Source organism: Motacilla alba, chromosome 3 (assembly GCF_015832195.1).
Source record: "Motacilla alba alba isolate MOTALB_02 chromosome 3, Motacilla_alba_V1.0_pri, whole genome shotgun sequence".
Lineage (NCBI taxonomy): Eukaryota > Metazoa > Chordata > Aves > Passeriformes > Motacillidae > Motacilla > Motacilla alba.
This window is the reverse complement of record NC_052018.1, coordinates 90,768,838-90,883,041: the sequence shown is the minus strand read 5'-3', so window position 1 is coordinate 90,883,041 and position 114,204 is coordinate 90,768,838. Positions and strand designations below refer to the sequence as shown.

The following is a 114,204-nucleotide window of genomic DNA, read 5'->3' as shown; positions in this document are numbered from 1 at the left end:
ATGGAAGATGAAGTTTTCTTACTTCACACTAGCACAAAATTAAAAGCAGAATATAATTTTTGTGTAATGCAATGAAATAATATGAAAGGCTATGAGGGGAAATTTTATTCTGCCTCCAAAATATACATATTAGATCAACATGATCTTACACAATTTGACAAGAGGATTTTCATTATTAATAAGATGAAATGTAAGGCTTCTAATTAAGTGGAAAACAAACCAGTGTAAACTACACTCAGAACACACAAACCTATTAGGTTCTAAATTTAATAATAAATCATTTATCTAAAACCCAGCTGACTTGTTGCACGATGTTACTTGATGAGGTTTTATTTCATTTCTTCAACTTTTCTCCCTTCTATCCTTACTATTCTAATGCCAAAACAACAGTTAGTTTGGTTTTTGAATCCCTATGCTGAAATGCTACTCAATACAATTATCAGGTAACAAAATGCCTTAGCAAAAGTCTCATTCATTTGGGAGGGCTAATTTACAAGTCAAATGAAATGTCTAATATGAATAGAACACTAAATTAGAACTGCACTGTTGGACTGTAAAAACAAAAATACTAATGAAAAAAAATTACAAATTTCATCTGGAAAAATACTAAATAGCCCTTGCCCACAGGAACCCTCAGAAGCAGGTAAGTAGTGACTTCCAAAGGATTTTAAATACTATCTAATGTGGAATTTGCCACATGAAGACAATTACTCAGAGAAAACCTTTGACAGGTAAAGTAGTATCTGCCTAAAAGTGATGTAACTTGGCTCTGCCTGTCTGAAGCAATTACTGTTTCATAACAAACTAATTACCAACTATGAGCATTACACATAATTCTGAGCATTACATTACATTATAAGTCATTCTCAGTTTCTTGTATGAAACATGGGTGACTGCAAGGTACCACACATGCAGCTGAAGCTGCGTAGTGACTCTTTTTTTCTGTGATCTTTGAGTAGGAAATGGCCGTTCATAATTGGTGACCAACTATCAATCAACAGATTCTATTTCACTTATTCTGCCATGTTTTCATAGCTTCACAAATCCTCATTTGAAAGTGAATATTTTTCATATTATCACCTGTTAACAGATCTTACATAATCTAGAGGCAGACACTCCTGGGTTGCTATTTTTTTCTGACAGACAAGAATACCAATGGTCTTGTGACATCTTCTAGAGAATATGGCACAAGTGTTCCGTTCAAAGTTTCTCAAACACCAACTATGTACCATCTGCATATGGAATGCCATGTTATTTTTAGATGTACAGCCTTTGGAAAATGCTAGCCTTACGAGCAGCAAGTACCATTTTATCTTATTTGCAGGAGTTCTAGGATTTGCATGGATGGTGATGGTCCTGAGAGTCAGGATTATGTGGCAAAGAAATGTACTCAGTTTTCATCTGATAAAAGTCACTGGGCTATGCTCCTTTATCTACAGAAATGGGAAGAAACAATAAAAGCATTTTATACTAAGTGTCCTCCTGTTTTGGGTAGGAAAAAATGCTTTAATTGTTCTAACAATTCTTTTTTCATGTATGCTATATATTCAGAATACCTCCAGAAGCTGGTGTGTCATGAAAGCCCAGAAAGCTTTTTCCTAATAGGTATCACAAAAATCATCAGAGGAGAGTACAGAAGATCTAAGTTGGGTCACAGTAAAATTATCATTGTTACTTGTGGCAAGTGTTCTTTCATGTTTAAATCAAATCTCAATTCTTTCATCCTACTTATTCTGTAGAAAGCAGAAGTTAAGCATAAATATGTTAGATGAGATCTTTTCTGAGAAATGCATGTGGGGACAAAGAAGCAAAGAACCACAGATGACCCCAGAAGGAAACTATATGAAGTCAAACAGAGTGATCACCTGAGTGTGTCTTTATTTGCCAGTATACACATCATATTTGTTAGAACATTGTCACACTGGTTAATTTAAAGTTCTCTAAGCAGAGGGTTCATCACATCAACAAAGACTGTGGGGGACAGAAGGGGAATCAGGGAAACTTAAGAAATTTGTAAACAGAGCCAAAATGTGTGTGAGGGCTAGGATTACCTTGCCAAAATTAAAAAAGATTTTTTCTTTAATGCAGACAGCGGTTCCAAAGGGTCACCAAACATTTCTATCTTCTGAACAGTGAAGTCTGTTTTTGTTTACAAGGTAATGAAATCCAAAGGAAAGTGACAACAAGAGGTTTTAGGAGTGATTTTTCCTTTTTTTTCCAAATACTTTCCAGCAATTAAATTCACATGCAGAAAGCTGATTTCACGTACAGAAAATACTTTGAAATATCCAAAGTCCTCAAACTGACAAAAATACATTTCACAGAGATAGAGTAAACAAAATACAAATCCACAGCTGCAAAGTTTCAGATATGCAAAATGACTATTTTAATGTTGTGACAGATCCAAGGTTTGAAAATATACTATAGCATGTTTCAATCAAACTAACGTGGGACTGAAGTTACCTGTGCTGTGCAGGTAAATACAACTAAAACCAGCTGGTGGCATTCTGGCTCTCCCCAGAATAGGAACAGGATGTGTATGCTGAAAGTCCAGGGTTTTTTTACAGAAAGAGAACTGACAACATTAAACTGATCTTGCACACTGGAAACCCTCAAGATTAATATACAGTAGCACAAAAATGATAAAAGTGGTTTTTTGCTAGGTAATAAGAAAGAAACCAAAACAACAAGTATCTGACAACACTCAACTGGAGATACTGTAGATACAATGTGACACTTAATTATAAATCCCTCTGGAGACTCAGAGTCTGACACACCATGTGCAGATCTGCACATTCATCGCCAGAGCTCCTGTTTTCACCTGATGTGGACTGAAATGCCATGAAACGGATGTCTTCATCTGGATGATAATGACAGTTTCAAACAAAGTTCTCAGGCTTTAATAAGCTGCATAAACAGCTGCAAACAGTCATTTGCTCTAATTATGTTACTGTCAAAATGTAAAAAAAAAAAAAAAAAAGGAATTTTTAGGGGAATTTTAATTACTGCTTATTCAATTTTAAAAAGGAACAAAAAAGAAAAGCAGCTCAAGGAATACTGAAAATCTGTGTGAAATCAGTCACAGGCATTAGTTAAGGGCACCAAGGTTCTGCACAGAAATGAAAGTATGAAAACAAAAACAAATTCAAGAAAGGACATAAGCGCTGATACCTCACCTCTAAAACATTTCACAAAAAAGCCTTTTTTTTTGTGCATATAATTAGGAGCATGGTTGATAACACAACTGCAATGTACCCATTTTCTACAATCTTTGACTGATATATAAAAATAATTCTATGACTTCTGAGACAAACAGGACTTGCAAATATAACTTATTCCCATTAAAACTGTGCTTGGTGTCTTCGATATTTAAGGCTATACATGCATTGAAATTTAAGGAATTTCAGGTTGAAACAGTAGTTGAAAACTGTGTTATATTACAGAAGTTGTACAATGAAGGGACACTGGTAGGAAAGGTACATATGATGCAGCATCAGTCTGTTCCTGTGAGACCAGCATACACCAGATAATTATTGTACAACACCAGGACTTCAGACAAAGGAAAGCCAAATCTGTTCTTAAAGCAGCACACTTCAGATATAGGTAGAACATGGTAAACCAAGCTAATCCAACAGCACTTACTGACAGATATTTTTGTTTGTGATAGGATTTTGATTAAAATGCACCAAGAAACACAACCCAAACACTTTGCTACTGATACAACAATGCACATCCAGTCAGAAAAGAGGTATTTGGAATTCTCAGCTGGGAGTCACATTTACAGAAGCCTATTTTATATTTGTTAACAGAGATCCATCATATCATTTTTGTCTTTAAGTAATTGCAAGTCCAAACATTATTTGTCCAAATAATTAGAAACAGGCTTGGTTCTTTGGTTAACACCATGTGACTTACATCAGACACAGGAATCGATTAAGAATAAACAGCCATATGAGGAAGTTTTTTGGATGGGGGGTGGGGGAGAGGAAGGAAAGGGGAAAACTTCAAATTCAAAGAAATGCATTGTGTTAAACTGAACTGCCCTTTGAAACCTCCTGGACTAGGAATAATCAGTTTAAGACATCTCTTCGGTTGCAGTGACATTGCTTACACACCATAACTTCAGTTTCTCTACATATTAAGTTTCATACAAAAGAAGGAAGGCACCGAGTGCATCGGTGACGTACAGGCAGTAGAAAAGTATGCAAGAAAATGCTACATACTGTTATTTCATACCTTTTAGAAATGTGGTGAATGTGTGCTATCTCTATGCAATATAATGCTTCACAAATCCAACTCCTTATATCCCAATGAAAGAATGAATTAAGATGTGAAACACATTTTAATAATCTTGCTGGTAACAGCACAATTCAATATTTCTATTCACTAAGATCAGTTATTAGCTTATAGTCACCAGAAAAACAAGTTCAAAATCACTGAAGATCAAGGGAACTATAATCTAAAACTATACTTTGGGACAGAGCCAGCAGCCTTTACTCATGACAGATGTTCCACTAAGAATGGAGAGGAGGCTCAGTTTTACCACTGTTATTCATGTTATTGGTGCCTTTCTCTGAGACATCCCCAGGGTTAGATGGAAGTGCTTACAGGGAAAGGTCCTACACAGCATGAAAGACATCTGGTTAAACCAGGACCTGAGTAAAAGGCAGAAGGTTCAGGCCCTTAGTCATTGTATTAGCACTTTTGATTGCATTAACAGTGATATAGCTTGCTCATAGAGCATTTAATTTTACATTGTTAAATCATCTTATATAAAAATAGGTAAGAAAGCTCTGTAAGAAAGTATATATACTATATAAGGAGAAATCTCTCCTTAAAAAAAGCAAATAAAGGGAAAATTGAATAAAAGGTTTCACTAATTACACTTTGTCATGAAAATCACATTAAAAACATTTATCATAAACGAAACAGTACTGAGCACTAATGAACCTTGTGGTTTACTGGAAAGGACAGCAAACTAGCTGTATAGTAAAAAAAGATCATTGCTCTATCTCCTTTTTTGTAAATATTCCCTAATACATTCAACTGCTTAGAAATTTTCTTAAAATATCATAATAAGCCATTTGCAAAATTGACAATCAAAACTGGTTCAAAGCCCTGCTCCTTGCTTGTACTATGGCCGAGACATTACATCTCAAAGCTGTGATAATGCTTCTAGTTAATTCTGCAAAGTCATTCAAATTCACGCTCTGGAAACGAACCAAAAGTTAAAAAGCAATCCACTTCAGACCCTCAGCATGCAGTCAGTGTCCACGGGGTTTGCAAAACACAGAAAAAATATTATATTGATACAATGGGCAAGAGTCTTGTTCTCACGTACAAGAGAGAAGAGGATGACATTAATTACATCCCTGAATGTCCATGAGGTATTCCTTCAGTGGTATGGTATTACTGCTTCTGCTCTCCTGAGTAGGGCCTTTATGCCAGCTTGACCAGTAGATGCTTCCAAGGAAATGAATTAATCCTTCTTGCTATAAGGCAGCTTTGCCCTTTGTCTGGGCAGAGCTGTCTCCTGATCTTCATTCCTACAGGAGCAGTACCAGCCACTTTCCTGACTCCTGGCCCATTCCTCAGCATAAGGACCATGTATCTATATCGATCCAGCATAAGCCTGAACAGCAAAACTTGATCCAGCAAGTACCAGGCCCATCCATTACTTCAGTCACACCATATAGGAACTAAGCTTGCCAGCACTAATAATTGTGCCATATTCAGGTAGACATAATATAAGCAGATACTCGTGCATAAGATTTCTGCATAGTCTGCAGAAAGGAAGAAACCCTGCTTGAATTTAAGGAGGGGCAGTGATAAGTTCTTAAGGCTAAACTAATCCATGTCACTCTAGGACAGTTGGCACTTGCCCTACTCACCCAAGGCAAATAAAAAACCACCTACCCTCTGTAAAATACACTGGTTTGGAAGCCACACAATGTCCACAGAGACCAGCACTGCTCTGAATGCATGAACTCCACAACTCACACGTCACTGTTTGTCTGAGCAGGGCCCTCTGAGGGCCACACGGTTCCAAGAGAGGAATATGAGTCACTGTTGCTGCTACTGTAAGAAGCCATCTCTTATTTTAATGCTCTTGCTCTCAGATGACACCTCTTCAATGGGTGTGGGTGATTCACTGACAAGGAAATGCTCCTGTGACTCTTCCCTCAAGAGCTACTATCAGAATAAAGTAGTCTGAAATCCAGCTGTGATGTACTACAAAATCTAGCAGTTGAATTAGAGACCAAAAAACCAGAACATTCTTGATGGCTCCTTCTAACAATAAACATTGCTGAATGTTCCAGTTAAAACCATCAAGATGTTTAGGGACTGCTTTACCATTTTTAGCAATAAGTTTTAAAAATATTTCAAAAGCTGAGGAAAAGAAGAAACAAACCCAAGAGATAATGATTAAATAACAAATTTGTGACAGTATCTGGATGTTTGGTTTTTTGCTTCCATTCATAATTGAAATCATATTTGATTGTGTTGCAGGTGCCAGGCTGTACCACCCCTCTAACCAATCCTATTGCTCTTCACACCCTCAGGGTGAGGTCTGCTCTCCTCTTGAAGCCTGTGGGCTCCTCTCACTAACATTAATGGCAGGCAGGCCTGCACATCAGTGGGAAAATTAAAAGGATGTTTACCTGTTATTGAGAATTCAGCTTCAGAAGGAAGTCAGTCTGCCTAACAAACAAGCGGCAAGCCAGGATTTTAAAGACTGCTATAAACAGGACAGCTTTTTTTTTTTTCCTCCAGAAAAGTGTCATAAGTAGAGAGCTCAATACAACTCTGAGTTCAGTGAAAAGGGCATTCTGTTGTTAGTTTCAAGCTGGAACAGCTCAGGCCAGAAGGCCTGCCCTCAAATCTCATTCCCTGATCTTACTCCAGACTTTTTGTTAGAATTGTGATGTGTAAGAGTGATCTGTACTCAATTCCTACATTAAAATGTCTCCCTCAAAGAAGTTTTCTTCTTCTGGTTCACTGTATTAAAACTGATGGTTTACACTTCAGAAATCTTTGTGAGTTGGAGAGGTGACAGAAATTTTGCACCAGTACCTTAAAGTACAGAGTGTCCCTGATCTCTAAGGTCCAGTGACTACCACAGGCAGTTTTTCAGGGCCATGGGGAGTTTGCAGGAGTGAGCCATTGTGGAGAAAAGAGAATAAATCAAGAACAAAACCACAGATTTTAGACAACAAAAGAATTGCTTCAAAGGTGTGAAATTGGGAAGGTACTGATGCTGACACTGCATCTGCCATCAAGAGTCTTTGAAAAATTTACAGGTAAAAGAATTTCCAACAGTAAATGCCATAAAATCTTGTTTTCAGCTCAAGTATTTTCTAAATTGATAACAATGTTTAGCTCCCACAAAAGCACATATGTTCATTCCAAGGGCTCCCCAAATTCCCAAATCTAATTATTAATGAGTTTAGTGAACTTTCATTTAATTTAGAAATTGTGTCATATTTCTCCCATAGTAGAGCTTACACCTTGCCTTGCTTCTGCCTTTGCAGTCAGACCTCACCGTGCAGCTACAGCGTGGACATCTCGCATCCTGAGCATGAGGCAGCAGCACGGGGACCAAGCTTTGCATCTTCCCAGTGCTCTCCTGGTTCCCTGTGCCCCCTGGCTGAATGGGAGCAGCAGGATGGCTCTGCTGCCTTCCTGCTCCACAGGATGGGAGGCAGCAATGTCCTGCAGGTGCTGCACAACCTCTCCTCCTTCGGTGCACTGATTCCGCTCTTGCCTGTCCTGCCCTTCACAGCCTTGCCCTCAACAGAAAGGAACTGACCAACTCTTTCACATTTACAATACTTTAGGACGACCTATGTGAAATGTTCTAAGCACTAAACCAAACAGATCATATACAGAAAGGATGCAATACTTCCAAGAAGCGAATCTGTACGAACGTCACTGTTCTACAATTATTTAAGGCTACACTGACAGGAAACAGATTCAATTCAAGATCTGCAATTTCTACATGGTTTGCTGGCACATAGAAAAGTAACTAATTTGATACATTTTTTCAAGTACTTACTGTACTTTTGAACAAAGGCAAACAACAAAAAGCTATGAAAAAACCACAGCCAACTCTGGGGAAAATATAAGTGCCTCTAATTTGTTACTGATACTTTGTTCTTCGGCAATTCTGTTCCATGCTTAAGACCTAACTGAATGCACAAAACCACACTGTGTGTGCAAGCCCTTATGTAGGGTTTAAAAACCCACAATAGATGAAGGCAGATTTCAAATACAAAGGTCTAGGTTTGCATTAGCAATGAAAAACAAAATTACAAACAAATCAAATCATAAGAATAGGTTCTAAGAAGAAAAAAACATGACAGCTATTGGTACTACAATTAACTCACAAAAATCCCAAGGTGAATCCAATTATTGGTGTGACTGGTTTTGCACAGAAAATCCATGTTCTACTGTGCCAAAATTAAACATTTGTTTCCATTCTTTAAACATTCAGTTTCTGTCTCTGTACCGTTCAAATCCAAGTAAACCAATCCTTCTCTGAAGCACAGACTGGTCCCGAATACTTTAGGAAAAGTCCTAGAGAAAGATTCCTCTTCCCAAATGAGCCCAACACAGAGTACCATAAATCTCTGTTGTGTCTAAATTAAGATTTCAGTGCCTTGGAAATGTAAATGGTGAAATGCAAAGCTGAAGCAATGCAACCTCCAAACAGAAACCCATGATGACACAGTTTCATTTAGTTTGGTTCTGTAAGAGGTTATTTGCTGCACCTTCCAAACTGACTTCTTCATTTGTTCAGTGATGATGTTAAGTATGTTCTCCACTGGAATTACCTGACCCAGTTCTTGCTGTTCAATATTGTACATTATTTTACATAACAAAACCTGTACAAAGAGACAACCATCAAGAGACAATTTTCAGTTTTAGGAAAGAGCATCTAAATATCCACAAACAGAATAGATAAAACCACCTCCACATCCAATGAAAAACTGCTTCACAACAGCTTCTATGTCATTGCTTCTATTGTATGGAAACCTGAAAAGATTGTGAAAATCTGAGCATTTTCCTTATGCATATTAAATTAATGCTGATTTTGTATTAAATTCTACACTCAACATGACATTTCTCAAACTGGACTAACAAAAGTGACTGAGAGAGACAACCTACATTGTATTACTGCAAGACCATTCCTGTTTAAAGAAAGTTTTTGCATTATTTGTATTCAGTAAATAAATCTTCTGTAAATGAAGCAGCAGTGCAATATCAGGAGGAAAAAAACCCAAAAACCAAATATCTTTAATAATGTTTAAGTCTTTAAATCAACAAAACCTGAAAGCCTGCCTCTGCAAATAAATCACTCTAGCAACATCAAATAAACTACAAAATCCTTTAAAAAGGACTTAATGAAATTGTTAAATAGTGTGATAATTTGAGAATCATGTGAAATATCTTTATTACAGCATACGCGCCATCCCCGGTCTCACTGTACTTGACTGTCTGTATACCCCAAAGCCAGGATTGTTCAAAGGTATTATAAAGGAATTCAAGAGGAACACATCTGCCCTAATGAGAACACTTGAGACTAACAATAATTGTCTCAACAAAATCCAACACTTTACTCTTCTACCCACCAAGTGCTACAACAGTCAGTGAGGTCTCATATTAGTAAGACATTACCATCATTTATAAGAAAAAAGAGATTGCTTGTTTTCTTTACAGGAACAATTAAAATTAAACAAAACTTGTAATTACAAGCAAAAAAATATTTAAATTGGGAAGCTTTTTAAAAATACATTTACTCAGTAATTTATAATTTTAATAATATGAATTAGATTCAGCAGTCAATAAATTAGTGTGAGTCCAGCTAAAGGCTTTTGGACAAATAGGAACCTCAGAAGCACTGATATTTCCCCAGTTTTGGTGAATGCCAGGAGTGTTTATCTGGTGATACTGCAGCTTCTCCACTGCATCATTAGAAAGCTGTGTTTCCCAACCTGAACATAAGCAAAGCAACCTTCTATTTTGTGTGTGAACATTTGTTCAATTGCTGGCAAATCACTAGAAAAATAACTTACTGATGTTCTCTTCTTCAAGAAGAAAGGTAAAAACCCCTGGTCTGCTCTCTACTTCCAACAAACAGCATATGGTAATGCCTAAAACAGCTCACAAGAGACCTGAATGGATACCTGTTTCAAGCAAAGCCATAGTATTTTGCATTCCACCTAACTTCCAACTGCTGACATTTTAAAGAAACCTGTATCAATTTGTTTAATGAAAATATATTTTAATAAAGTCGTGCTCTATGAGCTTCCTACATTGGAATACATGAGTAGAGGAAGTGCTTTCAACAGAAAGTTACATAGTTTTACAGTACAACCTGTCTAAGGAGTTTTGGAAGGGACCAAACGAATGGTCTGGTCTCTTTGGATTAGGCAGAAGTACAGGCAAGAGGGAAACCCCCAATTTTTGCCATATATAGAGCTTGTTCCTGTCACAGATTGAAGAAACATTAGTTTGATGTCAAAGTTCACCTGATGCCTAAATGCCAGTATTTTTCAAACCAACTGCATATCAAAAAATGAAAACTTACTTTACCAAGCTCTTGGAAAGAAATTCAGTGCAAAACAACAGTATATTTCTATTTGCCATATTATTAAGTGTTCCTTTACCAGTGGTTTTTCGTTTTTTTTCTTTTGCTTTACAGACCATTAACTTTTTCTGAAAGTGCAAACGATTGACCTTTAATCTGAATGCAGGCAGGTCAGAAGCTACAGTATTAAAGCAATACAAAAGATACACAAGGAGGAGCTTACATTAATTTGGAGAACCTCGCACAAAATGTTTCTGAATCGAAAACCACAAAACAAACCCAAACAAATACAGCATCGAGTGGATGGGGAAGGGACCGCTATTGTATCTGTGTACAGGAAGGATCCTCTGACACCAAGGAAATTCATGACACCGAGTGAAGATTCTGTATTAAATCCCACCATTTTGCAGGTTGTGCATCCTTTACGATGGAATGTTGACCGCAATTTCCATTTTTTACTCCCACAGCGAATCTGCTGATTGCGACCAGGGATGATCATCATCCCGGGAGAACAAGCTCCGTTAGAACCACAGCTGCACATTCTACCATCCATTAGGATTCCAGTAAAGTATGCCATCGACAGACTTGCTGTCCTTTAGATTCCTTCATTTCAGTCCAGTGATTGAGTTCGTCTTCTCCTGAGCTGTTGAGACCTAAGGAAATCCAGCCTATCATCTCTTTCCGCTTCATGCTGCGCTTATTGTACACGGACAGTATGAGCGTCACGTCTGAGAGCTGGAACAGCGCCACCTGGAAAACGAAGGTCTCCTTGTACACGGGGTTCGGCTGCCCTCGGCGGATGGAAGTTTTGCATTTGGACATCTCCTGCCCCATCGAGTTCAGCAGTGTTAACTTAACATATGTGTCTACGAAAGAAGTCACATGGTGGAACATCAGATACCCTCGGAGCCAAAGATTTGGAGAATGAGGTATTTACAGAGAACAAGGATATGGTGTATACCAGGATGACTGAACACAGCTTAGTTTAGACACATGGAGAGATGACAAGTAAACGAAATATTACAAACACACTAACAAATGAACTAGCTCCAGCACCATGTACATGGGTTGAGTTAAAGGTATACCTCATAATCCTCTTCCCATTGACCCCCCCTGTTTAGTCTAAAAAAACCTTAAATTGCACTAACACTTAGCAAGCACCAACTAGCCACAACACTGTAAGCATACCACTGAAATGTCAAAGAATATGGATAAATGAAGTGGAATAAAGGCAATTAATGAAGAGGGGAAAAAATGATGTAAAAATGCAGCAATGATATCAAAACAGCCAGGATAATATGCTTAAGGATAATCTCTGCATGGATGTGGTTCTCATTTTGGGCTTTTCAGCTTTATTTATTTTGAAAACCAAAATGTAGCAAAGTGCGTGCAAAGATGGTAGTTTACACAATATAAAAAACCCTATTATTTCCTAGATTCATGAAGGAATACATTTACTGCATGTTTAAAGAAAAGCAAGTTTTTGCATATTTCAAGATGACTGTTCAAAAAGTAGCTTGAATGGAGCTTTTAAGCATACATTTAAGAAGCTGATGCAAGTAATTTAGTAAGCACACATTATGTGTTAGCATTTGGGTATAGACCCTTGTTTTTAAATATCTATTTTCATTGGACCAAAAGCACCAAACTATGCTCCTGCAGAAGGATGCCCATTTCATGAAGTTAACTAATTATAGGAAATATAAAATTGTATAAAACAATCTCATATTTAATTTTTATTCCCATCTTTTCATATTAATGGATAATATCAATTAAAGGTTGGAATTTATGTTAAAAAAAAACCATTTTGAGTGTTTTCACTTTGCAGGTACACTGAAACCCCAACATCCATAATCAGAGATAAATGCAACTTTTGCATTAGAGAGTGCCACAAAAAATAAACATATACTTTTATAAACTGGCATGGTAGGCAGCTGTGGATATTTTACTGCTGGCAGGTTTCTTTTGCATGAAAAAGACAACATCCAATTAGTTTCTACAGGAACTCACCTCGGATTATATAAACCTGTCCACCTATCAAGTGTTTTAGACAACAGAACAGTCCGTCTGACAACAGGGGGTGGAAAGCAGTAAAAGAAATAATGACCAGCTGTCAATAGTTGGGTGAGAGAGGATGAAAGGTTAAAGTTTAAGAGGAAACACTATTCACTGGAGTGGAAGAACATGAAACCATAGCAGCATAGATCAGAAAAAGGACCGAACAAAAGGATTGTTAGGTAAAATTTAATGAAATGGAAATTTTGTGCAGTTTTTGTGTAATCTTTAACAAAAATTACATTGCTTACATAATAGGTTATCTTAGGACTAATAAACACTGGATTCTAAGCCACACTTACCATAGCAAGAATCCTGCAAATGATTAAGTTATAGTAGATTGGGTAAAAAACACTATATCCTTGTCAAATCTAATGCTTTTTCATGCAAATTCCAGCATATTTAGAAAAACTGCACATTAAAGTAATTAAACTTCATATATTAAAAGCAATAAAATGAAAAATAATTGAACTGAAAACCAAGCTGGTTTTGCCGTTAGCTTTTCTAGTTACTGACATTTGATTGTAATACTTCAGTTCTTGAGTAGTGAGGAACTCAGGCACAAGAATGACTCTGATGTAATCTCTAAAAAGAGCTGAGGGACACTTATATCTGAAATTCAGCAATGGGTCTCTATTTAGGATGTAAAGACCTTGCTTATTAAAATCCACATATTTATGGATTTAATGTGTGTGTGTGTGCGTGCATACACACACATGCATTTAATATGCAAAACTCATACCCTGTTTCAACTAAACCTCAAGGAAAACTGAGAAGCATCTTTTTCTCAGGCAAAATATTAACTGTCACACAGAGAAACAAAGAAGACACTTCCACTGTTACTGCTTGCAGGATTTGGTCCATTTGCCTGCACTCAATTGCTAAATGAGTTACTATGTAATATAAATATGCAGTAGAGGAGCATGTACTAGCAAGAAGTAGAAATTTAATATTCAGTTCATTTTTGCTGCAGAAGCACTTCACAAAAATTCGTAAGTTCCCAAGCCCTAAACTACAGAAATGTGGGAAAGAGTAATTGCTTCCATTTCTCAATACAATTCCTCAATACATGAATGAAAACTGAACTGATCATATACTTTGCAGCACTTTTCAGGATTCTGGACCACTGATAGTCCAAACAACAAATACGAACAGGACATTTCTTCATCATCATCATCATCCCTACAGGCCTTTGTTTTCATTTTGTGGAAATGATGGCACAGATTGAGGATGGCAGATGTCCACAACGTATTCAACAGGGAGTTAGGATATGGTAGTGGCACAGACCTGTGTCCAGGAGTTTAAAAGGTGCCACCACTGCTGGGGGCAGGGGAGGGGGATGGCACGAAACAGCCCAAAGGGGAAATCTGGATTCCACAATATTCTGTGCATGGTTTCACCAGACCCAGAAAGTTCACTAGTTCCCAGCTTTCTAGAAACAACAGAACTCTGAACCCACATTTGCCCTAACGGAACTGGACTAGTGTTATTACGAATATCAAATCTTCCCCCCTATCCTTCACAGGGACAAAAGGTAGCATGGAGGTTCTTCCATCCAAAAAGGTTAGACACAACATGGTTTGACAGGGCTACGTGCCATGTTCTATGCTCCTTTTTGCAATCTGAAACAAATTTTTGACCCCAGTGACACTCACAACTGCTAGCTACACAGCATGGGCCCACTGAGCACATTTTGGGAATTAACATACTGGGGAATGAGCATCTCTGTTTTCAAAACAAGTACTGAACCCCTCCTACCTTGTATATTCTAAAATTAAATTAAAACTGGCCCTCTCTGAGATTCCAGAAAGATAAGCATCTGGTTTTGCTTTAAGGGAACATATGATCTCCTCTCTCCCTTTAATTTCTTCCCACACCCCAGTGTCCTTGGACCTCTTTGGCTTTCCCCATCTGTTTCTACGCTTTGTCTCCAAACAGGTGACTCTGGGGCAGCTACCCAATTATATAAAAGTATTCGAGATTCATCTATTGCCTTCCTTCTCTGGCCATGTTAACAAAGTCTGGCTCTGTCAGTGTGACAAGTATAGAGAAAGCAAAGCAGAGTAAGGTGAGCCAACTATGAATAGAATAAACATGGGTCAAGAAAATGAGAAAGAGGAGAGAGCATCAGTATCAACTCTGGCTTACTTCCTAAACTCTGAAGACAAAGTGAGATGTGCAAACCACTTACAAAATGTTGGCAGCCTAATACATAATCCAGTAGCAGATAATCTGCTAGTGGCGTGCTAATCTGGGGCTTAAAACCAGAAAGAGTAGCTAAAACCTCAGCCTCCTGACAAAATCAAAAGGAACAGGTACGTATTTCTTACTAACATTTACGTAAATCAGGCACACCATCTTAAAAACAATTAAAATAGTTTTAAAAAAAAATAAAAAAAAGAAAGAAGTCTGTTATTTAACTTTCTCAAGCTATATCAAAGAGCTAGAGACAGTAATAACATTCTCTCCCTGTGACATTCCATCTGGCTCCACTTAAGAAGTATATAAAATTCACAGATATTTCAGATGTGTATTTTTGAACAAATGCTTGAAGACACAATTCAAGTCCTTTCTGATGGTGAACATTCCTCCTGTACAGTAAATATGCCAAAGGCCTCAAGTGGTTGCTCCTTGTCTTTACTGACATTCCCAAATAACATATATTACCACATATATACAGGCACATAGGCAATTAAAGACTGCAGCATCAACCCCTCCAGGAACAGCGATAGCTATTCAGAATGTTTATATTAATATTAACTGGCATGTACTTTCTCTTTAAACACTGACTTTTTTATTCTTGGCCTGTGATGTGAGGCATTAGTAATTTAGCAATTAATCATTATGATAAAGGTAATTTATTAGTCAGTCATCATGAAAAATTAAAACAGGCTTGTCAACTTACAATTAATATTTTGAATTTTAGATTTTTGCTATTTCCCAACTGACTAGAAATATAAAACATGAAACAGATTAGTTGATGATTGCTCTATTTCATTTTGATTGGGTAAGACTAAGTGATAAGATTGAAGTCCTTGCTACTGAGAGCACCACCAGTACAGAAGCATTAGGATGAAAAAAGATTTTCACTCACTGGGTGGTCTGTTCGCTGCCAAGTTTTTGAAGTGGCTGCCTTTTATCACTTCTGCTGATAATCTTCCAGTTGTAGCATTATAAAGGAGGCCAATGAGGATTTCTGGAGCTGAGCCATGTACCAGAGACTGACAAGAGGAGGTACTTTCACTGCAGGACACTTCTGACATGCTCATTTGAGAGTCACAACCCTATAAAACAGATTAAAAGTTCTGTGTGTCTTATGGAACGATGTAACTGGGAAGTCGATTTTTAGAATAATGCATAGAAAATTCGGAAAGCAACTTAGTCACAATAACAAGTTCCATTCAATCACCCAATATAAAATGTACATTCTTAATATACGCTTAATTTGCAGATGTTAGAGGTAACAATAAAGTGGCCTGAAATTAAAACAATTATTAGGTGCTTCATGATTAAGGAGAAATAACAGCAGAAGATGAAGAACAGCCTTTATGATCCCTATTTACTTCAATTTCTAAGGTAAGATCTGTAACATAATTTGTCAGCATCCTGGAAAACATTAAACCTTGGATCTTTTACTTTCCAAAAAAATGGAGAACACCAGTAGAACCTTGAAGATAATAAAATGCAGAAAATTCTTATTCATCCTTTGTAAAGGTTATTCTCTAGCCTGAGAATTTATGAGTAGCAAAATAACAGAACACATGCAATTAGAAAAATGCACTCTGTCTAGCATAAATTAGCTTCCAAGGAATTTAACGGGATCCAGGGACACAGAACTGCAATAGTCCCATTGTCTTGGGTGGGAAAGGAAGAATGCCATCCAAAGTTCAGGAAGCAATGCTTTAATTTCCACCCTGAAAGCTTCCAGAAAATTTAGATCTTTCATGAATTCTCACTACACCACATCTTTAAGGGGAGTTTCTATTACTAGTTTTTATCATTTTAACTCCTCATTATTGGCATTAAAAAAAGGAAAAAAATATACTTTCTTTATGCTGCCATACTAATCACACCATGGTTGTTCCTATTCTCATTTGCACTAGCACATAAGAGTGGTACCACAAAAAACAAAAAACTGGATGGCAAGTAGTCAATAGAATGACAATGTACTTGGTAACTGAGGGGAGACTTTTGAATTATCAGCACATCCCTTTATGATTCTCTTACAAGAAGTGTAAATTGGTCCCACAGATTTTTTTCAAATATGGCTGGACTCATTTGGGAACCTGGCATCACTCTTCCAAGGAGTCATGATGATATTGTGAAGCTGAATTCTTCCAGATTCCAAATGTCTCTATCATTTCCAACAACAGCTGACATGGGCATAAGATCAGACCTAAAACCTAAATAGCACAAATCCTCGTCAAGATAAATGTTAACTTTATAAGTTACTTTTTAAGTAACTTCAGCTGACATATAAAGCCCACATGCATTATAGAAGCTCAATTTATAGAAGACATGATACCTACAATAATATCCCTTTTATTGACATTTTAACAAGTTCTTTTCAACAGAACATTTCCCAAAAGTCTAGCAGAAGTTTCAAGTAGCAATCCAGTTCCTCATTAATAAACATTAACTGTTGTTAGCAAATGTATTCTTACTACTGAAGAAGGACCTCAACAAATTTCTCTGACTTTCCTCTCCCAAGCTGCAAATTCAGAATTTTAAGTCTTCGGTTATTTCTCCAAAGGCTTTTTATTCAGTGGCAAGAATAAATTTCAAACTGCTTGCAAATTGTTAATTGCTGAAAATAATTACAAGTATACATTCATTCTCTGATTCTTGTCATTCATAGAACAGGAAACTTTTGGTTCCTAACTTCAACAAAAGGAACAAAATGGAAAGTTTAAAAGAAAGATGACTTGATTCAGCAGTCACAGTATACACTGCACACTTGAAAGCCTCAGCCTCCCACAACTGCAGCTATTACTTAAGCATTCTGGTCTTTTAAAATTGTAACATGTGCTTGGTGCTTATTCACCTTATTATTTTTTTGAGCCAGGAATTTTAGCACAGTCCACCTGACACTGTTCAAAGCTTTGGTTTCAAATTTGATTGAGGTCATGTTGCAAGCCCACAAAAAAAAAAAAAAAGAAAAAAAAGAAAAAAAAGAAAAAAAAAAGAAAAAAAAGAAAAAAAAAAGATGTAACACAAAGAAGGCAGCTGAGTAACACTGTCCCAAAATCCTAAGGGCTTTGACATGCTGAGAGAAGGTGATGATAGTGCCTTTTCCTAGCTGGGATTTATTTGTACAGTTTACTGATGTCCTAAGAGGGAGTTAGAAACCAGTTGATGACAGAGTCAAACTCACTACAATGGGTATCAGAGTAAGGTTTAGCCTGTTAGAAACAGTGAATATTAAATGAGTAACTACTGATTGGAAAAGAGTCCTGAAGTACCAGGAAAGAGAAGACAAGTAGCTTCTGTGTGGTATAATAGAGAAGGAGGAAAACAACCAAAAGATTCAATGTGTGGTATTCCAAAGCTACATAAGCATGGGCTAGAAAAATCATTCCTTTAGAGCAGAATCCTGAGTATATAGGTGAAGGACAAGATTGCCTTTTTCAAGGCCAAGCAAAAGGATCTCACCAGCTGAACGGTGGGGTGAGAAGACTAAGGTGATGCTTCAGAACTCTAAGTGGATGGAAATGCAACTAAATGACTGCACCTTAGAAGTGTTGCACAGAAAGAACTGGTAGAGGCAAGCTAGGTGAAAATCTGGAGAGAGCATCTAACTTAAATATTCTGCTACAATATTTTCTAAACCAAAATATTTTTGGAGGTTTGAAAAAAACAAATGAATGTTGTTAAATCCTTATTTTGTAATAAACTTATGGATCTCCTTCCTACAAAACTGTGGTGACATAGACAAGACATTAAAATAAAGCAATCAAATTCACTAAAGAAAAAATCCAAACAGCACTTTGTTTTCCCTTTCACTCGAAAATTACCTCAAATTCAATTCATTTTGTTGCATGCTGAGCCAAATGGATTAAAAAAATTACTCTGCTTTTTAGGTATGAACTAGAAAATCCTAATAGAAGAGGAAGTGAAATGCTAAGGAAAATGACGCAGATTAGAAGACAGAATGATGTTACTGGGTAAAAAAAAACATTAAACAACATTAATGAAAGTATACTTTCTGTGGCTATAACAAGGAAGAAAACAGAGGGTTTAGGGACAAGTATGTAAAAGACCTGAGGAAAAGGGGAGAGCAAGATGGCATTTTGTCAGTTTTCTTTTAAAACAAAACAAAAATTTTATAAGGAAGAGAAGAAACCAGAATCAGGAATCATAAGAGACAGCTGAGATCAACTGGGCTCAGATGAACAACTAAAGACTTTCCATTGCAGGGCAAAGTTAAAAGCAGAGATAGTGAGTATTATTAGATGTCTTCTCAAAAGTATTTTCTCCAGCACAGAGTTTATTGTTCACATTGTGAAAATCCAGTCATTGTTTTAGGAAGACATTAACATTCCATGTTAATGACATCTGTGGGTAAGTAACCTTACTTTGTGCTAAGTCAAATGCTGCACCAGAAGTGGAAATAGCAGCTTTGTTGAAGTTTCTGTTTAGAGGGGTTTTTTTTCTGTTTACACAGAATTCTAGAAAAGCAGTAACAAACTCATGAAGAAAAGAGCCAGACAAGAAGTTACACTTTTACCTCCTCAAAATATAACTTTCAAAATCAAGTGCCAAATTGTAAAATGCTATCACTGAAATCGCTCTTTGGTCCAACATGAATATGGAGGGAGCTCCAATGACAACATTACAGTGCAACCAGATGCTTTTCACCTCCATGCAGGTCTGCATTTAATCTGTCTGTAAAGCTATCTGTAACCCACTTTGGTGCTGCTGCTTCCCTGTGGGAAACTTAAGATTCAGACCAAAAGTTACTATTTGTTTGAAATAATGTCTATGTAAGTTTATTTTCACAAAGCTTCCCTCCCGTCCTCTATAAACACTGTGTGTAATTTAACAAGGAAGGAAAAGAAGGACTAAGGTTCCATAAGAGCAAAGGCTTTTCAAGGTCAGGGAAGCACCAGAAGAGCCTAGTGAGAACTGTCACAAAACCTTGCATGTGAATTTTTAAGAACTTAGATGAACAGTCAAAGTGTTACTGATCTGCCTATAGTGCAAGAAACTGTCTCTTGAGGTTGTCTCCAGGATATTAATACTAAATCCTGACCCTTTTTGTCAATTTAGCCATAAATACATTATTAACATACATTACTAACAGTAAGCACTGCAAAAAAAAAAAGAAAAAAAGAAAAGTGAAGTCTATTACAAATATTTGCTTCATATATCTGTCTTACTGCAGTATATTAAAAATGTTCAGCTTTTGAATTGTCTAACACAAAGCTGTGTGCAAAGCACCTAAACCTTTCCCACATACAGAACAGGATAGTACTTTGTAATAAAGTTAGTCTGATTTTATTTGATCAACACTTACAAGAATCGCTGCTTTCCACTGGATTGTAATAGTATGTGTCATATTCTACAAAAACTTAATTACTAATTCTCCAAACTATTGTCCTTGATGACTTCTTTGCATATATTATCTGGGGAAGAGACATTACTTCTTAATAAATATATAATAAAAAACATTCCCATTAAGCAGGCTTTGTATTTCATCTGCTCCCATTGTACAAAAGTTGGCAATCAAAAAAAGAACACTCTTTTTTCCCCCTCATACCACATGGGAGGACATGAACACATAGAATGCATGATGTCAGACTGCAGCCCCTGAGAAGCATTTTCAAGAGTGTTTTTCTCTCCCCTCTTACAACATAGAGAATTATCTATTTGCATCCATGGTAATATATGTAAAATGTATTTATTTGTCTTTCTTCCCCACAATTCCATGGAAACGCAGTATTTGTTACTTGCATATTCATTTCCTACTGTTATTTTTCTATACCCTGAAGTTCTGCTTATAAATTCTGCTCTTAAGCCAACTGGAGTTAATGACAGGGAATAATGTGGCCATGCTCTCAAGGCAGTTAAAAGTTCATTTTCCTAAATGCACAGGTTACAATCATATCTCTGTAGGCTTATAAAACAAGAGCATCTGACTCTTTTGGCTTTTCAAAATATACACAGAAGAGATGAAACCTTGCTGACAATCCTTCAGCAACAAAAATCTGATTCACAGCATGTTACTTGTCAAAATGTCTCTCTCCAATTTTAAATGTTAATGTTATACCACTAATGTCTTAAAGAACTTTTTTTGCACATTACTTTTTCTACTTCTAGATCAATACAACTGAGAGGTTAGGGAAGAAAATGTGAATCCTAGCAGGCAAAGGGGGGACCTCAATCCAGGCCTCCAACAGTTTCTAGATGACAGCATTCATCTCTCTCAATTGCCACCCTAGGGTTGAACCCTGAAGCTCCCATTCCCTTCTGAGCTTGCTGAGGTGAGGAGAGCACCCAAGCCCCACAGGGGCTCCAGACCAGCTCTCAAAAGGAGAAAAACAAACCTAGGGGCTCCACATCCTTCATTAGTGGTTTCAGCACCACATACTTTACACATTTCAAAGCTAAAATGCTGTTGAAAAAATATTGAGATCATTTCTGGGAAAGAGAACTTAAACCATCTGACAAACTCAGCCCTGAAAATGAAGGGATGTAAAATAATTAGGAATCTCAAAGTTTAAAGCCAGCTGTCCTGTACTGTAAAATTAGGAGAGCACACAGTTATCAGTATTTTGCTTTAAATTTATAACCTGAACTTGCAAACATTGAATGTATAGTTTTAAGCATCTCACAAAGATTCAAGTTTAGGAAAGTATCATTATCTATGACAGGTAATTATTTGGGTTTTTTGCTTAATAGCTTCCTTGAAGCATGTTCCAATTAAGTATAATGTGCATTTTTATTCATGTGCTTAACACTTTACAGCATTACTAAGTCAACTTAAATCACAAACATGAAACTAAATAGTCTAATAATCTTTCCATTATGCAACTTGATCTCAGGGGAAAAAAAATCATTTATTTTGGGTAAAATGGCATGCTTTAAATATTACCAGGAATTCCTAGTCAAAAATTCCAATTTTAGCAAATAAATCCACTCAACATCAACGGTATTCACATCAAATATGGATTGTTTTGATTATTAAATACTATTAATGTAGTTGAAAATCAGATTATCTGAAATGGTAATATTCCCATTTCTCATCAAAAGCTTCTGCTCTACCCCATGTTTTACTCTCAAGAGAGAAAAACTTCTGGATGCAGAATTCTAAAAAGAACATCATTTTCACACAGATGGAACACTGAAAAACTGAGATCAAATTAAAATTCTTTGATTCACTACTTTCAAAGTACTAAAACCTTAAAAATTCTATACACAGCTTTAATTTACCACAGACACTACAACAAACTTCCTAAGATACATTATGATAATACAGAAATTTTGATTTCAAAATAATTTAAAATAATTAGTTTAAAAAATTAAAATCTTTGTGGGATTTCTAGTAAGAATACTGTATTGATAAAGAAAGGCTTAGTTTCAAATTTAAGATACTATAATTTAGCATTAATATTAAAATAACAAAATTAAATATACATATTCTTAATAATGACAAATCAACACTCAACTTTTCTGAAAGATTTTGAACAAGTTCGAGAGATTTCTGTGTTGTTTTTCCTCTCTCATGAGAATTTGCTGTTAGTACTTTGTGCCTAAAATTTTTTAAAATTATCAGCTCTGCAGAACAAAACACTAATTTTCTACTGAAAGGGAACATTTTAAGTTTTCTGTAACTTCTATTAGTCTGTACTGAAATAACACCTTGGCAGATGACAAAAGGTCACCTGGTTGTTCCACAGACAAAATGGGCTTGAAATTTGCAGAGCAAACCCAAGCAGCATTTGGAGGAGGCAATTGAAAATGAACCTGCAATGGAATTTACAGGATTTGCAAAAGTACTGTTTTTACACTGCAGAAGTCTAGCAGCTTTTTATGCAGCCATGGGCCAGGGGAGGAAAAGAGGCAAGAGGCCTTTTATTATTGAATTCTGTTTTCTGTGATAAGACAGCTACATAAAGAAACATTCAAGCACTAAAAGCTGTTAGATATTTGTGTTAGCAGTTTAGGTAAGAACATCTGACACAAAATGCATACGTTTTACCTGCATTCCTGATGAAGCTACACTAACAGCTCCCATCCAGATCCACTCACACATCCCCCCTCTCTTTACTCCCTGTCAAATATGTACGGGCATGGAGATGTTACTGTAGGACAGCTTCCAACACCACAGACTTCTTTAAATGACAATGCTCTGTCCAGCTGGATTGAGTCTATGCTCATTGGGGAGATCTATGGCAAATAATTTTATTTTTCTCTTGATTACACCTTCTCAGTATGGGAAAAGAGAACGATTCAGCAATCAAACAGTAAGCACAATTTATGAGTAGTCAATCTATGGATTAGTATTTGATTGCATAAACATATATGCAATTATTTTTCACAACGAACAAACATATATCATTAAGAATGTACATTTAGAATGTATTAGTCAGGTAAACTCTTTGTGATTAACAATCACTAGTGGTGCCCTTTTGATTTGCTCAGGTCACGTTTAATCTCATGATCAGAGGACCGCCAGGTGTTTCCAGTCAGAAGGGATCTGCTTCAGTTCTTAGAGCTATCCTACACAAAAAAAAAAAAGAAAGAAAGAAAGGGAAAAGATAAACTGGATTCTCCTGGGGCCAGCTGACAGCTGATTAAGCCCAGCAGAAAGACAGGAGTTGTGAGAGATTCAGCTCAAGGTCAAACAATATAAAGGGGAAACCTGACGAGAGGCTGACACTCTACGACTAAAAGGATCCCTTGCTAAGGGCACCCTATGAACAGAAATGCTTATCTGATACCAAATACTGGCTGCTTGAATATACAAAAGAAGTGATTACCTGAAGATCCTCAAGTCTGAAATGAAGACTTATACTGTAAAGCCCATCAGAGTAATATGAAGAATCATCCAGCAAATAAATCAAAAACTAATTCAAAAGTTCCACAACCACGTGCATTATGAATTTGCAAACTAGGTGGCTTCATCTGTGCAAAACCTGTGATTAGGAGTTCCCTCAATGGAAATAAATAGAAGGGAAATGGTGCACATGCTTTTGCTGAAGGGTGCTCAAAACTGCAAATAGAACTAATTCTGTTTTGACCTTTACTAGTTTTCTTGAAAGACAGTAACAAATGTGACAAGATATTTGCGTGTACATATATATGCAAACAATAAGAGTCAAAATATAAGATAACAAAGTATTTGGGAAATTCAGCATCTCTAAGGGAACCAGAAATTGACAAGTTGAACACTGAAAGAGTTGCTTCAGAAAGGCTTAAGCAGCAGCTCATAGGCTTCAAGAGTGGAAATTACATACAAGGGACAACCTTGATAATCTTCACTTTTAACTTCTAACTTCCACTTTTGGGAAATGTACAGTGTGATTATTTTCCTTACCACTCTTAGAAATCACAATCCTGGTTGGGAGGCCAGACTTTTACAACAGAGAATGACAGAATCTCACAGTTGCCTCACTTTTTTAGTTATGTATTGATAAATTTTCTCTATTATATTTTTTAAAAGATGATCAAAATGAGAGATAGAATTCTAGACAACATATTTGCCACTGATGGACTGGCTTCTCTGTCTAAGAGTATTGCTCAAGAGGATTATTGTCAGTTAATCTCGAACAGTCATTCACAACCTGTCATTTGACTGGAGGTGCTTTAGAGGCTGAAAAGCATCATCATACATTCAAAATAGCAATACCACACCTGAAACGTAGCTTCCATAATTTGCAAATATCAAAGACTGTAGCGACCAAATTGAGTAACTTCTTTGAAGCAACTCATTAACTGAAGGCAAAGCATGCCTGTTTTTAAATTTTTATTTTACTCTGTGTGACCAAGTGATGATTCTGACATCTAAATGAAATTCTTTATATTGCTGACTTCAAAAATTCAGTATCCTACAGTCAGGGTTATGGTAATAAATCTGGCTACCCATGAAGGAACTTGCTTCCCATCTGTATCAGCAAGGGAGTTGAAAGTCGATGTTTTTTACCCCCAGCCACAACACCAAGAAGACAATGACTGCTGCTTGCCAGTACTGCCATGCAATGTTACATGAGCAGCCAAACACAGGGAGAATGCTTTGTTTGCCAAGTATTGCCAAGTTCTCCTGCAGCTTCACTAACATCAGCACCATCTTCCAATCACCTAATAACTTTCCTCAAACTTACAGCAGGAGTCATCTTTCTTATTGTATCAAAGGATCAATTCTGATTTTCTGTGTATTACGACCACTAACTCAGATGAATTCAGTTATTCCTGAGATAAAATGTGCTCAGGGTTTAAATATAACTGTTCCTCACTTTGATGGGCATAATTTATACAAGCTAACCAAGAGCATTTATATATTATCACTTAAGAAGTCTAAATTTTAGGTAGAATTCCAGTTAAAATACTAATAACAAAATATTTTGTCTTTTTGTTTCTTCCCTAGACAAGTCTTAGTAATTTTTCTTATTACCAGCCTAAAGTATCATACTGGTATCTAATAAAGCTCTGTTTATACATATGAATTTTAGTATTTAGCCTTCTAAATACAACCCTGGATAGATCATGCCATAAGATCACAGTAGTAAGGTCACTAGTAGTGACTCTTCTACTTTGTTTGCACAAAACCTGACAGCTTGACTCTATAATGGACAAGAATACCCAAAAAAGAAATGCCACTCTGAAAGCCTTTACTGCTGCAAAGTATATGAGCTGATGAACATTACAAAGAATACTCAAGACATGCCACACATAAAGGCCAACATGAAATAAAGGCCTTAAGCACAGTGCATAAAGTAGTGCACACTAAATGATTAACCACTCTCCTCATAGTGGAGAGTGAATGTGTGTGCGTGCAAAAATAAGCATTTTTATACACTGCATGCATAATTGCCATCACTCAAAAAAACTAATTAAAATAATTATCCAGACAGTCTGGATCTTTATAGTAAAGATGTACAAAATAATCTTTTAAACACCTGTGACTGCCTTCACTGTTGGTTCTTTCTTATGGGGATCACACTGGGAGTTCAAGATGTTAGAAATGGAGAATGCTACAGAAAGAAAGAAAAACAAATTGAATTCTTCCCAGTAAACACCTTGTAATTTGATGATACATAATGAATGTTTACTAGGTTTGCTTTGCAGTAAGAGGTATGTTTCGGTCACCCAAACAGTACTTCCCAAATCAATCACAAAATAAAAACCATGATTGATTGTTGTTATTTTACACCAGAAAGCAACCTATGGGATGGTGAAGGGGATTACCCATGTTTCTTTGATCTTTTCCAAACAGATTTCACTCAAAAAAACTGCTTATATGTTTTTATAATCGCATCATACTAGAGGCTGTTTTTCATTGTCAGGAAAATTTCTCTGGGTGAGAACGAAGAGTAACTAAAAACAGGTCCAGAGGGATTTCCTGCAGAAGAATAAACAGCTTTTCTAGACTCCAAGATGGGTGAAGAAAAATTTGTCTTCAGCTGTACTAAAGAGAAAATTTCTCTGAAAGCATCAACAAACATCTTCCTACACAAACTATGACAAAACCATAATGCACACCCCTGCTATTAATCATTTGATGCAATGGACAATTTTTATTAAATCTTAAAGGGACACAGTCTCAGATAACAATGACAACTGCATTCTGCCCAACTCATTTTGGTTTCACTGCTTCCTCCTCATTCTCCCTGAACTTGGGAGAAAATGTGTGATAAATAAGGGGGCTGAGGAGGAATTCCCTGTTACGTGGGAGAACTGCAGCAACACAGGGCTGTTAAAGACAAATGGCAACGGGACTGGGGATAATAGCTGCTAATGCAAGACATTATACACAATGTGGGAAGGAGAGAAACAGGGTGAAATCTTGAGTGAAAATGATACTTTGTGAATCTGTTTGTAAATTTGAAGCCATGTGTAGCTTTGAAACCTATTTAAGGAACATACTAGTATCACGTCTTTGCCACGACATTCATTTGTTGACATTTTAACAATGACCAGAGACTTGCAGGCCCCACTCACGTCAACCTGTCACTGTGCTTGAAAGGCACTGGACCTGCTGGTCTACCTTTAGCCAGATTCCCCTGTGTACAGCTTTAAGGTATCACTGAAAAATACTGAACTTCACAGGATACAAACTGTTCTTATACAATCAGAAGGCATATGATTAGCTAATAAAATACATTAATATAATATCAGGCACAGACAGAAGGAAATAAAATACATTTCTGCAGAAGAGATTAGCATAGATATTTCAATGGATTAGAAGTTTCAGTGACAGAAGGTATATTTAATATATAAAATCCATATAATGAGAAGCAGTTGAAAAAATGGGACACCTGTCATGTGTCCAAGAAATATCTTCATAAAAAAGCTGTCACATACAAACACTTCTCAGCAACAAAACCCTCTGCAACTGAACAAGGCAAATTTAATTCTGAATATAGAATATGCCTCAACATGGATTTTATAATTACTAATATCCTTGAGCAACTGGATATCTCCAAATTCAAACAGCATTTACCTTTTCCTGTTAAATAACTCCTTCCTGACACTTATGATTAGTTGTACATAAAGACTGTTGGTTTATTCTAGCAAAAGGACAGTTAAAAAGGAATAAAATCAATGTGTATAAATATACCCAGAGGCAAACACCTGAGAAGGGTAGGAACTAATTAGGCTCAAGGCCAATGCTGACAGAAGAACAAATGGTAATAACTTGGCCATGAAGAAATTCAGGTTGCAAACAAAACAACCTGATGTTTTCAGATGAACATTCACAATTTTGTGATCAAGATGACCTGGCTGTTTTAAGTAACCAGGGCTTGAGCTCAAGAGCCCAAGGATGCCCCTCACTTCCAGTCATACATCTTAAAAACACAATAAATTTTAACACTTGCAAAATAAATAGATGTTAAATCCTGCAATAAATCTGCTCACTGAAAAAATATTATATTAGCTATAAATTATAAGATAAAAATACCTATAAACTCAGAAATTAATGAATTCCCAAAGGTTTTAAAAAATTGATTTGTGTCATTCCAGAAGACTATTGATCCTTGTTCAAGCTATCACAGCTCTGAAGGATCCTTTCCAGCAAGAGGTAGAGCTGCTTAAATCCTGTTACAACAACAAACTCTGGAAGATCCCTTCACTTTCTACCAATTTTCCTTATTCTTGTTCCAACCCCCAAACACTGAGGGGCGAAAAATGCTGACACACCATGCCTTACCATAACAGAAATTAAGGAATAACTTTATCATCTTTCATGACTCATGGAACTTGTTTTTATTCTGCCTATCACAAAACCTCAAGAAAATAATACTGAAGAATAACCAATGTGCATGTGGGATACACCAATCAATCATATATTGATTGGCCCATTCACTGTCCTTTTCTACTGATTTTAGTAAATTTTATACACAAACCTATGGAAAACACACAAATTAAGCAAGTACCTTTAGAATATTCAGTGTTTTGGGTCATGGGGTGCTTTTTTCCAAGCTGTGAAACTAACGAACTTTTCACTAAGAAAGTTTGCTCTAGAGAGGTGAACCATTTCATACATAGATTAGACTCATTTGTGCTTCTTAAGGAACTATGAAAAATCTGCTCTATTGTCAGTTGATCCTCCACCAGATTTAACCTCAACTTTTACTAATAAATATATTTTCAGTCACTAAATACAACAGTCTTCTATTTTGAGTCTAGCAATACTCATGTTCACCAGAAATGCCATTTCGATCAGTCCAAATTTTTTCAAAATGCAGAAAAACTTATTTGCTTTGCTTCACCTAAAAATATATTTTCCTTTCTTTCCCTTCTCCCCCTCTTTTTCTTTTATTAGTTGTTAAAAAAAACCCCACAAAATACATACAATAACCAAATATGGATGTCCTTGATAATCATCATTTTTCCCCCCAAAATGTATCTGTAATAAAAGACACATGCAACTCTTAAGCAAGGAACACCCAAGCACTCCTAGTCTAGGATGCCCACACCACAACCTGACAAACATTCTCTTTCTGGACAAAAGCATACTTAAATTCTTTAAAAAGAAGATGGTGATCACTGCCAGTTTAATGATCTTCTGTGTTTATTGATAATGATACCTATGTTAATCCTAAATTATTGTTGCTTTGCTTTATTAGAAATATTATTTGGGGGCCAAATAATTTTGTTCATCAGATAGGTAGGGGTTTTTTTTTCAGAAAAAATCCTTTTCAATTTCGACTACTTTTTACTTCAGACTGAACCAGAAATAAATTCTTTACAATGTTCTAATGTGAAGTTATTAAAAATTGTGTTATACTCTCAAAATGCTTCTTTCCTATCTTTCTTTCTTTCTTTCAAGGAATATTCCTATTTTCAACCAAGACTTAATTGCAACAGATGGAGGACATTTGCTACTATAGCTTCTTTTTTTCCACTCTGGTGTGTTTTCCTTTTTAAATTGAAGTCCTGCAGGCAGTAAAGATAATACTATTACACACATATACATATCTATGTGCAAGGAAACATACATTCACCACTATATCACTATTTATGGACTCGAAATTTCTAAGTAATTAAAAGGAAAAATAGGGCCAGCTTTTGCAGGTGGAAAGTGAATGTACTTACCAAAGCTCTAAGGAAATTTTCATTGTGCTAATGCAGTGCTATGATTGTTCAAAAAACTGAGTGGATGTGATGACTCTATAAATACATGCACTATTCTTATTCAGAATTCAGGACACTGTACCTCACTGCATTCTTATTCTGCCTCATTTAATACTTACAGGCAGACTGTAAGAAGGTTCCAGTATCACTGGCACTGACATCTTCCCTTGAAGATTCAATTTTGTCAAGTAAAAAATCTTTTCTCCCACAATCCTCTCCTTTTTCATGCGCCGTACGCTGTACAGTCGAAAGCGAACTGCATAATTCCCGATCATCTCAGACTCGACGTGATTAAATTTGAATGTCTCTGTGAAGACAGGGCACGGTCCCCGCTGGATGCTGGTTTTTGCTCTCTGCTTCTTTATAGGGAGAAGAACTAGGTGTACTTGCCACGAGCTTCCACCTGTCCTGCTGTATGTTGGAATGTCTGTGACAGCTGTCACTGTCACCAAAAGCTTCTGTTCCTGTGAGTCATAGTCAAAAGTCACATCCAGTGTGCCATATTTAGCTACTGGCTCAGGATCAAAAGGTTTAGGAAGCTGTGAAGATGATCCTCGAGCTGACATATCCTGAAGAAGAGAAAAAAAGCCAATTATTTATTTATTTATTGTATTCTATTATTAAATCTGGCATGGAAATTATGGTTTACTCCAGACAATATGAAGGCACTATGATCTTTTCGTTCATTTCCCAAACAAGGTTATTAAGCACTGAAAGCCCAAGGAGATGGCTGGCTGGCAGTCAAGATGAAATCAAGACTTTACCTGGCCAATACCACCAAAAGCCAGGAGCCAATCAGTCTGAACTAAGAATTAAGCTGTAATGATCTCTTCTTCTGTGCCTCACATGTTAAAAAGTATATACATTTGTTACAAGATAAAACCACCTTATTTCACATATTTTACACATGCATTTTAAAGTTCACCTATTACACTGCGTGAAGAGATAGCTAATGATTGAGAGCACAGTGAGATGCCAGCAAAGAATACAGGAATTACAAACCTTGCACACACAGCTCCTGTTGCAATCTGCAAGAGTTATATGAAAATGCCAAAAATTATCGTAGGAACATAAAATTACAGAAGACTGTGGCTTGGAAGGGACCTTAGGGATCTTTTAGTTCCAACCCTTCTGCTATGGCCAAGGATGTCACTCTCATGGCTTTATTCATGTAATTTTACTGGAACTGTAAAAGATGTATCTGTCTCAAACTCATCTTCTGAACTCTCTGTAAACCATATCAGTCCTAAAATTGTATTTTAAGCTTGAAATTCAGGTGGTTTATTGTCTCTTCAAATTTTGAATAAAATACTGATGCCCTATGAAGTTACAACCACCAGTTTGATAGGGATACTGAAACAGAAAAATATTTACAAGTACAGGTCAACCCACTGCTCATACAGAAAATTATTCCAAGTATGTAAAACAAAGGTATTTCAAGTGTGTCTTCACATTATCAAAGATAAGCTTGTTTAAATGAAAAAATAGATGCCAAGACAAAGCCTTCTGGGCTAAGAAATGTTCTTATTTTAACCTGGCTGCCAGATAGCTGTGGGAATGCATTCCTCTAAAGGCTTCACTCCTGAAGCTTTGAGTGGCTATAAAAAAACATTGGCAGCATTCTCAGCTCTTACTGAATATGCTTACATTAACGACTGGAGTGACACAAAATGGGACGGCCTCACAGCTGGGCCTTCCAGACCTTGCACCAACACCCCAGGTACACATCATCAATTACCAACAGGGCTGCTTAGACAGAAACATCAGGGCTGAACTCTAACACACACTTCAAAACTTCTGGTAGCAACAGAAGACAAATTTGTAGCAAAAAAGCTTCTTCTGCACATGGCATCACTAATTAGACTTCACCCATAGATGTCAGTGCAGTAACTGGTTGTTAAAGGCATTTCAATGAAATATGTGTCAAAAACGTTGGTTTCCTCACAGAAAAATATACATCTATATCATTACAATTTATAGCACAATAATAGGAACATTAAGTAGCCCAAATCACTATACAGCATCAACAATTGAAAAAAAAACGCCTTTGTATTTTTTTTTTTTCCCCATAAATCTTATTTTACATTATGGGGTATTCAGTTTGAAAAAGCACTAACAGAACTTTTATTTGGGTTGTCTAAAAAATTGTGGAAGAATTTCGACTACAGTCCTTACAGCGTGATGAAATTTTCTGACTGGTTTAAAATGGTTTAAAAAATAATTCACTCTTACTGGGAGCTGGTTTGAAAGCTAAGGTGCCACAAAGGTAACCACAGCAATCTGAACGATCTAAAAATCCTACTGTCATATTTTCTGACAAACTACTTTTTTTTTTTTTTTTTTTCATGAAATGAGCAGGAGTATTAGTGCCTGTATAAGTGTGTATTGATCCTTAGATTAAAAAAGTGCTTTACCACACTCAACTATTTTCATTTACCTCTGGACTAAGAACCGCTGTGCTGTCACTCGGAACATCCTCTTCGTATCCTTTGTTATGAAAGCTTTCTATTTCGTGGCCCGTGCTTCCCTCACTTGGGCACTTATATGAACATCTCGGGCTGTTGCTGCACTGGGAATATTCACATTTGCTGTCTCCAACTTCGGAAGGCGTACAGGAAAGATGAGGGGAGCCACTGTCATCCTGGTACGGAGGCGGCTGCAGTTCATCCAGCGGAGGTGTTCTTCTCATCCTCTGAATGCAGTTTGCTGAGAATAAGCGAAAATGCTTTGCTTACTTTCTGATTATTCACTGTTCAAACTGTTCTGTGGAAAATGTAAATCTAAATGCCTGGACAGAGATCTTAAAAATCTATGTATGTCTTTTTTTTTTCAAACTTTACATTTCAAATCAGATGAAAAATACTACTGAAAAAAAAATTTGCTCAAAACGGAAATGAATGATCTCTCAGATGAAAGAAATTTAGATAAAAGCAAAGTTTTAAGTGTATAGTCAGAATAGATTGTGCAAACCACATGTAAATAAATATAGCCCGGATATGACATGACAGAAATTCAAGGCTTGAATTTCAGGGATGCTTACCTTGCAAAAACCTTTGGATATCTTAATTCAGATTCTGTGCAGATGGAATGTAGGCCAATTATGGAAACAAAATGCACTCCCTAAAGCCATGATATCAAGCTGATTACCTCCCATGCACTTGCCCACCAGGGAGATACTAAATTAAACTCTGAAGACAAGTAAGGTACTAAAAAAGACAACCTTTCACACAAATGAACTCTGCTCACCAGTGAATTTAAAAAGTGAAGCAGTGTCTCAGATTCCTTATTACTTGTTAACGACAACTAAAGGGTATGTATCCAGTGTCTGGAAGTTACACACTACCTCTAGTCACTAAAGACAGTGGAAAAAGGATCATGAGCAATCTTGTGCTTGGGATGAATACTTGATGCTGACCATCTTTGCTTTTCACACTAGATAGATAGATAAATACAAATGTGGTTATACATCTCAGAAATTAAACCTGATGCATGGCAACAGACACAGGAAGTTAATTCAAAATAATTACATTTCAATTTTTTAATCTCATATTTTACTATGCAGCATTACACAGGTGAATAGAATTGGGAAAGGACAGCAAGGTGTGCAGCAGCTGAAATGAAAGGAGTATCAAGGACAGGTAAAGAACTGCCTCAGATTTCATTTTCATTTTCTGTAGAGGTTTCAATGAAGATTTCAATGCCCCTGACATAAAGAATTACCTTATACATAAAAATTTCAAAGCAAAAATGTTTTCTGGTGTCAAACATACCATTTCACTCACAGAAAAACCTACCAAACAAGCAAGTTAAAGAAACTATTAGCTGGACAATGCAGGGCTCTTCTCTATTTCAACAGCTCCTAAAAGAACCATGGCAAAAAAAGTAATTAAAACACTCCTACAAGATGAAACCACTGTCAGGAACCCTCTCATCTCTGATAAACCCATCAGAGCCAGCCTGCCATTCAGAGTGATTCCAAAATACTGTTCCAGCACTCCTGCAAAAGGTTTTCTGCTGTTAGTGAGCCAGTGCTACTAACTCTTGGAAGTCCAGTCCCACAGGGCTGGAAAACAAAACAGACAGCAGGGAATCCTATACTTGAATTCTAGTCACCTGTCTAGCAGATAAACATGAAACCTCACCTATGAATATTAGACAACTCATGCCAAAACTAGATAGATATAGAATCTAAACTGATATTTTAATCATAATAAAATAAAGATGTGTATCATTTGACTGCCTATACCATGAAAACTGGACTTCCTTGTCACAATCTATATAATTAAATATTCTAGAAAATTCAGAAAAATAGCATTTCTTCTCATTGTTGCAAAAAGACAACAAACAGCATTAAATGAGACAGTAACCACCTGGCAGCCCTGAGTTTCTTTCTGTTCACTTGTCATCAAGTCTGATAAGAATTTTTAACACCCAGCTTTTCCATACTTTAATGAAATGAAAGTGTGTCCAGGTAGTTATCAACACCATTATTGTCTTACATGAGTAAATAAATGTGTGACTCACTTTTTTCACTTTGATGAACTCCATTATATGTCCCTATGGGAAAACTGTACAGGCTGTGTGACAGAAAAGGTGCTTTTAATGTAGGCATGGAAAAAGTGAAGACAAAATTCTTATTAACCAGCTATGATTCAAAAATCCCAGAAAAAGCTAAAACACTGGGGCAGGTTTTAACTACATATTTTTCAAATTTCAGTTTAACAAACTTAAATAGCATGTAAATTCTTAAAACAAGTATCTGGGATTAAAAATCTAGAGACACCTCTGTCTAGAGAGTTATAAACTGGTTTTGAACAACAGCTTTCTCTACAAAAAAAGATACCAAAGTTTTCAAATTAATTCTCAAGGTGAAACTGTCTCATTTTAATTTCCCCCTCCCCACAGTAAATGATGCAATAAAATGAAATTTTTTGTTACGGTTCTTTGAAAACCATGAAGATTTGAATTGCATCGAGACATTATAATGACTGATGATATCAAAGCCAAATGATATCACAGACAGCAGTGAATACAGCAATACTAAATATCTGATCCTTGGTATTTTCCTTAAAAATTACTTAGAAGTAGTGACAATCTGTCTAAAAAAATTTTGCATATGTATCAAAGTTTAAAGTACAAAACCACTACTAGTGCTTGCTGGCTTATCACTAATTGTATTGGAGAAAAACATTTGGAGCTGAAAGGTAAGATGATCTGAAATGTGTGCATATTTACACATGAAACCCCTGTGTGTTACATTCCTTGTACCTTTTGTTTAAGGTGTATGTTTCAGACACAGCTATCTATGTATACTTCCACACTGTGACAAAGCCAAAGAATTCATCCCAAAGACCACTGAATGTGGCTAATAACATCTGCTAAAGAGTTACAAGCAAATGGGTACACTGCAAATCTGAAATTCATCATGCATTGCTTCTATGCAATTTTCAAATCACATAGAAAATACTTTTTGTAAATTAATTTGTAAATTAAATTAATCATATTAAATAATCACATCACCTTGGACTACTAGACAGGGCAAAAACCACGCCAACGTATGTCCCAAAAGTGGAAGTAAGATACAATCATGACGAAATCAAATCAGGTTTAGTCTGAGGTTCCTACCTGCCAGAAAATGGCATAACAGAGAAAAGGCAAATAGAAAGAAAGAAGACTAGAAAGACAAAACCATACATTCAGCTCTCCACCCAAAGTATGCGAAAACACTTGGCCTTCTCATGATATGAGTGAAACTAAATTTGTTTAGTAATGAGTATTTGGTAAATTCTAAATTTAGTGTATTGGTGTCAGCAGGAAGATTTTAATAAACACTTTTTAAAGGGGTAACTGCTTTAATAAAAGTTTTCATCCTCCCTTAGTCATCTGAGAAAACACTTAATAGTGACAGTAAGGACCCTGCTTAATAGCTGAAGAAATCAGAACCATAAATGAAATACCTGACAAACATGAGCAATTAACATTTTGCTGGTAGACTCAGAGATTACAGCATGTAAACTGCACATTTAAGTCAGAAGTAAATAAATATCTTCTTTTTAGTATTGTTTGTTAAGCAGTGAAGGTTCATCTGTTTTCCTCAGCCCCCTGGGACAGGTTGCAAGTCAAAGGGGGATGATACATACCTTGCCATCAACCTCAAGAGACTTGCAAGTTAAATCTGACACAGCAACCTAGGCCAAACTGAGCATTACTGGAACATACAATTGGTAACTATGAGAGAATTCAGAAAATTTTCTGTTATTTTGCTGGGTGGGAATCAAAGTTTAAAGATGCAGAAGTTTATCATAAGAAATGCTTTAGGTTTTCAGTTACTACTTGAAATTGCTTCTTCCAAAGCTACTCCTTTCTCCTCTCTGTTCTGGTCTCTCATGGACCATGCTAGGCTACACATCTCGCCGTGCAGATGGTGATATCCTTTTCCCACGTTTACAGCATTTATACTTTCCTATCATAATTATTTTTCCCAGAGGTTCACAGCAGCAGCACCAACCCAGTCTCCCTTAGCCCATATTTCCGGAGTAATTCCAAGAACAATTCCAAGAACAATTCCATCTCTTAACATGGAAAAAGAAGCTAGCCTTGTGCCTTTAATTCCCCTGTCTCATAAGCCATCATTAACTACACTTCTGCAGCTTCAAGTTTCTCATGTACAGTACTTCTTTAAAAGTTCACGTTGTTGTGGGAGGCAACAGTATCACAACACCCCTATTGGAATCTGGCTTCCAGTTCCTTTAAAATAAATAATCACTTCATAAATCAGTAATTTTTGCAAGTCACATTTTGTAATTGTCAGAATATCTTCATACTCACATGGTACCTATCTCTAATATATCTCTGCTCACACTCTGCTACATAATTATTTATTTTTAATCAAACGTAAATTTCAAGTTTTCAAGCCTTCAAGGGGTTCTATGTAAATGTTAAGACAATTTAAATAAAACATAAAATGAAATACATGTTTAAAATTTAAGGAACCTTTCTTATTCTGAATGATTAAATACCCTTAGAGATTTCTGATAGGCAGCACAGACAGTCCAAATGGAATTTTCATGTTTGAACTTTTCTACCATCCAAAAATATTATGTTGACTGAATTACCCCACATTACAGGGAGTATAAATATAAACATTAAATACTGAATGAAACCTCAGGCCTCTTCTTCCTTTAAAATTAAAAGCTTACATGCATTTTTGTGAGGACAAAACCCAAATTATTTCACAGAACAACAAATTACCTTGGCATTATTCTATTTCTTTTCCAAAAGAGCTATGGCATGAGTCATGCTTAATAAAAAAAAGGGAATATAGGAGTGGTATGTGGTCATTGTGGACAACAGAAAAAAAATCCTTTCTTTTTGCATTTGCTTTCCTCTTGCATTTGCCACATTTTAGACTTCTGTTCACAGCTGAACTATCTTCTACATTAGACAATTCACCGTAAACAAGAAAAAGTATTGTATCTGTCTTGACTGGGTTTTCTTCTCAAGAATAGATAACTCTGTTTCCTAATATTTAGAAAATTCCATACACTATGAGCTTACTCACAGACCTATGGAAGTCAAAACAGCATTGCTGTCATTTACACCTGGTGTCATGTGAAGCTTTTAGCACTGCATTTTCCTCACTCTCTCAAGCTAATGCTACTGGTCATTCATGTAGTAAAAAGGTTCTCTTTTGCTTTTAAAATAAAAGTAATTCAAAATGACAGAATTATCTTTATGTCCAGTCCTTAAAACTTCAATTTCCTTCCACAGGAAAGGTCTAAGACCAACTGAAACACATGTAGTATTTTTTTTTTACTGTGTCTGTTTACATCTTGAGCCTGTAGAATTATAGCTGCATTTTGTTTCCCTAAAAAAGAAATTTACTCTTTGCTCTCTGTACTTACTAAAGCACTTCTTATTTGTAAGAATTTATAGTCTGTTTTATAGATTAATGCAGAAAAGCCCAGCACTAGTGGAAAAACAAAAAAAACCTCTTTCCAAAATTAGTGCCATTTATAACATTTTAACTACAAATACATTATTAAAAGCATTATCATGAACAAGCTGTCAAAGACATTCTTTTGTTTGCTTCCCAAATATTTTGGTCGTCTTTCAATGAAAATTATACATTGCCATCTATTGAATTAATTTGTTTTCAATTTAAGTATCATTCTCTGATTCCTTATAGAGCATTGATATTAATTGGAATAGGAAGGAGTTCTGCTACTTGGTTCTGTATTTCTACTTTTCAGTTGTCCAGAGTACAGCTAAATAATGCTTAAATCTAATGGTTCAATATTTTTAATACTTTATTGACATGAATATCAATATATCACGCTCCAGAACACTTTTTTATTTTTAACTTTTAAAACTTCTTGTTTTCTAAGACCCCATCCAGCTCTAAAGCTTTTTGAAAGCTGCGATCTTTAAGAAGTGAAAATGTTTGCTTTCCCTTCCATAATTATATTTCATTAGGTAAAGCATAAGTACTAAGTATGCCCATTCAGGTAGAAAAATGTATTTCCCTTTCCATTTAGATGCTGGTTACACTTTTACTATTTTTATAAGCAGTCAATTTTCCTTTACACTACTTTTCAGATCACTATGTTGGCTAACCTAATAAATGAACCAGTATTCCTATGCACCTCTGCTCACTGTTTTTTCCAAGTTATCAAAATTATTAGAAAAATATCACTTCCAAAAAGAGAATAAGTTAAATTAATTCATAGAATCTTCCTTTTATTTATTCTTCCCTCTTTTAAAATATGCTAGAAGTCCTGCTTGCTGAGGGTGATTGACAACCAGCTTTGAAATCTTAGGAGTATCTTGGTGACAAGGAAATGCCTTTTATCATCTCTGTGAAAATTCTCCCAAATTCGGCTCTCTCACCAGCATTTATGGATGCTTTAGGGAAATTCAGAGCTTAACAGCTAAAAGCTTTGAAAACTCCCCCCACTATAAAGCATCCCAGGCCCCTGAGAACCCCAATTTCTCACCAGTGTGTGTACAGCAGCACCTCTCTCATACCTCTAAACAGTAGCAGCAGGATATGGGCTTAGGAAATATTTTCCTGTCATTGCTATACTTCTTTTGAGTACAGTTATAACCTTAAATTAAAGCTCAAATTCCAGTCCAGTTTAATTCTACTACAGCTGTGGTATTAAGCACAAGAGTTGAGCAGCAACGAAGTGCTGAAAAGGTGAAAAAGATCCCACAGAGGCCTAAAATCAATTCCCAGTGAAGTATTGTAACACAAAGCTAATATTCCTGTAATGTTCCTGCTCTCACTCTGTTCAGTCTCAAATGAGGAAACAAAGCATGATTAGAAAGCAAGATTAATGTGTTGTGTGGATAATTTTCTCGAGCATTTTAATGCTTTTGCATCTAATTTCAGGCCCATTTGGTTTTATATTTGACAAAAATAAAAAAATACAAAGTTTTCTAAGTGACACAAAACTCCTCTTTCAAGATCTTAATTCATTTACTGATATACACTGATAAGATGCATTCAGCAGTATATACAATACTTATAGTACTTAACTATCAGAATTCCATCATTCTTTTTTCCATACTTTTATTTAAAGTAAAATAAAACTACTCTCTAATTGAGAACTCCTGGTTCTCAATGGTAACTTCATGGTTTCTTAAAATACCTTTACCCCGGTGGCTGCATTTTGCAATTAAAACAACACCACCACAAAAAAACCAAAAACCAAACAAACAAAAAAACCCCACGTAAAATTTCCTACCATTTAAGCTTTCTATTTAATACTAATAAATAGCAACAGGTGAAAATGAACCATAAAAGATACTTTGCATCAAGAATTGCTTACAGAATAGCAACACAAAGCTTGATTCCTCTGCCTTGTTTTCACAGCATTTTTGACTGCAAAGGATTTTCTTTTGGAGTGAGTCACTAACAAAGCAGCACTACAAGGATTATGCATGAACCATTTCAGTAGGGCACAAGTTAAATTTTCTGCCCATCTACTTCAGCTAGCTATACGATCCCAATTTGGCTATGTCATAGCTGTTAACACAGATATAAGTGAAATATATGTTATGGTGGATTATGGTAGCATTATAATAGTAGAAGTTAACAGGTTTGGCATTTTACGGATGGAGAACTGAAGTACAGGGTGAAAACGAGATATTAAAGATTGCTGTGAATCTAGCTCAGAAGCGCTCCTCATCACAGAAAGCTTTCAGAGAACTGTGGAACAAAAAACCAGAAATTTAAGCATTTTTCAACTAGTACTCTATCCACTTCTGTTGGTTTTTGAGGGTTTGGTTTTGTTTGTTTGTATTTTAAATTTTTATTTATTTATACTTCAGGCTTTAAAATTATTACTAATCTAAAATTCACCTGAAATGAATACCACCACCAAAATGAAAAATTCCCATAAATATAACACCATCAACATGAAACCCTCCCATATATATACCCCCACAGAATTTTCCAATATCATCAGCTTTGCTGTGGAAGCGAAGAAACAGAAAATAAAAAATAAATAATGCGGGTGGGAAAAAGGGTACAGGGAATAAGCAAAAAAAGGCAAAAGGAGAAAGTAGTGCAATGATTCAGAAAAAAAAAAAAAAAGTGGTTTGTTGTCAAATAAACAAAGAAAAGAAATAAAGGGAGAGAAGTTTAGTAGATCTGCATTGAAAATGAGAAAGTGCAAAGACAGAAATAAAGAACAGACAAGATGCAAGCAGGAATGAAAAATTACAAACAGGTAAAATAACAAAGCAAAAATGACAGAGGAAGAAAGGTGGAGGAATGGGAAAATAAAACAACATATGACATGCAAAAAAGTAGTTCAGATCTGAGAAAAAAGCCATGTCAACAGAGCAAAGAGATAAAAGAGAAAACAGTGATGTCTGATGGGTGGAAATATCCATACTTGTAGGTGAAAATCTGCACAATCTAGAGAACACAGCTAGTTACATTCCAGGAGAGGCAAGATACTTCCCACAATTAGCATTTATTTTTGCATTTATATTTTATATTTATTGTTATTTTTCCTTTAGGTGGGAAGACAGTGGTAATTATTTGTTCAGATCCTAGAATTGCAAAGGACCTTGATTTCTCTTATCTATTCAGGCACCTTCTCTTCTTGACACACTGGCTCAGTGACTTGCTCTAGTAAAATGGCCTGCCTTTCCTGCAGTATATTAAAGTAATTCTGGTAAAATCATTCTAGAAAAATCGGGGGGGGGGTGGGGGGTGGGTTTGTTTTGAAACAGCTCTCATAACTTTACCAAATAAAAAAAGCAGCTAGAATCCAGAAAAAAAATCTACTATGATCTCAGTTTGCAGGAGTGCCTAACAGGTCAACAGTAGAAGAAAACTGTCTGTGTAGGGTCAAGAACTCCTCTAAAACCTTTCAGATATTAGCATCTGTAGAAAGTTTGTTTAGGAATGGTTCTGGTATCATTTACAGGGCCAACTCTACAGAAAAAGAAAGGCAAAATAGACACTGTGAAATCACAGGAAATGGATATGCTTCGAAACCAACGTATCTTTCCTTCACACACCCAGTAAGAGGGCTAAGAATTCACAGAAAAGGCACAGATTAACCAGCAGGGAGCATGTCAGTCTGTTCTGCTCACTCCAGCAAGGCCTCAAACAAGTTTTTCCATGCATAAAGAAACACAATTATTCAAAACTAAATTTCTTGCACTTCTTTGCAGTGCTTCTGAGACCACCCACTGTCACAGATGAGCTGCTTTACTAGGCTTACATGCAATGTATGATGTAGGTGTTGCTATGTTTCCATAGTTGTCATACAATTCACAAAATAGGTAACTTTCTGCATTTTGACAAGACTAAATGAATATGAGTCTGGCTGGTAAAGATATTTTCATTCAGCCACAGCACCAGCCATAAGAGCTAAGCAAGAGCTTATGAGGATGAGAAAACAGTGCCCAAGCTGCATAAGGGCTCCTAAGACCTAGAGCACGATGCTTCAGCCCACAGCAAACAGCAGGAGAGGAACTGCTCTTCCACGTCATCCACCCAAACAAACAGCACTGAACAATGCAGGAACAGTCATTCTCAACACACTGAACTTCCCAAAACACTATCTGGAAAATCATGTTGTCATGGTCTTACACTCAAAATAATAAACCTACTAGCCATTGGCACAGAGTGAAAATATGCCTATCCATCAAAATTTTTTTCTCATAGACCTCTCTTATACTAGAAAAAAATTATATATCTAATTTGAAATTACTGTTTGATGCTGCTTGCCGAATAAGAGACTTAAAGGTGGTGCAGAGCAGTTAATTAGTAATCAAAGTCTGACAGCTACAGCTGCAAAATGTTTGTATGATAATTTCAAAATTGAAAATTATTTATTTCACTCTACATGAAATTAGTGTATGCTCATTAGAAAGTCAGTGATTATCCTGAAAAGTACTGCAGGAACATTTTGGTAGCTGTGCTACAGCAGCAGAAATACACAACACATGTCTCCAGGCCAATTACCATCACACCCTTCCTCGTAATTTGGTGTCAGAGAAGTTTTTAGATCTTAGCCTTACAGTTAAAAACATATTCAGCAGAATGATGTTTAACATGGCTCACAATCAGAACGTTGCTGCATCCTGCATCAAATACACATGACCTTCCAGTGTAGCACTTCCATTGTTAGAAAGAAGCAGACAAACAAAACCACCACCGAGCCCAAAAAAAAACACAAAAAAAACCCCAAAACCCACCACCACCAACACTAAAAAAAAAAAACCCAAACCCAATTCCAAAGAAACAAATAATACAAGGAGCAAAAGAGATCCAGAATACTTTGCTAACTAGTGGCATTCTACAATAGTATCATTGAAAATTTTATTTCAACAAAATGAAAACGTCAAGACATATACTTTCATGTTAAAAGCATATTAAAAATAGTTTACACACACACACATATGTAAACACACATACATACACACACACACATCCCCCCATGGCCATATAACAGTAACCATTTAAGGTTGATGTAATATTAAATATAATTAAGATTACAGTGAGGAAGTAATGCACATTACAAAATGCTGATGTTAGACAGCAAATATTGACCTTTGAAATTTAACAAGTGAAAAGAGCCTTAATTTGCTTGTTATTCCAACTTTAACAATAAGTATGATAGCTTAGATAGCAAAAAGAAAAAAACAAACCCAAACCACAACCCCACAGCGTTTGCCATCACTTTGCATTAACAGTTTGACCAGTCAACAATTCAGCAGTGATGAAATGTGCAGTCTGATTCAAAGTAAGACAAGGCTATTTAAATAACTCAAAATAAGAAATGGTTATTGAAACATTAGAATTTTGATAAGCGATCACAGCTGCACTAGAATTAGTTTCTATAGCAACAGAGGAAATAATGTGGAGAATTGCACTGCAATACAAGATGGATTCCTTACAAACACTGATGTTCAAATAGAAAACTTCAAAATTATTCACTGTGTTAAAATATTTTTATTAAAACGGTTTTTCAAATATCCTATATCTTGTACTTCAAATATTGAACTATTTTTGTTCTCTGGTACTCCATTCTAGTCTATCCATCCAAGTTTTCACACTTTATCCTAATGCTTACCTTCGTATTTTAAAATTAATTAAAGTGACTTATTCTGAAAAATACTGGATCTTTAATCTCAAATCAATCTTCATTTTCAATTACTTGTTTGTTATCCCTACACAGAAGCCCACATTAAATTTATTTTTCAAGCAGAGCTCTTGTGAGACAGCAGAGAATGCCTTGCACATACTATTCATAAGAAGATGCATCACAGCCATGAGAATTAACATCACTATGGAACTTCAGAAACTTACAGTCATGTGAGACTTGCAGGAGCTTTTATCAGTGTGCACTCTCATGTCCTAAGCATGATTAAGAAACCATTGCAAACCCATTAGTATTCATGGACTGAATACCCAGAAGATGGTAAGATAAAGCCTTTCATCTGAGCAATCTTTTAGATTTCAAGTGTTGCTCATTTCTAACACCAAGAATTATTGTTTCATTGCATCATCCCCAATTCCAGCTATTTTCAGCAACTAATTAAAAGCATATGCCTGAACCTTTTATGTATTTTGCCCTTATAATGAGACCTATTACTCTGGCTTATTCCATCCTTTTGAGTTCCAAAGTATCTTTCGAGTTACCATGGATACAAGTGATATGCTTTCTCCCACAACTGCTTTGTGTGCCTTATCGAACACCAGAAAACCGGCACAGTAGGAATATAAGCCATCTATACGGGATGAATATCTAACCCCTTCAAGTGTTTGTCTTCCTCTTCCCACCACCCCCCCATCCCCAAAAAAAACCCAACAAAAACAAATATGCCAAATACTACCATTTGTAATGAAATAAACAAGCAGGGGTTTTTTTTCTGTCTGAAATCCTAGACTTTTGCTCAAGGAAAACAAAAGAAAAAAAAAGGTGCTGACATAAATTAATGTAATCTGACCAACACTGAAACAGTGTTGAAATGAAAATGGCAATACACAATCAATTTGAGTTTGCTGCTTATTTTAAGTTGACAGAGTTTAAGTGTTTCTACATCAATACATCCACAGAAGATGTAAAACACGGCAAATCTCAATGAGCATTTCTGAAAGGAGTCGCAGAAACATTGCATGCAACTCAGATTATGCATAAACTAAAGTAAATAGAACTCCCCTAAACTCCCTCTTTATACCAATTTCTTATGGACATTTTCAAATGCAGATTGCTTTCCAACAAGCTGGGAATAATTTGTACTTATTCAGTGTAGATGAGGGCAGTTAAACAGATTTTTCCCATTATGCTTTTTGTATTCTGACCTCTTCTTAAAAACAAAAGACTCTCACTGAGACAGCAAAATTTACACAGTATTCAAAAAACCAAGTGCTGATAGCATAATGAGAATTTATGTGTGAAAAGTAAAGGGGAATAACCAGAAGGAAAAACAAATTATTGTAATACAAACTTGACAGAGACTCAGAAATGTCTCCCAACTTTCAATGCATTAAATCATTGGAAAGACATCAACTACATAAATGAGTGTCATGGTGGCAACCAAGAGCAAGAAAGACAGTGAAGATTGAGTAGACAAATGCTGCTCTTGCCTCTTTTCCTCAGTTATCTAAACTTCTCTAAGTATTACAACAAAACACTCAATAAAAAATACATACTTGGCTTCTTCACATCCGCAGGCTCAACCCTGCTTTAAAATACAGAGAATTTGAAATAATATCTGAGCCAGAGACACTGATGCATAAAACCCAGACTCTTACCCTTGCTCGTATTATGAAAGAACTGTATCATTCTACAAGTTTGCCACAAGTTTTCTATAAATTTCTTTACTTTATGAAGTAAAGAAACATTAAATATTTTCATTTTTCTAAAAGTGTCAATGTAGGCTAGACTTATATTTCCCTGGATTTCTTTTAACCTTTAAATTTAACTTCTAACTGTCTCAAACTTCCTTTTGGGGACACAAAAAAAATCCACATAATGTTTTTACTGTGAACTTTCAACTAGAATTAAATCTCATTTCTTTTTTTGTCCCCCAAAAATTTCTTTGAAAAGCAAGAAGCTAGAAAAGCAAGAGAACAATGAAAATATCTCATAATTGACTGCTACATTGTGGCATTTATGCTAAGTTGTCTGTGCTACCAAAATATTACAGTTCTGCAGTTTTATGTCAGTACCACTCACAAAAAAAAAAAAAAAAAGCATCTGGAACAGTGGAGATATTTACAGAATGGCTATTATATTCACTGTTGCACATGCTATTATTTCTCCTCTGTATAATATTCTTCTGGATTATCTTCACTGGGCACAAAAACACACAAGAGACTCTCCCAGTCCTCTCTGAGAAGAGTTAAAGCGCAAAGTAGTCTTTTTTTTTCAGAAATAACTACCATTGTTACCATCCCTCTAAAGTTCTTCCTTTTCAAAATATTGAAGTTCTCTGGAAATTGCCACAGTAGTTCCCAAAACTTATGTGGCCAACAGATTGCCTTTAACATTTATAACAACTACTGCTGCTATTTCAAGATATTTTCTTCTTCTAAAGTGCCTTCTCTTAATAGGAAAGAAATGGCACCAGGACAAGCAGGTGACTGGGAGCAGTGCTTCTTATTGCCAGTGAAAGGAATTTCACTGGGAAAACAGTCAAGAGAGCAGCTAGTATCAAATAGCAGGATGATGAGTTTCTCTGAAGGAGAGCGTTAGATGCCCATCTCTTAACAGATTAACTGTTCCTCAGTTAAAAGGGAAAATGACCATCAGCACAAAGAACCTTCTCAAATTTTACCAGTACTACCCAAGAATTATCTGCTGGCCACATTTTTGTTTAGATATACAATTCATGAACCAAGAGTTTAGAAGAAAAGAGAAAAATATATCAGAGCAGTATTATCAACATCATCAAGAGCAGCTTTTAAGTCATACATATACTTGCAAATTTTCATGGGAATATTGCTATATTAAGATGTAAGTAAATGAAAATTGTGAGTCCAAGGAAAAGACATCATTATTCTCTCTCATTTTTATAATCTAAAAAGAGTTCCATTGTGGCATTATGCATAGCCTTTAACAAAGCCAAATCCAAGCAAAATAGTTTTGAGAAGGTGGGTAAAAATTAATGCCAAATTAGACTAGTTTTCTGGTTTGTATCGATCAGATGTTGAAAATAAGTGCAGTAGTATTTTTTTTAATTTTCATTTAACTCATCAAATTGCCACAAATGCTACAGATGCAACAAAAACACTTGGAAATATAATAAATCTTTATAAAATGTAACATAGATGACATCCTATTTTTCACTCCAGAGTAGTGGGTTTTTTCTATTAAAATTCACATGAAGAACTCGGACAAAACTCTAAAAAGATACTATTTTTAAATCTTCCTAGCACAGTGCTGAGGATTTAAAAGCAAAGTTCAGAAGTCATTATTTCTGCTACCAAACTACTGACTGAGCAGAACACAGGGATAACCAAACAACTGACCAGATATAACCATGAAGAGAAAACCACAGAAAGTTTGAGCAAAATCAAATACCATTACAAATCATATCTTCCTAGAAGATGTGAAGAAATTAGCCTGATCCCTAGAGTAAATCTCGACCAATTTAAAGCAGAACAGACACTCTTTTTTTGGCCAAAAGCCGCAGGGTTGGTCCTGGCCTTTTGGTTGCGAGTGTTTTCTAGTACAGATGTCAATGCTTGGCAGCAGCCAACAGCAATCGTGTCACCTGTTCAAATCACACACATCAGCTGTATTTGTTCAGGCTGAGCAGTTTCAAAGGAAAGAAATTCACACCTGAAGTCAGCCTCTTGAAGACATGATCCTTTTGTAGTTTCATTCTCCAAGATTTGGATTTTTCAGATACACATGCTCTTATCAGCTCTATTTTTAACCTGCTGCTCATATAGGATACTTAAAATTCTGAACATGTTTACATTATCCATCCAGCAGGCTAATGGAACTGCATACCAGACAGTCATGCATAATTCAAATCAATATCCTCAGGCTTGCAACTCTAAGTCAAAGCTGCCTTTAAATAAGCTGGGTGTGACTTTAACATGAATAAAATGTATCTAATTTTTAACCTTTATCTGACAAATTGATGTATTTGCAAAGGAATGTGATAAAACTTCTTTAAAAATTAAAACAATTAGGAAATCATGATAATTGAAAATCTTTTACAAAATACTTCGAAGGACAAAATTAAGAATGGTTCAACAAGACTGAAACCAAAGGGCAAAATGGAAAGCTGGGTCATTAGTATTTTTTTTTCAAGTGAATTGTACAAATATATACGGAAAAACACATGCTGCTGAACTACAAAGTGGTGAGAAGGTGAATGCAGCAAGATTTTCTATTTACAAATTTAAAGACCAAGCTTTAATTGAATTGGGCATAGGTGACCACACAGAAAATCTTATACCCAGTTAACCATATCTACTAGCTTCTCTCCAAGGACCAGAATCAGATTTTCATAACAAAATAATTTTCCCTTTAAGTTTTCCTGTGTGCTTTCATGAGACCATGATTCCTTCATAGCACATAATCTTCAGCTGCACCGAAATGACCAGAAGCATGGCAATGACATTAGCTAAGGATCCATTTCCAGCTTGTAAATACAGTGGAGGAAAGCTAATTGCAAGAAACCAATCCCACCCCCAAAAAAACCCAAAAGCTCGTCCCAAACTGAAAGGACAGAAACCAAAAAATTACTTCAAGTTGTATAACATATCATGCTTACCCTTTCCCCAAGAAAAATATTCTAACAAACCCTAAAATTTAGGATATCTTCATAAGACAAGTGTTCCAAATAGCAAATAAGAAGTCATTTTGCAAGAAAACAAATTACAGATCTTTGCCACCACAGAAGCTACAGACACAATTTTATATTGTTAACTCAGATACAATATAGTCTCCAATAATATACTCAAAGTAGCTATGAAAATTGTTATCCTAACAATAAAATACATGTTATCAGATTAAAATGGTAACACTGTTCAACTTGTGTAAGGACAAAATATTCATTAAACCATTCCAAGAGAATACTTACAAGATAGTTATAGCATGTCTATGAAACTTATACATATGCATAAGGAAAATAAGCTACATTAGGTAACCCAATAGAAAAAGAGTTCAGTTACAAAAAAACCCTAATGTATTTTTACAAAAGAGAGTGTTAAAAAGTAATGTGCTCAGAATATAAACAAACAGTCCTAATGGTAACCTCTCCTTAACCTACAGGGAAAACGCACAACCAGGAGGCAAATTTTAGTTTCAGACTAGTGTTAAAAATCCTGTTGTTATAACCATTAAAGGTAAGAAAAATGCTCCATTTATCCACAGCTGCTCTGGAGGAAGAACTGGTAAGCCATTCTTTTGTAATATTCTTATGTTAAGTTCAAGATCAGGCTGGATGGGGCCTTGGACAACCTGATCTAGTGGATGGAATCCCTGCCCATGGCAGGGGTTTGGAACTAGATGATCTTTAAGGTCCCTTCCAACCCAAAACATTCTATTATTCCATTCTACGAAAGCTGTTCTAGTTTTTACTTCTCATATTTGCCTAAACTGCTCCATTGCGCTAATCAAGTAGCATGACTATTCTCAGGAGGTAAATAGAGTACTGGGTAAAGTTCCTTTTCCCAATGTACCTATTAATGTCTACACAGAGATTTCCAGTCTACTGTTCAATCTTGTTTCTTAGTTACTCCTTCCATGATACAGCCATGAACCCTCAGAATCAGCAAAAGCACTTGGTTCATCAAGGAAATGGTCTTTACAGCTGATATAGTACTATCTGTTGTGTTTATATCACAAAACAGTTCTACATTTTATGAATGTACAGCATCTATTTTAAATACCATTTCAGTCACTATTTCAGTCTGTTAACTTTTACAAGTTAATGATCTTATAAATTCCAGATTCAAATAGGTAGGAGAGGTATTAAAAGAGTAAATTTACAATACAATGGAAACTTTCCTGTTATCATTAATGCATGATTTACATCACTTCAGAGATATCACATTGCTAAGGGTGACTTTCTTCAAAGACTTCATATCAATGCAAGGGTATTTCTTCAAAGAATTCAAGATGCTGGCAGGAGGAACCTAATCTGGGAGATTGTTTTGCTCACTTGTACGGATCATGAGAGAAAGCCCTTTCCCACTGGAAGACAGTTTTCCCTCTTCTTCAGAGCTGGTCTAGCTGGAAAAGGAATATTTTCTGTGGAAAATCTTGTCATCATCCCTAACTCTGAGTTTTGTTACTAGGTTTCTTCTCTCAGCAATGGATGATACACATACTTAAACAGCATCTTTCTCTCCCCAGCATCTCTGCTGCTCAACACAGGGTAAACCCATGATTTCAGAATTACCCAAATTCATGCTATCAAGCACTTTCATGTGCTTCTTTTGGTTGAAAAGACTGTGCACAACTTTGGCTTTTAAACTCTACCTATCTGGCTTTTAAACCCACAAGTTCTCAATGTAAATCCATTTTCTTCCAAACTGTGTTTCAACCCAGACATGGATCTATTTTGCATTTCAATCCCTGTTTATGTCTTTCCTCCTCCATAAGATTCCGCAAGAAAATTCCATGAGTAATACTGAATTGCACATGTACTTTCTACCCCCATCTGTGAATTCATCCTATTCCAGGACTCAAGAATTTGTAAGCATTATGCATGTCTGCTATTCACACGTAAAGAAGTTAACCTCAACATGATCACAGCCCAATTGCTTACAAGAAAAGTTCCTTTCTATAAGGAACTTCTCACAAGACAAGGGGTTATGCTTTCTTATGAAGGAAAAAAAAGATGAATTCTGTAACACTGAATAAAAGACAGAGCAAGAGTTAATCTTTAAATCACCTTAGTCTCTGCAACACTCAGTTGAGTATATTTTGTGGAAACACGCATCGTAATTTCAAGCACTTAAGAGAACTGTCTTCCAGTATTACAGAAGAACAATAGAGGTCTATCATAATGCACTAGGAAGCTACTTTGGAACTCAGAAAAATCCTACTAAACCCCAAGTAAAAACTGGGCTAAAGAAAAAACACAAGAAAACCCTAACCCACAGTATCACAGACACTAAGTAGAAAGCATTGCAATTCAGGTTAGACACTATTCTGCATGTCCTTGAATTACAAAAGTATCTTTTTTACAAAACTATCCTTAAATATTCCCTTGATATAGCAATGGATTCAACAGCCATATTCCCCAGAAGCTTCAAAATCACAAGATACCATCACTCTCTGGTTTTTAAGGGCTGGAAGCCAATGAAGATTTGTTTCAATTAACCAGAAAAGGCAGACATACATGATCAGGAATCAGAACTTTGTATCATTAGTATGGCATCACTGCACTCTCCTGTACACTACAGGAAGATTTTTTATTACTCCTAGAATAAAAAATGTCAGGGGCAGATGCCCATATACTAGAAAAACAAGAATAAGGAAGCTGGACCAATTAAAGAAATATTGTAACTAAAAAATCCCCCAAAATCTCCAAAAAGTACATCAATAACATGAATTGATGGTATACAAGTACTATCAGATAAGATACACAAGTATGAATATCAGGAGTATTCACAGTTGCAACGTGACTCAGCCTTCAAAATACACTCTGAAGCATTTAGAAATACTGCTGTGAAGGTGTCTTTAAAACTTGTCTTAAATCTCTTCACTAAAGACCCTTTCAAAGTACCTTGAATGTACTATTTGAAGCATTTAGCCTATCCAAAGTTGCAGGACAAAAAAAGTATTTACTTCCAGTAGGTGTTACACCACAGAAATCTCACAGGTAATCTGATAAAGACACCTAAGAAAAAAGTGGGTGGCTACTTTTTTCCTAAATACTCTTTTCACTGAATTTATTTATTTCTTTAAGGCCCATTAGAGGAAAAAGAAGAGAAATAACTATTTATGATTGAGTATTCAACTGAGCTTTCAGTCCTTCCCTATGAATACCAGTACACAATTCTTTTCCATGGCAGACATTTTTTGCCTGTAATTGTTAGTATCTTTAGTTTACAGAGAGACCAATTTTGAGAGAACTTTGTGGCCTTATGTTGCTGAACACAATACAGCCATACAGAGGGCCTCGCTCAATAATTTCAAAACAGTCAGTTTTCATTCACACTTGGCTTGAAAAGAGATCTACCTACATGCAAGGAATAATGATAGAAACTAAACTGCAAAACATATAGTTATAATGGAATTTACTGAGTGATCCATTATTCCTCTCTCAGCCTGTCCAAAGATTTTCACCTCAGCTTGGTAAGTCTGAAGAAGCAGGATCTTGCTTCACAGAATGTATTTATTAATGAAAACTCACCAGGTTGCTTAAACAGACTGGGGAGATTCACCTCTACAACTGCTTCTGAGATGCTTGTGAAGGAGCTTTTAGTGTTTACATTGGAAAGGTACTATGAGGAAATCTCTATATATACTTTAAGTAATTCAGTGAGGAGACTTTCCCTGAGACATGAAAACCAACAAGAGAGGGAAAAAAAGGCAAAAAGCCGCATAAAGAATTAGATCCAAGAGATTCCAGAAGAACAGTCGCCTTCACGTGCGAAGATTGACACTGAGGAACAAGGCAAACATATGTCCACAGACACATCAACATAAAGTGCCAAAAGCCTAGAGAAGAATAGAAGGGGAGTAGATAAACTACAAAAATAACCATATTCTACCTTCACAATATGGAAAAGATGGATAAAATCCAGTAGCATATGCCTGCTAGAGCAGCAGATTCTCATTTAAGAGAACTTATGTTTCCTCGCTGCCGTCTTTTAGTGCTTCCATATGTTTCAAAAAAACCTTGTGAAATGTAAGGCACTTGGGCCAATCTCAGAAATAACATGTCTTCAGCCAGGGGGCTTTACCAATTGAGAAGTTAGAAAAAGACTTTAAAACAGGCTGGAGATGGAGCCTGTGGTTGTACTGAACTGGTAAACTATAGCTAAATAAAGTATATCTAAGTATGCTAAATAAGCAAGTGAGCTTACTCCTTTTTTCCTTCATGATGTGACTTATTTTGCCTCAAAATGGGATCAATTCTCCTTGCTAGCTCTTAATCAGGAATTTTGCACAGCTGTTAAAGGGTAATGCTTTAAGCATATCACAAATTACCTAGGAAAAAACCCAAACTGTTTTCTTCTCTTCTACCTTACTCATCTCAGGGGATTTAGAGAATCTTGATTTCAGAAACAAAGAACCATCAATAGTTTTTGACATCTGCCTGCAAAACTGTGATTTCAATTTGTTTCAATATATAATCATTAGGATATACTGAAATGTAATTTCAACATATCCTAACATTTCTAAGTTAAAAAACTTTAATTTTTAGAAATTTAGGTGACACTTTCCTTAGAGAAAATACATTGCCTATGAAGCTTATGGAGATACTAAAACCACAACTTGCCAGTATAATGCTTGACTTTTCAAAGTTGAGGAAACAGCCACTACTGGAGACAAAGAGGCCAATTCAATATAATATTGTATATCTTTTTGAAATTCAACTTATTAAGAAGGTATGGTCCATTTAACATTCCAATATAGATACTAAAAAATATTTTTATAATGAAACACAAAGATTGCCAGTTTTAATGCCAATTTTAAATATAAAATTTTTACACTTCCTTATGCCTTACATTCTTATTTCAATTCATAAACCTTTGCTAGCAGAAATATCTTATGGTACTGTTTTTCCTTGCTTTTTCCCCCCCCTTATTTTTTATTTTTTATTTTCTGAAATAAATGTGTAAATATTACAGCCTATATTAATCCCCTCTTCCAAAATATTACAAATAGTTGGAGCACAATAAAGACAATACTACAAATTCAACACTGAAATGGTAGAAATAATACAAGAAGTAGGATACACATTATAAAAACCTAAAAGGGAGGTCACTTCAGCAAGTATCCATACTTTATCGGATAATTTTAGAAAATACAAAAATAACATTATTGGCAAAATTAAGATTTCAAATTTCAAGCTGACCCTGGAATTTTGGACCTAAGCACAGAGATTGAGCCACACAGGTTTCTCTTTCCTTAGATTAAAAACTTTTGGTCTATTGTACAAGAGTTGAAAGTTTCAGGTGTAAACCACTGTACCATTTTGCTTTTAATGTTGACACTTGTAATCAACTCCATTTTCTATTGAATTAGGTTTTCCTTTAGTGATACCTTGGAATTAAGATATAAACTCCTCCTGTCCATGATGAGTTCACTGCAAAAGTTTTATATTTACAATGGCTTACAGTCTGTAGAAATACCTGCATCCAAGTAGTAATTCATTTTTCATTTTGTGTATCTATATGTAAAACATGCAAAAATCTAAATGCATCAAATGTGCAATACAAATATATCAATTAGGTCAGACACTGGCCAAAAGCAGGTATTTGTGAATGAAAATTTAAACCCCTGAATTGCAGAGAATTACCAAAAGTGCTACTAGAACATTCCATCATGAAAATACACCAACAAAGCCTGCAGAGCGTATAGCTTTCTTCATTTCAGTATTAAAAACATTATACAAAATGCCATGTGAGTTCGATACAAATATGCTGAAAAGAAAGATTAATATGGCCATCTAGAGGAGAAAAGAATGTTATGAAAACATACAACACAATTTTTCAGGCTTCAGAATACGATGCTTTTAGAGGCATGCAGCCAGAAAAAGGATCAATTACAGAAGTCAGAAAAAGTCAATTACAGAATTGATAACAAGCAAACCTTAAAATAATACGTTCAGACATTTTGGTGGTCTGAATGATGCAAACAATATTAAACACATTTTTGGCAAGACAAGCAAAACATACAAGGTGTATTAATAAAGACAAGATTATGTTCTTGTATCTTTGTTAAATTTTGTGTATACAGAGTTAAGTACACACATCTAAACAAATGAATTTTAAAAGGCAGAAGTTCAGAGTAAACAGTTATCAGTAAAACTGTTTATTGACTCCTTTAAAAACACACAGCTCACTACTGTGAAGTAAAACATGTGAGAGAGATTAGCTACTGAAGAGAAAATCCAGCAGAGAAATCCAAAATTTTCTGAAAACTGAGTATTTTTTCCATTACTCATACTTCTCTACCTTTGATGGAGTTCATAGAGTCATGGAATCATGGAATGGTTTGTGTTGGAAGGGGCCTTACAGACTACCTCATTCCATCCTCTCTGCCTTGGACAGGGACACCTTCCACTAGACCAGTTGCTCAAAAATCCATCCAGCCTGGCCTGGGACACTGTTAGAGATGCAGCATCCACAGCTTCTCCAGGCAATCTGTTCCAGTGCCTTGCTACCCCCACAGAAAAGAATTTTTATTCCTAATCTAAATCTACTCTCTTTCAGCAGATCTTCCAGATCTCCTTAAAACCACACCCCCTTGTCCTTATTCTTAATGATCAGGGGCTGCTTTACTTGCAACGAGCAGGAGGAAAACAGAGGTGAGACAAAAATTAATTCTGTCCCCTCATCACATCACTTTAATACTATCAAGTGCTATATGCTCAACACATGGACTGATCAGTGCCTTACAATGGAAGCACAGCCAAAATGTTAAAGACTTAGAAGTAGAAATGATAAAGCATATATGAGAAAAAAGAAGCACACAAAGTCAAATGCACTGACAATTTTTTCTCATATTCAACAAAGTACATAGGAACTCACTGCTTGTTCCACAAAAGAGTCAAGAAATGGTTCAATCATCTGTCTTTACACTTCTTATAAAAATAATTCAATACCCATAAAGCCAAGTATTTAATTTAAAAAATTCAGCATTCCTATGGCATCAAGTCTTCTACAAATTTTTTTCCAAGTTTAAGAAACATTAAAGCTTTGCATTTTTAAAAATCACACTGAAACATCTGGAATACTGATGCTTCTCCCTTGGAATCAGATTTTTAACATCTGTTAAGTGAACTGCTTCTCTGAACACAAATGAATAGCTTGGTAGTAATAATCTCTCCTTTATTTCTGATTGCAGGCCTTCATGAAGTTTTCACCTCTTTTCATCAAAGTTCTATGTTGGACAGCTTTCCCTCTGTAATGATCATCACATAAGGCATATGCTGTCTCTTCATATATTCTAAAACATTTTTATCATTGTGCAAAGATTCTTTGAAGTAATTCAGGAAGAACATAAAAAGTACTAACAATAATTATTCCAGCATGCCACCTTCAGGTCACTGAGAAGTGAAAAATGTTAGGTTGTTAATCTGCTACCATGTCCAAAACTTTTTTTTAATAGTATTGAACATAATTTTGTTGAGAATAATGGATTAATAAAGTGAGACAATCTCCTCACTCTAATTTGCAAGCATTTTGCTGAACATACGGTGTAGAATGATTGCAGGCTGTCAAAAAAATGACACTGTTTATTCTCCATTCCTTGTAAAATGTGGGAAGCGAATGCTCTCATAAGTAGCAGCAAAATACTGACAATATTAAAGTTTTTGTGCAAGTAAAAGTATGTGGTTAAAAAAAAAATCTAAGTTTTTAAGTTCAAATGTTTTGATAGCTTTTGTTTTAGAATTTTTTTTTGCTTCCAAATCCTGAATATTCTTTCATTACAATAAATTTTAAAATGGCATTTATATCCAGCCTGCTTCCAGAATGGAGAGAGCATTGAAAAGGAATAGCACCTGGTGACAAATACATTTAGCAATAGAAGAATAACAAAAAACACAACTGTAACTTTCTGGATGCAATATTTGGACTTGCCAAAAAGGTTCTTTTGTCTAGGTTGTAATCCTGATACAGATTTCAAGACTGGAAATTATCACCCCCCAGGATAAAAATCAGTAAATATAAATTCTGATGACTTAAAAGGATGATAAGGAACACAATCATTAAAAAAAAAAAAATAATTGGATACAGGCTAGTACCATGCCTTTGAAGCTTAAATCCTATAGGGCCAAAGTAAAAAACTCAGATGAACTCAGGACTTTTCACTGAGAAGATGAACTAGATTGGATAAAAAAATCAGAGCAATTACAAAATAAAAAGAGGAATGTCATATAACTATGGATATTTCAATAACTAGCCTCAGTAGTCTGCAGAGAGAAAAATACCTTATTCTACATATCTGAAAGAAGTCTTCCTGTGTAATTTTTTTATAATTCATACCTGGTATTATTTGCTAAATCATTTTTCCATCTCCTATTAATATACATCATCATTCTTTCCCAACAATGACAGAAGCCATAAAAAAGCCTTTCATATTCCCTCCACCAACACTGTTGAGAGATCTCAGTAGATATCAAAACCAAATATACCTTCACTATCCCTATTCCTTCTCCATCATAGTGCTCAAGGATCAGTTTTTAACACCTGACCTCACCTCTGCATCTCCTTCACTATTTGCTGGAACTCAGACTACCTGCCTTCCTACAATTTAACAGCAAAGGAAAGAAATTAATTTTCCGATGATCAAAAGAGTATCCTTTTACTCTGCAACTTACTTGAAATATGTCTTTCATGTCCTTCAAGTCTTAGCTTGGAATCATGAATGACTGTATACTAATTTCAAATTTCAACAGCAAACAGACTTTTATATAATCTAATTATATCAAATTGTAGAAATTGTAAATTTTTTCAAGCCCTTCTGGACTATATAGAACATTTAAGGTGAAATATCTTTTAATTACATAGATCCACTTTTTATTAGAAAACATCCAACACTAAAAAACTTTTACATTTTAACATAGTAAAGGAAGACCAAAAATACTTTACTATAATATAGTACCTGTACCAGAATGTGACTTTTACCTAACTCCCAGAAAAATTCACTTTTCATTCTTGAAACCGGCTATGGACACAGTTCTCACACAACTATTTTCAAATACAAAAAAGCATATTGACAAAATATTGACAGCAGAATTCTCAGCCTCTACATCAAGCTGTCACCCCAACTTAAAGTCAAGAAATATACAGCATGTAAGAAAACATCAACTGTTTAAGTCCAACTTTAAGTACCATGGAAAAATACATTAATCTAATCTTTCTAGTAATTTCCTTGTGTCATTTCAATACAAGAAAAGATACAGAACATTCCAGTAATGCACATTGCAATGACCATATGAACTGTAGACAATAACCAATTCCATTTACTTTGCTGTTAGAACAGCTTATCAATACAGAAATAACATGTCTTCTTTGTATTTATAATACCACAAATTCAAGAAGAGTTGCCATGTTTCCTTCCTAAACCAAAACAGCTTAAATTGCCCCAAAAATGAAATTAATGATAAAATTAAATGAAACTTAATACAACAAGATATTGCATCATTTGTAGTATCTTTGGAAGAATGTATACAAGTGTGTGGTTTTCTTTTTTTTTTTTTTGAGCATGCACTAATGTAAGAGGTGTCTGGATATTTCTGGCAGATATTGACTATTTGCTAGCCAAGCTGCTCTCATCTTGGACTTACTTATCCAGAACACAATTCTGAAATTTGGAATAAAAGGAAGGCTTTTAAATCGCTCTTACCTTCATCTATTGAGGCTTCACTACTGTATCCATCATATTCTGCAGACAGGGGACTATATTTTTGTCTGGTTTCCCATATATAGTTTTTTTGCTGTCTGCCATCCACCACTGGCAGCCTGGAACTCTGGGTTCTAGACAAGGCCTCATGATATTTACCCAGTGCTTCATCTTCACTCTCAGATGATGAACCATGCTGGTCTTTACTCATATAAGAATTGTCTGTTTGAATAAAATAAAGCAAATCGACTACAGCTCAAAATAGAATACAAGAAAATAACCATAAGAGGTTATAATTGAAGATATTTAAGCCATTTCAATTAAAATTTCTGTAATATTTTAAAAAATACCTTGTTGTAATTACAAGCATTGTGATTTTATAATTGCTGAGAGCCGTTCTCATTTTCTAGAAGACCTGAAATATCATTGAGCCCCAAAAAACCACACTAGCACTTATTCAACAGAAAACAGATCAATTCATGTAAGACGGCACATAGACATTCTTGAAACCCTTCATTAAGTAGGAAAATGCCTTATTTATGTAAAGGAAATCCAACACTGCTGCAATATTACATTTGGATACCTCATGTATCAAGCAAGCAGCTCCTGATCCTACATTCCCAGCTGATTTTTGCTGTGAGCATGTAGCATAGCATAGAAATGAAACTGATTTACAAAAAGAAGCCTACAACAAAATCGTCTTTAGGATAGTTATGCCAGTAGTGCTTAAACTCACAATAACAAATGGGAAAATGCTAGTGAAAAATGTTTGCATGCACAATTTTATTTAACTTACAATAAACAGCTCATTGTTCAATAACTGAAATTAATGCAGATTTTTACTGCAGACATCTGGCAACAGCAAAAATTACATGGGGAAAAAAAACCAAAACCCTACCTAGGTAATTCTTTTATAGCAGTTCTGTAGTGCCTACTCCTGTGGCCAATGTTTTCCAACTACATCTCAAGCGTGACTTCCTCCCACAAATCAAATATTAGCTGTATTTTTATTTCTGTAAAGGGAAGATTTCCTCCTCCCCTCTTCCAAAGTTCAATTAGATTCTACCCATATTTAACATGCCTTGCAGAGGTTCTGTAGATCTCAGACTACATCTAATAGGCATTAAGAGTTCATGCAAGCTCAGAAGTCAGCATTGTCTCCACTCTGAGAGCAAACCCATGGTATATGATTTGCCAGTGCATTTCCATAACCAGCAGAGCTTTGACGTGCCCATAATGCTGCTTCTCAGCTTCTGAATCTGAGGGAATGTTGTCTAACATGCTATCCAGCCACACTCAACTGCTTCTCCCCTCCCTGCTTTTATGCCCTCAGCTCCAGATCTGTGTTTCCACTCCCATTAGTGTCTGTTTTCATGCCCAGTCAGTCTCACTCCTCTGGCTGAGTATTCCTGCTAAAAGAGAGATTCAGCTTATTCAAAAGTCAGCCAGTTAAAATTAAATTAACTCAATGTATGCCAACCATCTAGATCTCTTTTACAGTCAAGTGCTTGCCTCTTAGTACTATAGAGGTCTGTCCTTCGTACTTTTAGGAATCACTTCCCATAGAGGTCTTTTTCTCCCTGGTACTCATACAAAAAAACCTCTGCTGCAAGTCTAGGTAAGAAATCTTTTGGAAAGCTACATTTGTACAAGTAGAATCCTATGCCAAGTTCCTGTCTCCCAGCCCCACACTCCAAGTTCTTGCTCCAAGCACTCACGTTTGGTTTCTTATGGTGATTTCCTCTATTCTCTTTGGCTGTTCAATCCCAATATCTTTACTTGCACCTAACCAACAACTCATGTAACCTTGGTCTTTCACCTTTAGTCTATCCACCGTCATATGAAGTTATCAGTTCTCTCCATAGCTGTCACCCTTCCTAGTTTAAATCCCCATCTACCATGTTAATCGGGTCCTATTTGTTCAGGAAGTTTCTGTCCTCACATAGAGGACATTTATTGTCAATTCTTCTGTTCAAACTCCCAGAGTCCATCAGTAACAAAAGTATCAAAGGCAGGGTAAGACCTGCTCCGCTCTTCAACCCCTACAATGAAGCATATGAGTGCAAATGGGATGGTCAGTGAATTTAAAAAACAAAGTATAAGAAGTGTTTACCATGTCTTTTCAAAAAGCAAACTTTCAAAAAATGTCCAACTTTGTCACACTTAGCTGTTTTTTTCATAGAAGAACATGGGCATCTCTGAGATGGGAGAAGTGCTCTCCCACATCTCAAGCACATATTCCAATACACAAAGGTGCCACAGCATCTTTGTAAAGCTGAGGTGAAACCTACTTTTTTTTTTTTTTTTTTTTTTGGCACAAATATCCAGCATGTTTTTCCCCCATAAACTATTTTTTGGAAACAGCTAAAGATTTTAAACTATAACTAAGGAAAAAACAAAACCAATAGGATCTCAGACAGAAAGAATGCCTAATTTCCTGAAAATTCTTTCAAATTTGGCACACAATTTAGGAAATTCATAATAAGATTTTGAAATGGAAATTGTCAGAAAACCTTATCTAGATGTGGGGCTACCAGCTCTACGCACAATGTGCACAACAACTTATTTTACTAATTATAGGAAAAATGGTGCCTTAAAAGACTTCGAAGGAAAAACTAGATCTTTCCACTCTAGACTATTAATTCAAGTCTAGCAGATACAGTTCTCCCCATTTATGGATAGTTATAAAATAAGTTTGATTTCAGTGATCATTTACTGAAAATACCACAACAAGCAGGATATATTCTGGCTAACACATTCACTGCAAGAAGCTGCCCAGAAAAAGGAATCTCAAAGTGTTTTGCTGTAACACTGAGTAAAATTTTGTATTTCATATAACCCTCCAGGGGTTGAAACCTGCCACATTGAAACTTCTACAGATTCCCACAACTATAATTAAAGCAGAGCATACAAGGCCTAAAATACAGTGCCAGACATCAGTATTAGATGCCTCCTCTAACATTACAAGAAATGTATTCACAAATATGAAATCAGGTTCATTAATCAGCCTGCATAAAGAATGGAATATTATAAAACATGGCAGCAACATGTTTGAAAGAGTTGAAAGTTACGTCTAATACACTGACTTTTGTAAGCATCCAGAAGTTCTCAGTGATAGCAGTTTTTTTATTTTTTCCTCTAGTTCCTATCATAAAAGAAGGAGAATGTATACCATTATTAGAAGTCATGAAGCAAGACCTCTTCAGAAGACTTAAAAACCTTCTCAAAGTTTAAACATAAGCTATCCATGCAAATGCTTTTTTTTTTTTTTTTTTTTTTTTTTTTACGAAGCAAATCAGTTTAGTTTCTTGGAAAAAAGTAGCTTCCTGTACATTAAGGAAAAGAAAAACCCTCACAGTTTATTGCCTTTGCTTGCTACTTCTCATTTGATTTTTGTACCTTATTTGGAAATGGCTAAGGCAATTTATGTTCTTAGCAAAACCTTTCCTTTATTTGGCTGACACAGGTCATGAGCAATTATTAACCTATTAAAAGCTATTAATTTGCTTATTATGGACCCTAAATGCCATTTTTGAGAGAATATACTTTACAAATCTATTATTATGTAAAGAAATAGATAAGATCATAGTTTATCATACAAACATGGAAAACACTCCTAATTCAAACTAAAAAAAACCCAAACAAACAAAACCAAACCAAAACTCAACAAAGCAGATAAGTGAAATTTTCAGATAAGGAAAACACACACAACTGAAGGAAAAAAATGGGTTTCTATTAGGAAATCATTCATTTCTTTACAGAATCAGCACCTCTGGAAAAGCATGTGTTGCTTTCTAATATTTTACTATGCAGCCTGCAAAAGTATGTAAAATTGCAAAGTTTTACTTCCTTACAAACTGCTTTTGCAATTCCTTTATCACACTAAGATTGGATGTTGAAGACGGCACAAAAAGTATCCAAAACAACAACACACAGGTTTTCTTTTAAAATTACAACTTTAAGACAAGCCTCATTCACTTCTTTCTATACTTAAAATCACTTAATTGCCATTTCTTATTGAGTTTTCTCATTTCTCATTGCATCTTGAAACCATTATCTCACGTATCCCAGAAACATTCTGAAGATCTACTGTAATGTAAATGCAAAAGAAGTTATTCCTTTTATTGCCATAGCACATTTTTATGCAATGCTTTTAAAAGAAACAAAATAAAAATAACTTTCACAGAACAAGTATTAATTTCCAGTATTAATTAATTCATAGTTTTCAGCAGAAACCACACAAGGCAGAGAAGGCAGGGAAAACTGTATAGAGAAAGAGTAAAGTTAGAACATAGAAAAGGCATTTATTAATCAGTTCCTTTAAGTAATATTTTGGAAAGTAATTAACTTCCAAGAAATATCAACATAATTAGAAAATGAAGCACTGAAACAAACGTGGCCCCTTCAGTGACAGGAAACACTATTATTAAATGTGTAAATTAGGTGAAAAAAAGCAGGAAATATCATAAGTTTCAGGAAAGGCTGAAGAATGCAGTTTTGCTGACAGACTCCTCACCTTTTCCTGCTGTCTTCTTATTACATAGCTCTCTTGCTAATTTCTTTGAGTTTTTCCTTTTGCCCTCATTTGCAATTGTAGTTGACACATTGCCTTCATCCTTTGAGATGGGTTTTCTTTTTCTGTCAGAGAAGGCTTCAGATTTCTTTTCTTTGATTTCATTAAGGCAACTGGGATGGTCATGGTGCATCTTCTTCAAGCTGGAATCTGATAATTTCTCCTTGTGTACTTCAACAAGCTTTGTTTCTAAATCTTGGGGAACATTCATACTGTGCACTTTATCAGAATCTGTAAAATCTCCAGGTGACTGCGGTTTGATTTTTTTATGCTCGCAATTCTTAGAATTATCTGATACTGCATATAAACAATTATCTTGCTCCTCAATAGATTGCTCCACTGTAAGTTTTTTACTTTTCAGGTTACTATCCTTCAAGAACTTATCATTTACAAAACACTCATTTCCCCCTACCACTTCTCTTTTAAAAGGTCCTCCCACAGTCTTCAAATCCTGAGGTACTTCTGTATCACTGAGAGGATTATTATGATCTGTGCCTCTTAACTGGCACGGGTTTTTGTTCAAGACATGGTCAGATACTCCAACTTGACTTGTACCTTTCTTTACAAAATCTAACGAATTAGAATTATGAGTCTCTTTGTGTTCTGCAGCACCTCTCTTTGTTTTCATATTAATTTCCTGAGAATGATTTAATGAGGGTGTGTGTTCCTCTCTGCCTTCCACAGGTTTATCACTCTGCGTTTTGGAGCTCTCATCATCTGCCCGCAGGCCACTGATCATGCTGGTTACTTGCTCTGTCACCGAGTCAGCTACAGAGTAGCCAACCTCACCAACAACACTGGCCAGGTCATCCACAGCACTGCTGAGCGTGTCCACCAGGGAAGACACCGAGGGAAGGCTCAGATTTTGCTGAAGGTTTCTAAAAAACGCCATTTGTCCAGCCTATTCAGCAACAGCTCTTAATACTGAGAGGTCCTCTGTTTCACAAACTGATCATCTCTGTTTCTTCAATTTCAGAGCTATTTGCCTTTTCTATCTCAAAAATCAATACATTTACCAGGGGAAGTCGCAGCTTTTCTCTTTCCATTCAATAATCATTGCAAATAATAAGAAAACAGCTAAATAAATATCTTGAAGCCACAATCAACCAGCAAAGCCATAGTCTTTCATCAACTGCAGCATCAACTAGCCATAACAAAATTGATTATTTTCAAAACTGAGACAACTGTGTGAGGTGAAATTTTTTTTTTATTCTAACCTGCAAAGAAGAAGTTGTGAGACATTTAAATTCTCAACAGTGTCACACTAAAACAAGCTTTTAACATAACACAACACACATCGTGGAGACTTCTTCACCTCAAAATATTTGTTGTCTTTTACATAAGGTAAGATACTTTGGAATATCAATACTTGTTTTGTAGCAAAAAAAACAAAGTTAATATGACAGACAATTTCTGGGGAGAATTTTTTTTTTGCTTCCTAAAAAATTAAAAATAAAAATTTAGCTCCATCTTTTAGAGGGAGGGAGGGGAAGAAGGCCTTTTCAATTTTATATTCTGTTTTCTAGTGCCTGACTCTTTCTCTCAAGTCAGCTAACAAAGCCTGTTCAATTTTCACAGTACAAAAGTATAAAGAGGTTGTTTTTACCAACTCTCAATATCTTTTTCAAGGTCTAATTTCTTTCAATACACATCATCCTTAAAGACCTGGTTGTATTAAAAAAATATTCAATAATGTGTTAGTCAGCTATAAGATATCACTAAAATTATTCTTTAAAATTATTTTCCAAGTGAACAAAAGCGAGACCTTCTCTAAGGTGAAGGATTTTAACAGGCTGAGTGAAAATCCAATAATCCCATTCACAAATTTACCTGAAAAGATTTAATTATACAAAATTATGGAATGTTTAAAATAAGTTCAAGAGTATTCTTGGACTACAAGAGAAGTATCTCCCCATAAGTAAATGCAAACTCTTTGGTTAGATAGCTGTTGAATTTCTGTGGCTTGTGGATACAAATATTTGCTCCTTTCAAGTACTGCAGTTACAGGAAAAGCCAACATTATTGTGTTACTACATCCTTATAAAGACATGCATTCTTATAATTAAGTTTAGTACACTGTATGTCAGATACTTACAAAGTTTATCTTGTGAATTCTTTCTTGTAGTGTATCCTGAATCGAGATCTGGGAAACCACTAACATTTTCAATACACATCTTCTTATTAATATATAGGAAAAGCAGCAGCATGAGAATAATGAACACCCCGACTGCAGACAGGAATCCAATTGCTTCTGGAGATACTAAAAGAAACAGAAATACATACATTTTTAAAAGCTTTGTAAAGGTTTGCAAAGTTGTAATATTACCAGAATTAATCATTAATAAATACCTCAAAAGATGCAAATATATATGCAGATATAATTAAAACCCCATCATTTAAATCTGAGTTAATGTTTAATCATCTTTTCAAAGAACAGAAAGCATGTGGTCCTAATCTGAGAAGGACTGATGCTGTGAGCAAGAGGTTCTGATGGAGGACTGGACAGTCTCTGCAGAACTGGGAGATTATCAGAAGCTGCCAAAACCAATGATTTCTGATGAAACACCTGAGACAGCACTGGAAAGGAGCTAAGAGCTCCCAATCTCCTGGAGGTTTGGCTGCCTCTGCTCAGGGCCAGCTTTGAGACAGTGCTGTTGAGGAGGGATTGAGCCTTTGCCCTGTCCACCTTGTCACGTTCAGCACCTGGCTCCTCTTCCCTCCCAGGGACCAGCTGGTCCACCCGGCCCTCTGGCAAGCAGGATACTTAATGAGCAAAAAACAGAGTGAGAAAAACCATGTATGTTCACTTACATATGAGCCAAGAAAGAGCTAATAGAAAGTGAAATAGAGATAAAGCACACTTAAAACCAGGTGGGGGAAAAAAAGGCCAAAGTAGACTGACATGCCTTAGAGAATATTTGAAATAAAGAATATGTAATTGCTATTAAGCAGATGACTGCAAGGCAGTATTGGGAATCTTTGACATCCACCAGTATCTAACAACATCAATTACACCATTTAAAACTAAGATTGTCAAGAAGCAGGTTTTAGAAATGTGAAATCTGCAAATGGATGTGGCAAATTGAGGCAATGGGAAAGAGTATTTAAACGACAGCTTGTTTATTTGAAAGGAGAGTGGGCAGTGGAAGGGATATAGAAGAGCAGCAAAACCAAGAATCTAGAAATGTGAGAAATAAGTAACAACTTATAAATACAGTTGAAAAGCAAGAGAGGGCAGCTCTTTTGAAAGGTGTGCAGATGCCCACAGACTATAATGAAGCTGAGCTGCTTCATTAATAAAGGCTGCCAGGATCTCAGAGGGAAGGCCCTTAGGAAACTCAGCAGGCTCTCCACAAGCTCTATATCTAAAAAACTTGAAGGAAAAAGTTAAAATAGTGACAGGATTGCAAATTTATTATGAAGTAGAGTGGGAGGTTAAAGTGAAGAGTTATAAAACTGCAATTCAGTAAATAATATTTGGGTGCAACTTATAGGCAAAAATGTGATAGAACTCAGTAACTACACACAATTAACAACCATGTAAAGCATAACAGAATTGTGATTTCTAGTGATATGTAACAGATTAATTATACTGTTAACTGGTTTATTACTAGTGTACTGATAATAAAGAAATGTTATGTCTCAAACCTGCATTCTAAACAGGAAGAGTAACACCTAAGAGTGGATTTTATGGCCACAACACATAGACAACACATATTTCAGAGCTGAACACAACTGCATTCATCTGGATGAAAACTGGAATTTCACATATCACTTTTCTTCCTCCTGACTTTGCAAGACTACACTCAGCTGTATAAATCCCATTCTTGGAAGTTGATTTTTTTTTAAATTTAATAAAGATTTATGAAGCTTTATCAGATTTACAAATTCTGTTTGCCAAGATCTTGGCACTTCACTTTAGGACTATAATGCTGCATGGTAACATCTTTCACTATTTAAAAAGGCGTGGAATTAAAAAACAGTTGGCAACATACTCAGCATTCAGCAATGCAATACAAAAGGACAAGATGCAAGAGTCCAAAATAACTACAAGAAGAGTTCCAATTGGAGATGAGGCGGGAAAAATCCAGAATGAGAGGAGTTTATCACTGGAACAGATTGCCTAGATCAGTTATAGAATCCAACTTCAATGTTATCCCTGCTTTGAGCAGGGGACTGAACTGTAAATTACTTTCCCAGAAGCCTTCCAAATGAAATCATTCTCTGATTCGACATATGCCCTTTGTAAATCTGGGCTCATACATCTATGTAAAAGTACTGACTGAGAAACACATGCAGTTCCACAACCTCCTCAGTTCGTTTTGCAGGATGACAGGGAACATTTGTGTCTGTGGTGCTGTTCTTAAATTATTATACAGGTGTCTTTTAAATCTGACAAAGAAAGAAAGTGCCTTCCACCATGAAAAACAAATTGGACAGATTTGCACTTCTGTTTTGAGCTGGACATCCAGATCTATCTAAAACTGGCAATTATTTTTGCTGTACTTCTTACCTCTGACCAGAAGAGATCATGTAATATTTTGCCTAAACTGCCCCTGAAAATTTTCCCATGAAAAGGAACTTGCCAACAATTTCAAATGAGACATCCTGCTGCATCAAGAGGGGTAACAAGGTGAGTATCCTGGATTGCCAAGGAAATTGTATTCTATTTGCCACTGTATGGCAGTTGTCTTCTGTTAAGTGGGCAGTTTTCCTTATCTCTTCCACAACCACTCCTCTCTCCAGAAGACATCTGCTGATAACAGGCTATTGAATCTCACTCATAGCATCCCACTGGGAGATGCTCCTCCCAGAGGGAAGAGCCAAGCATTCCTACCCAGATATAATCTTGAGGTTCTGGAACACCAGCACAGCTTTTCCACTGGATTTCCCAGAGGAACAGCTGCCTTTCCACTGGACCTTCAGTGGAAGACTACATCTTTCTACAGAATCCCTGCTCCAACAGAACCACACCTGACACTCCAGCAGGACTGCAGCCACAATTCCAATTGGACTGCTACCAACACTCTCACCAATAGGGTGTCAGGTTGTGTTCTGACTGTCAGTTGTTTTAGTTTACTGCATTATTTATTTTATCTTTTTATTTTCTTCCCTAATAAAGAACTGTTATTCCTGCTCCCATATTTTTGCCTGAGAGCCCCCTTAATTTCAAATTTATAACAATTCGGAAGGAGGGGGTTTACATTTTTCAATTTCAGGGGAGGCTCCTGCCTTCCTTAGCAGACACCTGTCTTTCCAAACCAAGACAGTGAGAAAAGTGGATTTCTATCCTGGAACAGAGAGGAAAGTCAGCTAATTTTTAAAAAATTAATATTTTAATTATCATTAACTTTGGCATGTGTCAGGCATTCATTGATTGTTTGTCAGGTGTCTATTTACCATTGTTCATGGAATCTTCTCACACACTGAGGAATACTCTGAGATTTGACAAAAGCCTCAGTTCATATATATGATTTTTTTACCTCAAAGCTTAACAGATGAAATATCCCCAAGTTCTGCTGGCAGTAGGCATGTGCCCACCCCTTCCAAGACTGCATATGGATAACTGAGAATATCTAAGGCTATTGAAACAACAGCCAGTTTTCTCTGAATTATTGATCCGGACCCAAATGAGACTGGGGACTGGGCCCAGAACAGAAAAACTTCATTTTCAGTAAGTTCCAGCTATAACATCTATCAAACACAGTGGCAGTGGCAGAAAAGGCAGCTAGAGGGGACTGCAATTCACCAGAATACAGGGACCAGCAGAAGTGAAAGAGCAGTAGAAGGTGGCACAGGTTAATGATGTTCAGGGAGGAAATCAGTGTGAGATGTACCAATTTGAGATACACAGAACAAGTCAGAAAGTGAAGAGAAGGCAAAAAAGAAGACAGATCAGAAGACAGATAAAGATCATGTGACCTTTGAGTGAACTATCAGAATGATTGCTTTATTACTGGAGCAGGCTCTCCTAAGCAACTTTACCTGAATTCAGTGTCCACACTGCTTTGAACAGGAGATTTAACTGAATTCCAGTCATGGAATGATTCTCAACAAAGGGCAGTGACAGTCTCCTTTAAGTAGGATACATTAATGGTACAGCATCTTCGGGGAAAAACACTCTCACATATGTCACATTTGATCTTTTCAAACTGTAGGTTTAAATTGCAATTTAAAATTTTTTTACTTATGCTTACATTTTTCAACAATCATCTGCCTTGATCCATCCAAATACGTATTTAAGGAAGTTAACCATAACCTAAAAGGAACTGAAAGCCGAATGTTTTGGTTTTTTTTTTTTTTTTTTTTTTTTTTTCCTCCAGTACTTGCTGGATACTAAGTAGTTAAAAAAGGCATGGTCTGAAAGCCTTATAGTTCTCTATGGAAACACAGTATCTGATGACATTTTTCTGGATGAAAAAAGAAACATTGGCTGATACCTTACAAAAAGAATGAAACTTTAGCTGCAGCAAAACTAATTAATTATTTATGTAATTCAGTGCGAACATAGGACTTGAAAATTATATTTCGGTATCAATTTGCACTCATGTAAAGAGTCTTAGAATACTTGTTCACAGATTAGGTAAATTATCAAGCTGAAATCCTGTAAAGTATTATCATTATAAAGCCAGGGGGAAAAAAAAAAAAAAAGTACTTCAATTTTCCACAAGAAATGTGCACAGATTCCCATCTATGAATACAGGTTTTATACATCACATTTATCTTTCAGTTAGTTTCTCACAGCTTAAGTATCAAGCAAGTATACTTTGTAGACAGAAAAAATTTAAAAATTCTTTTTTACATAAAAAATATATCTATGCCACATTCACCACCAGAATTACTTTGATTCAAAACATATTGTAATAAATTCTGAGTTGTCTGGGAATTAATTGTACCATGAAAAGCATTTAAAAACTCTCAGAGGTTCCCAGTGGGTTCTTTCATCAGACACGAGTAGGAAATATTTTCTCAAAGCCATCCTTTAAATTCAAAGGTCCTACTTCTATAAACTTCATAATTATTTTTGGTTCTTAAGAAAAACACCAATGAAATTCTGAATTTATGTTTGAAACTCATTAAAATATAAGACAGTTTTAGAAATACTAAAAGAACAAACATCTTTCTACAAAGTTACCAAGACTAACTGAGTTGCTGGCTATGGAAGTGGCATAGAAAGTCACAGTCATTACAGAAGTACTACCTCAGCATCACTTTAATTCCATTTTGGTGTTATCACTAGAATCAGAAGTATTAGAACACAGAAACTTACCATCTCTTCATCTTAAATATCAAATTAGCACCTCTTTCTCAAATAATAACTTCTTTGTTATGGCATCATTTTTCATTTCAAAAAGTTGTTTCAAACTCTTCAGAAAATGACATCTTCAAATATATACCACCAAAACAACAAAATTCCTCAGACATTTTAAAAATATAAAATGTTTTTATATGAAATTTAAATGCATTTCATACTTTAGTATGTATCTAGCCCCAAACTTTATTTAATTTGAAGTCAACTATTTTTGGATCTTTCACACTCTACATCATACCACTCGCTTAGCTAGTAATGTACAAAGCCACACAGTTATCTTAGTGATGTTTCAATTATTCATTTACAAATGCAATACTATCTCTTCTGTACACAAATAAAGTAACTAGGGGGTATGACCTGAAAAATGCCAATTACCTTTAGGATCCTAGCACAAAAAACATTTGACATTTAATATATAAACCTGTTTTTATTTATAACTTGGGGTTTGGGTTTTTCTTTACAACTTGATCTAAGATACTTTAGCCCTTTAAATTATTTTAAATATACAGGACTGTTGTTTTGTATTTAGTCCTGAAGAAGAATGATTTACTATTATTCATTCTTTACACCATTATATCTTGACATTCCATGAAAATAATATGTGCTGTCCAGCTCAAAATATTTTCATCCAAATGCCATTCACTGCTGCTTGTCACTTCATTCCAACTTTGCCACTAGCACAAGAAATTAACATATTTTTAGAAAGTTGAGCAGGTTACTGAACAAAACAACAAGATTTGTGCCTTGATTGCCTTTTCTCCATGCTTGAATTATTTATCTCCAAACAGGATGTATTTATTTTTCACTGACCTGTCATAACAGAAAAAAACCAAACAAATCCCTCTACACTCAGTCTGCTCACAAGTTAAATACTTTGTTCTGATTACTCAACAGGAGTAGGGACTGGTTTTTCATACGTGTCAATTTACATGTAAATTTCTTTTACTAATTACATTGGGTTGTCTCTTCTTTAAAAGCAAGTAACTGAACTTGAGGGCTACCTAAGATTTCATGGTCTTTCTAAACAGCTTTTCTTTAACAATGGAAACTCAATACACAGCATTTCACAGCAATTTGTGAATTCGTACATAATTACAATCTTTCTGTTTGCTGGAGTAATTGGAGAAGCAACAAGTGGATAGAGCCTTTTAAACAAAATGCTACACCTACAGGGGTTTATCCACTGTTGCCTTAGAATTCTAACGAAAACATTAAATTCTTCACCACCTGCACTGTTTCAAAAACATGAACTATATATGGCAGCATCACTATTAGAATAGTTTCCTATATGAAAAATAAAAACTGTACCACAAAAATTGACTAGCTGATATTGCTGCTAAAAAGCAGGGATAGACAATGAACTCTAAACATTTTATTGAACAAGTCAAAATACAAAATTCTAAACATACATCCTATGATTCCTGTTCTATTCTTCTATCTCCCATATAAAACACTGGATTATGTAATTCCTTTCTAAAAATTTACCTATTTCTTCTATGTTTTGCCAAAACAAACACCAGGAAGCCTTTTAGCTCAACTTAAAACACACAATTACATCTCACACATCAATGCTTTTAATCTTTTAGTTACATTTAGGTAACATTAAAACTGAAGCTTTTCTGTAGAAAGACGCTGCCCCCTCCAATTCAAACCTGCATTTTGCCTTTCCTGATGCAGCACAGACTTCTTACCTTGGCCCACTACCGACGGCTACACCTCTCAGCATACTATGCTGAATACTTTTTATTCTGCCAGTCTTCTGATGTTCCTTCCTCCGAGTTTGTTGCTCCTGCACCTCACACTTGTTGGACAGCAAGTTTACACGCTCTCCATTACAAATTACAAGCCCCTGCAACATGAGTTACCTATACTTCAACACTTCAAGTATGGACATCCAGGACACAACCCTGAGCAACAACAATTTCAAATGAGAGCAAACTTGAAACGACAACTCAACTCAATTTCAAGGCAAAACTGAAAAGAGCGCCGCATTTCCTAAATAAGAAAAGTATAAACAATTCTAGCAACGCGAACCTTTCCAAAGTTTTTTAAGACTGACAGAATGAAACGAGGATGAAAGTGGTTCTATTTGGAATAACGATGCCCTTTAAATGGACCTTTCAAAGAAATACTGAGGAACACACAAAATTTATATTATCTGAAGTGATACATGATGCCACTTTTGGGTTAATTTCTAAAAAAAGGTCACGTTAAGCAAAAAATGTGTTCATTTACATGAAAAGTCTACTGGAATTAGTGTATCATGAAAACAACACTGGTCTAACTCCACTGTCACTCCTATTCCAGTGGAAATTTATCAGAAATAATAACAACGTATTTAACATTCCATTTCTGTCACTTTACCCTGGCTGTGGCATATTATGCACTGCCACAGAGACAAAGCAGAATTTCTTTTTCCCTTTGTTTCCTTAATATCTAATTACAAGGACTAATGAGAAAAACACATTTTAACATCTAGATTCCAGGAATTCTTACACACAGGAAGAAATTCTATAATGTATTTTAATTAACAAATTCAGTTTATTTGATTTTATTACAATCAATTAAATTACTTGACTAAATAATTACATCAAATAGAGTTCAGTTATTTAATAAAATATGATTCTAGAATTAATATCCTGAGCTGGAAGCGACCCACCAGGATCAAAATCCAATTCTCAGCTCCACACACACCATCCCAAAGAAGTGCATTGTCCAAATGCTCCTTGAGCTCTGCCAGGCTTGGTGCTGGGACCAAGCCACTGCCCTGGAGAACCTGATTCAGTGTCCAGCCATCCTCTGGGTGAAGAACCTTGTCCTGATATCCCATCTAAACCTGCCCTGACACAGCTTCAGGCCATTCCCTCAGGTCCTGTCACTGGGCACTCCACAGCAGAGATCAGTGCCTGCCCCTCCTCTTCCCCTCACAAGGAAGTTGTAACTGCAGTGAGATCTCCCCTCAGCCTCCTCCAGGCTGGACAAACCAAGTGACCTCAGCCACTTCTAACTCACAGGTTGTGATAAAACCAGCTTGCTTCATTTCAATAATTAATCACATCCATAACTGCACAAAACTGCTTGTGGCAGCTCTAGTACTGCCTCTACAGGCTGTCTTTTCCAGGATTCTTCTCTCTTGCTTTTAAAATACCATGCTAAAACTTTGTTTTGCTGATAAATTTAATTACAGGAAAAAGAGGACCCTTGGCTCCAAAATACCACTGATCTAAGAAAGAATTTAAGAGTAACTGAAGTCATACTCTGAGACGGAGATTCAAACTTTTGACAGAAATCTTTTAATTCCTAAATCCTTATGTGCTGAAAAAGTTGTCAGCCTGCCATCCCTGCTGATTTACCAGCCTCTCAATGCCTTTTCTCTCGTACATGGAATTCATCTCTGATTAAATAATATCTCACAACAGAAATCTCTGAAAAGAAACAGCAAAGGAAGCATCACATTTGCCACTTGGAATAGACACTGATCATGGAAGCATCTTGATTACTTCCAAATCCCAATAATCTGTTGCAATTACACAGCATATTACATGACTATTATCCACGCAGTGGGTAAGAGAACAGCAGTGATTATAATTTTTAATGGTATTCTCAAATAATCCTCCCAAAGCAAAAGTATTAAAGACCCACAGGGGTCTAGAGACTTGCAGTTTAAAAGTTCATACTCATCACAAAGTAGCTCTCCACTGTGGGGAAAGAAAAATAATCTATGTAATAAAAATATTTTAAAACCTTATTTTTCCTTATCAGACACTACAATTAACAACAAAGCATGAGACAATCCATGTAATCCAACAGTAATTAACCAGGATATACAGTAAAGTACTGCATGGTAAAAATGATTATATGAACATGAGAACTTGAGTGAAGAAATGCCTGGGTTTGGATACAGCGAACTTCTTACACACAAAACTTGCCATGGAAGAAAAGATGCTGCCATAGCTGGAATTAAGTGACCCCAGTAGCTGCTGCTTTCCAGAAGACTCCAAACACAGGAAAACACACAAAATAATATTCTGCTTCCTGTATGGGCATCAGTAAGCTCAAAGAAAAGTATTTACTCTGTATTGAATTTTCTCTAACCCAAAACATGTACATACAGATTACTTTTCCAACAGAGTGCAAATTCAGAATATACATTCTGGCAGTGTTAATTTTAACATTATTACTTTTTTTTTTTTAAACATGTAGCAATATGTCTAAATATCTCCCAAGTGTATGAGGATTAGTATCCATAGGATAAAAATTTTTTTCAAGCCTTGAAAAAAAAAATTACTATTTTCTTCATATATTATAAAAGTACTTTTAATTGTTTATAGTTTCTAAATGAAGAGTTTTTATTCCTCCTTGTAAAAAGAGAAAGTGCACTTTGTTTTGTACTGTCCAAATCTAAACCTCTAAATGAGTATAGAAAAAACATACATTTACATTTTACATTAATATGAGGACATCTAATATAAGGAAATTTGCTACCATCTGTGACATCACCCTTCTCTTGATGAAGAACAAGTAGTTCTACCAACTGGATGACAGCAGCAAGAAAGGAGAAAATTATTTTATTTCTTTTTCAGAGGCAGTTAGTGTAGACTATCACAAATAGTGTAAGATAACTTGAGTATCAGATGCAGTTGACTTTCAACTTAATAATGTTTCTACTGTAAAATGAAACTAATGAATAAATGCTACTTCTTGCCATTTGGAATAAGTGCAGTTGGCAGCTTAACATTCAGACACATGCAAATGGTAAGGACCATTGACCAGAACATTAAAGAGGAATAGTTCTACTTAAAATATACTTCTGACAAAGCAAAAATTCACACCTTCTTATCTTTTCAAAATTATTATTACAAGTGACATTTTTCATTGTCAGACGAAGACATTGTCTTTTTGCAACTTCTCTTTTGCATATTAAAGAGAGCGCTTCTGTTCCGTTCTTAGTCACAAAGTCAGTTTGCTGAATAATTTCCTTTGTTTGCAAGATTGCCACAACAATAGAAAGGAAAGAACATCTTGCAAAAGGAAAAAAGGGCTTAAAATAATTTTTAAACTTCTGTGCAACTCAGCCCTTACTTGGATATTCAATCTACATTTCCATGAATTAAATACAAAACACACTGCTGAGTTAGAAATATCACTTTGCACTACTTCAAAAATAAACAAGTGAAAAATGTTGGGTGAAAGAAACCTAAAAATAACATGGCCATATATATTTTCTCCTTTAATGTCACTTGCATGTCACGCAATGAATACATAGCAGAATATATTAAAGAGGAGTTTCTTCAGTTATAGCTCAATATCGTAAACACTCAATACAAATCTGTCTTGTTTGTACAAAGGGAACCTTAAACAGCCTTAATTAAAATATTACTAAATCTAACAACAGCCAATTCCAAGTTAGATTAGCAGCTGCACTATACGGCTAAAAGAGATATATTGCTCTCAAGCCTAATCTCAAGTTCCCTGAATTCTTTTATGTCCATAGAAAATAACCAAAGGAACAACTTACACAAATATCCTGACTCTCTCAAAAACACCTGGATACTCGGAAGATATCCAGCAAAAAGACAAACTGTTAACTGAGTTGTTTCAGAGAAACTCTGTCACCTTCCACTGTCAAAAATTAAGCAGGACTCTTCTTTCCACAGCCAAATCTTTAATTTGTATTGTCTGACACTAAATAAATGTGTGAACACAAATTTGCATTAAATAATAGAAGTAAACAAGATGTTAATTTATAATAAAAGCAAGAATTTATTTTTCCTGTTTTCCAATTTCCACATTATTTTCCAATTTCCACATTCAATAATGTGTAAATATAAAACCATACAAGCACTTCAACTACTTAACTATGTTAAGCATAGGAGACATATATTTCAGTGATTCCCTTATAGCTGATCATACATCTTTAAAGTTCTTTTTACAAGCTGGGAAGTGACTTGTTCAGTATTTTGTAGCTATTATATGTTATATAACAGCCACAACATACTCCCATTTTCAGGACACACACTCCCTATATTTATGCATTTAGAGGAAGCCTCTTTAAAAATACATAAGAATTAGTTTTTAAGGCTTTCCAGAAAAGCCTATTAGTCTCCTTAGTCCTGATCAGCTCTTTGCATATTCTTCTCAAAAATGTATGAATCTGCTAAAAGGAAAGCAAGTAAAAAAACCTATAAAAATACTGCAATCCTTCTTGTGCAGCCTAGAGGGGGACCCACCACAGTCTCTCTTGAGCAACTACAAAACTATAACAACATTAACGTGACACAGGAGGAGGCCTGTGCCAGACAATTGCTACATCTTTGGGTAACAAAGCTGAGTCCTGGATTGATACCATACTGGGATCACATTTACACTAGAACTGACATATTCTCGGATATTCAATTAACATTATAGCTGGCACTTGCAAACCTCTGAATCTATCATTTAAACTGATAAAATCTGAGAAATACAAAACCTAAAAAACAGGAAAATTGAGGTTTCAAGTAATTTTCATTTTTAATGAATAATCCTAGAGTTTAATCTTAGAGCAGACGTTTCCTTTTTAAAGCTTAGGTTTTGCTTTTACAGCTATGCCTTCAACTACAGCTAAGAAATTTTCATTATGTTATTTGAGCTAAATGGTGTAGTCACAGCTTTAAAGACCTTTCTGGTCTCTTTCCACAGCTCATCATCTGATACTCCAAGGTTCCTATTTTCCTAGCAGAAGATGAAAGGGCAGGCAACAAAAACACAATTTAGGAATGTGTTACTTTGCTGAATAGAAAGAAAAATTAGCCACCAGCAAATAGGTGTTCTTCAAGTCATATAATCCCCATATAAATTGTAATTACATTCCATCACTTGAAACCGGAAAGTTTTCCCATGTATTATTCATAGAAGACACATGCTTGCTTGCATGCTTACTTTTCCCTTTTCCCTATTCAGTGCAGGAAAAAAAATGATGGAACATCACTGTTTATCCTATTAGTTGCTTCTCAACAGCCAGGTACTTGGAAGCACCATAAAAAAGATGGACAGACAAGCAAAGCACAGGCATACACTGCAAAACTCCAGTTCCTTAAAGAAGGCTATTTACTACTAATGTTTCTTTCAGAGGTTCCACACAGGCATTTCAGCTCCAGTCACAGGGCAGTCACAGTTACCCACCATCCCCTGGCAGAAAGCATGAGAGGCTTTCAGGCAAATAGCAAATGGAGAACCATTTTGTCAAACACCACCATCTCTTAAAAGGCCTCACAGAGAGAAGTCGATGAAAATGAGGGAGTGGATGAATGCCAGGAATGCTGGAATGTACTCTCCTGGTGCCACAGTCACACAGACACCAGAGAAAAAGGAGAAGGGCACACTGCAACCTTACCCAGCACCAGACAAGACTGCAGGGAATTACCCATGTGTCAATGTGAACACTTAATCTGTCCATTCAACTTCTACTGTGAGCTCACAGACCAAAAAACAGCTTAGCTTTCAGGGCACAGCCAAGAGATGGGAAACTCCATCCTGTATAAGCTTGACATGAGCACTCAGTGACATTAAGGACAAAGCTGGAAGGTCTGATTTGACCAGCTTGAGACTGCTGGCAGCCAGGAACTCTCAGCTTGGAAATGCCTTCCTATTCTGAGGATGTCAGTAGAGATCTTGAGTCTGCAATCTCATCCTGGCAAGCAAGCAGAGCTGGACAACTGGCAAATAAAGTAACCCTTAGGAGCCTGGCCTTGGTCAGACAATAAAAGCATCTCGAATGTGCATCAGAAGATGCAAAGTCTTAGACAAAGTAACCAAAAGTCTGTGTGACTCGAAGATTTGCAGTACAATGGCAAGCACCTTCTGCTTTAAAGGTACACGCCAAGTAGGGAGCGAAGACAGACAATGCACCAAATCTGTGCACCACAAGGAGAAATTTGTCAGTAACATAGGGACACAAAAGGTTAGAATATGCATGGAAACTCATATGAACTAAAAAGGAACCCAACATAATGCAAGTATAAATGGCACTAAGAGGATATTTCTCTTTTAATCACACTTACCCCTAGGCTAATTTATAACCACCAATGGTAAAACACAAGTTCCATGCTATTTTTATTTAATTTATTGTATCAATGGCTAACAGAGCTTAGAATTCAATGCCCAAATATAACACAGAATCTTAAAAAAACAAACAACACATCTTTTCAATTTAACTCCCCAGCAATTAACATTAAAACCATACAGCACTGTCTCCAAGAACACAGTAAATGTTTTTCTTAAAATCAGTACAGCATCCTAAAATAAATAAGGTTAACAGCTCTTGAAAGTTCATTAGAAGGCTTTCTGAAATTCCAGTGAGTTTCCCAATTCATAAAGATAAATAGCAGCTATTACAGAAGGAATACAGAGCACTGTGTGTACCACCTTATCTGTCAATGGAAAAAGAGACACAGCAATAAAAAGAAAAAATCCTCCTCCCCTCCAAAATGAGAAAGAATTTTATAAAAGCAAGATCTAAATGATTCACAGTTTAGAGAAGCAGAGAAATGTTCTTAATTACAGTACTGTAACACATACACACTCAAAAATTCTTTTGACAAATATTTGGAAAAGATTACTTGTGACCATAAAGCTATTCCGACCTCAACTAGTAGACTTAATTCTGAGGTTAGGCATTGTTTAATAAATGTTTCAATAAACCCAAACAATTTTACCAAAATGTCTCAGTGAATGCAATGGAAACTAAGAGGACAAACAAAATTTCTTCCCTCAGAGTACAATGTGGTTTGACAATACCATTGAGGCAGTCTAACACTCAAAAGAGTTGTCAAAAGAGTCTTGCAACTTTACTCCTCTCCCACCACATTTTCTTACTCCTTCCTTTTGAAAGCACTGAGACTCTTCTGACATAACCCAGACTCAATTCAAGGATCTAATCCTTGAAGAAACCTTTTTTTTTTTTTTTTTTATTAGCTTTCAGATGAGAAGACCGAAATTCAACAGCAGTGCTGCAGGGAGGAGCATAGTGGGGACAGAAGGGACAGAAAAGAGAACTGTATCTAGCCTTTACATCAGCTGAGCTGCTCTGTTGAACTCCAGCTTCAGTCACTGTAGCTCAGTGACTTACTTTAAGCTGTAAGAGCCCTCCCTGGAGCAGCACAGCTCTGCTCTGTGCTCTGTCAGTTGCTGGTCCCACTATTGCTGCAGCTGTTTTTAAAGAAGTTTGAGTCATTAGGATCTCACCTGAAATCAGAGGCAAAGATTGCCAGTTCATTACATCAGTTTTTTAAAACACCCTCACGACTTTCTATGACTAATGAAAATCATATAATCATACAAGTATCTGGATAAAGTGAAGATCAAAGTTTCATAGTTATCCATGTTTTCACGGTTACCCATCAACACTTAACAACATTAACAAATTCCATGTAACTTAGTGAATTTTGGAAGAACACATTTTTCCCTCTTGTTAAAAATCAGATTTTATTTTATAATTTCACTATTTTTTCCTATTGACATTGTCAGCATCAAAAGATTCTGCAACACAAAGATGCAGCATTAAGATCCACAAAGAGTCAGAGGATAACACTCGGCAGCAGATTTCTCACCAGGAATATTCACAAGCTAAGGAGTTCACTTTCACAAATCATTTCTTACCTTTTCTGATGCAGATCAGTTCATGTACACCACAAGTTCGTTCTCCACCTGTGTGGAAATACACCATTAGAAAACAGTAACAAATAAAATGTATTTCATTTCTTAATAAGGCTTATAAACAGTGAAAAAGAAAGTTCCAAAACTCCATCAATTAATAAAAATACAGAAGATTTTCTTAACAAATTTTCAAATTATACATTAAATCGTTTGGAAAAAACAATAAATGTACCTTTGGCTTAATATTGCTAATGGTGGTATGGTTTGAAGAGCTTTACATTAATTTATACAGATAAAATGACAAAAGCAAGCACCTTAACTGGAGCCACACTAATGTTTCCCAAGTATAAACATAATTTCCTGTTGGAGAAAACCACCCTACAGAATAACTGTGAAAATATCAAAAAAATTTCCAATATAATAGAATGCCAAAATAACATGATTACCTTCCATGGTAAAAATAAAAAACAAACAAAAAAAAATCCCCAAAAAACAACCCTATTAACAAAGACTTGGTTTGCCCAGAATTTCTCCTTTAGATATTTTTTTTAATTAAAAAAAAACAGCTGTATAGACCTTGATATATTCATTCGAGAATAATAAAATTGTTGCTAGAAATACTACACTTTTTTTTTACGTTTTAATAAAGACCATTTTAATTGGAATTACAGCTTGTAAACAAAACACCAACATATAATATCTAAACAAAAAATATTTTGGAGTAATATGCCCCATGATCAAACCTTAAAATTCCAAACTACATCAAGCTATGGCTCCTCTTAACTACACCCTAACCCACTCAGCCTTTTTCCATGACAAAAAAAGAGTGCATGGATACGAATACAGAACTGAAGGGAATCGCCTGGGATTTCATACCCAGTTCTCTGCAATCTCATGAAAATACAAACCAGAGTTTCCAAACCTCACAAAACATCTATTTCATATCCATTAATTGCTTCTTGGCTCCAGACACTCCAAAACACAGTAAAATAAGCTTAAGGTAACAAAATTCTCCCCATCTCAAAAATAGGGAAATACATTATATAGCACTTATTACTCTCCTCCATTCCATAATAAATTAATTATGACATACAACGCAGCATGTAATGATATCAAACAATACTTCAAACTCTTAATTGGTAACAGTAGCAGATGGTATTGTAAAGCTTTAAGAAAATACCCGTACTTCTACTTAAATCTACACTTTAAAGATATAACTGTAGGAAATCCATATATTGGAGTGAGAAAGGATAAAAGGGATCAAATAAATGGAATAAAATGTAACTCTTCTAAAATAAAATTAAATGTCTGTGAAAGTAAAAAGAATCCTCATTTTGCATCAACACACTCAGAAATATGAAATACAAGCTTCAAATATACTCTTGAATGGGAAATTAAGTATCAGTGAGTCTGAGGATCCCAGGAGTTTTGTAGAGTCATCACCCTTACAAAATCCAGTCATGATAGCAATATGATTCCCTCTTTTCAGTGCATTTTAGAAGCTGGGCAACATAATTTTCATTCAGAAAGGATTTTGGAAGGAAAACATAAGAAAAACTAAATTAAAAATATAATCTGCTTTTATAATAACAAGGCATTAAAGAACAAACAAACAAACCCCAAAACCAGACAGAGGGAGGAGATTACAATCTTCTTTAAAGTCATTGCAATCATTTTTAGGGGACAAAAGACAAAACAGAAGAGTGACTGAAAGTCTTCTCCCTAGAATTTTTCCCCTGTTAGTTTTAAATTCAGCAGTGAAGAAAAAATTTTAAAATGCGGCAGAAAATAAAAGGATTTTTCATTGCACAGATGCCAGACAGTTAAAAATAAGGATTCACCTAAAACTCATTGAGGGAAGAGAGCAGCAATAGATTTTAATTATTTTCACTGCTCTCAGTGAAATCAACCAGTCTGAAATTGTATCACAAAATACTAATTCTAGATTTGGATTCTGCATTGCTAGCTATTGTTTTATAAAGCAAGAGATCTTTACTCAAACATTCAACTTCTAATGTAAGATGGTGTTCCACCAAATAAAGCCTTTACATTAATCACCATGTTGCTTTTTATTGACCACAAGGTTACAAAATAAATTTGTAACATTTAACAGGCATTCTGTCAGGATTTTATTCCTTTTCATTTTCCTAGAAAATGCTAGAATATTATTTATTTTTTAATAGAGAATTCATTTATTACTTTTTTTTCAAAGTGCTTTTGGATGGAAATCAATCATTAAATAAAAATACATCAAGTGATATAAAAGTTAAAGAAAGTATCTTTTCTATTTTAAACTAACGTATTAAAGACGTGAAATTTTATCCTCAACTGACTTGGACTGGTTCTTCTTTTTCCCTGTGGTCCTCAGAACTGTGGAACTAATAATTCACACCTTACTTTTATTCATGGATGAACAAACCCAAGTTTCTCCATCTTTACAACTCCCAAGAATTCTCTCAGCTTTTAATAAACTAGTTATTGATAAAAACAAACTGAAAATATGGAAACATTTTGCATGACAGCAAGATGCCAACCATTATTTTAGCATTTCAGTCTGAAAATAGTGGGTTTGTTTGGGTTAGCCCACAAATCCCAAAGGTTCAGTGGCATGACACACTTAAATTTTATTCTTTAAATATTCTTTTTAGGTAATCTATCATAGCATAGTGTTAGTTCACCATAATGTTATGGTTAGTTAAAATTTAAGCTTGATTTAGACACAAATTATTATTAGTTCAATTCCATCTTGACTATGAACATAATCTCCTATTTAAGATTTTTAGCTTTTGAGTGAGTTTGCATATACAACTACATAACACTCTGTCCAAAATGTAATCTGAGAAGAGGAACAAACCCACTTGGGTACACAGAGCTTTTCATAATGTCAGACAATGGAAGTAAAATGAAAAATAATGAAAGATCAAATAATTTTAGAACTGTGCATTCAACAAAACATTTTCATTTTCTTGAGCGAGAAGAACCACCTAGTGGTGCTAAAAATCTAAATCATTTAAACATTTAACACAAAAAGAATGGCCAGATGTTTTCCAGAGGCAGCTGAAACACCTGATGAAGTTTAATTTTCTCAATTAAAGACAAAAGTTTTGTTTACCAAGTCTCTATTTGCTAACTATGGCAGCAACAAGATGAAAAGATGTACATCAAAGATGAATACTGAATTTTGTACTTACTCAAATTTTATGTCTTTCTAAACTAGCACAATTCAAAATTTGAAGGTCTACCATGTTCAGAGTTTACCTGGAACTTCACCACTAGTTGCTGATAACAATTGTCAAGAAAATTTAGCACAGGCATTACCACAGAGTGATGTAGGTTGGGAATGAATGACACCTGGTGTTCTCAAAGACTTCAAACCAGGACCAGCATCAGAGAAAGTTCCTCTGAGCCTCAATCAGCCATGTTCTGCAACGACCACAATTCCAAGACCTCTGGGGTACCAGTGGTTCTCATGGGGAAGGTGTCATCCCTGTCACTGCAAGCACTTCTCCCTTTCAGCCAGCCAGGACTCCCCTTGATGTAGCTCACACCCGCTGCCCACATGCTTTCACTGGGCAGCTTAAGAGCTCATGTCCATACCTCAGACCCCCTTGCACAATGAAAGGCTGCAAAAGTGCCTGTCAGATTTCCCCAGGCTACACAAACGTATTTCCTAAGCCTCTCCTTATATGCCAGCTACTGTAAGCTCCCTCCCAGCTTAGTGGCACTCTGCTAAGGTCTCCCAGTTTGTCAGCCTCTCATGCTGGATTAACACAACTGGATACAGACCCCAGACCTGTGGCTGGTCCATGTTCAGCTCACTGCTCACTGGGATCCTTAGGGTCTCTTTGCTCAGAGGTGCTCCCAGCCAGCCTGCCTGCAGCTGGTAGTGCAGGGCTTGGACTTCACCTGTCCTTGTGGAAGTTTCTGAGGATCCTTCAGCCCACTCTGAGCTTGCTGAGCACTTGCCAGCCCTGCCCTCCAGCTTAATAATTACTCCTTCCCTGGTGTCATCCATAAACTCAGCCACGGTACATTCCATCCTACCAGCAAACACAGTGCACAGTCCCAGTTCCAGCACCAAACTGTGATGCAACTTAGGCTGCTGCATATAAAATCCATTATTCTTCAGAAAAAAATCCACGTTGGTAGCTGCAGCAGAACATTACACTGTATCACAAAAGCCTTTTGTCAGCAGGTGTAATTTTTCGGATGCACTTTTTACATGATAAATTACTTTCCTGCTGAGAATTGTTTTTTAATTAGCATTTTCATAAGTTTGGATCACATTCAACAAACGTTTACTTAACATTTTATTCAACAATAGACAACTATTTTTTCCCTTGGCAAACCCACGACATTCAAGCACCAAACGACAACACTGAGCAGGTTGAGTAGCAGGAACAGGGCGCTACAGTGTAGAAACGTAAAACAGGATACATGTGAAAAAGTCCAACACAATGTTAATGCTACTGTGTCTAAGCATGTGGAAATACTAATACTTCTGCTAGGAATGTAAGAGACCCAGGAAAACCACTCTTACGTTAAGAGTTTCATACAACATGTTACAATTATTTAAAAAGACAACTATAGTGAAAGACTTTTAGGTTCCAAATACCAACAAATCTACTTGAAAAACTGCCTCATGCCATGAACTGAATTCTGGGTTTGGATGAACAGAACTGTAATGGAAAATAAACAAAGCTGAAGACTTTCACACAAGAGCAACCCTACAGCTGCCATCAGTGTTTTTCCTGAAAAGGTTACATACAATCATTAGCCCATCCTCACTCATGGTGTAAAATCACCTCTGCGCTCCTTTAGCATCCTTTTTCACAAGTTTAGTCTACGAATAATACTGCATACATAAAAATAGAAATGTTTAAAGTTGAATGCTGAGAACTAGTCAAAAAGCAAACTAAAAAGCAACCAACATCTGAATGTATAAGGAGAGAGACAGCAAGGTAAAAAAAAAAAATGCTATTATATATACTTATTTATATGTTTACATCTTTTACATTTTGTGCAGTTTTGGTCTTCTCTTGGTCCCACAACCTCAAAGAATAAAACAGAACCACAGAAGGCACAGAGAAAGACCAAAAAAAAATCAATAAAAATATTTTAAAAAAACAAATGCTTTCCGTATGAGGAGTGACTTAATAGACTAAGACTCTTGGACATGAAAAAAACCCACAACAGATGGTGGACATAAACAGGTGAATATAGAACAATTACTCACTGTCTAACCCACGAACAAGAGAACTAACTATCAGACAAAATTAGCATCAGACATGTCCAAGACCTAAACAGCAAAACTCAGAAATTTGTGTTCTGATTTTATGATACCAACTCTAACTGTAAAGAATATTCTTCTTTGCTTGCACAATTTAAAAAGATTCCTCTCTAGTAATTTCTTAGCCTAAGGATAGGTTACCTACCCGTCCTAAGAATATTTTGGGTTTTGTTATCCAACTATAAAAGTAATGGCAAACATAAAAACATTTTTTTCATGGGAAAAAATGAAATTTTTGAATTATATTTGTAATCAACAGAACCAATGACACTAACCTGTGAATTAGCAATCCATGACAACTGATCAAGAACAGCATAGCCATTTCTGTTTCTCAAACAAATTTTGCATCCAATCCTACCCACACTAAAATAAATGGAAGCATCTATATGGACTGAAAGCAGCTAAAAAGAGAAGGATTTTCTAAGCTAAATCATAAAGTAGAGTGGTTATTTGGGACCTTCTCCTCTCATCATGAAAACAGTATTATCTCTGCTTCCTTTCTACCCAAAATGACCACAAACTTCTCTTTCCCTACTCTTTTGACAACTGAAATATAATTAGCACGAAAATAATATTAGTAAGTTCTTTATTTCACTTTGTTCTCAGTCAAGTACTTCTTCAGGTAAGTCTTACTGGTGGAAATGAAGAAACACAGTAAATAAACTAACAATAGAAACATCCAGTATAAACGGCTCAAATCTGACCTAAAACCTGTAATTTTTTTTTTTTACTAAAAATAGAAAGAAAACCAGAAAACAACCTCACTGAAAATTACAAAAATATTAAACACATATTGACAAGCAATGCATAATGCTATCAAATGTTCAGGAAATAAAAAAGATGTGAGAAACAAAAGCTGAAAACAAAAAAACAAAGATGAAAAATTAGTATGACTTTTAGCAAATTCCTACTGTCTTTAATTAACACCACTAATCACTACTCCAGAGCAAAGTTTCACAGGAGAAAGTAAACTGAGAAACATTTCTTTTTTAAAAATGACTCTATGATCTATGGAGAAAAATATACTCATAGAAATAGTTTCAAATATTTCAGATAATGCAGTAAGTTTCTGATCCAAAAGGAAATTACTAAGAAAAATCTGTATTGCAAAAGATTTCACTTGGTAGGAAAACTGCTTATTTTAGCCTACAGAACAAATGTACCCTTAAGATGTGTCAGTCATACTGAATTTACCCCTTTTTACATCAAAGATTATTCTCCTCTGCAGAATGGTATCTATTAGTTCACAAACTCAACACTCATTTGCTGCCTTAGAATTAACTTTCAAAATCCTCCCAAAATTTCCCCTTATTCTACAAACACATTTACACAGAAATCAGGAAACATCTCCCATCTCTAAGAGTGAAAAGCACAAAAATTAGGAAGTTCAGTGATTAATTGTTGACTTGAAATCCACTCCAACCTTTTTACTTGTAACATGGACCCTCGGCCTTATGCAGTTCAGAACCTGACAATATCCAGGAAAAGGTTTGGGAGTGTCAACTGTGAATCCCTTCCATCATTCACTACAAAAGCTGGAAGAGTTATAACTGAATTAGGCTGAAGAGAAAATAAGACCTAATGGTTAAAACAGTTGAAAGTTCTTTGGAAGACAGCAAAACTCTTTTCTTTCTAAAAGGTTCCCTGTATTTGGATGGCAACATTTTAAATCAGGTAGTGACTCCATGTTTACTTTCCTGCATGCCTATCTTGAAAGCCAAGAATTCCAATTTGCAGAAGTGCTAGGCATTAAAAATTAAGAGAATTCAAGAAAAATTTCACTCTGAACACATCAACTGTTCTTATATTAAGTATGATAGCTTCATCTCAGCCCACGGGGAACTTGTCAAAAAGAAGTCTGTAAAACACTAGAGATTAGGTGGGGTTTTCAAAAAACGGTTGCCCCCTTTGTTATCTAAGAGACCTACCAGGTTTCTTTATTTCAATAGATTCAATACTGCAGCAATGAAGGTGTAAGACAATCCAACCAGGAAACCGGTGATTTTGCCTGTGGCACCAGGTTTCACTGTCATCAGCAAATAATGCAGGCAATCATCCTTACAATGACAATACCAGGCAACACTCACTGAATAGTTTCCATCATAGGCACTGGATAAGCATCAAACCAATTCTGTGTGGCTGATCCAATATGATACCTTGACATGTGATCCACCACACAGTTGACAAATGTGTTTAAAAGTGGGCCTAAGTATAAAATATGTCTTCTTATATTCAGGCTTCATTAAATACTGATGACGCTGCTCAACCCCTGCTCTGGCCACACCAGCTTGGATTCAGAAGCACTGCTGTCATTTCAGGTCAGCACTAACTTGAGGATCTCCATGTCACCCTACACCCTTCTAGTGCACCCTGCAGTGACACCTGCACAGCCCAGGTAACTGGGAAGTCAAGATAAAACTGTTCCCCAGGCCAGATTCAACCTACAAGCTACACATGATACTCCTACTTAAGCTCTGTAAGCAGCTCATTGCTCTGTTGTTTCCTTTTCTAGATTCTAGAAATTTGTAACTAGGCATATTTTTCATGTGACCTATATGAAGCAGTGTTCTAAATACTTTCTCTTTATTGTATCCATAAACAAAAAGTAGGCTCATTCCATAACTTCTTTGTTTCCCAAGAAAATGAGGTTTATATAGCTAAACAGTTCACTTCCTGCCTCATCCTTGTATTGTTTACAAATTCTCTGGCTAATTTAAGACAAAATAGTCAGAAAGTTTTAAGAAACTAACGTAATATTTCATAAAAATCAGCAGTCAAACACAACGGAAACACAAGCCCCATGGAACGCAAGGACAGCCCACCAGCTAATAAACCTCTGCACAGCACAAACAGGTACAGCTGCCTGCTGCAAACCAAGCAGCTGGAAGGTGGGGAAAAAGGAGACAATCTTCTCAGAAATCTCAGAGAGATCAGGACACTTCACAGACACTCAGGAACAAAATTATCAAAAAGGTACATACTTGGTAAAGACCTTGACCTCTACATGAGGGAGAAGTGTTAAACCGATAGGAGCACAGGGGGAAAATAGAGGAAGCCATGTTCATTAGTCTCATTACTCTATCAGTAACTTACTAGATGACAACACCAACACCACACTGTAATTCTTTCTCCTCTACTAGATTCCTTTTATCTGTACAGCTCATTATTGTCTTTAATGCTCCTTCTCATTTGTTAGCACTAAACTCCTCACAATGGAAACCATATGAAAGAGTTTAAAATCAAAAATATTAAGCTAGCTCTGAGAAGGTTCCTCTCCATATGTTTTCCCCTCTTTGAAAGATGTAAACTTGTATAGCCTGTGCTAGATTACAGCATGTTCAAGTGCAGCCAAAAATCTGATAAAAGTATATTCATGAGGATACAGAAGACACACAACTCTGCCTTAGGTTACAAAACATTCCACCTGTGACCTCTAACATTTCTTTGCACACCCCCCCACACCTCCCCACGCAATACATGGTTTCCATTGCTGGTTCCTCACCCAGACCTCAATTCAACAGACTTCTCTTCTCTTAAGGCAGGCACCGAAGCTTTGCTATTGCTCAAAACAGGACAAGCAGCATAGAGCAGCCAAGTTAATGCTGCCATGAGGAACATTACCACAGTGGTGCTGAAGGTTTCTCAGAAGTCACTCCTCAACTTTTTTCCCCACTCCAAGCAAACTGCCACAAGACCCCAGGCTGGAGCAGCAGTAGATGGGAAGATTTTAATCTCAGGCTGGTTTTACTACTGCTTTCAGTTTGGCCTTGCTCTCTACCATACTTAACAGCTCCCCGTTCTGATACTCTTCATCTTAATCCTGTCCTACGAAAAAGTGGAAATATTAAGCAATAAATAACCCTGCATCATAAAACAGAGCTCCTAGTAAATACTAATCATGTTTTGGAGGATAACTATATAGAAACTAAGAACTGCAAATACAATTCTTTAAACTCATTTGAGCCAGAATTTTTCCGAGAGTTGCTGTCTGTTGTTTTCTCACAAATCTGAGATTACCTGACCTATGAAAACTCTAAATGGAACATGTTTTACCATGACATGAACTTTCTAAAGAAAAAGATGTAACAGTTCCTGCAATCACTAGATCAGGGCTGTGAACTTGGTCACATGAAGATAATTGTGTTTTAAACATCAGTCAGTGAGCGTAACAAACCACTGACATTGACCAAAAGGATCCATGGCCATGGCACCCTGGTTCTCTGTAACACTTCACACAAAATGCCTCACTTTTACAAAAACTTTGGGGTTTAGTGTTAGAACCACTTGAAGTTGGTACGCTGACAAAGTGACACTGGAAATGGTAATTTAAAAGATTTTTAAGAACAGGCAAAAGGAGCTAACAAATTCTATTTTAATTTGAGCTCTTTTAATTTTGTGCACTCTTCACATCTATGTCCTCCTTTGAAGGAGTTTTGAACTATTTTATATTTATTCTTCAAAGAGAAGTTTTCAATCTTGCTTATTTTCTTTGCCTCTACCAAAAACAAAGAAAAAAAATTTAAATCTGGCCAAATGCAGTGTCCTTAAAACTGAGCAAAGTATTTTACTCTGTTTACTTAAATACATTTATAAATTTACTTTGACACACTGCAAATTCTGTATTTTGACAGTTTAGACTAGAAATCCCATGGTTTGATGCTGCCTTCAAGAGCTAACATTCAATCCAAACTCATATTTTTAAACTGCTGGCCAGAACACAGTACTGCTAAAATTACAGTCAAGGCAAGGTACTCTTGCACTACAGGAGGGAGAGATCATCAAGGTAAGGAATAAAAACTGTAACACCTACCAACAACCCTACAGCAATCAGCCAGTCAGCTGAAAACAAAGAGGAGGAGGCATGCCTGCCACAGGCTACAGCAGAAAAATACATTGTATTTGTTGTCTTCAGGAAGAGTCCTAAATCAAAACCTAGCAGACCACTTTCATGACTGGAATGTTTTTTAATCCCACCCCACATTTAAATGCAAACTATGCACCAAATTTTCTCAAGAGCTTAAGTCCCATTTTAGATATTTCAAATAAGAATCTACAGGACAGTTGAGGTATTTCTGAAGTCTGCCAATAATAAGAAGTGTTGCATTCTTTTCAAAGGCTAGATTGCTTTATTCATCCATGGCTATTTGCTTTGACTTCAAAGAAATAATACCCTAAATCCCCTGAAAATATTACACATGAGTTTCACATATTGTGAATATTTTCAGATCTAACAGATCCTCACAGATTTCTGGGATAATGCTGCCTAAAATGAAAACAGAAACAGATTTTGAAGGATAATTTTTTTTTTTTTTCTGAGCTCAAGTTATGTAAAATGTCCAGACCCTGCAGGGGTTTTTTTGCCATCTTCATGATAATATTAAGAGGACTTTTCAGCAGAAAAGAACCCAGCCAACACAAAGCTGGCCAGCTCAGACTCCTGGTGTGCACAGCTTCCAAGACAGGGTGAACACGCAGCTTTGCTTGATCAGTGCAACTTCTCCTTACAGAGGCCTGAATCCAGGGAAACTGACAGCAGAGAAGCATCCCACATGCGAAACAAACCAGAACAGTTTGTTTCCCCCACATACCCACTGTTTTCCTAAATCCTTTGAGCTTATAACAACAGATGCTTCCAGAAAGAAACACCTCGGCCGAGGTCCTTGTCTGGCTAGAAATAAAGTTCTGTGAGGTTTTTTGCGGTTTTTTAAGGATTTTTAACGAGGTGCAAAATTAGTCTCAGAGTTGAGAGGAGAGGTTTCAAAGCAAAGCTCAGAAGCCCTGCCTTTGAAGATGAGCATCTCCAAACAAACCCAACAAGTGTCTAGTACATCTCGCTGCTTTGTTGTTGTTTCTAAGTGATGACTAGAAAGATCTGCGGACAGCAGCTCCTGTGCAGCCTGTTAGCGCCCAGCAACCGGCGGAGAGCAGGGAGCATCCCTCGCCTGGGGACTCAGTTTTCAGAGACTCCGGGGCCCGGAGAGTGACAACGAGTTTTAGAGCAGTTGGCAAAGTCCCTGCGGGGAGGATGGACAGGGCTGAGCACCTCCGGCACCGACCTTCCCGGCTCGGGTGCGGGGGGCCCGGGGAGTCCGGGACCCGGCGGCGGGCAGGGGCGGCAGAGCCCGGCCCGGGGGGCTGCGCCGCCCGCCCCCGCCTCCCCGCCGGAGCAAGGGCGGCTCACGGCGCGGGGAGATGGATGGCTCCGTCCTCCTCGGGTCCCCTCCGCGACGCCCACGGGCGCACGCCCGGCATCCCCAGGGCAGGCGGCGGCGGAGGAGGAGGAGGAGAAGGAAGGATGCCGGCCACCGTGCCAGGGATTTATTTAGCCCGCCCGGCTCCTGGGCACGGAGACGGGAGGAGGGAGCACCACACTCACCTCTCCCCCATCATCAAAGAGCCCTTGACCCGTAGCCCCCGCAGCCGGGCCGAGGGGGAAGGGGAGCAGAGGAGGCGCCCCCGCGCCGCCCTCCTCGGCTGGGGTCCCGCTCGGCTTCGGTGCGCCCCCACCTCCCGCCGCGGTGGGAGCCCTCCCTCCCCCCGGAGCCGCCCCTCTCCCCGTGCCCGGGGGAGGAGAGGGAGAGGAGGGGGCTGGGGGAGGGGAGCGGTTCGGGGCGAGAGAGAGGAGCCCGTTATTGGCCTACTTACCATCAATCGCCATGATCCCCGGCGGGGTGGGCCGTACCAAGCGGAGGGAGCGCACGCAGGAGAGGCGCTGCCGGGCGCCGCGGCTGCCAGGCGGGAGCGGCGGGAGGGGCGGGGCGCGAGGTGAGCGGGGCGGGGCCGGGGCGCGTCACTCCCCCCGCCGCCGCCCGGCCCCGCCCGGCCCCGCCCGCCGCCGGCAGCCCTCAGCCCCTCACGGCCCCGGGGCAAAGAAAGGCGGCCCGCCGAGGGAAGCTCCGCCGCTTTCCACGGCGCTGTTCCCTGGGTTTCCTTCCAGAGCAAGTGGCTGAAATAAAACCCAAAGCTGTGAGGGCACTGAGTGTCAGCAAAGCCGTGCTTCGCGCTTCGGCTTCACAGAATCACAGAATACCCTGAGCTGGAAGCGACCCGAAAGGATAATCGGGTCCAAGTCCTGGCCCTGCACAAGACACACCAAGAGTCATACCACGTGCCTGAGAGCATTGTCCAAAAGCTTTCTAAGCTCTGCCAGGCTTGGTGCTGCGACCACTGACCTGGGGAATCTGAGCCAGCGTCCAGCCATCCTCTGGGTGAAGAACCTTGTCCTGATATCCCATCTAAACCTGCCCTGACACAGCTTCAGGCCATTCCCTCGGATCCTGTCACTGGGCACCACGCAGCAGAGATCAGTGCCTGCCGCTCCTCTTCCCCTCACAAGGAAGTTGTAACTGCAGTGAGATCTCCCCTCAGCCTCCTCCAGGCTGGACAAACCAAGTGACCTCAGCCACTTCTAACTCACAGGTTGTGATAAAACCAGCTTGCTTCATTTCAATAATTAATCACATCCATAACTGCACAAAACTGCTTGTGGCAGCTCTAGTACTGCCTCTACAGGCTGTCTTTTCCAGGATTCTTCTCTCTTGCTTTTAAAATACCATGCTAAAACTTTGTTTTGGAGGTAATTTAAAGGGAGTGGATTCTCCCTCTCTATTCCACTCTCATGAGAACACACCTAGAATACCACATCCAGCTCTGGGGCCACCAATATAAGAAGGTTGTGGACCTGTTGGAGCAGGTCAAGAGGTGTTGGAGCCTCTGTTGCTGCTCCTTCCTCTGTCCCACCCGCCACAGGTTCTTCCTCTCTCTTCCATGCCTTTTCGTCAGCTCTCTTGCACTTGTACCAGCCTCTCTTTCCCTGTTGTTGTCCCAACCAGGAAATTCTTGTCCCAGCCAGGAAATTCTTCTACACTCTCTTCCTCACCTCCCAGAAGTGGTAAAAAGATCATCACAGTAAGCAAAGAGGACAGAGTTTTGCAAGGCCCTGCAGCATTTACCAGAAGGACATCTGGGGCAAACCATACATGGCTCCTGCAACTAAGATAGAAAACAGCCAAACAGAAAGCTTGTATTATGAATTTTATAATGTAGTCTTGTACAGGAGGTAGGATGTGCATAAAATTCTGTTACTGTGACAGAAAGTCCTGGTAGCATTTGGAGCAATAAAGAAACACATTACTACATGCAAACAGGTTTTTCATACATAGGCAGACTGGCCAAACATGAGAAAATTTTCACAAGATGATAAGGAGGAATACCTTTTGTACTAGTATCATCTTTCTGCCAAATGTTTAGTCACTGTTCAAATCCTGGAAGCCTCACAGCCTTCAGAAATCTTTTGTCATATAGAAAAATCAATGTGTTTTCTCAAATTTGTTCTTCACCTCAGGAGAAAAAAAACCAAACTTTAAAGTGAGGCATTTAAAAGCACAGTCAGCCTGAGCAAAATGGCTGTCTTGAAAAACACAAGTCCCAAATGACAGACATATGTCCAGACCAGAACCAACTGTAAAAAAGATCTTCAAAGAGAAAATGTCAGCAGAGCTTAATGGCAAATATATTTCTCTGTACCAGCACTGACATTTACCTCAAACACCCTAATGATTTGCTGTTCTTCCTCTTCCTTCCATGCCTTTTACTCAGCTCTCCTGCTCCTAGAAAGTGTTCCAGCACCAAAGCTTCCCTTACAGTTTGTGTAGATGGCCATCTTTCTGATGATATTACTGTATTGAGTACAGGGAGGAAGATTCCTGTGGATCAAGTACATAGAGTTATTATTCTTCTCTGCTCTGTTTTTTATTTCTCCCCCTGCTTTTGGCATCATCCCCAGTAGGAAGGAACTACCAATCAGATGTCATCAAATCTTTTCAGGGCACAGACATCCACCCATACAGAATCCAGCACAGAATTTTTGAGATATTTAAAAAGTCATCCAAAAATTTTTGAGAGCCTCACATGTCATGACGATTCCATGATTCATGTATGCAATTACCATAATGGGATGCAGAAGTTCATGTCATTGGACAGACTCCTTTTGAGGGCGAGATATGAACCTATGTTTGTGAATTAGTGACACTATGATTGTAACTCGTGGTCCAGGGGTTTGGTTTTCAAAACATAAAAGAAACACATAACTTCCCCAAAAATAACAAAAGCTCAGTTTGGAAAAAACAGTTTCAGGATAAACATGATTCCACATCAACAAAGTGATGGTGTGAAATGTATGTGTAAGGAACCAAAACACAACTTTTCAGAGCTATGCTGAATCAAATCTGTTCTATTTGTGCTTAAGTTTCACAAGTACATGTTTAAAATTTCTTGCTTTATTGAAACAGCAGATACTCCTGCCCACCACCATAGCAGTCTCATTTGCAGTCTCTTTTTTTTAAAATTTTACCATCTTGAACAAACTTACAAAATTCAACTATTTTAGTTTTGTTCCTATGGTGTAATTGAGACTGTCTAAGCTGTAGCTTCATCCATTCCCTGCACAAAAGGAGCACAGCTGGTCAGTTTGGACATGTCAGAAATTGTCTACTGAATCCAGTGGGCAATTCATTCTGCTGGAAGCATTTACATGTAATCCCACAAGTATGCCCTTTACAGAATAGAACAGCTGCACGCAAACATGACTACAGCTCAACTCCAGACCTTAAGTAAAGTTGATAGATCCTTAATCTACAAACAATTTACAGGTTATCAAGAGTTCCCTGTCAAATGGAAGAACCTATTGTGACAAGAGATTTGCTGACAGCAATGCAGCTATCTGGCAGATACAGGATAAATTTAATCCCATAAGCCCTAAACTTTTCAACAAACTACCTACGCAGGAGAAACTTCTCCCACTGCACTGATGTGAAGCCACTTTGGCAATTAAAACCAAAAGCTGCTGGAAACTTTGGCATGTGTGGCCTAGGAAGAGAAATACATTAAAGATCCATTTAAGGCCTGATACTTGCCAGAACCTTTTGGATTTTCTCTTCTATCTTAGCCTTAATAATCTTAGTGTTAAACCAGATAAAATTTAAGAGTCTGTGCTTCATGAAAATGTAGAATATATGTAAACCATGGCATGTGTGAATGAAAAGACTAACTGAAGTGTTAGAAAATGCAGACAATCAGTAACCAGAAAGGTCAAAGCCCTAGATTAGTAATCTGCTAATTAAGATGCTGGACAGATAAGGTGTCTATAATTGTCATGATGTAAACAAAGTGAGTTCACGATTGAACAAACAGTGGAAGAAAATTTCCACGTAGATTTTTCAGTGGAATGTTGGCATTTCATTCAGCTGTAGGTACTCTGCAGTAACACAGTGATTTCACTGAAATGCCATTGGGGAAGGGGGTGAAATATCCAAGGTCTTGCATTTCAGACAAAAACTTTTAATCTCAAGACCTTTTCCTTCATATTATATTTTAACATAATAATGACATTCAAATGAAGCATCTTGATCTTATCTATATAAAATCTTTCAGCTAGGAAACTCAGTATTTTTTTTAAATTTCACCTAATGGGGCTTTCCAAAGCTGTGTGCATACAGCTACACCTCCCTGGGTGTTTCTCTCTGGTGGTATTTCAATCTGGAAAGAAAAGAGATTTTTAAAGAAGGGATCAAAACTCCCACGAAACTGAGACTCTGGTTTTTTGACCAGGAGCCTTAAAAAAGTCCCAGCAAGAAGCACAATGACATGCAGCTCCAGGGTGTTCTCTCCTTACAGATTATTTATAGGAATGCAAAAAACCTGGTGCAGCAATGTTGAAGTAAAGAGACGAATAGACAAAATCTCTAATCCATAATGTTGAAGTGAAAACATGACCTCTGAAACATCTTCAAGAACGGTCTCCAAAGATATTATTACTCATGCAGATGAAAAGATGGCTAAGAATTATAATACAGTGCTGTGTCCTAATTGATTTGGAATATCAGTTTACAACTTCCCGTAAGGATTTTTGGCAGCAATTTTGTGAGCACTGCCAATCAGATTTGCAATCAGATTAGTTTTGCATGCACAGTGTTCTTTATTAGGACATTAAATACCTGACCTTTCAATATTAAGGTTGGCATTATCAAGTTTTTTGGCACTAAGTAAATAACCTGTGACTCTTATTTAGCTTCTCATAGTTTTTCAAAGCTATGAAAGAGAACCTGAGCCCTCTGCCCTCTGGAATTGCAGAGCTACATGTGGTAAGACATCAGATACACTCAAGTCTCCACTCCCTGGAAAAGAAACACAAACTCGACTCTAGAAACAAATTATTTGGCCAAATAATACTCAGTGTGTAACTTCATATTCAAGAACAAATGATTAAGAAACTGGAAAACAGTGTTTCCATCAGCACATTCATTCTGCCAAATTTGGGACTCGACAAGGTTGGATTTCCAACTGAGATACAGTTGGAAAAGGTCCTATGAGCTAAATCAAAATGGAAGAATTTTTGTTCAGATTCACATTGTTAATCCATGGGTAATGCGTCTGCTACAGAAATAAAAATTGAAAGCATAAACAAAAATGTGATTTTTGATGCCTATTCATTCTAGTGGATGTTCAGTTAGCCATAAGTCACATGCAGACTTCAGAGCTGGATGAATAAAATAATGACTCTTAGTGGTGCACTTGTAAAAACCTTAACTGGCCCAAGCAACCAAAGTTAATATTGTTCCACTGTGTTGCCTTGCAGTGCCCCAAAACAAAAACCTCATGGAGATACAGATAGGACTATTAAACGCAATTCCAAAGATATGTGCCAATCATTGAGCACATGTGCTAACACAAACTACAGAAATGGTAAACCAAAAGTGGGCAAAAAAAAAGTAATATGCCAAATTCATGCACAATCCATTCAGACATGCCAGCTTTTCCATGAGAAGCTGAACTAATGAAGCGGGTGTCCTGCAGACGTAGCTCTGTACCACTCATCTCCATCCTTCCCCAGTGGGACATCTCTAGGTTATCCCCATGTTATCCTCTGCTACATTCCCAGTGTTAACAGGATATCTTGCAATTATTCCAGAGCTTTGCACAGGCTGTTTGAAAGGTTGAGAAGCTGTCAAATGGAAAGTAGAAATGATGAATTGTCATAATTGCTCAATTCTCCTGACCTTTTCTTCAATGAGAGTACTAGTTTCATTCTCTTTCCTCTACACAGAAGTTAGTTTCCCTGAAACTGGAAGGAACCTAAATATTTCTGGGATCTTGGTGAACTTGACCAACTGTTCCTAAGCTGAGGCTTCCCTCAGCTTTCCTAGCTGGAAGCAGAGAAAGAGAACATGTTCACATGAATCTAATCTGCTTGGGAAATAACATTAGGAATCTCAAAGCCCAGCAAATGGCCTTCACAACTCAAAAAAAATATGAAAAATGAACCATTCAGCTACACTTAAAAACCCCATGTTCTTGCAAAGATAGGTATAGCATACGAATATCCCAACACACAAATGGATGGGGATTACTGTGCTTTCTTACAGAAGAGCTGTGTGAACATCTAATTAGAGAAGGCATAGTATAAAATAGTGATATGAAAACAGGCACATACATAGTATGAACAGCCAGCCATTCTGAAAGGCACGCCTAATTTTTTGCTGGAAAAAATCGTCTTCATCAAAAAGCCATCAAAGGTAATACCGTGGAACAAAATCAAATTCAATCTCCGTTATTCATACTTAAAATATTAAAAGGGGATTGAAAGATATGATCCAGTTCTCCTGAAGGGCTATTTTTAGAAAGAACAAGGTCCTGGATGCTAACAGCCTATTGGCCTGGTTCATGCCAGCATAAAATGAATGACCTTGCTGTCAACCTCATCTGATAGAGAGGAGAGGCTGCAAATGGTGTGAACAGAGACTGAGCTGCCACAAGCTGTAAAACCACAGCATACATAGAGACAGAGTTAAAGCTGTCGCAGTGTTGGTTATTAAAACATTTAAATCTCAGATTGCTTGAATGGTACGGGAGTTTTCCTGTCAGAGTGTTCTTAAAGCTGGTTGCTCACCAACTGGCACTGTGAATCCAAGAGTGGGAGAGATTCTCTTCCCTGTGGCCCAGGCAGCTCGGAAAAGTGGTGCATGCATAGGTGGTGGTGTCAGCACAGGGAGTTAATCACGCTCCCTAGGCAGGGGAAGTGATAAGAGATTCACAAGGTGGTTTACAGCCTTAGTTACCCACAGCATGTATGCCAATCCTGGTTTATTGACTAGCCTTGACTAAACCTACCCACAGTTGCTGTTCTTGGCTAACCTTGACAAAGTCACTCCTGTTGCCATGAAACAGTTTCCTTCACTCTCACTCTTCATCTCCCTCTAATTGCATTTAGTGCACTCTCTGCTTCTGTGCTTTGCTTCTCTGGCCTCCCACCTGTAACCTGGTTCGCTCAAGCCGCCACCCCTGGATTGCACTAAGTACTTTTGTGTAGCTGCTCTGCATGTAAAGGAGGCGAAACTGATCTCTGTAGAGGAGGGCGAGTGTCTAGCAACAAAAGAAAGTGCTTGACAAACACTGTCCCCTTAGCAACCATAAGACTGTAGCTGCAGCCAGACCTCTTAGGGTCTCTCTGGAACGAATGGTACCCTTAACCATTCCTGCGGGGAGGCTTGTGCTAAGTATATAATCTGCATTTCATTTCCCTCTAACTGCAGCAACTTGTTTTGTATGTGTTCCCGCGCAGCTGAGAGCTCAAGCTTGTGGAGTACTCGTTACATCCTTTCCCATTGAACTTAGTCCCCAGGAGCAGTATTGTAAAAATATTTTTAAAACAAATAAGGGTTCAAAAGGCTGCATCCATCTAATTTCATGTTTCTTTTTACTGATAAAAGCTTTAGTCTGCCTTGTAATTATTTAAAATATTTCCAAGTCAGACAGCAACATATGATCTACTCTGATTTTTGGACTTAGCAGAGCTGTTCTTAATACTGTTTCTGAACATACGTTCTGTTCTTACATTTAAAATAACTACCAGAATATGTCATTCATTCTGATGGCACCACAAATATTCTATTGATGCATTAATGACATTTCTGAATCGAAAGAAAAAATTTTACTTAAAGTGCATGAGACCAGCAGAATTGTTAAAGTCACTGTTAAATGCAGGAACCTATTTAAATGCATTTTTTAATTTACATTTCTATTGCCCTATTAAAAGGCTTCCTTCCATGAAAAAAAATCAAATTATATGTAAACTGGAAGTATAACGCTGATTTTTTTAAAGGTTGCTCTTTTATACAACTACATCAAGATTAAGAATTCTGCAGAAGAGCTGTAGAATCACAAAGTTAAAGTATTATGTATATAAAGTACTCAGGCTTAATCTATATTTTTAAGGTAATTAATAAAATGCTACTGAATTAGTTCATTAAAAGCATTTTTTATGTGCTAGCTTAGGCATGTGCTTTCAAAAACTGCCCAACTTGCAGTCTGGAATTTAGCTGTAATTTAGCAGAACCTGTCACGAAGATTTCTGAAATACAAATACTTATAAATGGGGAACTTCACAGAGGCAGAAATGATTAAGAAAAAAGTAGAGAACTTGGTAACAAACTACATTGAACTTAGTTTACCACTCAAGTATGTGAAACAAACTTTTAAAGCTGATCAACCTGCTTTCTCCTTCTCTAAGACCCAGCTTCTTCCATTAGAAGAAATAAAGTGATACATATTGCAGTCTGACCTCCTTAATTCCCTTAATTATCCTACTGATACCCCATGGTAATAAAGGATTTGAAAACTGAAAACTTACATTTACATGAGGAGGTTGTCCATGGAGAAATATCTTCTATCCTAGAAGAGTAGGTAAGTAAACATGATTCCTCTAGGGCTTGATGGCATTAGAGCAGGACTGGTCTGGTAGGGGAAGGATGAGTTGTGTTTGTAGAGTAGGGAACCATATGAAGGGGCAGTAAGGTATTAGTCATATGGCTTTAAAACCTCTATTTCTGTTTGGTGTGAGTTTGACTTAGTCATGAACTTACTTCAGCTATCTAAACATTTTTTCCCAAAAAGATGTGTCTTAATTTTTCTGCTTTTCAAAAAGCTTGATGCAGGCATATTAAAATAAAACAATTTCATTTCAGATGTGTTAAATGACCATCTAACATTCACGTCTTTTCTAAGAGAAGTAGATACACAAGTATCTTTGGGGAAAAAATATAATGGAAAATTAAAAGGAGATGTGAAAAATATTCACAAACCCACCACAAAACTTCAAAAATATTTATCCTAAATCCCAAGTTACTGAGCTGGATTTATCATTATAATATTTTTAAAACTGTGAGGTAACAGCTGCCTGGAATGGTGCTTTCTAACTTTCTGCCTTCTTTGTCCCTTTCCAATATTAAACTTATTTTTCATTATTTCCAGCTACATGTTACCCGTGTCTGGAACCCCTCCCCTGCTGATCCCAATCTACACAATTACTTTGCCTTGGCAGTTCTTGTTGGCTCCCAAAAATGTTTCCAGTCCAAGTCAAAGCTGTATTCTCTACCACCATTTTCTTTGCCAGTTCTCCCAAAGTCATTGGTCCTTGTTGCTGGCTATCATCTGTGTGCTCCTTTCCCTCTCCTCTGTGTGCATTTTTGCCCTTGGTAGGTCATTCCTTGGCTCTGTGTTTCATTTGAACCTGCTCCCAATATTCTTTCAACTGCAGCCTATGTGACTCTCCAAAAGAGAAAAGTACTCCACTGCAGTTCTATCACTATAGTTTAGGACAGGATCTGGCCCTCCTTGAAGTTATTTAATGAGACTAATCACTCATTGCATAATAGAATATTTTAGTCAAAGAGAAGTCAATTTCCTTTGGTTACATCTTCATTGTATCAATACACAGAATACTACTGCGAGGTAAGGAAACAAAGTTTCCCTTATTTTTAAGATAAATGACAGTGATATAGAAGCTGTAACCACATTGCTCAGTAAAACAGTACCAGAGACCACGCCATGCCTCTGGGGTCAGCTGGCACAGCCTGGGTGTCTCCACACTGTGTGCTTCTGGGTTCTTTTTATTGTCTCATGAACTGCTTCTGTGGTCCTATGATATCTATGATATCATCACTGTATCCACAATTTTTTTCCCCTATTCATTTGTCTCAAATTATGTAAAAGCTACATACAGTTCACCAGAGTGTGTATTCATGGCATTTATTGATATATGGGAAGGTGTTTCATGCCATTGGGCAGGTTATGATGAGGTACAAGAGGTAGCTACAAGAGGTAGCTAAGGGTGACAAGTCTGCTGGGAATGTCTTGGAGAACTATACAGGTTACAGGGACATGGTATAGGTTTTTCTGTACCACCTGGTGGCAATTTTGGTGTAACAAATGCCATACAAGCATTTTATGAGGCTAAGGATCAGTATTCCCTGAAGCAGGGCCCTGTGCTTATTGGGTGGTCTAGGTGTACTATGGTCACTTTGCTCAGCCATGAACATCCAATGGAGTAGATTTTTCTTATGCTAACTGAATGATATAAAGTTACACATTAAAAGTTGTATTTCAGGGTATAGGTAACACAATGATATTGATACCAGGCAGTCCAGAACATGGAAGATGGCACCATTGTGAAACAATTTGCCTTTGTTCATTCTCTTTGTGGAAAAGTTGCTTTCATAAGCCATTAGGGAATTTATTTTCAAACAGATGTCACATTCAGCAATGTTTTTTTCTGATGCCTGAGTTCCTCAGGGTTAGTATTTTTTTTTTTTTTAAATAAAAAGTGTGCTGGTATTTCTGTTACATGTCTCTAGCCTAAAGTATGGTTTGAAGCAAGCACTTACTCATTTAGCTGTAAAAGTCGATAAGATTCACAATTCATGAACTGTGAATTAATAAACAAACTGAATTAATGAACTTACACAAATTCATAGACTTACATTAAATGAACTACTGTGCAGGCTGCAAGAGGTGATGGCATTTGGGGCATGACACTGCATGGAAACACTGTGCCACTAAACTCTAACTCAACACTGCTATCAGGCACTGACGAACAGAAATCCTGCATATTCCATCTAGCAGACCAGTGCCATCATTTAATCCATCTAAATGGCTGCTCCTGCTGGACATTTTCCTTGGCACAGAGCACAGTTCTCTCAGGTGAGGAAAACATGCTCAAGGCTAGACAGCCAGCATTCATGTGGAAGATTTTCCTGCCATGACTGCAGAGCCAACAGGGTTCATAGTTTACAAACCACAACATATTCTTGGTTGATGAAAATAATAGTATGTAGCTAATGATTATTGAAGTATAAAAGCAGTGTGGGATTTTTGTCTTCTCATCCTCCCTCTCTTATAAAATATGCCCATTAGGATTATTTCCTCCCATTCTCACCAGCTTTATAAACTCACCCTGCTTTGTTTTGTCAGCATACTACAACTTCAGCTCACTGGAGGCAATGCTGTTGCACCAAATGAGAATTAAGAAACTAATTGTCTTTTGCAATAGTGACACAATAGAGGACAAACGGCCACAACAAAATCACGACATAGCCTCCTGCGACTCATAATTAACTTTTCCTTGGAATGAGAGGAACATGCTGTCCTGTTTCAAAAATAACAGTGTGCTTGGTTGTGAGCCAGTGTCAGTGATAAATACATTTCTGATTACAGTCAGCAACTTAATTTACAAGCATCTAATTAGAAGAAAAAGAAAAAATAAACCACAAAAAAACAACCTTTCAGAAAATATGGTGATAAAATCAAGACAACTGTGATCTAGTGCAGTGAGCACAAGGCTGGAGTCATAAGACTTGGTGTTTCCACTGCTGCCACTAATCTGCTGTCTGACCATGAGCAAGATATTGGATGTCTCCATCTCAGTTTCTTTGAGCTGGTAATTGGCTATCTGTGGGCACACCTTAGAGATCAAAGCTTCAACAATGACCATGAATAAAACATTCTGTTTAGATAGAAAAAGGGTCCAGAATTTTGAGGATAGGTTTCTACTTTCAACAGTTGAAAGTCTTTAACTGCATTATACACGATCTGCAAGTATTTATACTGAGGAATTTCAGCAGAATTATATGTCCACATGATATGATTGAGGTCACAGGAGCAGAGATAAACCAGCTTTATGTAGGATAAGATCCATGCTGTACATGTCCCACTCACAGGCTTTGCCACAAACTATACTGGTCTTCTAAAATTCTGCATTTGTTCCAAGCCAGCATATTACAGTTGTATCAGACGACCCAGATCAGAAAACTGGATATAATTTATTTTCCAAGTTAATGATTAGACATTTATATTTAAAGCTAATATACTGCTCTGTGCCCCAAATGAGCAACAATATATAATTGCTGAACAGAGAGTATGCAATTACATGCTGGTGTTCAGTAGGCAGAGAATAGTCCTGAGTAACTCCAGTGATAAATGCCTCTTTATTTTAAAAAATACACTGAGCTGTAACATCAAAGCTAACTTCTAACCCTCTAAAACTTTGTGCTTCTGGGAAGGAAAGAAACATTTGCCATTGCTGCCTGTGAAAGACCATACAGCCTTTTTGCTAATAACTCAGTTTGCTGGTAACTTCAGTTGCTACATTTTACCATCTAGTTTTCAATTGACTATACAGTTGTCAAATTTAAAACATTTGCCCAACATTTTCCATTTTTAGCATCAGCTTGGAAAGTTCAGACAAAACTTTTGCTGTTTGTGAGAGTGTACTTAAGGTAGAAGATAATTTCAATTAAGTTTATTTATTAATGCTTACATTTCTGATGTCTATTGGCTGTATTACTTCCTTGAGTCAGTACTGGGATTTGTAACAAGTCAAAGTCTAAATCCAACCCACTTTTGTGATCCCCTGGAAGTCACAGCAAAACACCTTTTTTAGGTGTTCCTTGTGCAGCTGATTATGGAAAATTAAAAATAAAGCTCATGGTTTGTTTCACAACAAACTGAAATAGTTTTTCGTGAGTTATCTTTCCGAATTTTCTCGATGCTAAAACCAATTTTTTAAATGTTATTGGAAAATATTTTTTTATGTTTTGGGTACTAAAGAGACAAGGAGAGAGAGAGAAAAAGCCATGCTTCGCTTTCATATGTGCATAAATTAAGATCATAAAGCAAAATAATTCAAAGGATCTGATTTTCAAGCTTTCAGATGCATTATCCCATCTGGCTTACATTTTGCCCAGAGAAAGAGATTCTGCTCTCTGGGGACAGGGAGAGAGTAGCAATCAGGAAGCATGTTCAGCAGAGTCTAACCAGGCTGTGACCTGTGAAGCTGTGCTTCTACACTGATCCATGGTGACAGTACAAAAGAGTGCGTAGGAAGCAAGAGGAGGCGTATGGTTTGTGAATCCATGCCAGTGCCATTCCACTGGCAAAATCCCTTCCTGGGGAAGGGAAGCTGTTGCAGGAGCTCCTGCGTGCTGGAGGCTGCAGCTGTGTGCATAGAGTACTTATGCTAATTTTGCCCAACCTGGGAAAAGATCGGGGGTGGCTTCATCACCGGCATGGAAGAACTCTGCTGAATACTCTCATTTGTGCTCAGGGCAGTGCTCAGAATTAGGCTCTGAGAACTGAATCTATTAATATGAGTGGGGAAATAATAATTTTGTTTCTACCACATGATTTGGAGATATTTGAGTTTTTCCACTGTGTTTTAAGGTCCTGTTGCCATAGTAGGCACAGAAGTTCTGAACAATGAGCTGCTGCTCAAGGAAGGAACTGAGGAGTGGCAGAACAGCGGTTCAAAAAAGGACACAAAGGCAATTACAGAAGCTGCAGGGAAATGAAATAATTTTTCTTTTATCACAATGCTTGCCATTTCTGTTTTCTCACTGGCGGCACAAGAATAAATTCCAAGAAAAGAAATTTAATCTACATTCAAAGAAATTATTTTTAAAAAGACAGATCAAGCCATATTCTCAATACTTGGTGACAGTGTTCTCAAAACCAAGGACCGCTTCATATAAAAATAGTCATGGATTAGACCTACCTACCTCCTGAATTTTATCTTAAGATCAATATTCTTTAGAACTACTACAACAACTTACATTATTTTCATCTAAAAAGGAAAAAAAAATCTGGTTTTTATGTACCTGATACTCAGTTCTTTTGGAGGTAAATAATGCATATAACAGGATAATGCATCTTTAGATACTGCTTTCTTTTCAATCTTCTGTTACATAGTTTTCTAGAGTTAATTTCTGTGCCTGGCAAGCCAAGAGAAATTGCTATTATGGGACCCTTTTACAGCTTGGGAAGACAAAGTTAACAAACTTATAACTTCCAAGTCCTTTCACAGGGAGCCCATTTGCCAAAGAATTACATAATGCTTCGTTTGACTGCAGTGGCTCTTAACAACACATATTTTATAGACTGTAGTGCACTTCTAGGGCCCAGGCCAAAAGATCTTGTTCATCCATTGCTCATTAAAATGTTGAATCTCTAATAGAAACAGGATGGGATCATTGCTATAAAACAATGTCAAAATGTACAGAGGTTTGATTCTGGACATATTCCATTTTGCATCACTGAAGGTAAATCTGTTTTGCGAATGCAGGAGGATGAAAATGCCTTTATATTTCTGCCTACACCCACCTCAGCTTACTGCTGCTGATAGAGAGGCTACTGCAAATGCTGAGTTTGTCATATAACAACAAAAACCTCCTGGATCTCTGGGGTGGGAACTACAGTAACAATTATCAGCTTCCAATCTGTGTTCTCATGAATTGATGTGGTGACACATATTTGCATTTCTCTGATAGCAAATAATAGGGCATGCTAATAGCTATTTTAATAGCTTAACAATTACTTAAATTAAGGTTAACCCCAATTACATTTTCTATTAAATCCAGGCAGTGATTTCCCCACCTCCAGTGGAAAGAACTACATGGTGAGACTTACATGCAAAGAAGAGTCTTTTAAGTTTTCTCACACCAGTTCCTGGTGGGGAAGACATGGGGAAGGAAGCTCTGGCTCTTGAGTTTTGAGGCTCTTGAGTGCCTATTTCCCTTGAAAGAAAGACAGCTGAAGAATCAGGAAGTATCAGGATAGGAACTGTCCTGAAGGAATAATATTTAGCTTTGCTGACCCTCCTTGGCCTGAGAACCCACTGGATGTATCCACCTGACACATCCGATAAAAACAACCCAGGGTCCAAACTTTGCCATAGAAGCTGGATGCAGGCAATTAGCAAGGCTGCAGGAGAGGCCACACCACTATCTCTTTTTATGGAAAAAAGCAGAGGGCAACACCACAGACACATGTGCAGAAGACACCTCATGGAACATTATCTCCTAAATGGCATGAGGAAACCAACAAACCCAGAGAATCTCTCTTGCTGAGTGCAGATCAGGGGGATTTGCTCTTCAGACTCCCTTGCTTTTTTTTTTGTTCAGCAAAGAAGAAACAAAAGCATATGAGTAACCCCAAATTCTCCTTTCATCCCCCCAAAAGATAAAGTGATTCTCTCACATTTTCTGGAATGTCAGCCCTTGTTCTTTTTTACCCTCTAATTAGTTTATTGCTATTGGATAGCTATGGAAACACACACAGTCTATCTCTATTATGTAAGCAAAGGTTTTATTTTAGAAACCTTGAGACACTGAAATCAGAAGCACAGCCATTGTTCATTCTCACTGTAGACTGATTCAATTTAGCTTTAAATGTGTAATTAATTTGACTACTATGGGAAATTAATTATGTTTTTGTTATAAGAATCAGTATTAACCTAATTAGTGACCATGAAAATCCCCAAGAAAAACATTTAATTATATTAGAATTAGGAGGGTAAATATTTTCCTAATGGAAAACTTCCAGTAAAACACTAATGTGCTCAAAGGCTACAAGCCCAAGAAACATGAAGCATTTGTAAAATGCCATCCATAATGAGATTTTGATTGCTAACTCTGCTACACAAGGTAACAGTGTTTGTAATATGATGTCAGAAACACATCCATATATCATGAGTAAGCTATGCAACACTTAAATTGATGCTTTTAAGATTCAGTTCATCAGATATAGCAGAAATAATTTTCAATAATCTCTTTCTCTCGCTCCCAGATTGAAGTGGTGCCCTGTCCCTATCCCTATGGCGGCAGAAAACTGTTTTGCGGACAGAAGAAAAATCCTTCCCTCAACTTCTTGTCCTTCATGTGCAATCTTTTTTCTGCTTATAATCTCTGGGTATCCACTTCCAGCCCTGCTCCTACTCATTTATCTGTTTTCCACTCTTCACATTTTCTGTAACATTTTTATGCACAGCATTTTCATAACTCAGAAAGGAGCTCCTGAACCCTGGAAAACACAGGGAAGAGATGCAACTTGTGTGGGAAAGAATGCCACCACCAAATCACAAGGCAACTGTTCTTGCAATTAAAGGTCAATCTCTGAGGAAACAGCATTATCTTCTGTCCCCCAGGAGACATATGACCCTCCTAACTTAAGCTGAAGTCTCTCATAAAGGATTTGCATTACAGTGTCCACAGAAAACATCTGAACTCCATCTTTTTTTATTAAAACAAAAATTATACCTGGCTATGTTACCCCATACAGTCTTTCTTGTAATTAAGGGACACCAAGTAACCCAAAAAATTATTTCAGTTCCCCTGGTATCATATCATTATTCATAACTCAATCTGACCCTCCTTTCATTTACTTTATTACAAAAAGCTTTCTTGTACATACATAACTTGTTGCAAGCACTGCCCCAGATTTAAGCCACTTTGTAACACAGGGAACATTTTTGTCAATGTGATCCCCACAGGCCACCTAACGTTACAATTAAAGTATTAATTTAAGATAAAAGCTTTGTATTGAATTAGAAATCGATCTTCCACTTGACCTGATAGTATTGTTTTATGTATTCATGTACAGGTCTCTTTAGAAACCTTCCATTAGTGTGCTGGCCAGAGTGAGTCTCTGAATCATTCCTAAACATGCAGAAATAATACTTGGAAATATAATTCCCTGCATTTGTTGGACTCAGGGTGACTGAGACAGGCACCAATTCTCTTGTCACCTCCCAGCTCTTGGTTAAACAATTTATCTCACCTACCAAATGTATACAAACAGTGCCAGGAATTTACAGATCAGTATTATACCCTATCCATTATGCATTGCCTACAAGCCTAATACAGTTCATGAAATCTAAAACACAAACCAGAAAAATAAAGAATGTGTTCCTCCAGAGCTGCATCATACCATTTATGCACAAGATTAAAGATTTTCAGGCGTATTCCTCCCTCTCTTTCCTTGTAACTTTTCCCCTTTTGATCTTATCCTATATTTTCTAATCCAAGTCATGTGCTAAAACCACAGGAACAATAAATCCACTAAAGAATCAGTGGAGGTGAGATCCTACAAAGATGCTGGCTCCAGTAAACTGATGGATTACCCTATGAAAGAATTTCTGAGAGAGATTTTTAGTTTCCTATTTCTTTACATCTACATTATCTGTGTTACATATGCATTTGTGCCTGAGCTCCCATCACAGCTGCTTTCCCAGTGTTATTGAAGGTATGCACACATATGTAAATATGTATATGTGTGTGTGTGTGTGTGTATTCATTAATGGATGGCTGCTTTCCAGCATAGGCCATGAGCTCTTTGCTGTTTTGTTTTTTGCTCTGCTGGCATCAGAACATTGTGACAGCATATCATGGATGGTAATATTAATGATAGAACTGTCCCAGCCTTACCAGATCTACAGTAAACGCTCTACAGAGAGAAGGAAATAAATAAGTCTTAAAATAATATTCTAGTATGGTTTTTGGGGGATGCCTTAAAACTCTGTAGTTCTCAATATCCCAATTTGCCCCACAAAAGATACCTTTTTCTGGAGACTTGTATTGCACTAGTCTCTACATACATGGAGTATGTTTCAGTCATCTTTAGGTACTAATGGCTGAAATACATGCTCTGGAAATCAATTTACCCTGACACAGAAAGTCTGCCTTGATTTGTTTCAAACATGCAGAAGACAAAAAGCTGCAGGCAATTCACTCGCACAATAAATACGTTTGCTATCCTGGTGGCTTTTTAAAAATCAGCAGGTTAGGTCTTTAATCATTTTTAAAACTGATTATGGTGATGAAAAATACAGCAAAACCAACTTTTTTGATTGATGGAGTTTTATTAATGGAAAGGTTTTATTTTTATATGTTTAATTTTGAGGCTACTGACATGAAATGTTATAAGTAGTATGTATGACTGAATTAAAATTTCATTTTAGATAGAGCCAATCCCCAAAACCTCAGCCTGTCTCCTTCAATCACACTCTACACGTTTAACCATCCATTTGGCACTGGCACAGCATTTATATCAGGTCTCATATAGAGATCTAAAAAAATCCTCTGAATTCACATAAGAAAATGGCTTTATGTTTGTGGCACAACTTATACAATTGATTGAGGCTGCACTGAAGATATTCACAATAAACTCATAATTACACCTTGAAAAAGTAACCATTTATTATCAATTTTGGTATTATTTGTCATTATGAAACACTGCTCACTTCATTTTCCACAGTCACAAAAAAACCCTTAATGTCTAGTCTTTAATTATTTTGACTCAACGTGTATGTCCAAAGAGGGATGAGCACCACAGGAATAATTAAAGCACAACAGAAAATGGGAGGGCTAAAGGCAGTACTGAGCAAAACAAACACAAAGCACAACTATGGTGTGGGACCTGACCTAGCACCTTTCGTCAAACAAGTTCTCCAGAAGGAAAAAGGGCTAATACAATGAATGTAGCATGGCCTCAAAAGGGTCTATCCTTCTCTGGACATTGGTGTGTCCACTCTGATGTCCTAAAATAGACCTCTGCACGCTACTGAACACAAGTTGAGCATGAATATGCAAAGGGAGCCTTCTGTTACCCTGCCAGCTGAGAGGGAATGAATGGAGACGTGTAAAGGACACGGGCAGGATATTTTTGGGCTCCACCAGATCACTACTTGTTTTCCTTTTCAAGGCCATTTGTAATGAGAGTAACTTAAAACATCTTTAAATTATTCAGAGAGACTAGGCCTTCATGCAGCTGACAAACAACTAGGGAGCATTAAGTTTACCTTTGGAGGCTTTCCATAGCTCTCCAGTGGGGTGTCTGGCAGGGCTGGATCACCAGGACCTGCTTCTCTTCTTGTGCAGTTCCTGGGCAAATTCAGAGAGGAAGCTGGGTGCTTCTTTCCTGGATAGAGATAGTTTCAAAACTAGTTTTGTACAGCACAAACTAAACTACAATGAAGATTTATATTTTTAACTGTAAAAAAAGTAGTACTTGCCAATCCCAGAGAAAGGCAACAAGTTGAAGATGGTTTTGAATGTTTTTGTTCTTTCCTCCAGATAGGAAGAGCAGCTTTTAAAATCCATTCCAATGTTATTTGGAGCAAACCCAAAGAAATATAATGGTATATATAAATTCACCTTTGAGTCAGCATCTCGTGTTTCAGCACTTCTAGTCACAGCATCTTTCAGAACAGTACATCATCCATATGCTTCATGCACATCATTTACCTTCTCAGTAAATCAGAAGATGGATGCTAAAATCCTGAAAGCAACCTTAAAAATTCCCCTGTTTTTTTAGCAGGTTTTATCGATATTGATGGCTGAGCATATTTTGTAATGACAGATGGCAACTTCTCCCTTATAATTCAGACAAAACAAGCAACTGGAAATAAGAAAGAGGTTATCACAAGGAACTTTTGCAGCAGTAAACAGTAATATTCCAAACTAATGCTGAAAAAATATATGCAGATACAATAAAGAAGAAAAAACTCCTTTTCATTATAATTTGAAGTATGGGAGAGATATGAAAGCATCACATGGGTCCCAATCTCACAAGAACCTCAAAATGATGCCTTCGTTTTAAGGAAATGGGTGGGTTGGGTAAATTTTTTGTTTGGTTGGGGATTTTTGCCACTGAGAAATAATCTCAGCATCAAGCTTCCGATAAAACAGATTTACTTAGCTAAAGGAAAACAGCCAGGAATCATTATGAGTGTACACAGTAACTGGTGGCTTTGTGAGCTTTTTTATCGACCTCATCCTTTGAACTTTTCTTTAGATAAATTCTTCAGATTAAGGGAGCATAACTGACGCAGCTTGCTAAATGTCATATGGTGCATTATCCTGCTTCTTTACTTCTGTACACTCAAATAGCAAATTTTTATGGGTTTTAGGCCTGCTGCTGCCATTTTACCTGTTTGGACTATGATCCACACATATCAATAATGTTTAACAACAGTTGCAACTTGTCTTTGGGACCCTCCAAAGAAAGTGATGGCATTCAGTCCTAAACCACTCTCACATCCCACTAGTATGATGATTCCTCTCTCTTATTATAACAGCATGGTTAATAGACAGAAAAAAAATAAGAGAGCACAGAGATATTTACACCTAGAGCTTGATAAGAATGTTTTGCTATGTAATTCTGTCTGTTTGGTTGGGGTTTTGTTACAAAATTGAGGTGAGCCTCACCAGCCAACTTTGAGTGTGTTAATCCTGTCACCACTCCCTCTGACTTTCAACTAGATTTTCATATCCACTGCCCTCACAGACCTTCAGAATCACAGCTTTAATACTGTAAACGTATTTTTCCAAAAGTATTCTTACTCAAAACCAATTTGCTTCATACTCACAGCCTGTCCTTTTTACTGTCTGCATCTAAGCACCCCGATTTAAACCTGACCATTTCTGTTCATATTTTATGAACAGCCAATTTTCAAACCTTCTAGAGGTCAAGAAGGAAAGAGAATTTGCTGTGTTTCTAAACAATCCCTCTGATGATGGTTGCAAATATTAATAACTAGGTGAAGAGCTATACATGTTCTTATTGAGGGTTCTGAATGTAATTGGATTTCTCCCTTCCATTAGGCTAGGGAGAAAATTAACCCCATAATTCATCTGGGGGATAAGAACTTTAGGAACACTCTGATTTTGCTGCTTGTGACTGAGCTTAAGGGATGCCAGCTTTGAAATGCTTGTTCTGGTCCAGTCTGGACTTCTTTATTTGACTTTGAGCTTCTACATTAAGCAAATATGTTTTTCAAGGTGCATTTTATAAATTAAAAAAGTAAATGAATGTGAGGTATGTGATCGAAATCAATTTATCTTGCATCTTGAAATGTAGCTGTGGGTCTCAATTCTGGAGTAAGGCAGTGCCTTCATCATATCATTTCTTCAAGTTCAAGCACAAGGAGGGCATAAATTATCAATGATTCCAACCTCCTGGCCGGGTTGTATTAAAGAGTTACTTAAAAATAATTATAGCAATAATTACTCAAAAACCCTAAAATGATGCATTTATTAAGCTATGCAGTATTTTGTAAGATAAACAGACGTATACTGGAATAATTTCTCACAGCAGTGGAATTGAGTAATTTAGGACAGGAATCACAGAACACAATTTCCAAATAAATGTTCACCCAGAAATCTGGGAGGCAGAAGGTGTCTTCAGGAATGGCACGCACTCTTTACACCATGGTCCTGAGCAGCAAATGGTTCTGCAGATTTTAAGAGGAGGCAAATGAGCACCAAGCTCAAGAGTTGCGGAGTAGAAGTTGCCATCAATCCCTTTGCATTAAGGGCAGAGATTTCCTCCTCATATTTGTAAGCATACGATTTCTCTTTTTTTACTTTTGGTTGAAATTCTACTTCCTCACAATACAAATATTTTGTGTTTGGAAATAACAGCAGTTAACTGTAGCATTTGTATTAAAATGCCTTCCAGAGAATGTAATATAAATCGACTGGATAGTTTTACTATCACTTTTGAACATTTGTTCACTAAAGAAGCAAAAGAACATCAAGAAATTTGATTTCCAAGTGTAGTCTCTGAGAGGACCTATTGACGTTAGCAATTCTTTCACAGTTTGGGTTTGCAGCACTGACACAGACACACTAAACTCTTTTCTTCAGTTGGAGTGAGAGTGTACATCCTCTCCAGCTGCCCCAGGAGCACTACTGCTCTTTCTTCACTGTGCCAGCCCACCCAAGCAGAGGCTATGAACTGGTCAATTTTACCATGATGGTTCTCAAACGGGAAATTTGAATCCTTTCCTAATTGATTTCATGGCAAAACAAGAAAAGGAGATTTACCCATTTTGTGGGATTCTTCCTGGATGTCTTAGGACACTAGAGCCTGCAGCATAAGGGACACCCAGAAGACTACTCTAGAGACAGCAACAACACCTAGAAGGTAGCAGATAACTTCTTTCACTTCTTGTCTTGTTATTCCTAGTGGAGGTACCCCACCATCCAAAGCCTCAGACCCCCAAATCTGTGAGGTACTACAGCAGCTTCTCCCCTACACCCTGGCTAGTGGTTCCACAGCAGCCAAAGACATACAAAGAGGGCCAAAGCTCTCTTTTTAGTCAGCACTAACATTTTAGAGAACAGAGATTTCTTAGTGGGACAACTTCTTGCATTTTTATTCACAGAAAGTCTCCAAAACCCAGAATAGATAGCAGGACTTAGAGAGGAGGATGAGTAATTCAGTGGGTTGTGTTTAGTAAGTGAATAATGATATCCTTGCTTAGAGAAGCATGTTTCCTATGTTTGTTCCTCATCTGATGGCAAACTGCCTGCAATTATTGTTATTGTACCATTGGAGAGCAGGGGGACAGGAAGCAGTAGAGTTGATGAGATTACTAATTAGACTTCTAGTGGACATGCAAACAAACTCTGAAGGCAAAGAGCTGTTCAGGCAGACGTGGTGACTGAAAACCAGGCTTCAGCTCTCCCACTAGTCCTGGCTTCCAAGACCTCACGTGTTGGCCTGGACACTGATCCGTGCTCCATATTAAGCCGCAATGATGCTTGACTGGATCCCACACTGGGTACGATACGTTGCTGGGCAACTGAAATTCATTTAGCAAAATTTAATTTCCTTTATATTACTTTTACTCTGAAACATACAGGGCTGACTAACAAATTCAAACACTGTGCTACCAGGAAATGATTTGATTTCTGTTAAACTTTGCTTTGGAGCAAGCATAAAAACAACCAGAAGAAAGAAAGGAGGGAGGGAGGTGCAATATAGACCAACATTTTGACCTAGCTTTAAGTTACAGTGAAGCAATAGAATGTCACAGTATGCTAATTATTTAATCAACCCACATCTTCTCTGCTGTTCATGTATTATTCTGACTACCAATCGAACACCATCTGCCCTCACAGAAAAATGTTCCTGCAACATAAAGAATATTTAGCTGGCAAGAAACTCTCACCATGTTCACACTAGAAAGTCTTGAACCTGAGAAAGCTTAAGGAACTTCGGGTATTCAAAAAAAATCTCCTGCTCTCTCTTAGCCTTCTTCTGGAGAAATGGAAGATTTCCATTTGAATTTCAAATAATAAAATAGTTTCATTAAAGGATAGGAAGCCAAACGTTGGAATCCAGCATTCCTTTTAATGAAAAATTTCTTTCACTTGGAGAAGCGTGGGAAGAAAAGGTGAGGAGAGGGAGAGGGAAAGAGGAGGAGGGGAGGCAGCTCTGGCTCCTCTCATCCTCTCCACTCCAGCAGCGTTTCCCTCTGGGGTCTCCTGCCTGGTCACCAGGGTGGCTTTGGATGGATTCAGGCTGGAACCCAGTGCTCTCCTCCCCGGACTCTGCAAGGAACTCTTTGGGGACCTGCTTCTTAACTCAGGGAAAAAGACCCTCTCACTTTATTCATTCTCGCCCTTTACTGGACAGCAAGTCCTATCAGGGTATGAATTTTATAAGGTAAAAAGTTAATTTCTCTCTCAAACAGGAAGATAATGGGCTTTGAACATGACAGCCTGGTAAAATACTACAGGGAAAGGAGTTTGGAAAGGTTGTTTAGTAAGTGTGGATTCTAAGAGGATGTCTACCTTGAACAGATAAAATTAAGCGTGGAACATTGCAAAGTGCATTGAGTAACATAAAATCTATGCCAAAGGAGGACAGTATTACTTACATTTTAATTTTTAGCTACTAAAATAGATATACAATCATGGCATTTTATCCTAAATTGTTCCAGTTGGAAGTGCAGCACAGTTGGCCTCTTCATTCTTT

At 36.8% G+C, this 114,204-nt stretch overlaps 1 protein-coding gene across 8 annotated transcripts; it reads right to left on the bottom strand.

The window, feature by feature from the left end:
• Positions 1–1,855: 1,855 nt before the first annotated feature.
• On the bottom strand, positions 1,856–91,033 carry SYT14 (synaptotagmin 14). Of its 8 annotated transcripts, XM_038132142.1 has the most exons (9): positions 90,922–91,033; positions 78,990–79,037; positions 64,137–64,301; positions 57,472–57,690; positions 31,881–32,149; positions 29,563–30,012; positions 15,741–15,930; positions 12,602–12,658; positions 1,856–11,457 (listed from the first exon to the last, which is right to left on the bottom strand). In XM_038132142.1, the coding sequence occupies exons 1-9, from the start codon at positions 90,932–90,934 to the stop codon at positions 11,144–11,146; spliced, it is 1,725 nt and encodes a 574-aa protein (XP_037988070.1). In that variant the 5' UTR covers positions 90,935–91,033; the 3' UTR covers positions 1,856–11,143. The 8 variants fall into 8 exon arrangements, with proteins under 8 accessions (XP_037988070.1, XP_037988071.1, XP_037988072.1 ...); XM_038132143.1 differs by lacking the exon at positions 12,602–12,658; XM_038132144.1 differs by lacking the exon at positions 57,472–57,690.
• Between the last annotated feature and the right edge of the window lie 23,171 nt (positions 91,034–114,204).

Excerpts from the sequence above, each read along its gene's own strand:
- SYT14 (XM_038132137.1), bottom strand. The coding sequence starts at position 62,933 with ATGGCGTTTTTTAGAAACCTTCAGCAAAATCTGAGCCTTCCCTCGGTG. Across the intron at positions 12,659-15,740 it reads GGCAGCGAACAGACCACCCA|ACGGACTGTTCTGTTGTCTA; the intron begins GTGAGTGAAAAT and ends CCCTGTTGTCAG. Across the intron at positions 11,458-12,601 it reads ACAGGTTTATATAATCCGAG|ACACATATGTTAAGTTAACA; the intron begins GTGAGTTCCTGT and ends CTTCTTTCGTAG.